This window comes from Pristiophorus japonicus, chromosome 7 (genome assembly GCF_044704955.1).
Source record: "Pristiophorus japonicus isolate sPriJap1 chromosome 7, sPriJap1.hap1, whole genome shotgun sequence".
NCBI lineage: Eukaryota > Metazoa > Chordata > Chondrichthyes > Pristiophoridae > Pristiophorus > Pristiophorus japonicus.
In genome coordinates this window covers 64,017,616-64,161,794 of record NC_091983.1, presented here as the reverse complement: position 1 = coordinate 64,161,794, position 144,179 = coordinate 64,017,616, and the positions used below count along the sequence as shown (strand labels likewise).

General features: G+C 46.1%; 1 long non-coding RNA gene across 2 annotated transcripts; it reads left to right on the top strand.

Moving 5' to 3' along the window:
- Positions 1 to 47,760: 47,760 nt before the first annotated feature.
- Positions 47,761 to 141,947, top strand: LOC139266782 (uncharacterized). Of its 2 annotated transcripts, XR_011593768.1 has the most exons (4): positions 47,761 to 47,848; positions 50,721 to 50,818; positions 140,914 to 141,047; positions 141,202 to 141,947. It is a non-coding gene; the product is annotated as an uncharacterized lncRNA (long non-coding RNA). The 2 variants fall into 2 exon arrangements; XR_011593767.1 differs by having other exon boundaries at positions 140,914 to 141,947.
- The last annotated feature ends 2,232 nt before the right edge of the window (positions 141,948 to 144,179 follow it).

The window sequence follows — 144,179 nt, the reverse complement described above, 5'->3', positions numbered from 1 at the left end:
GCACAAGTGATTAGCCTTTTGTTTTTAAACTGGAAATGTGCAGCAGGACAATCAGCACCTGAAAGAGAGACGTTGTAATCCTTCATCAGCATTGGCTAGTTCTGCTGAAGGGTTGCACCTGAACACCGAATACTGTTTTTATCCTTTCTCTGAGAGCTTTGCCAATCTCCCATCACTGTCACAGGCTCTGTCATTTCTTCATTCTAAAGGAGATTTCTGCTCTTCGTTCTTGGGAAATTAGACTCATTTGTTTCAAGTGCTAAATATAAAGGTGAAACCTTCTGAGTTGTGAAGTGCTTATTAAAGAGAGAATTTGCATTTATATAGCGCCTTTCATGAGCCTCGCCACCATTTGGATGGACATTCATGGACAGTCAATGCCAGATCTTTCACTATGTGCCCCCTTTGTGGAGCTTTGGGGAGAGATTTCCATGCAGGGAATTTCCTCCACCCTCACATCCTTACATAGAAACATAGAAAATAGGTGCAGGAGTAGGCCATTCGCCCCTTCGAGCCTGCACCACCATTCAATAAGATCATGGCTGATCATTCCCTCAGTACCTCTTTCCTGCTTTCTCTCCATACCCCTTGATCCCTTCAGCCGTAAGGGCCATATCTAACTCCCTCTTGAATATATCCAATGAACTGGCATCAACAGCTCTCTGCGGCAGGGAATTCCACAGGTTAACAACTCTCTGAGTGAAGAAGTTTCTCCTCATCTCATTCCTAAATGGCCTACCCCTTATCCTAAGACTATGCCCCCTGGTTCTGGACTTTCCCAATATCGGGAACATTCTACCCGCATCTAACCTGTCCCGTCCCGTCAGAATCTTATACGTTTCTATGAGATCACGTCTCATCCTTCTAAACTCCAATATATAAAGACCCAGTTGATCCAGTCTCTCCTCATATGTCAGTCCAGCCATCCCGGGAATCAGTCTGGTGGACCTTCGCTGCACTCCCTCAATAGCAAGAACGTCCTTCCTCAGACTAGGAGACCAAAACGGAACACAATATTCCAGGTGAGGCCTCACCAAGGCCCTGTACAACTGCAGTAAGACCTCCCTGCTCCTATATTCAAATCCCCTAGCTATGAAGGCCAACATACCACTTGCCTTCTTCACCGCCTGCAATACCTGTATGCCAACTTTCAATGACTGATGAATCATGACACCCAGGCCTCATTGCACATACCCTTTTCCTAATCTGCCGCCATTCAGATAATATTCTATCTTTGCGTTTTTGCTCCAAAAGTGGATAACCTCACATTTATCCACATTATACTGCATCTGCCATGCATTTGCCCACTCACCTAACCTGTCCAAGTCACCCTGCAGCCTCTTAGCGTCCCCCTCACAGCTCACACCGCCACCCAGTTTAGTGTCATCTGCAAACTTGGAGATATTATACTCAATTCCTTCATCTAAATCATTAATGTATATTGTAAAGAGCTGGGGTCCCAGCACTGAGCCCTGCGGCACTCCACTAATCACTGCCTGCCATTCTGAAAAGAACCTGTTTATCCCGACTCTCTGCTTCCTGCCTGCCAGCCAGTTCTCCATCCACGTCAGTACATTACCCCCAATACCATGTGCTTTAATTTTGCACACCAATCTCTTGTGTGGGACCATGTCAAAAGCCTTCTGAAAGTCCAAATACACCACATCCACTGGTTCTCCCTTGTCCACTCGACTAATTATATCCTCTAAAAATTCTAGAAGATTTGTCAAGCATGATTTCCCCTTCATAAATCCATGCTGACTTGGATCGATCCTATCACTGCTTTCCAAATACGCTGCTATTTCATCCTTAATAATTGATTCTAACATTTTCCCCACTACTGATGTCAGGCTAACGGTCTATAATTACTTGCTTTCTCCCGCCCTCTCTTTTTAAAAAGTGGTGTTACATTAGCTACCCTCCATTCCAGAGGAACTGATCCAGAGTCGATAGGCTGTTGGAAAATAATCACCATTGCATCCACTATTTCTAGGGCCACTTCCTTAAGTGTAAAGTCCTTACTCTACAGCATGAAACCACATGAGGCATATTCCAGGGACAAGGTCACTCTATGACCTGAATTCTTTATTCACAGCACTCCACAAGTGATGACCCTGCGTGGGACCACCCTTTATATACCTGGGAGATCAGGTAAGGAGTGTCTCCCACAAGTTCACCCCTTGTGGTCAAGGTGTGCATCTAGGTTGTGTGTATACTGTAATACAGTGGTGTTACATTGTGGTTAAATACATGACATTAAGCACTCTGGGATGCAGACTATCAGGCCCCGGGGATTTATCTGCCTTCAATCCCATCAATTTCCCCAACACAATTTCCCACCTAATAAGGATATCCTTCAGTTCCTCCTTCTCACTAGACCCTCGGTCCCCTGGTACTTCCGGAAGGTTATTTGTGTCTTCCTTCATGAAGACAGAACCAAAGTATTTGTTCAATTTGTCTGCCATTTTTTTGTTCCCCATTATAAATTCACCTGAATTACTTGGTGGAAGTGGGTCCCATTGAGGTCTCCAGGCTGAGTCATGATCTAGCGGATTGCAGATGTCCTTCACTTGCCTGCTTGGATTGGTTTCCTATGAAGGAGGCTGACCTGTTTCTCTGCTTGCACTTTGGAGGGAACTGACAATGGCCTCCCAAGTGGTCATTTGGCACTGTGTTTCCTAACACCCTCTGTAGCAGGTACACAAATTGTGCCCATACTGGCACAGGCACTTGCCAAGCATATACGGAATGGTTGATTTGGCCCTGAGCTCGGATATTCCGCAGCAAAGGTCAATGGTGCTCACTCCACTGCACTTACATCAGTCAGGTGGGAGCGAGGATTTACAGACCCAATAATTATTTGTGTAAAGTTATTTGGTAAAGAAGGAAAAATGCTAATTATTACTTAAGTTTTGCAGTTTTGGTTCTCAGCATAAAAATCCACTCTCTATCCTAAATAGTCTGTTCACATCATTATTGTAGGTAAGGCCTGCTTTATTGCTTCTCTCTCACTGAAAGATATTACAATATGTATTCATTTGGTTCGGAACACTGTATTCTGTGCCAGTAATCATGCAGGAAACATGGAAGTAAGGCAGATTATTTAAGAGAATGCTTCCTTTCTAATAGTCTGATTATTCGATAATTGTAGTGTGCCTGACTTGAGAAAATTACATCAATGGTGAATAAAAATGTTTTTTTGACATACTTGGCCACCTCCGGTGCTTCAGCAAGCTGGAGAGAATAAATGAGAGGCGCAGGGGAAGAAAAGGTAATGAATGCAAAAATGTAACACAGAATAGAATCGGCCAGATTCATAATGGAAAACTATTATCCTGTTCCCTGTGATAGATATATAAAACATCCATTAAAGAATGTTTATTGTGCTAGTACAAAAGGTGGTCACTCTTTATAAGGCATGAAGCTATTGGATAATAAAGAGATGGGATGGTCAGAGATACTTCAACAGTGTAGCAAGCACTCCTTCCTCTCCACCTACTGATTTCTCTTAAAACCCTAAAGTATGATACTCATTTTATCTATTACAGAAGCACAAATGGCCAAATCAGAACTTTGAACCTCAGACGTCCCAGCACCAATGCACAACCAACTGTGCTACCTGACCTATTGGCACCCATATTCTTTGGGGTATATAAACAGTTCCATAGGCATTATAATTCTAATTGTTTGCACTTGTGCCTCTGAATATTTTAACATTTACCAGCGTTGATAAGTTGCCATCTGGGGTATTATTAACTTTTGGAACATAATAATTCTTACACCGTGCATACTTTTGAGTCATTGTCAAATCCTGAGGGGGAAATAAAACAAATCTCTCACTGGAATGTAAATGGAACCCAAACTCCCTTTAGTATTGTTGGACTGCAATTGCTTGACTGCCAGTGCACAAAGAGCATCTGGAATGACACTGCAATGGTAACCTTAAGGCTGCAAATTTTAGGCTAGCTATTTTTACGGAGGTAGATTGAAAGCTGTTTGTGAAATGTAGTTCACTCAGTATTTCCTTCACATGTTGTGGTGAACCAGCACATAACGAGAAAGAAAGTGCTGCAAACTGCTGAGTGCCCAACCACCTCCATTATTCAAAGAACACTGATGTACAACACTGACATTTAGTTACACCTAAAATAGTGGTAGACAATCAGTATGCCAGTTGCGAAACACCCCTGCTGCACTTGGACATCTTTATATTGGAACATCTAACCTCATTCTAAATTTCCAATCGAAACCATTTTTGTTACCTTCAGCTGAAGCTTCCTGGTGGTTCCTTGGGCAATAAATCAAGGTGAAATTATAGAAAGGGTGATGTGAAGTATGACAAAGTGACTCAACACAGGTCTGTCGTGGAGAAAATAATTGTTTAATTGCTTGATCAAGGGAAACACGGCTACACCAGTTCCTCAACTGGGTGCGTCACCAACCATTCTCGTCGAACACTTTAGCAGTTGCTCCTTTATACAGAATTCTTTGCAAAGTCATCATTTACATTATCATTGGTCAATCTTTCTACCGCGTGACAATCTTTGCTTTGTTACAGACTGTTTAATTTTAACTTTGCTTATTGTTCCAGTATGAACAGATGCATCCTGCATCTTGCCATCAACAGGAACCCACTCCCCAGGCCCAAGACCCTAGTTCTGAATAACAGGAACTTACACCATTGTTCTGGGTTGCACCTGGTAATTTTGCTACATCATCTTATTTTTTTGCCTGGCTAGCATAAAGCGTGTTTAACTCTTTATTCGCCCCTTCAAAGGGAAAACAAAATACCCTCCAATTAGCCCCGATAACACATCAGTTATGTTCCAAATAAGTAATAATGTTTGCCTTGGGTGCTGTTCCAGTAATAATGTAAAGCAATCCTTGCTGTGCTGAGTGATAATTTGTACTTGTTTCTATTCACTATATTTCTTTAAATGCACCTCTTGAAGTCAAGCTGCTGACCTGGTGCTATATGGAATATATTGGGCTCCACCCGAAACGGGGCACTCCGGCCTCTTTTTGTCATTCATTACTGTCGCAAAGAATGCAGTGGTGATTAGAGCGAAATTCAGGGTTTTTGGTGGTAAAAAGGAGCGGAGCAGTATTGCTGGTGGAAATGGGCTGTTTGCAGCAGTGTGGGTGTGGAGTGGCCTTAGTTCTGCGAAATTCAACTGCTGACCAATTGCTTACAATGAGGCAGCTGCTCCCTGGCCTTCTTAAAGGGCAGGTTTTGCAGCTAGGCCCTGAGCAATGAGTTTAGTCTCTGTCGCTTGAGAGGAGATGGCTTATGTGAGACCTTTGAGGAGGGCCAGCCGCCTTTATGATGCTGAGCTGGAAACCCTGGTGGAAGCTGTGGAGGGAAAGAGGTGCATTCTCTACTCTGATACAGGCCGACTGCGGCAACTACAGAGGAATCTCCCTGTTATCAGCCACTGGGAAAGTCGTCGCTAGAGTCCTCCTCAACCATCTTTTCCCTGTGGCTGAGGAGCTCCTCCCAGAGTCACAGTGCGAATTTCGTCCCCTACGGGGCACAATGGACATGATCTTTGCAGCACGACAACTGCAGGAAAAATGCAGGGAACAGAACCAGCTCTTATACATGGCCTTCTTCGACCTTACAAAGGCCTTTGACGCTGTCAACATCGAGGGTCTATAGAGCGTCCTCCTCAGTTTCAGATGCCCCCAGAAGTTCGTCACCATCCTCTGCCTGCTCCACGTTGACATACAGGCCATGATCCTTACCAACAGATCCATTACAGACCCAATCCACGTCCGGACCGGGGTCAAACAGGGCTGCATCATCGCCCCAACTCTCTTCTCAATCTTTCTAGCTGCCATGCTCCACCTCACAGTCAACAAGCTCCCCGCTGGAGTGGAACTAAACTACAGAACCAGTGGGAAACTGTTCAACCTTCGCCATCTCCAGGCCAGGTCCAAGACCACCCCAATCTCTGTCGTCGAGCTACAGTACGCGGACGATGCCTGCGTCTGCGCACATACAGAGGCTGAACTCCAGGACATAGTCGACGTATTTACTGAGGCATACGAAAGCATAGGCCTTACGCTAAACATCCATAAGACAAAGGTCCTCCACCAGCCTGCCCTCACCACACAGCACTGGCCCCCAGTCATCAAGATCCACGGCATAGCCCTGGACAACGTGAACCATTTCCCATACCTCAGGAGCCTTTTATCAACAAGAGCAGACATTGACGACGAGATTCAACACCACCTCCAGTGCGCCATTGCGGCCTGCAGCCGCCTGAGGAAAATAGTGAAGACCAGGCCCTCAAAACTGCCACCAAGCTCCTGGTCTACAGGGCTGTAGTAATACCTGCCCTCCTATATGACTCAGAGACATGGACCATGTACAGTAGACACCTCAAGTCGCTGGAAAAATACCACCAACGATGCCGCCGCAAGATCCTACAAATCCCCTGGGAGGACAGACGCACCAACATTAGCGTCCTCGACCAGGCCAGCATCCCCAGCATTGACCACACTTGATCAGCTCCACTGGGCAGGCCACATCGTTCGCATGCCAGACACAAGTCTCCCAAAGCAAGTGCTCTACTCTGAACTGCTTCACGGCAAACAAGCCAAAGGTGGGCAGAGGAAACGTTACAGGGACACCCTCAAAGCCTCCCTGATAAAGTACGACATCCCCAACGGCACCTGGGAGACCCTAGTCAATGATCGCCCTAAGTGGAGGAAGCGCATCCAGGAGGGCGTTGAGCACCTCAAGTCTCATTGCCGAGAGCATGCAGAAATCAAGCGCAGGCTGCGGAAAGAGCGTGCGGCAAACCTGTCGCACCCACCCTTTCCCTCAACGACTATCTGTCCCACCTGTGACAGGGGCTGTGGTTCTCATATTGGACTGTTCAGCCATCTAAGGACTCATTTTAAGAGTGGAACCAAGCCTCGATTCCGAGGGACTACCTTTGATGATGATAGGCCACCCACTTGGAGTGTATTAACCAATGCCTGGACAGAAATTGCTGAGGAGGTATCGGGGGCCCCCGGTCATCAGCGCATCGCCACCCAATGCCGGAAAAGGCTCAATGACCCAATTCAAGTGATGAAAGTGAGTACATGTTCCCCAAACTCCTCACCTTCCATCTGAGACTCTCCTTCACCTCCTCTTCTTTCTCACCAGCACTTTATAGCCACTGAAGCACCATTTGATTGCTGAGGACTGTATATATATGTCTCCTTACTCACAATGGAGGCTCCCCTTTCAGTGAGATTGACAGCTGCATGTAATGGGCCCACACTTGCACTAATTGCCGAGGCTTCATGACACAGGTGCTCAGAAACCCTTCTTTGCTTTGCAGGCCAAGGTCGCGCACAACCGTTCCCAGCAAGTGATGACTGGTGGGGGCGAGTCCGAAACAAACAAGCTGATTGATCTACAGGAGAGGGTGCAGCGGCTAGAGGGCCCGCATGTTGGCTTCACTGTGGCCACCGACCGCGCCGATCCTGCTGGGGGCAGCATGGGTAAGGGAAGGCTTTCGTCCAATGCCATTCTCCCTGAAAGTGCAATCGCCTACCTGGTAATTGCTTATGCTTGTGTGTGTAAAGTCCTTACACAATACCACAAATCCACACGAGGCACATTCTGTGGACAAGGTCACTCCATGACCTGGACCACAGGACCAAGAGGTCCTGACCCTGCGTGGGACCTCCCTTTATATACCTGGGTGACCATGTGAGGAGTGTCTCCCACAAGTTCACCCCCTGTGGTCAAGGTGTGCATTTCTTACGTATATACAGTATTACAGTGTTGTTACATAAAGGTTACATACATGACAGTGTGCAAGTTGCTCGCTGCATGGTGCAATGCACCACCTTAACCTGACACCACCCCTTGTCCCATTTATTATTGCAGAGGAGACCATAAGTGTGAGTCGCAGTGAAACGGACACCCTTGAGGCGACTGGCAGCCAGAGTCAGGAGGACACTCTTGTGGCCATTACAGATATTGCCGGAATGTCCGATGAGGCCAAAGTCCTGCCAGCACTGTGTCACTGCTTCCTACACTCATGCACGCCAGCTCATATACTGGGAGTACGCGGTCCAATCAGTAAGATTTAGCAGAGGGGTCTGCATTGGGTGATGCACCAGAGCCTAGCGGGCTGCAGTATGGTCAAGGGCGAAAGGAACCTCGGGTGCCATCTCTCCGGGGTGTGAGTTCGCACGCGAGTTCTGCTGCAGAGGACTCAGACGAGCCCATCGATATTGGGGCATATGAAAAAAGGGTGAAGGCCATGTATTCCCAGCTGCTGCCGGCAAGGTGCCTGAGAGGCTGTCGCAAGTGGTCAGGAACGTGGAGGAGTCTGCCTCCCACATTGTGGACAGCTCTGCGCACACCGTGGAGCCCATCATTGCCAGTGTGCAGGCGATGGTGGACTCCCAGAGTGACCGTGCGGATCCAGCTATGATGACGTGTGTCATGGGCGAGGTGGTAGCTGCCATTGTAGCACAGGTATAAGGGAGCCAACGTCTCAGTGTTGTATTGAATAGGATGGCCGCAGTCCTGGAAGCTCAGAATGTGTTCATGCACTCTGGGCAACAGGCCACGGAGCGTCTTAGTGCTGTTGTCTCTGGTGGCATCGAGACCGTGTCTGCTCTAATGTAGTCTCAGCTGGATGTCACGCGAGCTCTGGTGCCATCGCGGCTGAGTCCACCACGGTCCACGGGGGGATCTTGCGGTGTCGTGCCACCCCACAGACCTGTGCTCCAGCAGATTGGTGGGGATGGTGAGGTGCTGCCCCGGGGGAGTGGTGCAGGCTCCTCAGACCAGGATCCTGATGATATGGTCTCTCAGGATCACAGCAGTCCTGACCCCAGACCTGTCACTCCGCCATTGCCGACAAGCATGGACTCGCCCGTGCCATGGCTGACTGAATGCACTGAGGAGGTTGCTGGCCAGTCTGTAGCCGGCCCTTCCAGGGCCAGAGCTGGTTGAGGGGGTCCTAGAAGGATGCCTATAGCTTCCTCACCTGACACATAGCAGCCTTCCCAGAGCCATGATGCAGCTGCAGGGGAGACACTGCGGCATGGTGTAAGGATAGGTATGTGTAAGAGGGGTTATAAGGAGATGCACAAGGTGATCATTGATAATGTGTATGTTTTGTGGATCCATTATTTGGAGTCTAATAAATCTTTATTTTGGTTTGCAATCTCTGTATAGGTCTCTCATTTAACTGTGGGGAATGCGTTGTTGAGGGCTCATAGGTTTGCCCATGGAGATGTACAGAAGAAGGCTCAAGTGCGCATTAGCTTATCGGAAGCGCGCAACAATGAGATAGCTTTGTGCTTCCCTTGCAGGGTCAACATGGCGATGCCGCCTCCTGTGTGGCTGGCCACAGTATCCTGGTCCTTCTCCTGTGCCTCCTCCTGCTGCTCCTCATGTCCTTCGAGCTCTTGGTCCTCCTCCTCCTCCTCAGGTGGACTGCTGCCTCGTGCTCCAATGGTTGCACCCCCATGATTGCCAGGTTATGAAGCATGCAGCACACGACCATGAATATGGAGACCCGCTCAGGCGAGTACTGCAACACTCCTCCTGAGAGGTCCAGGCAACGGAACCTCTGTTTTAGGATTCCGATGGTGTGTTTGATGATGGACCTGGTGACTGAATGACAGTCATTGTATGCATGTTGTACATCAGTCCTGTGGTTGTGAAGGGGAGTCATTAGCCACGTGCACAGTGGGTAGTCCTTGTCTCCAAGGAGACAGCCGCAATCTTGATTCGGCCCAGTAAAGATGTCTGGCACAGCGGTCTGCCGCAGGATGAAAGCATCGTGGCTGCTGCCAGGATACCGGCTTCAACTGCCATGATTTTGTGGCTGTGGTCGCACCCCAGCTGGACATTGAGGGAGTGCTATCTCTTGCAGTTTCGGGTGCAGTCAATGGCCCCCTGAGCCCTCGGGAAGCCTGCAATGTACAGGAATCCAGTCTGCCACTCCCTGCTCCCCCCTGCTCATCGGGAAGGGGATGTATTCGCTCCTCTTCTTATACACTGCACGAGATAGAAAAAGCCACAAGACATTTTAAAAACAACAAGGCTACTGTAAAGTCCTGTCCATGCAGTACAGACTTACACGAGGCAAATGCTGAAGTCAAGGTTACTCAGGACCTGCACCTTTATTTCACAGCTCTAGAATGCCACACTTGCCTGAGACCTGTCTCCTGCAAATGCACCCCTGGTGGTAAGGTATGCTTGTGGTTACAGGTCACAGCTAGTTACAGTCATGTATAGCATGATAAGATACAGTTATGTACAGTAATGTGAGATACATGACATCACCCACCCCAAGGTCTTATTGTCTTTATAGGTTAAGTCTCTCAGGTGGTCTACGCTCTCGCGTGGAGCGTCTTCGTTGTGGTTCAGTTGTTTGCCTTGGTGCCTGTTTTTCTTTCGGTGTGATTGTTGGTATCTCCCCTGCGCTGTCTGTTGAGATAGCCCTTTCCTCAGGTTGTTCCCTCTGTCTGTCCACCAGGTGTGGTGTGAGTTCTACATTGTGGTCTGCCTCTGGTTCTGCAGTGTTGTTGGTGAATCTACTTTTTACTTGGTCTACATGCCTCCGGCAGGTTTGGCCATTGTTTCCTTCCTTGCCTGTTACTGTCCCTGCAAGCCATTTGGGACCCCTGCCATAGGTGAGCACAAACACTTTGTCCCCTATCTCATTCCACCTCCCCCTTGAATTTCGGTAATGGTATCAGTTAGCTTTGCCTCAACGATTTCATGCCTGGGAGGATTAACAAGAGCCTTGCCTTTAAGGTCCGTTTCATCAATAGTTGCGCGGGGGGGAGTCCCAGTCAATGAATGCGGACGAAATCTGTATACCAGCAGCAGTCGTGACAGACAGCCCTGCAGCGTGGGACCTTGTATTTTAAGCATGCCTTGTTTAATGATTTGCACTGCTCGCTCCGCCTGGCCATTGGAGGCCGGCTTGAACGCTGTCGTCTTAACGTGATTTATGCCGTGGTCAACTATAAAATCTTGGAATTCTGAGCTGGTGAAGCACGGACCATTACCACTGACCAATATGTCAGGAATTCCGTGCGTTGCAAATATGGTCCCAAGGCTCTCCACAGTGGTGGAGGTGGTGCTCGAGTTTAAAATGGTGCATTCGATCCACTTTGAAAATGCATCGACGACTACGAGGAACATTTTGTCCATGAATGGGCCCGCATAGTCTACATGCACCCGTGACCACGGTTTGGTGGGCCAGGGCCAGGGACTCAGGGGGGCCTCCCTGGGGGCATTACTGAGTTGGGCACAAATGGTGCACCATCGGACGCAGAGCTCCAAGTCCGCGTCAATGCCAGGCCACCAGACGTGGGATCTGGCTATGGCCTTCATGAGAACGATTCCCAGGTGCTCGCTGTGGAGCTCCCGGACAAACGCCTCTCTGCCTCGCAGAGACATAACTACTCGGCTGCCCCACATCAGGCAGTCTGCCTGTAGTGATAGTTCATGCATGCGCCTATGGAAAGGTTTGACCTCCTCGGGGCAGGCATCGCGAGCCTCTGCCCAGTCACAAGTTAAAACACTAAGGATAACGTGGGGTCGCTGGTCGTCCAGGCTCTGATTTGGCGAGCTGTCATGGGCGATCCTGTGGTCTCAAAGGCATTGATTGCCATGACTATCTCACAGTCCTGTTCGTCAGACCCTTCCGTGGTCACCAGGGGTAGCCTGCTAAGTGCGTCGGCACAGCTGTCTGTGCCTGGTCTGTGCCTTGTGTAGTCATAAGACTCCAGCATGAGTGCCCACCGTTGAATGCGCGCCGAGGCGTTGGCGTTTATTGCCTTGCTCTCGGATAGTAGGGACATGAGGTGCTTGTGGGCAGTTTCTAGCGCGAACTTGGCCCCGAAAAGGTATTGGTGCATCTTTTTGACACCGTACACGCACGCGAGCACCTCCTTCTCCACCATATCGTACCAGCGCTCCAACCGCGAAAGTGACTTGGAGGCATAAGCTATGGGTTGTAATTTACCCGCACCATTGACATGCTGTAAAACGCACCCGACCCCGGACGCTGACGCATCACATGTAAGAACTAGCTTTTTACCTGGATCAAAAAAAGCCAAAACACTGTTGGAACATAGAAGGTTGCGTGCCTTATTGAAGGCGCATTCCTGGGCGTCCCCCCAAAACCAATCGCACCCCTTTCTGAGTAGCACGTGGAGAGGCTCCAGCAGCGTGCTTAAGTTCTGCATAAAGTTCCCAAAGTAATTGAGTAGCCCGAGAAAGGCGCGCAGTTCCGAGACATTCCGGGACCTGGGTGCCAGACGAATTGCTTCGGTTTTGGATTCTGTTGGGCGGATTCCATCAGCGGCAATCCTTCTGTCCAAAAATTCAACCTCGGGCGCGAGAAGACACTTGGATTTCTTAACTCTTAGGCCTAGCCGATCCAACCGCTTTAGTACTTCCTCCAAATTGCAGAGATGGGTGTCGGTGTCCCAGCCCGTGATAAGTATGTCGTCTTGAAACACAACCATCCCCGGGATGGACTTGAGCAGACTCTCCATGTTGCGCTGGAATATAGCAGCTGCCAACCTAATGCCGAATGGGCATTGATTGTACATGAAAAGGCCTCGATGTGTGTTGATGGTGGTGAGTAGCTTAGACTCTTCGGTCAGTTCTTGCGTCATGTACACAGATGTGAGGTCTAGTTTCAAGAAAGGTTTTCCTCCAGCCAATGTGGCAAATAGGTCCTCCACTCTGGGCAGCGGGTATTGGTCCTATAGGGAGACTCTGTTTATGGTAGATTTGTAATCTCCACAGATTCGTACGGATCCATCAGGCTTCATGACTGGGACGATGGGACTTGCCCAGTCGCTAAATTCCACGGGTGAGAAAATGCCTTCCCGCAGAAGCCTGTCCAGTTCATGTTCAATCTTTTCCCTCATCACATCTCTAGCCTTGTGATGGACCGGTCTAGCATCCTGTGTGATGTAGATTTTAACTTTAGCCCCTTTGAAGGTGCCCACACCTGGCTGAAAGAGATGTTCAAATCGACTTAGAACTGTTGAGCAAGAGGTCCGTTCCTCTGACAACATGGCGTGAACATCATCCCATTTCCAATTTAGTTTTGCCAGCCAGCTTCTCCCCATCAGTGCTGGGAGATCTCCGGGGATAATCCACAGGGGAAGTCAGTTCACTGTCCCTTTGTGTGTGACTGAGAGCATGGTGCTGCCAAGGACTGGGATGATTTCTTTAGTATAGGTCCTTAGTTTGGTGTCGACCCTTGTGAGTTTTGGTCTGTTGCTTTTGTGCGGTCACAGCTATTCAAATTGTTGAGTGCTAATGAGAGATTGACTCGCTCCTATATCCAGTTTCATGTTGACGGGTTTCCTGTTGAGTAGGACCCTCATCATTATTGGAGGCATCTTGTTGTAAGAACAGTGTCCAATTATTGTGTTGACCCGCCGTACCTCGGTGGCCCGGGCACTGTCCCCACCATCTTCTGGTCCGCTTTCCGACCCTTCCGATTTGTATACCAGCCGAGCTGCTGTTTTTCTGCACATGCAGGCCAGATGCCCTGTATAGTTGCAGTTTCTGCAAACGGCATGTGAAACTGACACCCCCTTGATGAGTGCCTTCCCCCACATCTCCAACACAGACCGCTTCCATTGTTTCCGAAGGATGAGCTGCGTCTGGCTGATCTCTCTTGAGTTTCTCTCAGTTTGTAGTTGATTGCTCGCATTGTGGGTTGATGAGGTGTGAACGGCCGTTCATGTGGCCCTTGATGGCTTCTGGCGCCACTGCCTGCTGTTGAGGGCCTGCTCTCCTGCCTTTGTCTGTGTATGGGGGTAGCGGCTTGTTTCACACTGTGAACCCCTTGTTCCAATGTTTCGTTAGTTGTCGTACCCGCAGTGTAGATCAACCTCGTTTCTTCTTCTCCTGCCAAGAATGTCTGTGCAACCAGTGCTGCTGCCTCTAGGGTCAAGTTCTTGGTCTCTATGAGCTTTCGGATTATGCCTGCGTGGTCTATTCCTTCAATAAAAAAGTCTCTCCGTACTTCTCTCCTTAGTTCATCGGAGAACTCACATAAACTTGCCAGCCTCCGAAGTTCCGCCACAAAGTCGGGTATGCTCTGGCCCACACAGCGTCAGTAGTTGTAGAACCTGTGTCTGGCCATGTGTAGGTTGCTCACTGGCTTCAGGTGGTCTCTCACCAGTGTGCTCAACTCCTCAAATGACTTACTTGCTGGTTTCTTGGGTGCCAGCAGGTCCTTATTAAGGCATATGTTTTCGAGCCACAGCTGGTCAAGAGATGGGCTCTTCTCTTGTCTGCCTTATTGTCGCCTAACCAGTCTTTGGTTACAAAGCTTTGCTGGAGCCTTTCTATAAAGTCCTCCCAATTATCTCCGGCATTGTATTTTTCATCTGAGCCGTTGGTCGCCATTCTGTGGATTCTGTGATCCCGTAACTCGTCGCCACTGTAAAGTCCTGACCCTGCAGTACAGACTCACACGAGGCACATGCTGAAGTAAAGGTCACTCAGGACCTACACCTTTATTTCACAGCTCTCGAATGCCACATTTGCCTGAGACCTGTCTTTATATACCTGTGTGGAACAGGTATGCAGTGTCTCCTGCAAGTGCATCCCTGGTGGTAAGGTATGCTTGTGGTTACAGGTCATATCTAGTTACAGTCATGTATAGCATGGTAAGATACAGTTATGTACAGTAATGTGAGATACATGACAGCTACGGGTGCGGATGGAATTACTGCTGAGGCACTAAAGTATGGCGGAGAGGCGCTGCTTACGTGGATGCATGACCTCATCTCTCTCATCTGGAGGGAGGAGAGCATGCTGGTAGATCTCAGAGATGCACTAATCATGACCATCTTTAAAAAAGGAGAAAAGTCTGACTGCGGCAACTACAGAGGAATCTCCTTGCTATCAGCCACTGGGAAAGTCGTCGCTAGAGTCCTCCTCAACTGTCTTCTTCCCGTGGCCGAGGAATTCCTCCCGGAGTCGCAGTGTGGATTTCGTCTCCTATGGGGCACAATGGACATGGTTTTTGCAGCACGAAGGCTGCAGGAAAAATGCAGGGAACAGAACCAGCCCTTATAAGTGGCCTTCTTCGACCTTACAAAGGCATTTGACACTGTCAACCGCGAGGGTCTATGGAGCGTCCTCCTCCGTTTCAGATGCCCCGAAAAGTTCGTCACCATCCTCCGCCTGCTCCACGACGATATGCAGGCTGTGATCCTTACCAACGGATCCATCACAGACCCAATCCACGTCCAGACCGGAGTCAAACAGGGCTGCGTCATTGCTCCAACCCTCTTCTCAATCTTTCTCGCCACCATGCTCCACCTCACAGTCAACAAGCTCCCCGCTGGAGTGGAACTAAACTACAGAACCAGTGGGAACCTGTTCAACCTTCATCACCTCCAGGTCAGGTCCAAGATCACCCTAACCTCTGTCGTCGAGCTACAGTACGCGAACGACACCTGCGTCTGCGCACAAACAGAGGCTGAACTCCAGGACATAGTCGACATATTTACTGAGGCATACGAAAGCATGGGCCTTACGCTAAACATCCATAAGACAAAGGTCCTCTACCAGCCTGTCCTCACCGCACAGCACTGACCCCTAGTCATCAAGATCCACGGCGCGGCCCTGGACAACGTGGACCATTTCCCATATCTCAGGAGCTTCCTATCAACAAGAGCAGGCATCGACGATGAGATCCAACACCGCCTCCAGTGCGCCAGTACATCCTTCGGCTGCCTGAGGAAAAGAGTATTTGAAGACCAGGCCCTCTAAACTGTCACCAAGCTCATGGTCTACAAGGTTGTAGTATTACCCGCCCTCCTGTATGGCTCAGAGACATGGACCATGTACAGTAGACACCTCAAGTCGCTGGAAAAATATCACCAACGATGTTCCGCAAGATCCTACAAATCCCCTGGGAGGACAGATGCACCAACATCAGCGTCCTCATCCAGGCTAACATCCCCAACATTGAAGCACTGACCACACTCGATCAGCTCCGCTAGGCAGGCCACATAGTTCACATGCCAGACACGAGACTCCCAAAGCAAGCGCTCTACTCGGAACTCCTTCACGGCAAACGAGCCAAAGGTGGGCAGCAGAAACTCTACAAGAACACCCTCAAAGCCTCCCTGAGAAAGTGCGACATCCCCACTGACACCTGGGAGTCCCTGGCCAAAGACCGCCCTAAGTGGAGGAAGTGCATCCGAGAGGGCGCTGAGCACCTCGAGTCTTGACGCTGAGAGCATGCAGAAATCAAGCGCAGGCAGCAGAAAGAGCGTGCGGCAAACCAGTTCCACCCACCCCTTCCCTCAACAACTATCTGTCCCACCTGTGACAGAGTCTATGGCTCTCGTATTGTTCAGCCACCAAAGAACTCACTTCAGGAGTGGTAGCAAGTCTTCCTCGATTCCGATGGACTGCCTATGATGATGATGATGATGATATAGGGCTCAATTTTCCCCAGTGATTTGCGCTGTTTTTTTGGAGCAGGCTGCTCTTTTTGGCCTAAGTTGAAATACCAGTTTCCCCAATTAATTTGCACCAGTGTAACTCAGTTAGTTACGATTTTTTTTGGTCAGTTTTTTTTTCAGCCAAAGTGGGTGTAACCAGCCACTTATGCCAATTCTGGCCATTTAGGGAAGTTTGGCCAGCTGAGAGTTACTCCAGTTGTGCTTAGGCCAGTGAATGAGGACTCTGCAGAAAAATCTTCCGGACAGTTAAGGAAATCGGCGCAGCAGATGCCCAGACACACTGGAAGAATTGAAAAACACATAGCAGCAACTTACCTCCAACCCCGTCCAAAGGCTGTCCAGTCCCATTCTCGGTCCCCAGTTCACACATACAGCCCCGTCCCATTCTCGGTTCCCGGTTCAGAGAGAGAGAGAGAGAGAGACCGAGAATGGGACTGGCCGGCAAGCCCTTCGGACGGGATTGGAGGTAAGTTGCTGCGAAGTGTTTTTCAATTCTTTTACTGTGTTGGGAGTATTGTGTTCCTCACACAGATGAGGCTGCACACAGGGAGGTTAAAGTAACAGTGACCTCAGTCTTTAATAAGACACTCCAGAGTGAGGAACAGGCCTTAGGGGCCGGCTTATATACAGTGCTCCCAAGGAATGCTGGGATTCCTTGGGACTTCAGAGGATGAGCTCCCTGGTGGCGGAACATGGGAGTGCATGCTTTACAGATACACAACAGGGAGCTGGCTGTATGTTTCACTTTGCAGCCTCAGCTCGCATTATGTCCCTGGTTACCATGGCAGCCCAATCTTTTTGGCGCAGATCAAGGCTCCACCCTCAAAAGTAAAGGTTAGGTTACGCCATGTCAAAATGAAGAAATCCAACGGGGAAACTTAGAATATTTTTTTTTGCGTACTTAGGCCGCAAAGAATCGGGCGCAACTCTTCAATTGAGCCAAAAAAATGCTTTGGGGAAAATTGAGCCCCATAGAGAGCATCTGTGACCTCACGTATGGATGTGTGCGCGGCAAACTGCGAGATGTAGGAGATGTCGGCTGTTGCAGCTTGGAAGGATCCAGAGGCATAAAAGTTGAGGGCGATGGTCACCTTGGACGGTTAGTGCTATCCTCACCCGTGTTTGTAGCTGTAAGTCTGGCTGCAGGAGATTGCAGAGCACCATGACGATGTCCTTGCGGAGTCACAGTCTACGGAGACACTGGCCATCAGTTCGGTCCCTGTACGAGAACTACTGGCGGTAGACCCTTTGCCGATAGTGCCTTCTGGCACCACATCTGTGCAGGCATTTTCCTCTCTCAGCTGCATCCTTGCCGTCTCCCTCCTGGTCTGGTTGGTCCTCAGCCTCTGCAGGCTGCTGCTGGCCAGCATCTGCCCCCTCTGCAGGCTGCCTCCTGGCCTGCTCTCCCAGTATCTGGTGTGGGGGGTCCGCGTACCTCACCCACCACCTGACGGCAGCCCTTGTTGAGGCCCTTCCTGTTGTAGCTCTCTGGGCTGACCTCTCTCACCATCTCCCTGGCCTTCTGCATGCTGGTCAGCCATGATTGCTGCAGCCGTTGCCCGCTGTCACTCCAGCCGTTGGACCCGGTCCCGTCTTCTCCTGTGTACCTCCCTGGCACGCACAATGTGCAGGAGGTGCTGGTCTGCCAGTACTGCCCCCATTTCGATCTCCTCCCCAAACCCAGCCTCCTCAATCACGGCTCCGTGTTGTGGAGTTTGACGAGCCTGGAGCACTGTCAATCAAGCGCACTGTCAGCAAGGCTACTCACAATGCTTTAAAAAGTCCGAGAAAAAGTCACAGACAAAATGCTGCTAAACCCACACACCTTTAAACACCGCTGGCGGTCTTCACCGAGCACTGTGTAGTGACACAAAAACCTAACGTAGGCACCGTCAAGCGGTCACAAGACTTTTTCAGGTGAATTTTGCTTCCAGGACGGATCCTCGGCAACGCGCACTCTGATGACACATTTAAGGAGCTTCGGCAGCAGCGGGGTGGAAGTGAGGAGGAGCGGGGAGGATATTGTCACCGCTGGAAAAACACATGAGGGCAATTGCGTGAACGATGGCCATTCCACAGAAACTCGGCGGCCATTTCCTGCTGCTCTATGGCCGCCGCTTTCCAGCGGCCAGAGGCCTTAACAAAAGGGGCAATTTCAGTCCTACTGTCTTTGTTTTATTAAATTAGATAGAGGATGCAATTGGTATATTTACATGGAGTCTATAATGTTAGTTTCGTTATTGATTAGTTTGAATCTATTTGGTATTCAATTTGATTTATGTCAACTATTTCTGTGTAGCTAATACTTTCAATAAAAACCAAAGTAAAAATTAACTTCGTAAGTTCTTGATAAAAGGCCAATCATTTGTATGCCACAAAATGTTCTGGCGAATCTCTATGATTTGTTGATACCATTTGAAGACAACATAAAAGAAAGTTTTGCATTGATGCTGTGCCTTTCTCGGCCTCAGGACATCCCAAAGTGCTTTACACCTAATTAAGTACTTTTGGGATTTGGGTCGCGTATTATTAAGTACTTTAAGTACTTTTGAAATGCAGTCACTGGTGTAATGTAGGAAAATGTAGCAGCCATTTCCTGAGTGCTTGGTACACGGACAGATTTTCAGGTCTAGAAAACTGATAAGGCCCGAAACAGGCAGTGGCACTGCGAGGTGAGATTAGCTCTCGCCCATTAAAAAAAATCGCAAACAGCATGGTATTTTGGTGCTGCCTGCTGATAGAATGATTTCAGTGCACAGCCCAGCGACGAATGTGGTGCTTCAGGCTGTGTGGTCAGCAGGTGGCCCAATGTCACATCCCTGTAACATCCCTTGAGCGAGGCTGCATTTTAAAGCATGGCTGTCATTTTAGAAAGCAGTCTCAAGCCCTTAAAGGGGAAAAGTCTTCTGAAAGGAAAAATCATTCAAAAATAGGCAGTCTCTAGCCCTTAAAACTCAACTGCCTTCTGGAAAAAATGTTATTCCAAACTAAGCAGTTCTCAGCTCTTAAAGCTGAACTGTCTTCCTCATGCAAAAATGGTAAAAGTGCTTCAGCACTAACACAAATGGCTCAACAGGACAGGGAAAGGGCACCCAGGGTCTCACACAGAACACTCCAACATTGTGCAGGGGGTCAACACTAGATGAGAGGCACTCTAACCACAGGTGGCCTTCTAGGAAGAAGGATGTGGGACCAGATCGCTGACACCATTACTGCCCCCAGGACTTGGCTCCAGTGCCATTATAAGATTCACAACTTCAGGTGAGTGGTCACAGTCAGTGAATATATCTTCAAAAGCCAACTCCTACCAATTTCACTACTAGCCTCACACACTGCTCAATGCATGACCCCCCCCCCTCCCCCCATCACTCACCTACCGACAATGTCTACCAAACACGAGGCACACCTCCCATTCCTATCTTCACCTCACGCCCCTGGAGAAGACAGTGCTGGCCATTCTTGACAGGGAATGGCTGAGCCCTTGGTCAGCAGTGGGACTGAAAGAATACAATATGTTGGTATCCTCATACATTATCCTCCTTCTCACATCCCACTTTTCTTTCGTCCCACAATAGCTTCTCATGTACAAGCTGCACCTGGTGTAAGCATGCAGCTCTTGCTTTCCCTCCTCCCCTCACCAGAACCCTACCCTTGTGCCTACTCATTTCACACACCCAAAACATCCAGCCTGTCAAGCCAGTGGTTGACCAAGAAGAGGGAGAAGAGAGTGGAGAACAAGAAGAGATAGTAGAAGAGAGAAGAGGAGGACAAAGAGGAAGAGGAAGAGAAAGAGGAAGAAGAAACATCATCACTCAATTTCACACTCCCAGCCACCAGCTCCTCGTGGTCGTCCAGCAAGGCCATCTGCAGTGTCCCCCACTGAAAGTCAGCAACCTTCCACCAGCCATGCTGCAGCCACTGGGGTAGCACTGTGTGACATCAGTAAGATAGGCAAAGGCACACACAAGACACTCACTTAGGGAATGCACAGAGGTGATTGGTTGGATTGGAAAGTTTGCTTTGTGGTGACTTTTATTCCAGCATTGTGCCCGAGAGGACGCTGTGATGGTCAGTGACAGAGGGAAGGTAAGGTGTAGGGAAAATGTTGAAAGGGGAATTGAGGTTGTGGTCACTGGTACTGCAGGGGAATGATTTGATCCCGGATATCCTGGCTAGAACAGGGCTGTCTGGGTGGCATCCTTCCTTCTACTTCGTCCTTTTCTGCTTCTTCCTCCTCCCTCTGAGAGCAGCTTGTCCCCTTTGCTGTCTCTGCTTCATCTCCATGTGATGTTGCAGGCCAAGGGAAACTGCAACTAGAGTCCCCAGGGCTGGGAGCAAGCGGTCTTCTCAGAGGCCTCCATTTAATATCCAAAGCCTTGCAAGCGTCCAGCAGCACTCCCTGCACTCCCTGCGCACATAGGCCCAGAAATTCCAGGTCCGTACACTGCGTATGCGCTGAAAACTGGCTTTTCCGATCTGTCAAGATCCAGCTTGACAGATCATCCGCATCTTGGGGGCGAGGACATTCGCATAGGCAAGATTGCGGTATTTACCCATAACTTGCCCAGCGAATGTCCTCAAAACTCTTGCGCCTAGCCTACTTTTACAAACATAAGAATTTTAAAATACACTTAAAACATAAAAAATAAAATGTAAACAACACATTTTATTTTTAAAAACCCTGTCCACTATGTTACATTTATTTTAAACTATAATTAAAAAAACTTTTTAACAACTCTGAAAAAAAAAATTCTCTAAGATATTTATTAACTTTAATTTCAATTCATTTTAATTATGTGAGGTGTGTTTTTTATTTTTTATTTGGTATTACTGTGTTTGTTTTTTTTTCTCAATTAATAGCAATGAGAACTCAAAGATACGGAGTTCTCATTGCTATTAATTGAGAATACTTTACCTGATTGGTTGTGCAGTCACATGTGACTGCATTGTTTGCATGGGAACCTGGAGGACAGGAGCGCGCTTCGCATGCAGAAGAGAAGGCCTCCCCAAAGGAATCCCACACTCCTCTGGGACCACTAGCTACTTTCAGGAAAATTTTCTGGTCCGAAAGAAGCCGCCGACCGGAATTTCAGGGCCGTTAACATCTGTTTAAATATATTGCACTACGTCACTACTTCAATAAAATATTTTGAAAAACACTCCAAACCTGAAATCGAAACTTACCTGAAAGAAGTGTGTGCCCCTTTAAGAAGTGCTGACTGTGTCTCTGTACGTCTGCTGCACACACATTCTTCCGTATGTGGTTAGGAGAGGGCGTTATGGCACCCGGCGATGTCCAAAATCGCGGCCGTGCATCAAATCAGGTGTTGCATGCCAACTGATGTCACGATCTGCACATTTGCATTGGAGAGACGAGCGCAGGCAATGGCAGCACTGCTGATCTCCCCAGAATGGTGGCCGCCATGTCCTGCACCGGAAGCGAGGCGGCCGCCATTTGTTCAAGAAAACCGGCGTTAAAGGCCGTGCTACTATGGGGAATGTTACGCCTGAGAGTTTGTTGGAAAATTCCACAATATTATTAATAAAATGAGGATTTAACCGATTCTTTATCATTTTCTGCATAATCCAATGTTGTCCAAACGCCAAAATTGCTCAGCAAGCCAAGCAGCAGTAGATTAGTTCGATGGTATCATGGATCAGACGTCACGTGAACCATGGAAGAACTGGGTGCTGGCCATAGATTTCCACAGAGTGATCCTTCAGAGGACTGACAGGAGCCAAGAATACCAACATCCCTGAGCTGGAAGCAAAAAGAAGCAGAAAAGGAGGATCCACACCAGTGCCATGAGCAGATTGGACGGGATCCAACCTGCTCTGGTAACTGAACCCAACGCCCAGTTGCACAATATTATGGAAAGCCACCACGCCAATGTTCCAGCCTACGCACTGTTTTCAGTAGCCTGATGAAATCGGCACATATTTTCCTGCAGCAGACTCTTCTACGGTTGTGGGGGTGTTGAAAAGACCATTGCATCTTTGAAGGTTGGAAGGTAGACAAGTTTTAATGTTTCAGAATATAAAACAGATTCAAGAGCTTGGCTATATTGTATTCTTAATGAAAAACAAAGTGGAATTTGCTGTTATTTCTTCAGCTGACTGCAGTTAAGCAATTCCTATAAAGTTTTTGAAACAAAGGTACTAATGTAGTAGAATTGTGATACAGTTTTGGGCCACTTAGCACCATGAGTCACCGCCACGATCCAGCCAATAAATGGCGGCTGACACTCTATCGCCCTTCTGGAGCGGGACTCGGCGGCCTCTATTTTGGTGAGGGCCTTACCACTGCTGGTATCAGCACTGGCCCTGGAAATATAAATGAAGAGAGGGTGAAGTTGGTTGGCATGCATCGCTGACTTAACATCACCTCAGCGAACTTCGACCTTAGCGCTAAGTTTGGCGCTGGGTCTTAAGCATGCCATGAAAACCGAGGGTTCAGCAGACTGACAGAAACACTGTAGCACCTCTTAAAGGGACACATTCAGGTAAGTTTGTATTTAAGCTTTTGGACTGGATTTAAAAAAATGTTTTATTGAAGTTGTGGCTTGATGCAATACATGCTTAAAGTCTTTTTAAGTGTGCAGGGAGTGCTGCTGGACACTTGCAAGGCTAGAGATGGTAAAGGAATGACTCTGAGAAGACAGAAAGTGCTGGAAATACTCAGCAGGTCAGGCAGCATCTGTCAATAAAGAAACAAGAGTTCACATCTCAGATTCAGATACTACCTGACCTGCTGAGTAATTCCAGCATTTTATGTTTCTATTTCAGATTTCCAGCATCCTCTCGCAGAGGGAAGAGGAAGACACAGAAGAGGAGGAAGCATAAGGAAAGATGCATCCCAGACGGCCCTTTTCTGGCGAGGATATCCGGGAATGAATCGTCTGCTTGCAATCCCAGTAACCACAACCCCCATTCCCCTGTCAACATTAGTCCCACACCTTGCCTTCCCTCTATTAATGACCATCACAGCTGGTCACAATGCTGAATTAAAAGTCACCACAAAGCAAACTTTACAATCCAACTTTATTTATATATCCATCCACTATAACAAAAAAAATCACTCATCACCCTTATGAATTCCCTTAATAATTATCTTGTGAGTGCCTTTGCCTATTCTACTGATGTCATGCAGTGCTACCCCAGTGGGTGCTTTTCAGTGAGGGACACTGCGGATGGCCTTGCTGGTCAACCTTGAGGAGCTGGTGCCTGGGAGAGCGAAATTGAGTGACAATGTTTCTTCTTTTTCACTCTCCTCTCTCTCTTCTTGGTCAACCACCGACTGAGCAGGCTGCATTTCTTGGGTTGTGAAATGAGGAAGGCACAAGGGTGGAGTTATGGTGAGGAGGTGGCGGCAAAGCAAAAGGTGCATAGGAAAAGGAGAATAATGTATGAGGATACCAGCATCTTTCAGCCCTGCCACTGGCCAAGGGCTCAGGTTGACCCTGCCAGCACCGTCTGCTCCAAGGGATTGAGGTGAAGCTCGGAATGGGAGGTGTGCTTCATGTTTGGTACAGATTGTTGGTAGTTGAGTGATGGGGGGCAGGAGTTGTGCATTGAGCTATATATGAGGCTAGTGGTGTAGTTGGTAGGAGACGGCTTTTGAAGATGCATTCATTGACCTTGAGGTCTGAGGTCAGGAAGCTACTTTGGGCACTGGAGCCAGGAGGTGGGGATGACACTGCTGGCAGTGATGCCCTTGGTAATAGGGTCCTACATCGTTCTTTCTGGAGGGTCTCCTGGCCCCTGTGGGTAGAGGAGCTTTCTTGCAGGGTTGACCCCCTGCACACAACTGGAGTGCTGCATATGAGATGCTGGGTGCTCTTTCCCTGGCTTGCTGAGCTATTTCTGTTAGTGCTGAGGCTCAGCGTTAAGAGCTGAAAATTGCCATTTGGGAATCATTTTTAATATTTTTTTTTCAGAAGGCAGTTGTGCTCTAAACTGCCAATTTTTAAATGAGTTTTATTTTATTCATTTTAGAAGGCAGTTCCCCTTTCAGGGGCTGACACTGAGTTCAAAGCGTGTTCCATTCCACAATGTGTAGTGGAAATCTGGGACTCTCGCCCCCAAGAGCTGTTGCGGCTTGGTCAATAGAACAGTTCAAAACTGAGATTAATAGATTTTAGTTAGGCAAGGGTATTAAGGGTTACGGAATCCAAGCGGGTAGGTGGAGTTAAGATACAAATCAGCGTGATCAATGTGCATTTTAAGCAGCTCTCTGGAGCTCCTGTGCAGCCAACTCACTGGTTTTTAAATGGGAAAACACCACACCACACATGTGCGGAATTTTGAATGGACCCCGCAACCCGTTAAAGGGGCCGCGCAGCCCCACAAAAAATTAGATGGCGCATTGGCTATGATCTAATAGAATGGCAAACAGGCTTGAGGGGTTGAATGACCTGCTCCTTTCCTATGTTCCTATGTCTGTACAATCAGTTTTTGAGTTTTGAATTATGAAGCAAAGAATAATCTATAGTTCAAGTTTAAAAAATTGTGTGTATCATCAGATTGTGTTATGTGTATTGAAAATTGTATCTATATTAACTTCCTAGCCTTCTTATGTTCTGAACTTATTTGGACTACTGATTTATTTAAACATCCAAACTATAGATATGTAAAGAGAAAAAGGTTAGTAAAGACAAATGTAGGTCCCCTGCAGTCAGAATCAGGGGAAGTCATAACGGGGAACAAAGAAATGGCGGACCAATTGAACAAGTACTTTGGTTCGGTATTCACGAAGGAGGACACGAACAACCTTTCGGTTATAAAAGGGGTCGGGGGGTCTAGTAAGGAGGAGGAACTGAGGGAAATCCTTATTAGCCGGGAAATTGTGTTGGGGAAATTGATGGGATTGAAGGCCGATAAATCCCCAGGGCCTGATGGACTGCATCCCAGAGTACTTAAGGAGGTGGCCTTGGGAATAGTGGATGCGTTGACAGTCATTTTCCAACATTCCATTGACTCTGGATCAGTTCCTATGGAGTGGAGGGTAGCCAATGTAACCCCACTTTTTAAAAAAGGAGGGAGAGAGAAAACAGGGAATTATAGACCGGTCAGCCTGACATCGGTAGTGGGTAAAATGATGGAATCAATTATTAAGGATGTCATAGCAGTGCATTTGGAAAGAGGTGACATGATAGGTCCAAGTCAGCATGGATTTGTGAAAGGGAAATCATGCTTGACAAATCTTCTGGAATTTTTTGAGGATGTTTCCAGTAGAGTGGATAAGGGAGAACCAGTTGATGTGGTATATTTGGACTTTCAGAAGGCGTTCGACAAGGTCCCACACAAGAGATTGATGTGCAAAGTTAGAGCACATGGGATTGGGGGTAGTGTACTGACATGGATTGAGAACTGGTTGTCAGACAGGAAGCAAAGAGTAGGAGTAAATGGGTACTTTTCAGAATGGCAGGCAGTGACTAGTGGGGTACCGCAAGGTTCTGTGCTGGGGCCCCAGCTGTTTACACTGTACATTAATGATTTAGATGAGGGGATTAAATGTAGTATCTCCAAATTTGCGGATGACACTAAGTTGGGTGGCAGTGTGAGCTGCGAGGAGGATGCTGTGAGGCTGCAGAGCGACTTGGATAGGTTAGGTGAGTGGGCAAATGCATGGCAGATGAAGTATAATGTGGATAAATGTGAGGTTATCCACTTTGGTGGTAAAAACAGAGAGACAGACTATTATCTGAATGGTGACAGATTAGGAAAAGGGGAGGTGCAAAGAGACCTGGGTGTCATGGTACATCAGTCATTGAAGGTTGGCATGCAGGTGCAGCAGGCGGTTAAGAAAGCAAATGGCATGTTGGCCTTCATAGCAAGGGGATTTGAGTACAGGGGCAGGGAGGTGTTGCTACAGTTGTACAGGGCATTGGTGAGGCCACACCTGGAGTATTGTGTACAGTTTTGGTCTCCTAACCTGAGGAAGGACATTCTTGCTATTGAGGGAGTGCAGCGAAGGTTCACCAGACTGATTCCCGGGATGGCGGGACTGACCTATCAAGAAAGACTGGATCAACTGGGCTTGTATTCACTGGAGTTCAGAAGAATGAGAGGGGACCTCATAGAAACATATAAAATTCTGACGGGGTTAGACAGGTTAGATGCAGGAAGAATGTTCCCAATGTTGGGGAAGTCCAGAACCAGGGGTCACAGTCTAAGGATAAGGGGTAAGCCATTTAGGACCGAGATGCGGAGGAACTTCTTCACCCAGAGAGTGGTGAACCTGTGGAATTCTCTACCACAGAAAGTTGTTGAGGCCAATTCACTAAATATATTCAAAAAGGAGTTAGATGAGGTCCTTACTGCTAGGGGGATCAAGGGGTATGGCGAGAAAGCAGGAATGGGGTACTGAAGTTGAATGTTCAGCCATGAACTCATTGAATGGCGGTGCAGGCTAGAAGGGCCGAATGGCCTACTCCTGCACCTATTTTCTATGTTTCTATGTCTATGTCTATGTTTTCTATGACAATTTCTATTTCCCATGCGCGAACATGAAATACACAATTTAAGTGTCAATCAGAGTTTGTTAACAGTAAACTCATCATCTGTTTCAAGTATTCCTGTGTCAAGTATTGTTCAGATGATAAGTATTGGTGAGCACAGCGCAGTGGCGTATTCGATAGCACAATGGTAAATGGTGGGATTGGTGCTTAGCTTGACCCTGCACTTGCTGGTAGCCTTGTCCCACCAGAGCCAGCACTGAACTGGTTACAATCTGCCAAGGTGTTTAGCTGCTCCATCATTGACGTAACTTCAGAGCAACAGATCAGGTTGGCCCTACCTGTCATTTTAATTTCCCCCAGAGGAAAACTCTTTAGCAAGGCCTTAAAAAATAACAACAGGTATTTCATAAAAGTTATTGTTCCTAATTTCACTCCCTTTTGGGGAAGGACAGAAAAGAGGAAACAGCAGAGGAAAGAAAAGACCTTGCAGTTTTGAGTTTATCTCCTAGCTTTCGTCCGTTTTAACATCCCGCTCTTCCATCACTGCCATTGAACCAAATGGCAAGAAACCAATTTTAGCCAACTCCATTCATGCTTTCTCCGTTCATGAACCTGAAGTCAAAATCCATAACTAAAATTAACTGTTTACTATTTTGAACAAATTCATTTTATTCCCCCAAGCTGATAAAAAATGGAAGTGAGTGATTCCCTTAGAACAAATTCAGAATAAACAGGAACTCTAAGTTGAATTGCAATGTTAATAAACAGGAACTCTAAGTTGAGTTGCAATGTTAATCTGGTAAAAGTCCATCCACCCACCCATAGTGGATAAATAAAGGCAAGTCACTTGGCAGCCATTTTGAGTGTGATTTCTCCTTTTTGTTAATAATCACTGTAGACTCAATTTATACATAACTGACTCAAAGAATACCTTTTTAATACATAAAGATTTTAAGAGAAAGGAAAATTAAAAAAACTGAACTACTTTGAACTGTGGGTATTACAATCCTTAACTGTTAAATTGCCAAGTTTTAAAATAAACATCGTCATAAATTTTCTGTGGTGTATAAAGATGATGCATGACTCACGCTGGAGGTTTACAATATTTATACCAGAAGCAAGCTTAGCCACCGAACCAATGAGTGCTGATGTCACAAGCTGGCTGTGTCAGTTACACGTACTATATCTAGCAACTGTGAGTTTATTACAATCTCTAAATATATATTTTGGATTATTTTGGAGACTAAATATATAAAATATTACAGGCATATGCTTGTATATGAGAAGCAAAACTGTGGCAGGCCAGATCGTGCAATGTGATGTCAATGAGAGACTGGAGTACAAAAGGTTAGTTTCTGTGGTGGAGCGTGGGTCAGAATGATATGGGGCAGAGGTTGGTTAGTTGTCTATGTTGCTATGTGATGTCTTGAGAACAGTGGGCGTCTTTCGGATGGCTGCAACACACACATATTTCCGTTAGTTAAAAGTAGTATTGATAGTAATGTTACTGCTACCGACACTGCACACATAGTGTTAATGCTGTATAGATTGTAATATTGGGCCAGAATTTACAGGAGTGGGACACCTCGCCCTGTGTCCTGTGAGTTGGATATTTCCCTTATCCTTCAGCTCGAAAAATGTATGCCCTGTAAGTTGCTGGAAGTGTGAGGGCAATGGGGCATCTGGGACCTTGTTGAACAGTGGGACCAACAATCTATCTCCTTAAGCAATGAAATTTAAGGATTGATAAAGAAACAGAGGAACGATGAAGAAGGAAATAGGGTGAGCTAGAGTCAAATTAGGTACAGAAAGATAAATAAAGAGAGGAAAAGAAAGACTGGATTAAGAGTGAGAAAGAGAAGAGACAGAAAGAAAAAGCAAGATGAACTTAAAATTTTAATTTTAATTTTTTTGAAAACTGCTAAGAACAATTTACTACCTGCAGCATGAGAAGCTGCAGTTTCAGTTGTTTTCTTTCTGGTCCTCCGGCATTGCAGGAACATAAATCAAGAAGGCGGCTCACCAGCACCTTCTCAAGGGCAATTAGGGATGGGCAATAAATGCTGGCCTTGCCAGCGACTCCCACATCCCATGAGTGAATTAAAAAAATTATCAATCCTATCTTTCTGCAGAGAGTTTAATTCATATTTAAGGTGCAAATCCAACAATTTCTTGAAATTCATGAGGAGGTTGACGATTCGATCCTGTTTCTGCAAGGCTAACAGAGGAACAGCACCAATCGTCCAGCAATTTGTGGCAATTTGCAACTCATGGTGTCTTTCTTGCCACAAATGCTGGATTGCACACTAATAATGGTGTGTGCCTTTAAGTCGCCGTTATTCTGCTTTATATATTGCGATTCAGTGCACCATGCAATGAGGAGCAAGAACCTGTAGGGAGACCTTTCACTGGAAGTTCAGAGCTCAGTCCGTCCAGTTCTCATTCCAATTGAGTCCTTGGGGTGGAGCAGCTGCCTCAGTGAGCTGCTTTACTTTAACACATTCTGCTCTCTTTATTTTTAGCTATCTTTAATAGACCAGTATTTATATATCGTTATAACAGCTAAAAACAAAAGTAGTTAGAGGTTTCAACTTCCTGTGTGGCTATCCCTCATCATACAGGTGGCCCAACTAAATTTAAAACTACTTTGCTAATACTTTCAGGAAATTCCATGACTATACAGCAAGCAAACAACTGAAAATGTATAATATTTATTGATCATTATCAACAATTCTGCCAAGCTTTGATCTGATCCATTCCCACTCGTTATAAATTGCTATGTTTCATTAAAGCTAAATGCTACGACCAAAGAAACACTGTCTTGTATCCTCTGAGGGCAAGGTTGAGATTAGGAACTCAGCATTGGCTAACAATTGACACAAGCCCACTCTGACCATTCCTTCCCAGTGCGCTGGGGCTCCACTATGCTGCATCAAAGTCCCAATTTTAGATTTCACTAATACTAGATATCAGCTGATACCATCAATTGTGACTGCTTTAAGATTTTAGAATGTCTTCGTGCATGGTCATTTCAATGATTCCTTGCAGCAGAAAATCTTTCTTAGCAGGACCTGTATGAAAGATTTGTCAGTAAACAATTTTGTATTGCAGATCTTGTATATCCTCGTTGAAAATATCTTAATACATCCTTCAGATAAAAGAAAAGAAAATAAATTGCTTTTCTATTGTCTGTTGGCATATCCCATCACAAAGCACTTTCTGACTCAGAGGTGAGAGACTACCAACTAAGCCACACTGACACGTACTGAGATGTTAGAAATAGTGATGAAAAAAAAACAGCACTTTTCATTGGATATTAAGAGAATCAAGGGATATGGGGATAGTGCAGGCAAATGGAGTTGAGGTGGAAGATCAACCATGATCTTATTAAATGGCGGAGCAGGCTTGAGGGACTGAATGGCTGATTCCTGCTCCTATCTTTTATGTTCTTACCTTCATTATTGTTGTGCAGCTTTTCAAAGGGGAAGTATCATCTACTGAATTGCCCCATAATTCTAAATGCTAAATAATAAATATTCCGAAATAAACAGTTCCAATGACATCAGGAATAAATGAGAGGCTCTGCCCACAATCCACTTTCTTCATTTATAATAGCACTGGAGTAGAACTTGATGATATCACATGGGAGAGGATCAGGAAATGTCTGCTCCAGGCTGTCGCTAACTAACAGTTCTAAAGCATAAACAGGGTAACACGAGTTAGCTGACAAACACTAGCATGGGTACAGATGTCTTCTATTGAAGTATTTGATATTTTAGAACAATTTATGAGATTATATTTCCTGTTAAACCAACGTAGTAATAACTGTTGCTACTAAATGCTGTTTCTGGCTTGTTACTTCTTCCAGAACAACTCTGGCCATTGTCTGCCTTTATCCTCTTGGTACTTGTCTCTTTGCCTGTAACCCTACTCACTGCTGATTTTGCCTAGGCCCTTTTCGCTATCACTTTTGCTTCTACCAGAAGCTTCAATCATTTAGTCTATATTTCTTTGGCTTTTCATCCATAGTTTCATTTTGCTACTTAAACGAATCTTCCCCAACCTGAACTTTTACCTCTGCCACTCAAGACCTCATTGAACTTTTATGATTAATCCTGCTTGCATCTTTCTCTTTTGCTTCAATTGTCTTTTTCTCATCTTTCCTTTCACATTAGGTCTAGCGTCTGTACTGTTTCTCTGTGTTGACTAGTGCTAGTTTGCCGTCCAGCCTATGCTTCTCTTCACCATAACATTTGACATTAGAGTGTCAGGTGGTAACACTCCCCAGACACTCCTAGTTTCTCTAAAGTGTGTCAAATTATCTGATCCTAGTACTGTCTGATCAAGGAATTCAGTGATACTCCACGAACAACAGAAGTAAGAATGACCTGCTGGAATGGGTCAAGTACTTAGTACCGGCCTAAAAGAGTAGTTTGAACAATTCTAAACTCTTTGTGCCTTGCGTATTTATTCACTGCAGCAACACTCTCTCTCCCCCTTCCAGCATGTTGCTTATTTCTCTTCACTGTTGCTATTCTCTGAAATCCTTTGCTCATTATCTGTAAATATGCTGCAGTATGGAGCCCACTGATCATGGAATGCAGGCTCCCAAAGCAACTTGGAAGTTATGAAAATACTTGCCATAAATAGCACTGAATGCTGGAGCCCTCGTGTTTGGTGCCCCAGAGGTACAAGATCACTCCCTTACTCCATTCAGTTCCTAAACGGAGCCAAACTAGAGGTGGAGACACTGAGTGAAGGCTACTCCCTCTGCAAGAGGAGTGTAAATCACATGGGAGAATCATCATAAGGTCACCATTGCTTGTCTCAAGACAACAGATCAAAGTGTGCACTGACAGAAGGTTGACAGCAGGATATAGACCTGTAGCAGACACAAAATCCACCAATACTGGGAAAAAACATAGGACATGTGCCCTTCATTGATGGGTAAATGCCCTCCATGATAAAAAATGTAAGAATCTAGAAGTAGATAATAATTCAAAACTCTACTATAACTTATCATCTGTAAGTTCCTGCATTAACCAGGACATATGTTTCTATGTTTCTGTGACAGTGGCCAAGGCATTTTGTGGAAAATGTTTTGCTTTGAGAAGAGATCCTGTAAGGTGAAAAGCCCTTGCATGAAAAATTAAAGAACATAATATTCTTTGGGATACAGCAATAAAAAATGCAATATTTATTGCTTTGAATATATTATACTACCCAGTAACTACAAGATTTTCAGACTTCATTTTGGTAAATTAATAATGGAGGTTAAACTACAGGAAATTGGAAAGCCGATTACTAAACCCTTTTTGGCTATAAGAATTGCATGGTTATCTCATGCTTTCAGAATAATGGCACTGTATTTAAACTCTGGTTCACGTCCATTGATGAATGCATCAATTTTCAATGATCATGTCCATATTGTGACTTACCTAACACCTCATGCGACATCTAAGACTTCATGATTTAAAGCCTGACTTGGAAAACATATTTTGAATTAAGATAATATAAAACAGTTTCTATATGTAGTGCTTAATAAAATGAATCACAAAACTGGCCTCATAAGCATTGAAACAATTGTATTTCTATATCATCATCATAGGCAGTCCCTCGTATCTAGGATGACTTGCTTCCACATCAAAAAGGAATGAGTTCACAGGTGTTTCAATGAAGGACCCGAACTACATCCTGAAGGGTGGAAGATGCCTGTGCGTGGGTTTTTTTAACATGTGGTGGCCATTGAACACCAGCCACCACACGGGGATGACAGAGCTAGGTCTTCGTGCAGTGGCAAGGATTAACCAAGACAACTGGATACCAGCTCTGCTGCACGGACCTAGTGCGTGCAAAATTGCAGTGTAGGCTGGTCCATGCTGCCCCTGGGCCCTCGCCTCTTCTGGCCCCAAAGTCATGCCTCTCCAGGGCCCCGATCACATCGCTCCACGATCACTCGCTGCTCCTGCACCCCAACCTCGCCGCTCCTGCTGTACTTGCCCACATTCCATTCACCGACCAGCATAGAGGACTCTACACTTTAGAGAAGCGCAGACTTAGGAGTGATCTGATCGAGCTTTATAAGATGATGAAGGGAATAGATTGTGTTTGATTTGACAGCTTGTTATTCTAGAACCAAATGTTGGGAGGATCTACGGTTGGGCCTGAATCACCCTATTCTCTCCCCGGGAATGCTGCAGTTGAATATTCCTATACCTGTGCATTTGAATGCCTGAACACCATTGCACAGTTAGCAAGAGGGAATTAATTTCATGCTTCCATACTCCCAGCTAAGAGTTACGTTCACAGGAAGCATGAGTCAGAGAATCGAGGCTGCAATATTCTAGCCACATCTTCAAAAAGAGCTCTCTTCGAGCAGGGCTTCCCTACTGGGAATGCAGGGTCGCAGACTTAACCCTCTGCTGGATACTGGCAACAACGTAATCAGGTTGCAGATTCACTGGAATGAATCATTATCTGGGTGGTGCAGCAGATCACCTGCCCGTTATAAAACCTGCCTGATTTTACAGAGATCAGTCAATTCAACACAGACCAGTGATCAAACCTGGGGCCTTCCTAGTTTGCATGGCTCAGTTAATTACTGTCTAAATCCTTGAACAATCAAAGTAGCTCAATTCAATATTGGGATAAATTTTCACCTTTAGCACACCAGGAGCACATATGAGAAATTTGGGCCACTCCAATTCATGGAACTGTGAATGTTTTGCAATTATTTTTGATGGACAAATAAAACAGGGCCTTATAGACTCATAGGGGGAAATATTCATAGCCGTAGCGCCTCCCATTAGCACCAGTAGATAGCGCTAGTGGGGCGCGAGAGCAGTGTCGCGGGGGCGAGGTGATCAAGCGCCGCACGCCAAATCCTGCCCTCCCCCGTAGCGATGGCAGTTAAAGTTATTGCTGGGAACATCAACGCCAGGTGGATCATGATGTCAGTGAGTGTGCAATGGTCACTGACCGCCCAATCTGCGAAATTGATTGTGGGCACCTACCTTAGCGCCTGAAGTAAACACCGACAGGGAGAGCTGGTGTGAAGCATCAGGAAGCTGGTGCCAGGGATATTATTTAAAGGGATATCAGTAATGACTTGCAGCTGTCAGGTTAGTGCAGTTTCAGTGGTTTCTTGTCAGCTTCACATAACTCCAACAGTTTCATTCAGTAATTTCAAGGTTCATTTGTATCGGGAGTGTTATGGTAACTAAAAAGTAGCTACATTTATTCTTCAAAGAATCAAACTGCTACACTTGGTTACATTAACGGGGGCTGTACTGGCAGTCAGCCTTGCACTCCAGAATCTACGGCGGAGGGAGTAAAGGCAGCGAGAAAGACTGAAACATGAGGCCGTAGGAAGGAGGAGGGCCATGAGGGCTGTCAACAGGAGCCCTTACCCTCCGAGGATATTCCGAGAGCACTTCTCCTACCTCCAATTAAGCGAGAAGCAGAGTATTAGAAGGCTCTGCTTCACCAAGGAGGTGGTCACTGAACACTGCCTTCTCCTACAACCAGGCCCCCAGCCTCAGATCAGGGCGACCACGGCTGCCTCAGTGGCAGTCAAGGTCACTGCCGCTCTCAATTTCTTTACCAGCGGATCCTTCCAGTCTGCAAAAGGAGACATAGCTAACATCTCCCAGTTCGCCGTCCACCGCTGCATCCGGGTGATCACAGAGGCTCTCCACAGTAGGAGAATGGATTACATTTCCTTTTCCATCCCCAGAGAGAAACAGCACAAGTGTGCCAGGATAACGTGATTCCCCATGGTGCAGGGTGCCACTGACTGCACCCACGTGGGTTTGCGGGCACGCATAACAATCCTGAGATCTTCCTTAACCGTAAAGGCTACCACTCACTTAATGTGCAGTTGCTGTGCAACCTCAGACAGAGAATTCATAATGTCAATGCCCGCTATCCTGGCAGTAGCCACGATGCTTCCATCCTGCTTCAAACCTGTATGCCAGCACTTTTCCAGCCACGCGACTGGCTGCTCAGAGACAAGGGCTATCTGCTCTTCACCTGGCTCAGGACTCCCCTCCGCAATCCCAACACTCCTGCTCAGCACTCATATAATGAGACCCATGCCGCCACCAGGTACATTATCGAGCAGACGATTGGGGTGTTGAGCATTGGTTCCACTGCCTTGACCGCTTGGGAAGAGCCCTCCAGTACTCGGCTGAATGGATGTCCCATTTTGTGGTGGTCTGCTGCATACTTTACAACTTGGCCATCATGAGGGCCCAGCCCTTGCCACCAGGGATTGCGGCACCACCTCAGGAGGAGGAAGTGGGAGAGGAGGAGGAGGACAATTAAGAGACGATGAGGAAGAGGAAGATGAGGAGGACCATGAGGAGGAGGAGCAGGAGGGAGGGAGCAGGCAGCCACTCAATTGTTCATCCGGAAGGGCGGTCTGTAATCGCCTCATCAGACTGCAGTTCAAATGAATGAAACCCCAGATCCCCATGGCTCACCCCATCCCCATCAGTCCATCCTTGTCGCAGACCGTATCACAGCTCAAAGCTGAAATGAGACTCACCACAAAAGAATCAAAACTGAATCAAGAATCAATGAACACATATTTACACCAAAAATAATAACTAGTCACCCTTGTGCAATCCCTTAGTGCCTGTCGCTACTGTGCCTTTGCCTACTCTAGTGCTCCTACAAAGTGTTGGCCCGGTGGCTGCACCAGGGCTGGAGGAAGGTTGCTGAGTGTCCATGGGGGGAGACTTCAGATGGCCTTGTAGGACGCCCTCGACCAGCTCTGGCCTGGGAAGGCCCGGCTGTAGACTGTACCATCTCAGCATGGACAGCAGCATTCTGGGCTGGCTTGATGACAGGCAGTGACATGGGCAATGGCGGAGTGGCAGTGGTGGGAGCAGGAATTCTGTCATTCTGAGAGAGCACAGCAGGTTCCTGCTCCACTGCCCCATTGCCACTTCCCTGGAGCAGTACCTCGGTGTTCCTAGCAATCTGTTGCGTCGTTCTGCCTGTGCTGCAATGGAACCTGCCAGATCGCCCATCACACGCAGCATCCGGTCTGGGCCACCATGGTCCCTCTGGGAGTTTACTATCCTTTGCAGACTGGAAATGATGGGCTGCATGGTATGCACAGAGCCTTGTGCAATGTTGGTGGTGGACTCCTCTACACTCTTTATCGAGAGGCTCTCGGGCACCCTTACCATTGCACCTATCATCTCCGTATGCATGCCCATCACCCTTCGTCTAAATGACTCCCCATCAAGGTCCTTATCTGAGTCCTGTGCAGCAGAACTCGTGCGCAAACTCGCTCCCGAGCTACCCTTTCCCCCTGACCTTGCTGCAGCCCATTTGTTCCCGGTGCCTCACCCTGTGCGGATCCCGTTACTATACTAGCCTCTGAAGAACACATAGTGCCTATATCTGATCTGGTGTCTGCGGGTGAGACATGCAGTGACACAGTGTGCTCTTCCTCCTCCTCTTCTCCCTCCTCGCTCTCTATGGTTCCCTCAGGGACAGGCTGCTCAGGTGCTAGCTGACTATCTGAAAGCATAAAGGCACAAGAGTTGGATTAAGGTGACGGGAGGGGTGCAGAAAGGGAGAAATGCATTCATACAACATGATTAGCTAGAATGTGCAAACCCCTTGTGGGGTGAGGGGGAAGTGGGATCCATCCAAGCCAGCGGTTTTATCCTCTCTGTTTGATTAGTTTATCAATTATCTCCCCCTTTGTATCTTAAATGTCTTTAAATCTTTTTTGATCTCTTTTTTCATGCCCACTATATTTATATGTTCTGTTTTGGTTGAACTGAAATTTTCTCCAATTGAATATTGGGAAGACCGAAGCCATTGTTTTCGGCCCCCGCCACAAACTCCGTTTCCTAGCCACTGACTCCATCCCTCTCCCCAATTCCTGTCTGAGCCTGAGACTGTTCACAACCTTGGTGTCACATTTGACCCTAAAATGAGCTTTCAATCACATATCTGCAGCATAACTAAGACCGCCTATTTCCACCTCCATAATATCGCCCGTCTCCGTCCTTGTCGCAGCTCATCTGATGCAGAAGCCCTCATCCATGCCTTTGTTACCTCTAGACTTGACTATTCCAATGCATTCCTGGCTGGCCTCCCACATTCTATCTTACGTAAACTAGAGGTGATCCAAAACTCGGCTGCCCATATCCTAACTCGCACCAAGTCCCGCTCACCCATCACCCTTGTGCTCACTGACCTACATTGGCTTCTGGTGAAGCAATGTCTCAATTTCAAAATTCTCATCTTTATTTTCAAATCCCTCCATGGCCTCACCCCTCCCTATCTCTGCAATCTCCTTCAGCCCCACAATCTCTCCGAGATGTCTGCGCTCCTCAAATTCTGCTCTCTTGAGAATCCCTGATTATAATTGCTCAACCATTGGTGGCCGCCTTCTGTTGCCTAGGCCCTAAACTCTGGAACTCCTTGCCTAAACCTCTCTACCTCTCTTTCCTCCTTCAAGATGCTCCTTAAAACATACCTCTTCGACCAAGCTTTTGAACACTTTCGCTAATTTCTATTTATGCAGCTCGGTGTCAAATTTTTTAGCTCATAATGCTCCTGTGAAGCACCTTGGGATGTTTCGTAACATTAAAGGTGCTATATAAGTATAGGTTGTTGTTTATAAAAATACTTTTTGGTTCCTTTTTATGTTACCTGCTAATCTATTCTTATACATTCTCTTTGCCTCGCATTTCATTTTTCAGTTCTCCCCTGTACCTTTTGTATTCATCTTAGTTTTCTACTGAATTATGAACCCAACATTTAACATAAGCCTCCTTGAAATATATACGCGCCCAGATTGCCAACATGGGTTCCCAGTGCACAAAGCTCTGCGTCAGGAGTGCAAAGATGACAATTTACTTCATTTTATATCCAATAGATGATCACTGTGAGACCAGCACATCACTACTTCAAATAACCATTTTCTGCCTCCTACTCGTCCAGCTGCGATCCATGCTCATTCAAGATAGTTCTGCATTGTCCATGCCATGGAGTGTGAAATGAAGAACTGTCGATTAATATGATTGATATATTATTGAACATTTTAGAGTCAAGGAAAAATTTGGGAGAGTTTTGCAAGTTTTATAATAAAAAGAAAAGGCAGATAAGATTATTATCAGCAAGAATAATTATGTTTGTTACTACTGTAAAAGTATTTCAGCGTTATTAAGTAATTTAGCTTGAGAATACTTCTCTGTGCTGCTATAATCATAGGCAAACTACAATTATTAAATAACCTATGTAATTAAGGGTAATTTTGACTTTGTACAATAGTGTAAAATGGAGGGTAATGAATCGGTAGCCCGTTTTAGATCTCTCTCGATTATTATTTCCATTAAAGTCAGGAGCGTGCCCTAGATACCTATGGTGGATCTTTACCAATATGGTGGGCAGCGTACCTCAAGTGTGGAATGAGTTTGTGCACAGCGCCCGCCATACTGCACTCTTAGTTGTCCATTTTACGTCTGCAAAACGGGCACAATACAATCCAATTTCTAGGCCTAGAGTCTTGCCCTTGTTTAAGATCCTATGGATGTTCAAAAATAAGTCAACACTTGTATGCATCAGAATCAATACTTTTCATTTAATTGTTGTTCTCTTTGTATGTATGAACTCTACATGAACCCTTACAAAGATATGATGTGATTTGTGGCTTCTATGTCTAACATAAAAGCAGATGATAATGTCATCAATGCAGAGGAAGTGGTACAGATATAAATATGACCAAAGATGTTTCTAAGACGGTTACACTTCAGAAATCTTAACTACTAACAGGAGGATTCCTCGGTTTGTGCTTTTCTTTAGGCTAACTTCCGACTTTAAGTCTCATTCCAGGGGTAATAACGGCAGTTTACAAATGCTGACCTGTGTTCAATGTGATGGCAAATATTTTATGCCTGTGTCCTAAAATCTACAATTTAACTTATTACAGGGACAAATCCAATTAAGTAAAGTCACAATACAAATGCCAAATGAATATGTGGTGCACTCTACTGACAGCATGAGTCACATTCCGCCCAGGCCTTAATCTAGATAGGCACATTAACACCAATACAACTAAAGTATTTAAAAAAAACTTCTTTCAGAATATGCCAGTCAAAATGAGGGTGCATATGATTCTGATGTACACAGGAGTGTCCAGCCTTTACGTTGATGGATTGCACTTGTATTGGCACTTACTAAGATATGTATAACAAACCCTCTTTGCATTACATTATATATTACCACATTATTCATAATGTACATTTTGGAAATGGATGCAGGCGCAAAATTTTGTGGAGCAGATAATTTGTCTGTTGCAACTGACACAAATCAAGACACCCTCGACATGAATATGTAAATAATATTACCACCTACTGAATAAAATATTGGATGTAACAAACCAGTATGGAGTGAACAGACAGCGTGATGAAAGCTTCAGAATCTACATACAAAATGAAATGAAAAACTGTCATAGAGCAGGAAAAGCCAACACTGGAGATGTAAATGAATAAAATAAATGCTTTTTACTTCAAGAAATATAAAAGTATTGCTGGTACCAGCTTATATTGTGAACTCAATAGTGCAGTCAGTCATCTTCACATTATCGCCGCCTACAAGAATATACATGTAACGGCTACAGTACCAGAGTAACTCTGTTCACTATTCGCTACTGGAGCAATATATTCATAACACCAACAACTGAAGATAAAACAATAATGTCATTATGTCAATTTGTATAATGTTTTAATGTATACCAAAAGAGATGAGTTATGTGCCATCTATACATATATAAAATACTGGCTGTTGAGTTTCGTAAAAATTCAGCACTAGATAGATCCTTTACAGATTGACATTCTGAATCAAGACACCTAAGGTAGGTACAGCAGTACTAAGTGTTGGTCCTGGACCTCTCAGAAAAAGCTTTTGAAAATATGGGAGTTCTCTGAATGGCAACATTGTGGTATAGTGTGGTGACATATTGGTTTTGTTCCAGTGTAGATGACAGATTGAGACCTAATCTTACCATGTCAATAATGCTCAACCTAATTGCTCCATATTTTTTTTAATTTGTTCCGTGATTTGGGCATCGCTAGCAAGGCCAGCATTTATTGCCCATCCCTAACTGCCCTTGAGAAGGTGGTAGTGAGTCACCTTCTTGAACTGCTGCAGTCGGTGAGGTGAAGGTACTCCTACAGTGTAGTTAGGGAGGGAGTTCCAGGATTTTGACCCAGCGACGATGAAGGAACAATGATATATTTTCAAGTCAAGATGGTGTGTATGCAGGGGAACTTGCAGGTGATAGTGTTCCCATGCGCCTGCTGCCCTTGTCCTTCTAGGTGGTAGAGGACGTGGGTTTGGGAGGTGCTGCCGAAGAAGCCTTGGCGAGTTGATGCAGTGCATCTTATAGATGGTACACACTGTAGCCACAGTGTGCCGGTGGTGGAGGGAGTGAATGTTTAAGGTGGTGGATGGGTTGCCAATCAAGCAAGCTGCTTTGTCCTGGATGGTGTCAAACTTCTTGAGTGTTGTTGCAGCTGCACTCATCCAGGCAAGTGAAAAGTATTCCATCACACTCCTGACTTGTGTTTTGTAGATGGTGGAAAGACTTTGGGGAGTCAGGAGGTGAGACACTCGTCACAGAATACCCAGCTTCTGACCTGCTCCTGTTGCCACAGTATTTATGTGGCTGGTCCAGTTAATTTTCTAGTCAATGGTGACCCCCAGGTTGATGGTGGGGGATTTGGCGATGGTAATGCCGTTGAATGTCAAGGGGCAGTGGTTAGACTCTCACTTGGAGGAGATGGTCATTGCCTAGCACTTGTGTAGTGTGAATGTCACTTGCCATCAGCACAAGCCTGAATGTCATCCAGGTCTTGCTGCATGTGGACATGAACTGCTTCATTATCTGAGAAGTTGCGCATAGAACTGAACACTGTGCAAACATCAGCGAACATCGCCACTTCTGACCTTATGATGGAGGGAAGGTCATTGATGAAGCAGTTGAAGATGGTTGGGCCTAGGACACTGGCCTGAGGAACTCCTGCAACAATGTCTTGAGACTAGCATCATTGATCTCCAACAAGCACAACCATCTTCCTTTGTGTTAAGTATGACTCCAGCCAGTGGAGAGGTTTCCCTTATGATTCCCATTGACTTCAGTTTTACTAGGGCTCCTTGATGCCACACTCAGTCAAATGCTACCTTGATGTCAAGGGCAGTCACTCTTACCTCACCTCTGGAATTCAGCTCTTTTCTCCACGTTTGGACCAAGGCTGTAATGAGGTCTGGAGCTGGTAGAACCCAAACTGAGCATCCCTGAGCAGGTTATTGGTAAGTGCCACTTGATAGCACTGTTCAGTTGTCAGTTTCTTAGTAAATTAAGAAAAAAGAATTCAAAAGCTTTTAAAACGTACCTAATTGCACTCGTATGCAGCTCAAAGGCCTGCATACAAGTGCAATTAGCGGAAACCCGCAATGGTGATTAATTCGATCTGGTGACATGGCCAGTTTTCATGGAATGGTGTCCAAGTATTTCCTTATAATTGTAGTTTCTCATCCCTGATATCATCCAGCTAATTATGCACTGCACATGCTCGATGGCTTGAATGTTCTTTTTATAATAAGACATGCGAAACTCCACTGCAACTACACTGTAATTGTGACCAGACCATTGTCTTGTACAGATCTATCATTACCTCTTTTTTCTTGTATTTTATAGCCCATGTATAAAATCCAAAATGTTACTGGCCTTTTTATAGCTTTATGTATCTGGATTTGCTCTTTTAAAGAATTAATGAAGTGAACTTCTGCGGGGGTTCTCTTGCTTGTCTGCCATAACTTCAGCTGAAAGGACTTTTTGAACATTTTTTCAATTAGATCATCTGCTGATCTGTATCTCAATTCCATTTACCCAGCTTTGTTTCAGATCCCTTGATACCCTTACCCAACAAAACTCTATTGAACTCAGTCTTGAAAATTTCAATTAACCCATCCTTCATGGCTTTTTGGGGGAGCATGTTCCACATTTCCATGAACATTTGTATGAAAAAGTGCATCCTTTAACCTTCTGCACTCAACAGAATACAAGCCAGGTTTATGCAACTTGTTGTCATAGTTTAACCCTTTAATCCCTGGTATAATTCTGGTGAATCTGCGCTGTATTCCTTCAAAGGTCAATATATCTTTCCTGTGGTTTGGTGCCCAGAACTGAATGCAGTACTCCAGATGGTATCTGACCAATGCTCTGCAAAACTGAAGCATCTTGAGCTAAAGCCCAACATCCCATTGGCATTTTGATTACTTTTTGAACTTGTGCACTAGCTTCTAGTGATTTGGATGCATGGACTCAGGGGGCACATATAGTGTAGATAAGGAACTAACGTGGTGAGACACAGAGCACAAGGAAGTCAGATGATGAAAGTGGAACCTGATGTAGCCAAGTGGAGAGATAAGATGCCACAAAGAGAATGATACCATGAAGAGAAGGATGCTAGCAGAGCATCAGACCTACATGGGGGTTTTGCCTGGCCTCTCCCTGGCTCGGAAAAGTGGTGGAGTCCACTGTCATGCTGCAGGCCAACATCTGAAAGGCATTCAATTAATTGCAGGGTAGCTTGGAGAAAGTGGCAGCTGCAGACGCATTTGCAAACCTCTCCCCGCTTCATGAGAGATCTAAACAACTCAGTCAACTCAATATAGAGGCAACGAGTGAATTTTAGCTGTCCTTGGTGAAACAGCTGGAGAGGTTAGTGTCAACTGGGTTGCAAAATATACATGGCAACATCTTGGAGGCATTAAAGGATATTTGATTGACTTCCTCCCAGGCTGGAAGAATCTTTCTGATTCAATGAGGTTCATTGTCCCAATGATCGCTGGAACCAGAATCCTATTCCCAGTACCAGTTCACGGAGATGAGGAGGTTGACTTATGAGGATAGGTTGAGTAGGTTGGGCCTATACACATTGGAGTTCAGAAGAATGAGAGGTGATCTTATTGAAACATAAGATAATGAGGGGGCTCGACAAGGCAGATGCAGAGAGGATATTTCCACTCAAAGGGAAATTAAAACACGGGACATAGTCTTAGAATAAGGGGCCACCCATTTAAAACTGAGATGAGGAGTAATTTCTTTTCTCAAAGGGTTGTAAATCTATGGAATTCTCTGCCCCAGAGAGCTGTGGAGGCTGGGTCATTGAATATATTTGAGGTGGAGATAGACAGATTTTTGAGCGATAAGGGAGTAAAGGGTTATCGGGAGTGGGCAGGGAAGTGGAGCTGAGTCCATGATCAGATCAGCTATGATTTTGTTGAATGGTGGAGCAGGCTCAATGGGCCAAATGGCCTACTCCTGCTCCTATTTCTTATGTTCTTATGTACCAGTGGAGTGGCTGGTGTACATGCCGCAGATGCTGCATCCCCTCAAGGATCAGCTCAGAGGAGCAATCCTTCAGCTTTCTGCAGAAGCTTTCATCTTTGCAGGACCAGGATAGCAAGAAGCCCACAACAAGGGGTTAACCTGTCCCATGTCCATCCACACTTGGTGGCCTTGAGGGAAGGGCCACGTCCTTGCCTAGAGGCTCATAATATTTTACAACAGTCATCTACATTTCAGAACTCTGGCGGCACACAGAAGAAATGTTAAAATAGGGCATATCTGACAAATGTTCTCTGTGGCTTCCTGGAATGAACCTGTAACCTAAAAGTTGAGAGCTGTGGTCACTTTCTGTACCACAGTCAGAGCTGCTATGCTGTGGATCTTCATTACAAGTCTGGCTGCAACAGTGAACAAAGCACCTCCAAAGCTTTAGAACTGAAGTGCACCCTCCAGAGACAAAACTCCTGGGATTGGTCTCGGTAAGTGCACCTGGGTCTGTAAATCCAGCTGGATGAGTAGTGCTGACATTGTCTGGCTCTCCTCTGGTGCTATCTGATTCATTTAACTTTCCTTAGAGCCTCCGGCTTCTCCTCTTCTTCGAGCATAAGACCATATAAAACGGTATTTCCATTGGGAAGCTCATTTTGCAGCCTGAAGATCCGAGCTCACTAAGGGTAATGCAGAACATAAGCGAAGGCTTCTGCAGTATAATGGAGGGAAAAAAAAGTTTGCAATACCTTCAGTGAGTCCCAAGACATGGCCAAAAGTTTCCACAAACAATCTCAGTTAGTGGTATCCCTTCAACTAGCTACATTTGCATTGATGAATGGCTCCTGGCAAACTTGCGTCTATGAAACAATAGTGTACATTGTCAAAGTAGGATAGGAAGGTGGACATTGTCAAATAGGAAGGTGGAAGTCTTGTATTTAAGGTCAGAAATGTGGGGTTGCGAGGCAAGTGGGAGAGAGCCTGTAAACCAGCTTTACTCCCTTTGTACCACAGTCTTCCCATCCTAACTGTTATTTGCATTTGGCTGCCTTTGTAAAGGTGGAAGCTTCCTCAACTCATCTTAAACCTGAACAAAATTTCTGTTGTGGTTCTACTCCAGAGGAACCCGGTGTAAATTGGCCTCGTCAGAAATTCCTGGCCTCAAAATGGCGCAAATCCTGACTTACGCACTGCCCAAGCTGGGAATTTCGGGCTCATTATATTTTCCAATCCAAATGTTGATTTTCTTACTGCAAAGGCTTCCTTCCGTTCAAAGATAGAGAGAATACCTGTGCATCTACAGCAGCTACTCAGAAAACGGACGGACCCATGAATTTAGACAACCCTGAATGCTGCTCTGGAGATGCCCAACCCTGGGGAACCATGCTACTGCTTGAGAATGCTGATTTTAAAAATGTTCGATCAACAGATAAATTAGCAATCCTGCATTCTTTGTGGAACCCACCCTTGCAGGAAACGTAGGTCATAAATAGGTTTGCACTGATTCTCTACTCCATGCTCTCTTTGAGCTCAGTTCTTCCCTGGGAGCATGGGCCCGGTGAATTTATCCTCTAATTTTTGGAAGTGTATACTTTCTTTACAATAAAATGGTGTAATACTTTAAATGAAAAGCATTCCTACTAATCATTCCATTGCTATTAAGAATGGCATTTATAACATTATTGTATTGGCCAATGTAACTAGCTGATATACACTTGTCAGTTGCGTTGGAGGTAAGGGGAAATTTGGAGCTTACTTTCTGTAATCACAGAGATGCGAGTTTAGTAATAGTGAAACAGTGCAGTTCAAAACTGTTGGGTTGTTAGGCAAGTGGGAGAGGGCCTGTAAACCAGCTTTACTACCTTTGTCGACAGTGATAAACTACGTACACAGATATTGTGTTTGTTATTTTGATTATGCCAATAAAGTATTGGCTTGCTATCAGGTATGGGTTGTGGTGAGTGAGGAATGAGATACCAATTGGACATTCATTTAAAGCAGGGTTGTCCATGTTTGCCATTAGCCACCTGTGACTAATTGGGAATCCAGATGTGGCTAATTGCATTATTGATCAGTAAATAAAAATTGAGTAATAGACATCATTGTTGGTCATGTGATCTCAAGACTTGTATTTGTACAATGTACTTTAATCTTTTTTGTGCATTTGTTGATAAAATGGTAAGGCGAAAAACAGAGTGTGTTTTGATTGCATGTGATTTACTTCCTTGGTTACTGTTTATTGGTTATCTGTTAAAATTGTGTGTAACACAGGTGTAAATGGCAGACTTCAGCACCATGGAAACACCAGTAACATTGTTTAGAGAGGGGGACTGTCATCATGGTCAGTTTGACTAATCAGAATAACTGCTGCAGGCCAACAGAAGAAAGCAAGAATGAGCAGCTCATGTCATGGTACAGGGCAAGCAACATCCAACCATGGTCTGGATGGAGAGCAGGGGTGGGTCTGGTCTGTCTCGTGAAAGTAATCACTCTGATGAAGTCAAGTGCTGCTCGCAACCTAGAAGCTGCACTAAGATATGTTGCGTCTGATGAATTCCAAACTTTGGTGAAAGAGAAAGAATGCAAAGTTTCACACTGGATGGTGGTAGGTGTTTATTATGTAAATATACAAGTGAAGTACATTTACCCGTATTGTGTGTAAGGCGTTTTCTACTAAAATTAGTGCATGTGCTTAAAACAATGTCATTGTAGCCATGCCTGTCAGCTAGTCAGTGATTTCTATTGCACAACACTGATTTGAAGGTCATTATGTTAGTAATTATTCAACTTCACACCCCTGGCAAGGATCCTCAAGCTGGCACAAGTGCATATTGGAAATTTGGGCACAAGCAGCGCACAATTTTCTGACCATTCATTGAAATAATTAGAAAATCATGTGCAATGCACCCCCGACTTTCTGATTATGCACTTCTGACAAGTGAGACTCCCTGATGTGAGTGTGGGCTTGTTAACTTAGCTGTATAATATATATAATGATAATGGTATCACGTATGAATGTTTAATCTTAATTCCCATTATCATTATATATACTATGTATAATTCACGTTTATATACATTACATACTAGGAATACTCCTCATTCATAATATATATATATATATATATATATATATGAATGAATACATGTATTTGCCAACCTAAACATAATTATTATTAATGTGTAGTGATAAGAAATACCATTGCACTACTAAATCGATTGCTATGAATATATTATGGATGATAAACTGGTTTAGTCCCACCTATTGCTCAAACCTGGCATCTGATCAATGATTTAGATACATTTCATCCTTGGCTGTATCAGACCTCCTTGGAATGCAAGGCAATGCAAGGTTCCCACTTATTTTTTCAGATAAAACAATATAGCATTATGGAGTGAGATTTTTGATTCAATTTTAATTTTGTTTAATTTTACATATTAATGAAGGGATCAAAAATTACAATATGGTGAAGGATAAAGAGAAACAACAATCCTTGTTCCTGTAGCAGTTATTCTAATGAAGAGTTTATTTTTATACTATTTTATATTATTATTAGTGATTCATTCTGCGGTCAAAATCTTGCTCAAAATTGCTATTGGCAATAGCAGAGAACAAATGCTTAATGTGTTTATATAATGGAGGTGCTATTTAATGGAGGTGCTAACCTGTTTTAAATGACACATATTATTTTGTTTCTAATAAATTACCAGAATGCATATGTTTCACCATTATAGTTTTCAGCTGCAATAAGTGAGGCATGTTCTCTCATATAAAGTAATGTACACATCAGAAAATGTTTCATACATATAAAAAGTTGACCTCAAATGTTGGAAAATGCACCAAATAAATGTCAAAAATCTAAATTTTTCAGACAGTATGTCCACTTTCAACATTGCTACTATGCTCTCCTTAACATGAAGATTGCATTCACAGGGAGGTGGACAGCACTGGTAGCTAAGACAAGACAAACCTGGTGCTATAAACTTTCCTAGTAATTAATATGCTAATTGCATCGCAAGCTCAGAATACTGGTTTGGATGAAGAAGCCCCTTCAGCCTATTTGATGTCATCCAGAATAACAACCCTGCTTTAGTCCAAAATTTCCGCTTCATAATACCGAACTTGTGGCTTCTTATCCCGATGACTGGCTTATTGGAAATATTGTTTCAAATTTACTTTTCTATCCCATTAATTACTATATACTTTCCCTTTAAAAAATCACATTCCTTTCAAATATCAGTTATCTTTTTCTTCATTCAAAGCCCTGAAAGACAAATGCTGTACTTTTCAGGACTTTGACAGGTTTTAGAACTCACTTCTAACGTACATATTTGTCTGTTGATCACTGTATCTATAGAAGAATAATAACTTCCTGTAAAGGTCAACAGGAAATAGCTGTCAAGTTAAACATTCAGGCTTTAGTGGAGAGAGGTGTTCAGAGTACAAACCATTGAAAAAGGAACACTATTCCCTCTGTAGGATTGTTACGATATAATAGATATGTTTGAAGCTGACAGCTGGATTGTAAATACTGTAATTATTTGAGATGACTTGAGTATTAACATTTTCCTCATCGTAGACAGAATTATTAACATTGGCCCTGAAATTCCAATGTCCCGGGTCTGTAAGAAGTTTCTACGGACCCGGGAAAGCATCGGAAAAGCCGGTTTTCAGCACGCAATGCACATGCGCTGGAAACCGGCTTTTCCGATCAGTCAGGTTTCTGGCTTGACAGATCTCGCGCATATCAGGAGCGAGGACACTTGCAGGGCAAGATTTCCGATATTTACGCATATCTTGCCCTGCAAATGTCCTCAAAAATCTTGCGCCTGAAAAAGCAGGCATATAGCCTACCTTTACAGGTGCAAGTGTTTAAAAATACACAAAAACATTTTAAAATAAAGTTATAAAAACACATTTTATTGTTAAAAACCCTCCCCACTACGGTAAGTTTATTTTAAGGCATCTTTAAAAAAAGTCGGGAAAATATTTTTTTTTATAAGAACTTTAATTTAAATGATTCTTAAATATGTAGTGTATTTTTCTATTTTTTATTAGTGTTTTGTGTGTTTGGAGGGGTTTCTCATTCATAATAATAGGAACTCCAACTTACGGAGTTCCCATTATTATGAATGAGAAAATACTGTACCTTGATTGGCTGCCCAGAGCCATGTGACTACAGCTCCAGCCTTGCGCACGTCCTGATGTGCACACACTCTGAACTGTAGGAGTGAAGGCCTCAGGTTCGGAAGTTCGAACGGGCGCAGCAGGAACAAGTAGGTGAGCATCTTTTAAAACTTTTTCAGTCGATTGCCCGCGGGAAGACCTCGATCGGAATTTCAGGCCCACTGTTTAAATCCTAGGTATGAGATTTTTCGGTCATGAGCCATATACTTGAGGGGGGTCATTTTTACTATCACCACCTGGCTGATAATCGAGAGAAATGGTTTGCCGCCCATTGTAGAAATCATTGGGTGAGTTCTACAATGGGCGGCCAATAATGTATCATAAGAACATAAGAAATAGGAGCAGGAGTCGGCCATACAATCCCTCGAGCCCGTTCCGCCATTTAATACTATCATGGCTGATCCGCTCGTGGACTCAGGTCCACTTCCCCATCTGCTCCCCATCTCTTATCGGTTAAGAAACGGTCTATCTCTGCCTTAAATGTATTCCACAGCTCTCTGAGGCAGTGAATTCCACAGATTTACAACCCTTTGAGAGAAGAAATTCTTCCTCACCTCAGTTTTAAATGGGCAGCCCCTTATTCTAAAATTATGCCCCCTAGTTCTAGTCTCCCCTATCAGTGGAAACATCCTCACTGCATCCACCTTGTCAAGCCCCCTTATAATCTTATATGTTTGAATAAGATCACCTCTCATTCTTCTGCATTCCAATGAATAGAAGCCCAACCTACTCAACCTTTCCACATAAGCCAACCCCCTCATCTCCGGAAACAACCTAGTGAACCTTCTCTGAACTGCCTCCAAAGCAAGTATATCCTTTTGTAAATATGGAAAACAAAACTGTACGCAGTATTCCGGGTGTGGCCTCACCAATACCCCTGTTTTTATACTCCATCCCCTTTGCAATAAAGCCCAAGATTCCATTGGCCTTTCTGATCACTTGCTGTACCTGCATACTAACCTTTTGTGTCTCATGCACAAGTACCCCCAGGTCCCGCTGTACTGCAGCACTTTGCAATTTTTCTTCATTTAAATAATAGCTTGCTCTTTGATTTTTTTTCTCCCAAAGTGCATGACCTCACACTTTCCAACATTATACTCCATCTGCCAAATTTTTGCCCACTCACTTAGCCTGTCTATGTCCTTTTGCAGATTTTGTGTGTCCTCCTCACACATTGCTTTTCCTCCCATCTTTGTATCATCAGCAAACTTGGCTACGTTATAATCGGTCCCTTCTTCCAAGTTGTTAATATAGATTGTAAATAGTTGGGGTCCCAGCACTGATCCCTGCGGCACGCCACGAGTTACTGATTGCCAACCCAAGAATGAACCATTTATCCCGACTCTCTGTTTTCTTTAGTTAGCAAATCCTCTATCCATGCTAATATATTACCCCCAACCCCATGAACTTTTATCTTGTGCAGTAACATTTTATGTGGCACCTTGTCAAATGCCTTCTGGAAGTCCAAATACACCACATCCACTGGTTCCCTTTATCCACGCTGCCCATTACATCCTCAAAGAATTCCAGCAAATTTGTCAAACATGACTTCCCCTTCATAAATCCATGCTGACTCTGCCTGACTGAATTATGCTTTTCCAAATGTCCTGCTACTGTTTCTTTAATAACGGACTCCAACATTTTCTCAACCACAGATGTTAGGCTAACTGGTCTATAGTTTCCTGCTTTTTGTCTGCCTCCTTTTTTAAATAGGGGCGTTACATTTGCAGTTTTCCAATCTGCTGGGACCTCCCCAGAATCCAGGGAATTTTGGTAAATTACAACCAATGCATCCACTATCCCTGCCGTTACTTCTCGTAAGACCCTAGGGTGCAAGCCATCAGGTCCAGGAAATGTATCCACCTTTAGTCCCATTATCTTACCGAGTACCACCTCCTTAGTGATTGTGATTGTGTTAAGTTCCTCCCCCCCCATAGCCCCTTGACTATCCACTGTTGGGATAGTGTTAGTGTCCTCTACCGTAAAGAGCTTAGGCGTCCTGCACAGGTGCAACATTTCACGCATCTCACTGCTTTTTGCGGGACCTTGCTGTGTGTAAATTGGCTGCCACATCTCCCTACATTACAACATTGACTACACTTCAAAAATACTTGACTGGTTGTAAAACGCTTTGGGACATCTGAGGTGTTATATAATACAATTTTATTCCATATTTCTTCCTTCTTTCTCGCTTTCTTTCTCCGAATAGGAAAGGGAATTGTCTGGGAAAACAGAAATTGGAATGAAACCTTCTCTACCCTTGCTGCCACGATATATCATCGACTGCTGTCTATAAATGTGGTAAATGTAAGTCAATAATTGCAGAGTGAAGACCTTATCCAGATTCCTGGTCCCCAGCAGCAGCTGCTATCAATTCTCAGCTTATGTATCCATGGCGGGATGATGAGAATATTGTGCCTTTTCCACTCCATGTAATTCAATTTAAAGCCACACAGATACGTCGGCCGTGCAGTTGCACAGATACAATCCCCTGCAGACTGCAATAGTTTTCTGTCGACAACATTTGTTTAAAAAAATTAGATTACAATTTTACATTTTTGGAAAGAGGCAAACATGAGCTGGCAAGATAATTTCTCTTTACTCATTGGAAAAAAATGATTCAACAGTCTGAAATATTTGTAGCAAATTTTATACAAAACACCTTCTCATCTGTGAATAAAACATCAAGGAATCAGAACATATATATGAGAAAAACACATGCAGCTGTTGATGGTGTTGAAGCATTTTAAAAGAGAACTCGTTGACATCACTCTCAAAGAATTGAAAAATTGCTCACATACCAATTGGACTTATAGACAATAATCACCTGATTTAAACAAAAGCAGATTTCAGAAAGTCCCGGGAGCAAAATAACTCCCCCTTCATATTGCAATAACATTTCACTGGTTGCCAAGCATTCGAGTTTCACATGAGTAATCGGTGTTTTCGGTTTCCGTTCAGACTGCTTGAGCCAATTCCGTAGCGATTGCTTGTTCAGAGAGTTTAAATCTCCCTGCCATTATCTACTGGTTGTGCCTTTTGTGCGTGGGCTGCCATGCTGCTGCTCTGATGGGATGTACTCAGTCGGAGCCCCGAAAAGAAAGTCCACTTCATCAGGACTCTACAGCTGGCCAAATGCACCCTGCACCTGGACTTCTTTGTTTGAAGTTACAGTAACAGCTTGTGCTGTGAACTCAAAGGGATGGATTTTCAGCTTTGCCGTTTTCGGGGCAAAAACGGAGTCAGGGCGGGAAATTTACCGCCCAATTAATGTTTGCCCTTTGTAGAGCAACTTTTGTCATTTGAGCCTTGTGCTGGGGGCTCCGTGCAAAGGGAGGCATTGTACTAGTTTTGCGGTGCACAAACGGGATCCTCGCCAATGCTGGGCCGGGAATACTCCGAGAGAGGCCTCAGGGGGGAAAAAAAATTCTTCACAAAAACATTCAAAAAACGTTGCCAACACCATTGCTGCAAAATATAAAAAAATAAAAACTGGACCTTACCTTTTTTGCTGTTTATCCAACTTACCACCGCCGGCAGGGCTGCACTGCTGTGTTTTCCCTGGCGGTCATCGCGGGGCGCGTTTCGCAGCGTTCGGGTCGGATGATTGACGAAACTTCTGCCGCCGTCACAATGCGAGTCGTTGCACACCAGGCGCAGCTCTCCGCATCGGTGCTTTTAAGCACCCCCACAAAAAACGACCCGAGGATCGCGCCCGGACACAAAACAACTGACCACCTTATTTTTCGCCACACACCGCCTGCTAGCGGTGGCAAGTTGGATAAACAGCAAAAAAGGTAAGTTCCAGTTTTTATTTTTTTATATTTTGCAGCGATTTGTGTAGTAATGGTGTTGGCAACGTTTTTGAATGTTTTTGTGAAGAATTTTTTTTCCCCCGCTAAGGCCTCTCTCGGAGTATTCCCTGCCCAGCATTGGCGAGGATCCCGTTTGTGCGCCGCAAAACTAGTACAATGCGTCCCTTTGCATGGAGTGTCAAAACCGGCGAAAACCCGGTCTTAAACGACCCGAAAATCTATCCCCAAACCTTTAAGCACTCGGGGCACAATTTTCACTTCTATCGGCTGCCAGTAACGGGAGGGAACATGCTCAGAATGGGATCGGTAGCCTTACAGCTCCAATAACACCAATGAAGAGGTCAGCAACATTCTGAACACGGCCTATCTCCGAGTGCCTGCCTGTCTCAGGCCGTAGGCCCTTTTTAATATGAAAACTAGGGCCCCAATTTCAGGTCAAAACTGGTCATGGTACGCCATGCACACTCCAACCAGTTCCACGGGCAATGGAGTCAAAGAGGCCGAAACAAGGTAAGTTTGAAATTATATTTGTGGGGCCCAGAGTAGTAGAAGTGCTTCTCCCAGCTCCACAAAACTAATGTATGCCACTGTTGCCATGGGGCAACCTCCACCAACGTTTACCTTGCTGACAACCAGGGCAATGTGATATTGGGAAGCGCCAATCCGTGCTGTATTGGGATTCCCGTTAGCTCGCCGGGCCAATAATAATGAGGCCGGTCCTTCAAAATCGCAAATGTCTCTTTGCCGTAGGTATGGGCAATTGGCTGGTACAATCTAAAAGTCAAAATCAACCCCTCATAGAGTTTTAGAAGAGTTGTAGAAATTTATGGCACAGAAGAAGGCTATTGTGCCATTGCCAGCCGAAAGAGCTATCCAGCCTAATCCCACTTTCCAGCTCTTGGTCCGTACTCTTGTAGGTTACGGCACTTCAAGTGCATATCCAAGTACTTTTTAAACGCAATGAGAGTTTCTGCCTCTACCACCCTTTCAGGCAGTGAGTTCCAGACCCCTGCCATCGTCTATGTGAAAAGGTTTCTCTTTAACTTTCCTCTAATCCTTCTAACAATTACTTTAAATCTATGCCCCCTGGTTATTGACCCCTCTGCTAAGGGGAAATGTGTCCTTCTTATGCATTCTATCTAGGCCCCTAATAATTTTATACACCACAATTAAATCTCCCCTCCACCTCCTGCTCCAAAGAAAACAACCCCAGTCTGTCCAATCTTTCCTCATAGCTAAAATTCTCCAGTGTTGGGAACATCCTCGTAAATCTCCTCTGCACCCTCTCTAGTACAATCACATATTTCCTGTAATGTGGCGACCAGAACTGTACACATTACTTACTCTAAGCTGCGGCCTAACTAGTGTTTTATACAGTTCAAGCATAACCTCCCTGCTCTTGTATTCAGTGCCTCGGCTAAAAAAGGAAAGTATCCTGTATGCCTTCTTAACCACCTTATCTACCTGTCCTGCTACCTTCAGGGATCTGTGGACATGTACTTTAAAATACCCTACCATTTATTCTACATTCCCTTGCCTTGTTAGCCCTCCCCAAATGCATTAACTTACACTTCTCCAGATTGAATTCCATTTGCCACTTTTCCACCCACCTGACCAGTCCATTGATATCTTCCTGCAATCTACAGCTTTCTTCCTCACTATCAACCACATGGCCAATTTATGTATCATCTGCAAACTTCTTAATCATACCCTTATATTCAAGTCTAAATCATTGATATATACCATAAAAAGCAAGGGACTTAGTACTGAGCCCTGCCGAACCCCAGTGGAAACAGCCTTCCAGTCAGAAAAACATCCTTCGACCATTACCCTTTGCTTCCTGCCACTGAGCTAAATTTTGGATCCAACTTGCCACTTTCCCTTGGATCCCATGGGCTTTTACTTTTCTGACCAGTCTGCCATGTGGGACTTTGTCAAAAGCCTTGTTAAAATCCATGTATACTACATCAAATGCACTACCCTCATCAACCCTCCTTGTTACCTCCTCAAAAAATTCAATCAAGTTAGTCAAACTTGACCTTCCCTTAAAAAATTCCATGCTGACTGTCCTTGATTAATCCGTGCCTTTCTAAATGAAGATTTATCCTGTCCCTCAGAATTGTTTCCAATAATTTGCCCACTACCAACATTAGGCTAACTGGCCTGTAATTACTCAGTCTATCCCTTTCTCTCTTTTAAACAACTGTCATCATAGGCGGTCCCTCGAAACAAGGATGATTTGCTTACAAGCCAAAAAAGGATGAGTTCACTGGTGTTTCAATGAAGGCCCCGAACTACAACCTGAACGACTGTATAATGTTAGCAGCCCTCCAGTCCTCCGGCACCACATTTGTAACCAGAGAGTATTGGAAAATGATGGTCAGAGTCTCTGCTATTTCCTCCCTTTCTTCTCTTAACAGCCTAGGATACAATTTATCTGGGCCTGGTGATTTATCTACTTTCAAAGATGCTAAACCCCTTAATACTTCCTCTCTCGCTATGTTTATCTCATCTAATATTTCACTCTCCTCCCTGATTGCAATGTCTGCATTGTCCCTCTTTCTTGTGGAGATAGACGCAAAATATTCATTAAGATCCTTACCCACGTCTTCCGCCTCCACACATAGTTTACCTTTTTGGTCTCTAATAGACCGTTCTCTTTCTTTAGTTATCCTCTTGCTCTTTATGTATTTATAGAACATCTTTGGGTTTTCTTGATTTTACTTGCCAATATATTTGCATTCCTTGTGTTTGCTTTCCTAATTTCCCTATTAATTTCACCTATACTTCTCAAGGCTTTCTGCAGTATTTAGCTCTCGGTATCTTTGAACGTCTACATGCAACATAATTAACTTACCTTTTTCAACATCAGTCTTACTGTCATATTGGCAGAAGACTTGACACAAGTTTGTGTGTATTTACTTTTGATACTGTATTCTAGCATTGTGTATGTTATGTCCATAACAAAGTAATGTGATTGAGTACTGTAGACGTGAGTAAGTGTGACCTTAGTCTCTTTATTCCAACTCCAGAGTGTTGGTACAGCATGGGAGGCCTGCTTATATACACTGCTCTCAAGGGATTCTGGGATCCCTTGGAACTCCAACAGATATGCCCTCTGGTGGCAGTAAAATGCTGGTTACAAGGTGTTGCACACATAACATAACTCTCTTCCAAAGTCAATAGTACACTTATTTACAGGGTGAGACGATCTGAGGCTTTTTGCTCCCTAGTCGATCGTCTCGGTACAAATGCAGGTGCAGGTGAGTTGGTTGGTTCTTCACTGAGCTGCTACACAGTTGGCCTTGCTGGTCTGCTGGGGATGATGAGTTCAGCTTTGTGGTCAACCGTGATGTCAGTTGCCACTTGTGTGTGTGTCGGAGGGTCGAAGTTGGTGGTGTCCTCTTCGGGTTGCTCGTGGCTGTCTGTGAATCGCAGTTTGGTTTGGTCCAAATGCTTTCTGCAAGTTAGTCCATTTGCGAGTTTGACCTGAAACACCCTACTCCCTTCTTTGGCAATGACAGTGCCATCAAGCCATTTCGGACCATCTCCATAGTTGAATACAAATACAGGGTCATTTGACTTCAATATTGCGTGACAAATTTGCATGATCTTGGTATATGCGTTGATGATGCCGCCTGCCCTCGATGTGATCGTGGAGACCAGGGTGGACAAGAGAGGGCCTTGTTTTGAGCGCCCTTTTCATGAGCAACTCGGTTGGGGGAATCCCAGTGAGCAAGTGGGGTCTGGTGTGGAAGCTGAGCAGGACTCGGAACAGGCAGGTCTGCAGGGAGCCTTCCGACACACTTTTCAAGCTTTGCTTGATGGTTTGGACTGCCCGTTCTGCCTGGCCATTGGATGCGGGCTTGAACGGGGCAGATGTGACGTGCTTGATCCCACCGTGGGTCATGAAGCTCTTGAATTCAGCACTGGTGAAGCACGGCTCATTGTTGCTGACAGGCAGGCGTGCATGGCAAACATAGCTCGTAGATTTTCAATGGTGACAGTGGACGTGCTTACAGACATTATTACACACTCAATCCACTTAGAAGTGTCGAGAGAGGCGGGAGTCGGCGAGAGGCAGCGGCCTATAAAGGCTCAGCAGTCGGGCAGTCCGGGGAGTGTCGAGAGAGGCGGGAGTCGGTGAGAGGCAGCGGTCTATAAAGTCTCAGCAGTCGGTCAGTCCGGGGAGTGTCGAGAGAGGCGGGAGTCGGTGAGAGGCAGCGGTCTATAATGGCTCAGCAGTCGGGCAGTCCAGGGAGTGTCGAGAGAGGCGGGAGTCGGTGAGAGGCAGCGGTCTATAAAGGCTCAGCTGTCGGTCAGTCCGGGGAGTGTCGAGAGAGGCGGGAGTCAGTGAGAGGCAGCGGCCTATAAAGGCTCAGCAGTCGGGCAGTCCGGGGAGTGTCGAGAGAGACGGGAGTCGGTGAGAGGCAGCGGTCTATAAAGGCTCAGCAGTCGGGCAGTCCGGGGAGTGTCGAGAGAGACGGGAGTTGGCGAGAGGCAGCGGCCTATAAAGGCTCAGCAGTCGGGCAGTCCGGGGAGTGTCGAGAGAGACGGGAGTCGGTGAGAGGCAGCGGTCTATAATGGCTCAGCAGTCGGGCAGTCCGGGGAGCGGCGAGAGAGGCGGGAGTCGGCGAGAGGCAGCGGTCTATAAAGGCTCAGCAGTCGGGCAGTCCGGGGAGCGTCGAGAGAGGCGGGAGTCGGCGAGAGGCAGCGGCCTATAAAGGCTCAGCAGTCGGGCAGTCCGGGGAGCGTCGAGAGAGACGGGAGTCAGCGAGAGGCAGCGGCCTATAAAGGCTCAGCAGTCGGGCAGTCCGGGGAGTGTCGAGAGAGGCGGGAGTCGGCGAGAGGCAGCGGCCTATAAAGGCTCAGCAGTCGGGCAGTCCGGGGAGTGTCGAGAGAGGTGGGAGTCGGTGAGAGGCAGCGGCCTATAATGGCTCAGCAGTCGGGCAGTCCGGGGAGCGTCGAGAGAGGCGGGAGTCAGTGAGAGGCAGCGGCCTATAAAGGCTCAGCAGTCGGTCAGTCCGGGGAGAGTCGAGAGAGGCGGGAGTCGGCGAGAGGCAGCGGCCTATATTGGCTCAGCAGTCGGGCAGTCCGGGGAGAGAGGCAGAGCTTGTACAGCTCCAGCTGGGAGAGAAAGCAAAAAAGTAGAAAGAAATCAAAAGGTGACGTCACAGCCAAGGGGGTAAGTGATTGGCTGGTGATTGGTGAGTAGTTTTTCTTTTTCTTTCTTTTTTATATCAGCAAGTAACTTTTAACATTGTTGTTGCCAATTTAAGTGTATCTAAGGGTTAAGTCATGGCAGGAGAGCTCGGTCAGATGTTATGCTCCTCCTGTACCATGTGGGAACTCAGGGACGACACCAGTGTCCCTGACGACTAGGTGTGCGGGAAGTGTATCCGCCTCCAGCTCCTGACGGACCGCGTTGCGGAGTTGGAGCTGAGGGTGGATTCACTCTGGAGCATCCACGATGCTGAGAATGACGTGAGTAGCACGTGGAGTGAGTTGGTCTTATTGCAGGTGAAGGGTCCAAGGCCAGATAGGGAATGGAAGACCAGCAGGAAGAGCAGTGCAAGGAAGGTAGTGCAGGGGTCCCCTGCGGCCATCCCCCTGCAAAACAGATACACCGTTTTGAGTACTGTTGAGGGGGATGACTCATTAGGGGAGGGCAGCAGCAGCCAAGTTCATGGCACCATGGCTGGCTCAGTTGCACAGGAGGGCAGGAAAAAGAGTGGGAGAGCGATAGTGATAGGGGATTCAATTGTGAGGGGAATAGATAGGCGTTTCTGCGGCCGCAACCGAGACTCCAGGATGATATGTTGCCTCCCTGGTGCAAAGGTCAAGGATGTCTCGGAGCGGGTGCAGGACATTCTAAACAGGGAGGGAGCACAGCCAGTTGTCGTGGTGCACATTGGTACCAACGACATAGGTAAAAAAAGGGATGAGGTCCTACAAAACGAATTTAAGGAGCTAGTAGCTAAATTAAAAAGTAGGACCTCAAAAGTAGTAATCTCGGGATTGCTACCAGTGCCACGTGCTAGTCAGAGAAGGAATCGCAGGATAGCGCAGGTGAATATGTGGCTTGAGCAGTGGTGCAGCAGGGAGGGATTCAAATTCCTGGGGCATTGGAACCGGTTCTGGGGGAGGTGAGACCAGTACAAACCGGACGGTCTGCACCTGGGCAGGACCGGAACCAATGTCCTAGGGGGAGTGTTTGCTAGTGCTGTTGGGGAGGAGTTAAACTAATATGGCAGGGGGATGGGAACCAATGCAGGGAGACAGAGGGAAACAAAAAGGAGACAGAAGCAAAAGACAGAAAGGAGATGAGTAAAAGTGGAGGGCAGAGAAACCCAAGGCAAAAAACAAAAAAGGCCACTTTAGAGCAAAATTCTAAAGGGTCAAAGTGTGTTAAAAAGGCAAGCCTGAAGGCTTTGTGTCTTAATGCAAGGAGTATCCGTAATAAGGTGGATGAATTAACTGTGCAAATAGATGTTAACAAATATGATGTGATCGGGATTACGGAGACGTGGCTCCAGGATGATCAGGACTGGGAACTCAACATCCAGGGGTATTCAACATTCAGGAAAGATAGAATAAAAGGAAAAGGAGGTGGGGTAGCATTGCTGATTAAAGAGGAGATTAAGGCAATAGTTAGGAAGGACATTAGCTTGGATGATGTGGAATCTATATGGGTAGAGCTGCAGAACACCAAAGGGCAAAAAACGTTAGTGGGAGTTGTGTACAGACCTCCAAACAGTACTGGTGATGTTGGGGAGGGCATCAAACAGGAAATTAGGGGTGCATGCAATAAAGGTGCAGCAGTTATAATGGGTGACTTTAATATGCACATAGATTGGGCTAACCAAACTGGAAGCAATACGGTGGAGGAGGATTTCCTGGAGTGCATAAGGGATGGTTTTCTAGACCAATATGTTGAGGAACCAACTAGGGGGGAGGCCATCTTAGACTGGGTGTTGTGTAATGAGAGAGGATTAATTAGCAATCTCGTTGTGCAAGGCCCCTTGGGGAAGAGAGACCATAATATGGTGGAATTCTGCATTAGGATGGAGAATGAAACAGTTAATTCAGAGACCATGGTCCAGAACTTAAAGAAGGGTAACTTTGAAGGTATGAGGCGTGAATTGGCTAGGATAGATTGGCGAATGATACTGAAGGGGTTGACTGTGGATGGGCAATGGCAGACATTTAGAGACCGCATGGATGAACTACAACAATTGTACATTCCTGTCTGGCATAAAAATAAAAAAGGGAAGGTGACTCAACCGTGGCTATCAAGGGAAATCAGGGATAGTATTAAAGCCAAGGAAGTGGCATACAAATTGGCCAGAAATAACAGCGAACCCGGGGACTGGGAGAAATTTAGAACTCAGCAGAGGAGGACAAAGGGTTTGATTAGGGCAGGGAAAATGGAGTACGAGAGGAAGCTTGCAGGGATCATTAAGACGGATTGCAAAAGTTTCTCCAGATATGTAAAGAGAAAAAGGTTAGTAAAGACAAACGTAGGTCCTCTGCAGTCAGAATCAGGGGAAGTCATAACGGGGAACAAAGAAATGGCAGACCAATTGAACAAGTACTTTGGTTCGGTATTCACTAAGGAGGACACAAACAATCTTCTGGATATAAAAGGGGTCAGAGGGTCTAGTAAGGAGGAGGAACTAAGGGAAATCCTTATTAGTCGGGAAATTGTGTTGGGGAAATTGATGGGATTGAAGGCCGATAAATCCCCAGGGCCTGATGGACTGCATCCCAGAGTACTTAAGGAGGTGGCCTTGGAAATAGCGGATGCATTGAAAATCATTTTCCAACATTCCATTGACTCTGGATCAGTTCCTATCGAGTGGAGGGTAGCCAATGTATCCCCACTTTTTAAAAAAGGAGGGAGAGAGAAAACAGGGAATTATAGACCGGTCAGCCTGACCTCAGTAGTGGGTAAAATGATGGAATCAATTATTAAGGATGTCATAGCAGCGCATTTGGAAAATGGTGACATGATAGGTCCAAGTCAGCATGGATTTGTGAAAGGGAAATCATGCTTGACAAATCTTCTGGAATTTTTTGAGGATGTTTCCAGTAGAGTGGACAAGGGAGAACCAGTTGATGTGGTATATTTGGACTTTCAGAAGGCTTTCGACAAGGTCCCACACAAGAGATTAATGTGCAAAGTTAAAGCACATGGGATTGGGGGTAGTGTGCTGACATGGATTGAGAACTGATTGTCAGACAAGAAGCAAAGAGTAGGAGTAAATGGGTACTTTTCCGAATGGCAGGCAGTGACTAGTGGGGTACCGCAAGGTTCTGTGCTGGGGCCTCAGCTGTTTACACTGTACATTAATGATTTAGACGAGGGGATTAAATGTAGTATCTCCAAATTTGCGGATGACATTAAATTGGGTGGCAGTGTGAGCTGCGAGGAGGATGCTATGAGGCTGCAGAGTGACTTGGATAGGTTAGGTGAGTGGGCAAATGCATGGCAGATGAAGTATAATGTAGATAAATGTGAGGTTATCCACTTTGGTGGTAAAAACAGAGAGACAGATATTATCTGAATGGTGACAGATTAGGAAAAGGAGAGGTGCAACGAGATCTGGGTGTCATGGTACATCAGTCATTGAAGGTTGGCATGCAGGTACAGCAGGCGGTTAAGAAAGCAAATGGCATGTTGGCCTTCATAGCGAGGGGATTTGAGTACAGGGGCAGGGAGGTGTTGCTACAGTTGTACAGGGCCTTGGTGAGGCCACACCTGGAGTATTGTGTACAGTTTTGGTCTCCTAAATTGAGGAAGGACATTCTTGCTATTGAGGGAGTGCAGCGAAGGTTCACCAGACTGATTCCCGGGATGGTGAGACTGACCTATCAAGAAAGACTGGATCAACTGGGCTTGTATTCACTGGAGTTCAGAAGAATGAGAGGGGACCTCATAGAAACGTTTAAAATTCTGACGGGTTTAGACAGGTTGGATGCAGGAAGAATGTTCCCAATGTTGGTGAAGTCCAGAATAAGGGGTAAGCCATTTAGGACCGAGATGAGGAGAAACTTCTTCACCCAGAGAGTGGTGAACCTGTGGAATTCTCTACCACAGAAAGTAGTTGAGGCCAATTCACTAAATATATTCAAAAGGGAGTTAGATGAAGTCCTTACTACTAGGGGGATCAAGGGGTATGGCGAGAAAGCAGGAAGGGAGTACTGAATTTGCATGTTCAGCCATGAACTCATTGAATGGCGGTGCAGGCTAGAAGGGCCGAATGGCCTACTCCTGCACCTATTTTCTATGTTTCTATGTTTCTATGAATAAGCATCCACAACAACCAAAAACATTTTGCCTAGAAACGGGCCAGCGAAGTCAACGTGGATCCTAGACCACGGTTTGGAGGGCCATGACCACAAACTTAGCGGTGCCTCCCTGGGTGCATTGCTCAGTTGAGAGCAAGTGTTGGATTGGCGCATGCAAGACTTCAAATCTAAGTCGATGCCGGGCCACCACCGGGATCTGGCTATAGCTTTCATCATTACTATGCCTGGGTGGGTACTGTGTAGGTCGCGTATGAATGTTTCCCTGCCTTTTTTGTGCAAAACACACAAAAGACTGTCTGCCTGTATGGACATTTCGTCTTTGTGCCGCTGGAACGGCTTGATCTCTTCATGCATCTCCGCTGGGACGCTGGACCAGCTCCCATGGAGGACACAGTTTTTTACAACGGACAGTAAAGGATCCTAGCTGGTCCAGGTCCTGATCTAGCGAGCCGTAACGGGTGACTTTTCGTTTTCAAATGCATCCATCACCAAGAGCAAGTCTGCAGGCTGTGCCATTTCCACCCCGGTGGTGGGCAATGGTAGCCGACTGAGAGCATCAGCGCAGTTCTCTGTGTCTGGCCTGTGGCGAATTACATAGTTTTAGGCAGACAGCGTGAGCGCCCACCTTTGGATGCGAGCAGAGGTTGGTATTGATACCTTTGCTCTCTGAGAATAGCAATATGAGCGGCGTATGGTCAGTGTCTAACTCGAACTTAAGCCCAAACAGATACTGATGCATTTTTTTTACACCATAAATGCATGCTTAAACAAGCTCCTGGACGCATATGTGACCGGTTGCAATATTCACGATTCGATTGCTTGTTGTAACACACACCCGACCCCGTACGAAGACGCATCTCAAGCTAGCACTAAACGTTTACAAGGATCATACAGGACAAGCAGTTTGTTGGAACATAACAGATTTCGGGCTTTCTTAAAAGCTGTCTCTTGTGATTTCCCCCATACCCAGTCATCTCCATTGCGTAGCAACATTTGTAGAGATTCTAGCAAGGTGCTTAACCCGGGTAGGAAATTACCAAAATAATTGAGGAATCCCAGGAACGACCGCAGCTCCATCACGTTCTGTGGTCGGTGCGTTCTTGGTGGCCTCCGTCTTGGCGTCGGTGTGTTTGATGCCATCTGCCGCGATTCTTCTCCCTAAGAACTCGACCTCTGGCACCAGGAAAACACACTTCGAACGTTTCAACCTGAGTCCCACACGATGTAGCCGACGTAGAACCTCTTCCAGGTTCTGCAAGTGTTCGATGGTGTCCCGACCTGTGACCAGTATGTCGTCCTGGAAAACCACAGTGCACGGAACTGACTTTAGCAGACTCTCTATGTTCCTTTGAAAAATAGCCACGGCCGATCGAATCCCAAATGGGCATCTGTTGTAGATGAACAGACCTTTGTGCGTGTTGATGCAGGTGAGGCCTTTTGAAGATTCCGCCAGCTCCTGCATCATGTAGGCTGACGTCAGGTCCAACTTGGTGAACGTCTTTCCTCCTGCCAGTGTCGCAAATAGGTCGTCTGCCTTGGGTAGTGGGTACTGGTCCTGTAGTGAAAAAGGATAAATCGTTACTTTATAGTCCCCGCAAATTCTGTCAGTGCCATCGCCCTTGAGGACCGGAACAATCGGACTGGCCCACTCGTTGAACTCCACCGGTGCGATGATGCCCTCTCATTGTAGCCTGTCCAGCTCGATCTCCACTTTCTCTGGCATCAAGTATAGCACCGCCCTTGCCTTGTGGTGGATGGGTCATGTACCAGCAACCAAGTGGATCTGCACCTTCGCCCCGAGAAACCTCCGATGCCTGGCTCAAACAACAATGGAAACTTGCTCAGAACCTGGGCACATGAGGCGTCGCCGACGGATAAAAGCGCTCAGGTGTCATCCCAGTTCCAGCGGATTTTTCCCAGCGAGCTTCTGCCGAACAGTGTGGGGCCATCTCCTGGTACTCTCCATAGTGTGAGTTCGTGCACTGCTCCATTATAGGAGACTTTTACTGCTGCGCTGCCAATTACAGGGATCAGCTCTTTCATGTAAGTTCTCAGCTTGGTGTGAATGGGGCTCAGCTTGGGTCTGTGTGCCTTGTTGCACCACAGCCTGTCAAAGGCCTTTTTACTCATGATGGACTGACTCGCACCCGTGTCCAATTCAATGGATACTGGAATTCCATTCAGTTCAACTTTTAACATGATCGGTGGACATTTCATGGTGAAGGTGTGTACCCCGTATACTTCTGCCTCCTTGGTTTGAGTCTCTCGTTCAGTTTGATCCGCCATGGATCGGTCTTCCTCTGCAACGTGGTGGTTTGCAGCTCGGCTGCACATTCGCTGGAGGTATCCCATTGTTCCACAGCCTTTGCATGCATAATGTTTGAAGCGGCATTGATGGGCTCGATGATCACCTCTGCAGCGCCAACAAGGTGTTAACTGCCTTGCATTAACGCTTGATGGCAGACTCTGAGTCATCTGAGGTCGTGCAGCTGCAGTCGTGTACGTTCTGCCATATGCATTCCTGCCTGAAAACGACATTACTTTGTGTACAGTACTTGCTGAAACATCTTTATGCTGCAAAATTTGTTTGGTATTATCGCTGGTGGACATAAATGCCTGGGCTATCGTTATGGCTTTGCTCAGGTTCGGTGTTTCAACAGTCAATAGTTTGCGATGGATAACCTCATGGCCAATGCCAAGCACAAAAATGTCTCTTAGCATTTGCTCCAGGAATCTATCAAATTCGCAATGTCCTGTAAGACGCCTTAGTTCGGTGACGTAGCTCGCCACTTCCTGGCCATCAGACTGTTGACATGTGTAAAATCGATACCTTGCCATCAAAACGCTCTCCTTCGGATTTAGGTGCTCCCGGACCAGCGTACACAGTTCTTCATACGATTTGGTTGTTGGTTTCACCGGAGCAAGAAGATTCTTCATGAGGCCAGAGGTTGTTTCCCCGCAGACGGTGAGGAGGATTGCCCTTCATTTGGCAGCGTTCTCATTCCCTTCCAGCTCATTGGCCACGAAGTATTGGTCGAGCCGCTCCACAAAGGCCTCCCAATCATTCCCTTCTGAGAATTTCTCCAGGATACCAACAGTTCTCTGTATTTTCGTGTGATTGTTCGTTATCTCGTCACCAGTTGTTATATCCATAACAAAGTAATGTGATTGAGTACCGTAGACGTGAGTAATTGTGACCTTAGTCTCTTTATTCTAACTCCAAAGTGTTGGTGCAGCATGGAAGACCTGCTTATATACAGTGCTCCCAAGGGATGCTGGAATCCCTTGGGACTCCAACAGATACGCCCTCGGGTGGCAGTAAAATGCTGGTTACATAGGGTTACATACATAACTGTGTTCATCATGCATTTCTCTTGAAATCATGTTGATCTTGCCCCATCTTATTGTCTGTTTCTTACACTTATGTCTGCAGACTTCTGATCAAGAAGCTAACCATTCTGTAAATGTACTCATAATATGAAACCATTCCAATCTCTGGAATAAGTACTTATAGTTAGTCTGAGGACATTTACCGTTATATTCTGAGCATTACTGTTTTATGCCGAATTTATGTAGACCCATCCATCATCAATAGCTTCCAAGCAACACTCTTCTGCTTGGGTTAGGCTCTACGCTTCCATCGCATATATGTTTGTTTCTAGCACTTTACTTATTAATTGGTAACAAATATTAGAGTCTCATTTACCATTGTTGCAGGAACAGAATGGTATGTAAACATAACGGAGCAAATCATTCATCCGAATTCAGATATCTTGACCGATGACCAGTTTCACTCCACAAACATTAATTAATTTGTGTCAGTACAGATGCGGTGCTATGTCCAGCAGGGGGTATGCTTATTTAATTATTATTTAATTAGTGCAAGACATATTTAACTGGCTGGTATTAAAAATTTAGACAAGCTCAGCGTGTCAAAAGATGTTTTGAAGAAGACTCATTTCAGGAAATTCTGGCTTGCAACCCAGAAATTTGCAGTATAGACAATTCACCCACTCAGCAATATCCAGCATCTACCGTACATTGTAATAATGCTGTTTGAAGAGTTTTAACATAATGATCTTAATTTTGAAATTTCCCTATGAAGATCAAACTTTGCAAGGTCTTCAAAAACAATGCTCTTGAAAATATTGGGTCAGATCTTGTTCCCAGCGGCAAATAAACATAAGAACATAAGAACATAAGAATTAGGAACAGGAGTAGGCCATCTAGCCCCTCGAGCCTGCTCCACCATTCAACAAGATCATGGCTGATCTGGCCGTGGACTCAGCTCCACTTACCTGCCCGCTCCCTGTAACCCTTAATTCCCTTATTGGTTAAAAATCTATCTATCTGTGACTTGAATACATTCAATGAGCTAGCCTCAACTGCTTCCTTGGGCAGAGAATTCCACAGATTCACAACCCTCTGGGAGAAGAAATTCCTTCTCAACTTGGTTTTAAATTGGCTCCCCGTATTTTGAGGCTGTGCCCCCAAGTTCTAGTCTCCCCGACCAGTGGAAACAACCTCTCTGCCTCTATCTTGTCTATCCCTTTCATGATTTTAAATGTTTCTATAAGATCATCCCTCATCCTGCTGAACTCCAATGAGTAAAGACCCAGTCTACTCAATCTATCATAAGGTAACCCCCTCATCTCCGGAATCAGCCTAGTGAATCGTCTCTGTACCCGCTCCAAAGCTAGTATATCCTTCCTTAAGTAAGGTGACCAAAACTGCACCCAGTACTCCAGGTGCGGCCACCAATACCCTATACAGTTGCAGCAGGACCTCCCTGCTTTTGTACTCCATCCCTCTCACAATGAAGGCCAACATTCCATTCGCCTTCCTGATTACCTGCTGCACCTGCAAACTAACTTTTTGGGATTCATGCACAAGGACCCCCAGGTCCCTCTGCACCGCAGCATGTTGTAATTTCTCCCCATTCAAATAATATTCCCTTTTACTGTTTTTTTTTTCCAAGGTGGATGACCTCACACTTTCCGACATTGTATTCCATCTGCCAAACCTTAGCCCATTCGCTTAATCTATCTAAATCTCTTTGCAGCCTCTCTGTGTCCTCTACACAACCCACTTTCCCACTAATCTTTGTGTCATCTGCAAATTTTGTTGCACTACACTCTGTCCCCTCTTCCAGGTCATCTATGTATATTGTAAACAGTTGTGGTCCCAGCACCGATCCCTGTGGCACACCACTAACCACCGATTTCCAACCCGAAAAGGACCCATTTATCCCGACTCTCTGCTTTCTGTTCGCCAGCCAATTCTCTATCCATGCTAATACATTTCCTCTGACTCCGCGAACCTTTATTACACTTCATTACACTTACACTTGCCCACAGACTTTCTATGGGATTTTGCATTGGAACTTTGTAAATTAGGAAGCCAAAAATGATGCAGTACCCTCTACAGGATATCTGGGATCTGTGTGAACAGGGCAAGCAACTGTGTATCTCCCTAACCAATCAGATTGAAGAATCGTTAATGAGCAGCACAGAGTCTGAACCAGGAAGTGTTAGTTAGAATATTTAATTCAATGTCAAATCTGGTACAGAAAACAAAATCAAGAGATTTATCCTTGTCCCTTTTCTTTATTATCTACACGCTACCCCTTGACAACATCTTCTGAAGGCACAGGGTCAGCTTTCACGTTTATGCTGATGACACCCAGCTCCTTCTTTCTATTGCCCCTCTTAATCCCTTAATGGCCTCTGTGCTGTCAGAGTGCTTGCCTACTATCAAGTCTTAGATAAATCATAACTTTCTCCAGCTCAGCACCAAGAAGACTGAATCCATCATCTTCAGCCCTCACCAAAAACTCAGCTTTCTTGTCTCAGGCTTGCAACTCCTTCCTGGCCACTGTCTTAGGATGAGCCAGCCTGTTCAAAGCTTTGTTCCTGGTACATCCTGAGCAAAGCTTTAAACACAACATTCCATGCATCACCAAATCCACATACTTTCACCTCCACAATATTTCTCTGCCCTTCAATTCATTCCTCGTTCACTGAAAATCTTACACATGCCTTTGTCACCCCCAGAATCAAGTATTCTAATGTTTTCCATGGTGGTCTCGATCATTCAACCTCTAAAATCTCCAATTCCAAACTCTGCCCCAGGTATCCTGTCCCACACAGCCATTGCCCTTGTCCTCACCATCACGCATTGTCTCCCATTCCCCCAACACATTAACTGTAAAATCTTCATCCTCATCTTTAAATCTCTCCATTGGTTCTCTCCATCCGACCTCTGCCACCTTCGCCAGCCCCACAACTCCTGAAAATTCTGCTCCTCTCACCCTGGCCTTCTATGCATTCCCCCTCCCCCTCCCCCCCACCCCCATCCCCACCTTCTCCCTTCGCCCAACCATTGGTGACAGAACCTTCAGCCACTTTATCCTACTTTCTGGAACTCCCTCCCTAAACCGATCCACCTTTAATAAACCCCACAAAAGCCATTATTAATTATGGTCACCCCTCCTAATCTCCCCCTTCCTGATTTGGTGTTCATTTCTTTTTATCTGAAAGCGCTGGGGACATTTCTTTACATTAAAGGTGCTATATAATTGCAAGTTGACAGTTGTTGAGTAAATGGGTTCTTATTGAAAACAAAGAGAAGGGGTTGAAAGACATTCAAAAGACCTCTTAAAATCTATTTTTGTTGGTGCCGAGCTATTTGCAATCATTTCGAGATCTATTTTTGAGATTCACAGCACAGACAGTGACCGGTTTCAGGAATTATTTGAAACTTTGTATTTCTCTGCATCTGTTATGTCACTGTCATAATCTTCTCAGATAATATTGCAACGTTGGTTGGCATCTGTAGCTGGGTTTTATTTCTTTCAAGTTTCCCTTTTAAAATAAGTTGTGTTGCAGATCATGTTTCTGCTCCTCAAACATATCCACGAAACAATGACTGAAAACTGCATGGCCTTGAACAAAACTATCTTTGTTTTTAGGATTTAAGCACGGCCAATAAATGTACTATTTTACTCGTGGGCTGTGGTTTTTCTGAGATTGCAGTTAAACCTGCCTCTTGACCATATGGTTTTGGGTCTGGCTGGATTTTTGAAAGTTCCGTGTCCAGTGAGAGTCAGGCAAACCATTTGTGTTTTGATTATTGAAAGTCTTGAGACATAGGGCTAAAAATTCAGGGCCTTGGTGAGGCCACACCTGGAGTATTATGTACAGTTTTGGTCTCCTAACCTGAGGAAGGACATTCTTGCTATTGAGGGAGTGCAGCGAAGGTTCACCAGACTGATTCCCGGGATGGCGGGACTGACCTATCAAGAAAGACTGGATCAACTGGGCTTGTATTCACTGGAGTTCAGAAGAATGAGAGGGGACCTCATAGAAACGTTTAAAATTCTGACGGGGTTAGACAGGTTAGATGCAGGAAGAATGTTCCCAATGTTGGGGAAGTCCAGAACCAGGGGACACAGTCTAAGGATAAGGGGGAAGCCATTTAGGACTGAGATGAGGAAGAATTTCTTCACCCAGAGAGTGGTGAACCTGTGGAATTCTCTACCACAGAAAGTTGTTGAGGCCAATTCACTAAATATATTCAAAAAGGAGTTAGATGAAGTCCTTACTACTAGGGGAATCAAGGGGTATGGTGAGAAAACAGGAATGGGGTACTGAAGTTGCATGTTCAGCCATGAACTCATTGAATGGCGGTGCAGGCTAGAAGGGCCGAATGGCCTACTCCTGCACCTATTTTCTATGTTTCTATGTTTCTATGTTTACCATCACCTGTTATCGCCAGATTCAGGGGAAAAAATGGCGGCTGCCGCACTTCCAACCCCTGCTGGTGGGTCCCGCAACAGCCGCCATTTTCAGGTGGCCGGCAGCACTTCCGATGTCAGCGCTTGCCGCAATGATGTAGATGGTGCAGATCGTGATGTTAGTTAGTGCGTAACGCTCACTTGCCACCTGATCTACAAGTTTCAACTTTGCCACTCCACTCCACTCGCATTGACAAGCAGGAATGAGGTTCCAACAGTGTTATTTAGAGGGGTCCTCAACAACAGCTTGTGCCTGATATGGTTCTGCAGTTTGATTGGTTGAGTGCAACTTTCTGCAGCTCAAGCAGCTTTATAAACTTCTTTCAAGGTTCTGAGGCAGCAGGGAATGTTGTTGCAAGTGGAGAACATCTTCATTCTTATTTAAAGGCTTCTTCTCACAATTGTTCACAGTAATGGGGACTGTACTGACAGACTCCCTCGCACTCGAGTATCTTCGGGAGAGAGAGCGGGGGCAGAAAATGAAGAGGAGAAGATGCGTGCAGAAGGAGGAGGGCCAGGAGGGCTCTTAACAGAAGGCCTTACCCACCTACAGTCTTCTGAGAGCACTTCTCTTATATCCACTTAAGCGAGGAGAAGTGTATTACTGAGGAGATGGTACAGAACTCTGCCATCTCCTGCAACCAAACTTGCAGCCTCAGAGCAGGGCAACCACGACTCTCCCAGTGACAGTCAAGGTCACCATGGCCCCAAATTTCTTCAACAGTGCATCCTTCCAGTCTGCAGCATGAGACACAGTGAACATCTCACAGTTCGACATCCATCGCTGCATCCCAGATGTCACAGAGGCTCTCTACCACCAGAAGAAAGGACTATGTATTCTTCTCTCTGAGCAGAGAGAAGCAGAACGAGCACATATGTAGCTTTGCCAGGATAGCGGGCTTCCCCATGGTGCAGATCGCCATCGAAAGCACCCATGTGGTTTTGCGGGTAACATATAACAGTCCTGATATCTTCCGTAACCACAAAAGCTACCACTCATTTAATGTGCAGTTGGTGTGCGTCCATGCCCAGCATTTCCCGATGGTCTATGCCCACTATCCTGGCAGCAGTCCTGATACCTTCATCCTGCGTCAGGTCGGTATCCCAGCAATCGTCCAGCCACCACATAAAACTTGAGGGTGGCTGCTTGGAGACAAGGGCTATCCGCTCTGCACCTGGCTGATGACTCCCTTCTGCAACCCCACCACTCCTGCCCAGCACTGATATAATGAGAGCCATGCTTCCACCAGAAACATCATCGAGCAGAACATCGGGCTACTGAAACAATGGTTCCACTGCCTTGACCGCTCAAGAGGAGCCCTACAGTACTCTGTGGAGTGTCCCACTTTGTGGTGCTCTGCTGTATGCTTTACAACGTGGGCATGTAGAGGGCACAGCCCTTGCCACCAGGGATTATGGGATTAGCTCAGGAGGAGGACGAGGAAAAGGATGAGGAGGAAGAGGAAGATGACCAAGAGGAAGAGTACAAAGGAGAAAGGAGGAAGCAGGCAGCTAATCCCCCTCCCAGATGGGCTGTCCGTGTGCACCTCATCAGACTCCGATTTCAATGAATGGAACTCCAGATTCCCGTTGCCCAACACTTCACCATCATACCATCCCTCTGTCATAGAATATCACAGTACTCTCCTGGGCACAAAGCTGAAATGTGAGCCACCACAAGAGATTCCAAACAAAATTAATAAATTTATCAAAAATCAATTGACACATATGACATGAACTAATCACCCTGGTGCGATCCCTTAGTGTTTGTCATTCGTGTGCCTTTTCCTACTCTAGTGCTCCTACAATGTGCTGCCCCAGTGGCTGCAACATGGCTGGTGGAAGGCTGATGACTTTCCATGGGGAGACTTCAGATGGTCTTGCAGGATGACCTCAAGCAGCTCTGGCCCTATAAGGCCTGGCTGTAGACTGCACCATCTCAGCATAGGCAGCCGTCTGGGCTGGCTGATTGACAGGCAGTGGCAAGGGCAATGGCGGACTGGCAGTGGTTGAAAAAAAAAGACTTGGGGCTAGATTTTCCACTATTTTTGCATGCATAACGCACACTTAATAACCATTTTACCGCTGAAATATCGTTTAATGCCCATATAATGCCCATTTAGCCAAAAAATGGAAACATTTTTCTGACACTTATCGCCGAGCGTTACTTTCCCCATGTGCATAACGCTGGGAAAAATTAATGCCGCCCACCCACTTTTTTGGGGCGGAATCATCAGAATGGGCGAAACCAACGCCCATAATATCGGCCAGCATTACTTTCCGCATGTAATTAACGCTGAGATTCAATAATACCGACCGCCCACTTAATTTTGTCGTAAAGATCACATTTGCCAAAACTAACACCCAGGAGATCGCCCAGCGTAACTTTCACCACCTCGCACACATCTCGCCCACAATAACGCTCGCCCAAAAATCCGCCCGGAAAAAGTGTAACTAACCGGAACTACTCACAGCGGTATGGACGCCATGTCCTAAATCACATGTCGCATCATTTAAAAGATTGCTCTGCTTCAACCTCAGGGGAGTTCGGATGTACTCTGGAGGTCTTTGGAGGTGATGTGAACATCTGAACAAACATCTTTATCATACGATGAAAGATTGGAATTTAATAGGTGTCTTCATCGGGACATTCATTCTTTGTCACCGATCGGTGGAAAACAGATAGCTATTGGAATGGGGCCTGTCGTTTCTCACCCTTTCTTGATGACCAATTACATGCTGCAGACTCGAGATGGCAGAAGGTATACTCTACAGCATTATGTGACCAAAGTAAGATGTGACAGACTGATGAGGAGGACCAGACGTTATACCACCTGCAAGTACAGGGAGAAGCGGTCTTACCTCAACATGTCCGATAACACGTGCCTTCAGAGACTGCGGTTCCACAAAGCGGTTATCACTGAGGTATGCCAGCTCAGAAGGGGAGATCTGCACCATCACTATCAGTACTGCACTGTCCGTCGAGGTCAAAAGCACCGTGGCACTGTCGTCCTATGCGTCGGGTTCTTTTCAGGCCTCAGCTGGCGACATTTGCGGTCTGTCTCAGCATGCCACACATTGCTGCATTAGGCAGGTCACTGAAGCCCAGTAGGTACGCAGGATGGACTTTATCAGCTTCTCTTTGACCAGGGAGGCACAGAGTGAGAGGGCTCTAGGATTCTCCAGAATTTCAAATTTCCCCAAGGTGCAGGGAGCAATATACTGTACACACATCGCGACGCGGGCGCCTTTTCAGGATGCAGAGGTTTTCAGGAACCGCAAGGGATTCCACTCCCTGAATGTGCAACTCGTTGTCGACCACCAGCAAATTATTATGGTAGTGAATGCTAAATTCCCGGGCAGCATCCATGATGCTCACATCCTGCGTGAGAGCACTGTATCTGACTTGTTTAACACTCAGCCACAAGGTCAACGCTGGATGCTTGGTGACAAAGGCTATGGCCTCGTCACCTGGCTGATGACCACGCTGCGTGACACCCACACCGAAGTCGAGAGGCGATACAATGAGAGCCACAGAGCCACTCACAATATAGTGGAGAAAACCATTGGAGTGCTTAAGCAGTGCTTTAGATGCCTGGACCACTCAGGAGGTGAGCTCCAATACCATCCTGAGCAGATAGCTCAATTCGTGGTGGTGTGCTCCATGCTGCACAACTTGGCTAGCAGGAGGGGACAAGAATTGCCTGAACAGTCTAACAGTCCACCTCAGCAGAGAGAGGAAGAGGAGGATGAGGAGGTGGGCACTGACATCGGGCCAGACAATCAGGCTGATGCTGAAGCCATGCACCCGCCCCCCTGTAGACCACATGAAAGAGCCCATGGTGGCATGATAGCGGCAAGACTCTTACGTCAGGAGTTCATAAATGAGTGCTTTGCCTGAAAGAACGTTGGTGTTATTTACAAGGCTGACACACTGCTGGATGTGCAGGTCATACATCAATGGTGGGCATCATCTTGGTGATAATTAAAGTTTAAGTTGATTGAAGTTAAGTGTGGTACACTCACAATAAAGGATGAAACTGAGTACTGTGTACAATGAGCAAGTGTGACCTTAGCTCCTTTAATAAGACTCCAGAGTGCCGGTACCTCGTGGGTGGCCTGCTTATATACTGTGCTCCCAAGGGATGCTGGGATCCCTTGGGACTCCAAAGGTAGGCCCTCTGGTGGTAGTGTAATACAAGTTACAAGGGGTTAAATACATAACATCACTCCCCCGTCAATAGTACATTTATTTATAAGGTGAGACGATCTGGGGCTTTTCAATCCCTTGTCGATCGTCTCGGTACAAATGTGGGTGTGGGTGAGTTGGTTAGTTCTTCACTGGGCTGTTGGGCAGCCGGCCTTGCCGGGCTGCTGGGGATAGTGAGTTCAGCCTCGTGGTCAACCATGATGCCAGTTGCTACTTGTGTATGCGTTAGAGGGTCAAAGTTGGTGGTGTCTTCTTCGGGTTGTTCGTAGCTGTTGGTCCAAGTGTTTTCTGTATGTTTGTCCATTGGCCAATTTTACCTGAAATACCCTATTTCCCTCTTTGGCTGTGACTGTGCCAGCGAGCCATTTGGGACCATGTCCATAATTGAGTACAAACACAGGATCATTGATCTCAATATCGTGTGACAAATTTGCGCGGTCCTGGTACACACTTTGTTGATGCCGCTTGCCCTCCACGTGATCATGGAGATCAGGGTGGACAAGAGAGAGCCTTGTTTTTAGTGCCCTTTCCATGAGCAGCTCGGCTGGGGGAACCCCGGTGAGTGAGTGGGGTCTGGTGCGGTAGCTGAGCAGCACTCGGGACAGCCGGGTCTGCAGGAAGTCATAACGGGGAACAAAGAAATGGCGGATCAATTGAACAAGTACTTTGGTTCGGTATTCACTAAGGAGGATACAAACAAACTTCCGGATATAAAAGGGGTCAGAGGGTCTAGTAAGGAAGAGGAACTGAGGGAAATCTTTATTAGTCGGGAAATTGTGTTGGGGAAATTGATGGGATTGAAGGCCGATAAATCCCCAGGGCCTGATGGCCTGCATCCTAGAGTACTTAAGGAGGTGGCCTTGGAAATAGCGGATGCATTGACAGTCATTTTCCAACATTCCATTGACTCTGGATCAGTTCCTATGGAGTGGAGGGTAGCCAATGTAACCCCACTTTTTAAAAAAGGAGGGAGAGAGAAAACAGGGAATTATAGACCGGTCAGCCTGACCTCAGTAGTGGGTAAAATGATGGAATCAATTATTAAGGATGTCATAGCAGTGCATCTGGAAAATGGTGACATGATAGGTCCAAGTCAGCATGGATTTGTGAAAGGGAAATCATGCTTGACAAATCTTCTGGAATTTTTTGAGGATGTTTCCAGTAAAGTGGACAAAGGAGAACCAGTTGATGTGGTATATTTGGACTTTCAGAAGGCTTTCGACAAGGTCCCACACAAGAGATTAATGTGCAAAGTTAAAGCACATGGGATTGGGGGTAGTGTGCTGACGTGGATTGAGAACTGGTTGTCAGACAGGAAGCAAAGAGTAGGAGTAAACGGGTACTTTTCAGAATGGCAGGCAGTGACTAGTGGAGTGCCGCAAGGTTCTGTGCTGGGGCCCCAGCTGTTTACATTGTACATTAATGATTTAGACGAGGGGATTAAATGCAGTATCTCCAAATTTGCGGATGATACTAAGTTGGGTGGCAGTGTGAGCTGCGAGGAGGATGCTATTAGGTTGCAGAGTGACTTGGATAGGTTAGGTGAGTGGGCAAATGCATGGCAGATGAAGTATAATGTGGATAAATGTGAGGTTATCCACTTTGGTGGTAAAAACAGAGAGACAGACTATTATCTGAATGGTGACAGATTAGGAAAAGGGAAGGTGCAACGAGACCTGGGTGTCATGGTACATCAGTCATTGAAGGTTGGCATGCAGGTACAGCAGGCGGTTAAGAAAGCAAATGGCATGTTGGCCTTCATAGCGAGGGGATTTGAATACAGGGGCAGGGAGGTGTTGCTACAGTTGTACAGGGCCTTGGTGAGGCCACACCTGGAGTATTGTGTACAGTTTTGGTCTCCTAACTTGAGGAAGGACATTCTTGCTATTGAGGGAGTGCAGCGAAGGTTCACCAGACTGATTCCCGGGATGGCGGGACTGACCTATCAAGAAAGATTGGATCAATTGGGCTTGTATTCACTGGAGTTCAGAAGAATGAGAGGGGACCTCATAGAAACATATAAAATTCTGACGGGTTTAGACAGGTTAGATGCAGAAAGAATGTTCCCAATGTTGGGGAGGTCCAGAACCAGGGGTCACAGTCTGAGGATAAGGGGTAAGCCATTTAGGACCGAGATGAGGAGAAACTTCTTCACCCAGAGAGTGGTGAACCTGTGGAATTCTCTACCACAGAAAGTAGTTGAGGCCAATTCACTAAATATATTCAAAAGGGAGTTAGATGAAGTCCTTACTACTCGGGGGATCAAGGGTTATGGCGAGAAAGCAGGAAGGGGGTACTGAAGTTTCATGTTCAGCCATGAACTCATTGAATGGCGGTGCAGGCTAGAAGGGCTGAATGGCCTGCTCCTGCACCTATTTTCTATGTTTCTATGTTTCTATGACACACGTTTCAAGCTTTGCTTGATGGTCTGAACTGCCTGTTCTGCCTGGCCGTTGGATGCGGGCTTGGACGGGGCAAATGTGATGTGTTTGATCCCATTGCAGGTCATGAATTCCTTGAACTCAGCACTGGTGAAGCACGGCCCATTGTTGCTGACTAGGACATCAGGCAGGCCATGCGTGGCAAACATGGCTCGTAGGCTTTCAATAGTGGCCATGGACGTGCTTACAGACATTATCGCACATTCAATCCATTTTGAGTAGGCGTCCACGACAACCAAAAACATTTTGCCCAGAAATGGGCCCGCGTAGTCCACGTGGATCCTCGACCACAGTTTGGAGGGCCACGACCACAAACTTAGCGGTGCCTCTCTGGGTTCATTGTTCAGCTGAGAGCAAGTGTTGCACTGGCGCACGCATGACTCTAAATTTGAGTCGATGCCGGGCCACCACACATGGGACCTGGCTATGGCTTTCATCATTACAATGCCTGGGTGCTGCTGTGCAGTTCACAAATGAACGTATCTCTGCCTTTCTTGGGCAAGACCACGCGATTGCCCCACAACAGACAGTCCGTCTACAGGACATTTTGTCTTTGCACCTGTGGAACGGCTTAATCGCCTCCTGCATCTCCACTGGGATGCTGGACCAGCTCCCATGGAGGACACAGTTTTTTACCAAGGATAGTAAAGTATCCTGGCTGGTCCAGGTCCTGATCTGGCGGGCTGTAATGGGGGACTTTTTGTTTTCGAATGCCTCCATAACCATGAGCAAGTCCGCTGGCCGTCAAAACTGAGAACTGTGTACAATGAGCAAGTGTGACCTTAGCTCCTTTAATAAGACTCCAGAGTGCAGGTACCTCGTGGGTGGCCTGCTTATATACCGTGCTCCCAAGGGATGCTGGGATCCCTTGGGACTCCAAAGGTAGGCCCTCTGGTGTTAGTGTAATATAGGGTACAAGGGTTTAAATACATAACAAAGTGTAATTATACCCTTTGCTGTTAAGGAATCACCAGCGTGTAATGGTGCAGCTATCTGAGCCAATGGGCAACAAGGTTTTGTTAAATAAAAATATTTAAACCGAACATTTGTCTGAAATCATAAGTAGTTCTGTAAAATCCAACCCTTCCACCCCCCACCCCCGCTTCTCCTCCCCCCTCTACCCCTTCCCCTCCTGACTCCAAGCCGCCTGGCCGAGGAGCTCCTCAGGCGATGCTTCATTGGCGGGGGGGGACGGGTGGTAGAGGGTGGGGGGGATGACGGCCGAACCGCTGCTTGGACGGATACGGGAGAGGATAGTCCCGAAGTGGGAACGTGCTCCGAGCCAGAAGCAAGATGTTGCTGCTGACTCTCATATGTGGTTGGCAATGGGGGTGCGGCACCTTGGGGTGCAGTGCCGCGCTCCAGGACCACTGGGAGCCCTCTGCCACCAGTGTTCCTGGCTACCAGCTCCAGGGCCTCCTCCATCCCTTCCATGTTATATGTTATTTGTTGGACAAAAACTCAGTGCCAACTATGTTCTTGGTGCTTAGCAGGCTTTTTGCTGCTCGTGAATCTCCCTCATGCCTCCCACAACAGCCAAACAAGCACACACCACAGCCACACACGCTTTCAGTCCCTCTCTGCTCCCTCTCTCTCTGTCTCCTCTTCTACGCATGTAATGATGACCCCTGACCTGAATCGCAGGAAACGAGCATTGCCATGCCATTGCTAAAGACGGCGACACTTTACGGCAGAAGGTCAGAGAGATTTAACGCTACCACCCATTTCATATCGCTCGTAGTAACACCCAATTTCAAAAATGGAGACTAGGGGCTTTGAGAATGAGCGACAAACCGGCGATCTGAAAACCCATTTTTACCACCCACACCGGAAATAACGCCCATTTTTGGGCGATCTGCACAAAAGTGTAAAATCTAGCCCTTGGATTTATATAGCACCTTTCCCGACCACCGGACATCTCAAAGTGCTTTACAGCCAATGACGTACTTTTGGAGTGTAGTCACTGTTGTAATGTAGGAAATGCGACAATTTGTGCACAAGCAAGCTCCCACAGACAGCAATGTGATAATGACCAGATAATCTGTTTTTGTTCTGTTGATTGAGGGATAAATATTGACCAGGACATCGGAAATAACTCCCTGTTCTTCGTCAAAATAGTGCCATGGGATCTTTTACTTCCACTTGAGAGAGCAGGCCGGGCCTCGGTGTAACATCTCATCTGAAAGAAATTGGAATTCTGTCAACCTGAAAGAGGACAACAGGTTCCTGCTCAGCAGACCCACTGCCACTACCCTGGGCTGCTCTGACACCCTGCAAGCCCCGGTCGACGGTGGTAAACCCAGCCATGATGGCAGCAGTCTGAGTTTCGGTGGAATCAAGCTGAGATTTCAGGAAAGCTGTCTGAGCTTCCGCCTGTGCTGCAATGGCAGCCGCGACATTGCCCATCACACGCACCATAATGTCTGGGTCAACACAGTCTCTTCGGGAGTTTTCCATCATTTCCAGCCTGGAAATCCTGTGCTCCAAGCTCTGAGCAGAGCCCCGATGCAATGTTGGAAGAGGACCCCTCCATGCTCCTTGACATTGCCATGAGGCTCTGTGGCAGGCTTACCATTGCACCGAGCAATTTGGTATGCATGCCCATCACCCTTCGTCTGAAGGTCACCTCATTGAGGTCCTCATCTGAGTCCTGTGCAGCAGAATTTGCACGTGAACTCACCCTCCAGGGAGCTGACCCCTAAGCTACTCTTTCCCACTGGGCTTGCTTCAGCCTACTCGTGCCTGGTGCCTCACCCTATGCAGATCCTGCCACTACACTAGTCTCTAATATATGCACAGTGCCAGTCTCTGAGCTGGTGTCTGCGAGTGACAGATGTAGTGACACTGTGACAGCTTCTTCTTCTCTCCCCTCGCTTTCCTCCATCGACTCAGGAACTGGCTGGTCTGGTGCTTGTTCTTGATTAGCTGAAAGCACGGATCCTGCCATTTCAAGAGGACAAGTCAGCCATTTTTCAAAATGTCGGCACCGCATCTCCCCTTTAATTTTCACCTTGCGAGCAAACTGAAGCCCGGTTTGCAACCCGCAAAGCTGGCGCAGGCATTCGTTTGCGCCCCGGAAACGCCCCCGGGGTGCAAACGGGAGCCGCAAATGACGCAAATTCCTTCCTCCTAATCTTTTCTCCTCTTCGTCCACTTCACAACAATCATCTTCTCTCCTTCCCCCAGTTCGTGCGGTCACTTTCTGCCACATCTCCCCTCCCTCTTCATGCTAACATGTTTCTTCCTTTGTTGAATTCATGCTGGCACTGTTGTCCCCTCCCCCAGTTCACACTGGCTCTCTTCCCCCCTCCCTCAGGTCACACGGGCTCTCTTCCCCCCTCCCTCAGGTCACACGGGCTCTCTTCCCCCCTCCCCAGTTCACACGGGCTCTCTGTCCCCCTCCCCCAGTTCACACGGGCTTTCTTCCCCCCCATCCCCAGGTCACACCGGCTCTCTGCCCTCCTCCCCCAGTTCACACGGGCTCTCTTCCCCCCTCCCCAGTTCACACGGGCTTTCTTCCCCCCCTCCCCCAGTTCACACGGGCTCTCTTCCCCCCTCCCCAGTTCACACGGGCTCTCTTCCCCCCTCCCCCAGTTCACACGGGCTCTCTTCCCCCCTCCCCAGTTCACACGGGCTCTCTGTCCCCCTCCCCCAGTTCACACGGGCTCTCTTCCCCCCTCCCCAGTTCACACGGGCTCTCTTCCCCCCTCCCCCAGTTCACACCGGCTCTCTGTCCCCCTCCCCCAGTTCACACGGGCTTTCTTCCCCCCCTCCCCCAGGTCACACCGGCTCTCTGCCCTCCTCCCCCAGTTCACACGGGCTTTCTTCCCCCCTCCCCAGTTCACACGGGCTCTCTGTCCCCCTCCCCCAGTTCACACGGGCTTTCTTCCCCCCTCCCTAGTTCACACGGGCTCTCTGTCCCCCTCCCCCAGTTCACACGGGCTCTCTTCCCCCCTCCCCCAGTTCACACCGGCTCTCTTCCCCCCTCCCCAGTTCACACGGGCTCTCTGTCCCCCTCCCCCAGTTCACACGGGCTTTCTTCCCCCCCTCCCCCAGGTCACACGGGCTCTCTGCCCTCCTCCCCCAGTTCACACGGGCTCTCTGCCCTCCTCCCCCAGTTCACACGGGCTCTCTGCCCTCCTCCCCCAGTTCACACGGGCTCTCTTCCCCCCTCCCCCAGGTCACACGGGCTCTCTGCCCTCCTCCCCCAGTTCACACCGGCTCTCTTCCCCCCTCCCCCAGTTCACACGGGCTCTCTTCCCCCCTCCCCCAGTTCACACCGGCTCTCTTCCCCCCCTCCCCCAGGTCACACGGGCTTTCTTCCCCCCCTCCCCCAGGTCACACGGGCTCTCTGCCCCCCTCCCCCAGTTCACACGGGTTTTCTTCCCCCCCTCCCCCAGTTCAAACTGGCACTCTTCCCTCCCTCCCCCAGTTCACACTGGCTCTCTTCCCTCCACCCCCCCCCCTCAGTTCACACCGGCTCTCTGCCCCCCTCCCCCAGTTCACACGGGTTTTCTTCCCCCCCTCCCCCAGTTCACACTGGCTCTCTTCCCTCCACCCCCCCCCCCCCTCAGTTCACACTGGCTCTCTGCCCCCCTCCCCCAGTTCATACCGGCTCTCTTCCCTCCTTCCCTCATTTCACACTGGCTCTCTTTTCCCCTTTCTGCTCCATCACGCTGCTTAAGGGCCTTTGCTGAGGACCAAACAGTACACTGACGACATGCTGCACCTGATGCAGGAAAGTTCACTCAGATTTTCTCGGCCAGCCGTTTACATGGCCTGGGCAATGTCCTGGTACAAGCCCACACCTGGTCATGCTGGGTTTGGTGAGTGAAACACTTGCAGGCCTCATGCTTCTGGTGTGAGCATCGGAGAGCTATAGCTGGATGGCCCTGCACCCAAAGTTATTCTTGGAGGGGAGGAAAATGCTTACATTACTTTTGGTCTTCTTGTTTTTTCAGTGTCATCCTCAAATCCTGTAGTCTGCAGAGGATCCTGGTGGATGGCCTACCATGCACTTTTTTAGGATACTCCTCTGTTTAGACACCTAATGGTATATTCATAGGAAAGCAAGTTGGGATGACTGGATACACCCTCTTCAACCTCCCTAACATTGTTGCAATGATTTTGGGAACTTGCACCAATCCCTGGGCAAGTGGGGACCTGACATAATGGGCATCCCTCTTCATTTCCTCTTTGCTGTGGCTGAGAACTGAACATTCCCTTAGTTTAACATTTCCCCTCACATGTTTTTAAGCACTGAAGTATTTCCTAGTTTGTTCTGACTGAAACTAATATCAAATACTACATGGTGCCAGAATTGGAAGTAACTCTATTTGTCAAAATATTTTTAAAAGAGATACAGAAGAAGATAAGAGTATTTGAATGTAGAAATGGTAGCTTCCTGCAGCTCCATGTGCTTTTGAGAAAAATACTCTGAACTGATCGCATACACATCTCCTTTTGTTCTACTTTCACTGTATCTTATTCTGTGTGATTCAATCAGCTGAAAAGCTATTTAAAATGTAAAATTTAGCAGCCACTTAAGAGTTTTGCAAAGCTATTATTCAAAATATATAATTCCTGGCCAAATTAAAGATGGCAGGTAACCAAGTCAGTAATTGGAAAAGCTTTAAATGAATTTGGAACAATGAAAATATTGCAACATGTCTCATTAAACAGTTAAAAGATGTGAGAACCACTACAATAATTAGCAGTATGGGTAGAGAAGGACTGAATATACGTCACGATCTTCAGTTTCAGACAGGGTGTAAAAGAAAAGATAGCCATCTGTGGCTAACTAAAGAAATAAAGGATGGTATCCAATTAAAAACAAGGGCATACAAAGTGGCCAAAAACTAGTGGGAGGACAGAACATTGGGAAGCGTTTAAAAGCCAGCAAAGAACAACTAAAAAAATGATTAAGAAAGGGAAGATAGACTGTGAAAGTAAACTAGCACAAAATATAAAAACAGATAGCAAGAGTTTCTATAGGTATATAAAAAGGAAAAAGAGTGGCTAAAATAAATGTTGGTCCCTTAGAGGACGAGACCGGGGAATTAATGATGGGGAACATGGAAATGGCAGAAACTCTGAACAAATATTTTGTATCGGTCTTTATGGTAGAGGACACTAAAAATATCCCAACAGTGGATAGTCAAGGGGCTATAGGGGGGAAGGAACTTAACACAATCACAATCACTAAGAAGGTGGTACTCAGTAAGATAATGGGACTAAAAGGCAGATAAATCCCCTGGACCTGATGGCTTGCATCCTAGGGCCTTAAGAGAAGTAGCGGCAGGGATTGTGGATGCATTGGGTTGTAATTTACCAAAATTTCCTGGATTCTGAGGAGGTCCCAGCAGATTGGAAAACTGCAAATGTAACACCCCTATTTAAAAAAGGAGGCAGACAAAAAGCAGAAAACTATAGACCAGTTAGCCTAACATCTGTGGTTGGGAAAATGTTGGAGCCCATTATTAAAGAAGCAGTAGCAGGACATTTGGAAAAGCATAATTCAGTCAGGCAGAGTGAGCATGGATTTATGAAGGGGAAGTCATGTTTGGCATATTTGCTGGAATTCTTTAAGGATGTAACGAACAGGGTGGATAAAGGAGAACCAGTGGATGTGGTGTATTTGGACTTCCAGAAGGCATTTGACAAGGTTCCACATAAAAGGTTACTGCACAAGATAAAAAGTTCATGGGGTTGGGGGTCCTGATGCATGAAACACAAAAGGATAATATGCAGGTACAGCAAGTGATCAGGAAGGCCAATGGAATCTTGGCCTTTATTGCAAAGAGGATGGAGTATAAAAGCAGGGAAGTCTTGCTACAGCTATACAGGGTATTGGTGAGGCCACACCTGGAATACTGCGGCAGTTTTGGTTTCCATATTTACGAAAGGATATACTTGCTTTGGAGGCAGTTCAGAGAAGGTTCACTAGGTTGATTCCTGGGATGAGGGGGTTGACTTATGAGGAAAGGTTGTGTAGATTGGGCCTCAACTCATTAGAATTCAGAAGAATGAGAGGTGAACTTATCGAAACGTTTAAGGTTATGAGGGGGCTTGACAAGGTGGACGCAGAGAGGATTTTCCACTGATAGGGGAGACTAGAACTAGGGGGCATAATCTTAGAATAAGGGGCCGCCCATTTAAAACTCAGATGAGAAGGAATTTCTTCTCTCAGAGGGTTGTAACTCTGTGGAATTCGTTGCCTCAGAGAGCTGTGGAAGCTGGTTCATTGAATAAATTTAAGACAAAGATAGACAGTTTCTTTACCGGTAAGGGAATAAGAGGTTATGGTGATGGGCAGGGAAGTGGACCTGAGTCCATGATCAGATCAGCCATGATCGTATTAAATGGTGGAGCAGGCTCGAGGGGCTGAATGGCCTACTCCTGTTTCTATTTCTTATGTTCTTATGAAGACAAGACTTATATAAAAGTTATTTTTAGCAAGATCGAACAATGTTACATTGGAAAAGCTAATGAAATATATTAACATACTTGGGCTAGAACTTCAAGGCCTTAGTGCCACTCTGTAGCGCCAAAAATGGCAACCGCTTGCTCTTTCGCCAGTTGCTGGCGGGTCCCGCGGCAGCCGTCATTTCCGTCCTTACCTTTGTGCTGCCGGGAACTGAAAGAGCCACCCCGAAAGGTGGCATTGTGACGTAAATCGGTGTGCAACACTGCCTTCACAAACGCGAACTTTGATGCTAGCACTGGCGCTAGCATGCAAACAGGCTGAGAGTGGTGATGTCTGCACCTCTTAAAGGGACACACACATTGTTCAGGTAAGTTTGGATTTAAGGTTTTGGACTTTTTTTTTTACTTTATTGAAGCAGTAGTTTGCTGCCATAGATGTGAAACATTTTTTTTAAGTGTGCTTGCAAGGGCTTGGATGATAAATGAAGGCCATTGAGAAGACAGAACATGCTGCAAATTCTCAGCAAGTCACGCAACACCGTGGAGAGAAAAACAGAGTTCACATCTCAGGTCGAGATGCTGCCAGACCAGCTGAGTATTTCCAGCATTTTATGCTGTCATTTCACATTTGAAATAAAAGCCACCACAAAGCAGACTTTCCAAGCCATCTGTTTACATCTAACCATCCAATGTGACGTTAAGAAATCAACTCATCAGCCATATGTATTCTCTTAGTGGGTGTCTTTTGTGTGCCTTTGCCTATCCTAGTGATGTTTCACAGTGCTACCCTAGTGCCTGCAGCATGGTTGGTGGAATGCTGTTGGCTTTCAGTGGGGGACACTGCAGATGGCCCTTCTGGTTGGCCTTGAGGAGCTAGTGACTAAGAGTGTTAAACCAATCGTCTTCTTCTTCTTCATCACTCTCCTCTCCCTCTGCTTGGTCACCCACTGGCTGGGCAGGCTGCATTTCTTAGGTGTGTTAAATTAAGAAGGCACAAGGGTAGAGTTGTAGTGATGGGAGGGCGGGAAAGCATGAGTTGCATGTTAGAAGGAGGATAACGAATGAGGATACCAGCATCTTGTATCTTTTCTGTCCCGCCGCTAGCCAGGGGCTCAGCCATGACCCTGCTTAGAATGGTCTGCACCACCTCTTCCAAGGGGGTGAGGTGAGGCTTGGTTTGGAAGGTGTGCCTCATGATTGTTGCAGATTGTTGGAAAGTGAGCGATTGGGAGTGGGGTTCATGGATTGAACAGTGTGTGAGGCTAGTGGCACAGTTGGTAGGAGATGGCTTTTGAAGATGTATTCACAGACCCTGATCAGTGGTCTGAGGCCATGAAGCTTCTTTGGGCACTGGAGCCAAGTGGTGGGGGCGACACTGCTGGCAGTGACGGCCTTGCTGATAAACTCCCACATCGTTCTTTCTGGAGGACCTCCTGGCCCCTGTGGGTAGACCTCTCTTGCAGTGTTTACCCACTGCATAAAGCTGGAGTGCTGTGTGCGAGACCCTAGGTCCCTGGTTTGCTGAGCTATTTGTTTTAGTCCGGAGGCATTTTTCCCATTTTTTGAGGTTCAGAAGGGAATTCCGCTTTAAGAGCTGAATATTCATAGGATTACATAGGATATACGACATAAAAACAGGCCATTTGGCCCAACCAGTCCATGCTGGCGTTTATGCGCCACTCGAGCCTCTTCCCGACTTTCTTCATCTAAACCTATCAGCATAACCCTCTATTTCCTTCTCCCTTATATGCATGTCTAGCCTCCCCTTAAATGCATCTATACTATTCGCTTCAACCACTCCCTGTGGCAGCGAATTCCACATTCTCATCACTCTTTGGGTAAAGATGTTTCTTCTGAATTCCCTATTGGATTTCTTGGTGACTATCTTATAGTGATGGCCTCTAGTTATGCTCTTCCACACAAGTGGAAACATTCCCTCTGTCAAAACCTTTCATAATTTTAAAAACCTCTATTAGGTCACCCCTCAGCTTTTGTCAAGAGAAACCCAGTCTGTTCATCCTTTCCTGATTTGTATACCTTCACATTTCTGGTATCATCCTTGTAAATCTTCTCTGTACCCTCTGCAGTGCCTCTATATTATTTATATAATATGGCAACCAGAACTGTACGCAGTTCTCTAAGTGTGGTCTAACCATGGTTTGATACAGTTTTAGCAGAACTTTTTTACTTTTCAATTCTATACCTCGAGAAATAAACTCTAGTGCTTGTTTGTTTATGGCCTTGCTAACCTGTGTCACTACTTTTAGTGATTTGTGTATCTGTACTCCGAGATCCTTTTGTTCCTCTCCCCCACCCAGACTTGCACCCTCCAAGTAATAAGTGACCTCCCTATTCTTCCTACCAAAATATAATACCTCACATTTATCTGTGTTGAACATTTGCCAATTGTATGCCATCCGCAAATTTACATGTGTTTTTGATTCCAAAGTCTAAATCGTAAATATAAATTGTGAACGGTTGGAGTCCCAGCACTGATCCTTGTGGAACATCAATACCCAAGTTCCACAACGTATTGTTCTAAGAAATCATCCCGAATACACTCGATGAACTCTTCCTCAAGGCTACCTTTGCCAATTTGATTTGTCCAATCAATATGAAGATTAAAATCGCCCATGGTTATTGCCATACCTTTCTTACAAGCATTCATTATTTCTTGATTTATACTCTGTCCTACAGTGTGGCTACTGTTAGGGGGTCAATAGATTATACCCACCAATCACTTCTTTCCCTTATTATTTCTTATCTCTACCCAAACTGATCCTACATCTTGATCTTCTGAGCCAATATCATTTCTCACTACTGCACTGATCTCATCCTTTATTAACAGAGCCACCACACCTCCTTTTCCTTTCTGCCTATCCTTCCGAAATGGCAAATACCCCTGAATATTCAGTTCCCAGCCATGGTCACCTTGCAACCATGTCTCTGTAATGGCTATCAGATCATACCCATTTATTTCTATTTGTGCCGTCAACTCATCTATCTTGTTATGAATGCTGCATGCATTCAGATAAAGAGCTTTTAATTTTGTCTTTTTACCATTTTTCCCTACTCCAACCCCTCTTTCTGAAGCACTCTTATGTGTATACGCTCTGTCCCTTCCTGTCACACTCTGTTACCCCTATATTTTGCCTTCTCCTTTTCTCTTTTTAAATTTCCGCTCTCCGGATCCCTTCTCAAATCAGCTCATTTGAATTTGAGAAGTCAGCGCTGGCAACGACAGCACTATGGACCTCAGCAAAATGGTGGTTGCCGGAAGCGGGTTAAAGTGAGGTAGCTGCCGTTTTTTGAATAAATACAGTGCAATGGTCGGTGGTAAGGTAGGCAATTTCTGGACCAGAGACATTTATAAGAACTAAAATGTTCATGGAAAACTTGCAATGACATCTTTAAAGCTAGTAAATTGATATCAAAGCAACTGAAGGACATAAGGATCCAGGAAGAAATGCAAAATTTTATAAGGGAAGTGATTCCAGCTATGAAGGCAGAAAATGCTGAAAAGCTCCTGAAGTTAACTGTAAATACTGTGGACAATAACATGTCAGAAAAGAGATGTCTTGCTTGGAGTTGCAAGTGCAGAGAATTCCACCATTTCTCAGCTAAGTGCCCAAGTTCAAGATATCATAACAAAGCCAAACAGAAGCTGCATACTGCAGAGGAAGCTACTCATGACTCAGATAAAGGTCAGATTCTGTCACATAATTTTATTGGATCTATAGAAAATCAACAGACCAACAAATTATAAGCCACATGCTTATAAACAGTAAGCATGTCAGATTTCAGCTGTGGCGCTCCTGTCAATACTCTGCTTGAGAATGAATACCTGAGACTGTTTCATGATCCAAATGGCAGAGAAATTCAGGCTTCTAACGTTAAACAAAGAAGAGAACCTATTGCAGTCACTGCTAAAAAAAGCCCAAGAACAACAAGACGTGCAGCATTGTGTTTCAAATAGCACCAAGTGGATGTAGGATCTAGGTCCTAGGATTTTTCATCATATGCAATTTTGCAATGGTGAATCATGAGATATTATGATGATGGTGGAGTCATTACAACTTACTAAAGAAGACCCACAACATCTTTAAATGAACGAGAATGTTAGAAGTAGTCTGTACCTTCAAATTGATTCCACGGTCCAACTTACACAATTCCCACTCAAAAAATTACCTCTAGGGGGAAGACTTTCACCTTCATTTTCGGCGGCCCGACGAAAGTTTCCCCCTTACTTTTTGAATGGTACTGCCCACATCACGAAACGCTCACCAGTAGCAAACCGCCGACGTGCACCGCCGAGAAAATCGCCAGGGCATAAGTTGGTCTCAACGGAAGCCCGTCCAGATCGCTGAGGGAACCGCCCTGTGAAAACTGCTTAAACAGGGCGGTTGGTGAGTACTGTGCAAAGAAAGATAAGTTCTTTATTTATTTATTTTTAATTGTAAAACGGCAATTAATTGTAAAACTATCTTGGGAATGTTTTTTAACTGTTTTTTAAGTGAAAATCTTTTTTTCAAGTTTTCCCCCCTCCCTAGGCCCAACCGCAGCCTCGGAGTAATTTTTTTTTTAATTTTAAGAACCGCCCGTTTCACCTAGTTTCGACTTTAACCACCGAGAAACCACTGAGAATACTGGTGCAAGATCCATTTTCTCGCCGGGCGATTACTTTTACCTTAATTATGGAAATTCTCGCCAGCGTTAGTTGTAAATTGTTAGCGGTTTTTCTGGGCGGGCAATCGGACGTTGATGGGCTCTCGGGAAAGGCATCAAAGGATTTTTCAAGAAGCAGATTAATGAATCTGTTGATTGAAAAGTTATTTCACCGATGTGGTATCCCAAATGACTGTCTCTCTTCAAATGGTGGTGAAAAGGAATTATAAAGTGTTCCTGTGCTTTGATCCAAAGATACTTAACAAAAGTCCTCAAACCGTAATCACTAACCACTTTGAACCACAGATGATGATGTTCTGTCTGAACTAGCAAAAACAAAACTGCTCATGGTTGTGGATTCAAAGAATGAATTCTGGCATGCTGCATTAGATGAATACTCAAGTCTGCTGACTAGCTGTTCAACATCATTTGGAAAATACATATAGTTGTGCATGGCTTTTGGAATCTTTCTGCTGAGAAATGTCATAGAAGACTCTATGAGGTACTGGTAAATCTGAAGGAGCCACTGTTGTGGCAGATAGCAAGTGTCAGTGGTACAGATGAACAGGACCATAACTGAAAATTGGAAGTCCCATTGAAGCACTATTAACAACAATGTATCAACTGAACAAGGATAAAATGCAGTTCAAGTAAAGAGAACTGGATCATAAGCTCTCTTAAGATGGATTAAAAGCAGATCCTGTTCAAGTCGAATCAATGCTAAAGATGCTGGGCCCGAAATTCAGGGTCCCGATAAGGGCCGTTAACGCCAGTTTGCAACGGTCATGCGGCGGAATCTTAAGGCCACGGCTTTGCCGTCAACTGCCTGCCACGACCAAAATTTACTGCGGGAGTTTTTGGGGTGTTGTCCACTTCTGCCCCGATTGGCCGATTTCCGTGACGGTGTGGGGCTTGCGACAGTGATGGCGCAATCAAAGTGCGCACTGCTGCCGCGCCGCCCCCCAACCTATTTTCAGCATAAAAAATACTGGCTGGTTAGTGCCAGCTGTTTGGGTCAGTGCACTGCTGGAGACCGCCAGCGTGCGTTCGGGTTGTTGTTCAGCAAGGTGTTTGTGGATTTTTGTGGAACTTTGGGTAAAAGGCAGCAGCCTTGTGTAAACTTTTGCTGAGTGAGCAAAGCTTTTTCCCTCTCCCTCATTAGTCGTGGCCAGTGGACGTCATTCTCTGCTCCAGAGGCCACCAAGTGAGGGCTGAGCCTGCAGCCACAATGGGGTCAGTTTTGGCAGGGGAACGGTTGCTGCACATTGTCAGAGGCAGGGAGGCATGCAGGAGGAGGTGTCACTGTCACCAACGGGTCCTGAGGCAGCGGGCAAGGGAGGCAGCAGCCATGGCTGCCCAACATTGAGAAGATCCTGCAGATGGCTACAGACCTCAACGTCGAGAGGCTGGCCAGGAGGGAGATGGCGTGACGAGGAGGGTCAGGTATGCTGACCCCTCCCCACCCATCAGATAGTGGGCGAGGAGCCTTGCCAGCTGCAGCCTGCAGAGGCTCATGACCATCAGCAGCAAGAGGGAGAAAGCGTTCAGCCAGCCGGCATGGGAGGGGCCCAGCATGTACCTCTGGCAAGGAGGCCCTACTGTCCAAGGGTTTACCGACGTCAGTTCTCCTTCCTACAGCTCAGCAATGAGCAATGTGTGAGAAGGCTGTGATTCTCGAAGGAGATCATGACTGAGCTGTGCAGTGTCCTGCGGCCAGATCTGGACCCTCACACAAGGCTGAGGACAGATCTCAGCGTAGAGACAAAAGTGACGATAGCTCTGAACTTTCACGCTACCAGCTCATTCCAGTCTGCAAGTGCAGACATCTCCAATATCTCCCAATTCTCCACCCATCGCTCCATCCAGCAGGTCACCAATGCACTATACAAGAGAAGAATCCAATATATCTCCTTCCCGATGACCAGGAAGAAACAGGTGGAGCACCAGGCCAGATTTGTCCAGATTGCAGGGTTCCCCAGGGTGCAGGGGGCCATCGACTGCACACATGTCGGACTGAGAGCGCCACTGAACTATCCATAAATATTCGTCAACAGAAAGGGATACCACTCCCTCAATATGCAGCTGGTGTGCGACCACCAGCAAAGGATCCTGACAGTTGATGCCAGGTATCCAGGCAGCAGCCATGATGCCTTCATCCTGCGCCAGAGCAGTGTGCCCACCCTCTTCACTGGGCCAAACCAGGATTGTGGGTGGCTGCTGGGGGATAAGGGATATCTCCTGTCCAACCCCAGAACTGCGGCCGAGCATGCCTATAATGACACTCATTCTGGCACCAGGTGCATCATTGAACTCTGCATTGGCAAACTGAAATAAAGATTCTGTTGCCTGGACCGCTCTGGTGGCGCATTGCAGTACTCACCTGAACGGGTTTCCATCTTTGTGATCATCTGCTGCATGCTGCTTAACCTGGCTGTCATGAGGGGACAGCAGCCGGAGGTCGATCCAGCAGTACCACCTCAGGAGGAGGTGCAGCAGCAGGAGGAGGAGGAGGAGGAGGAGGAGGCACAGGAGGAGGAGGAGGAGGAGGAGGAGGAGGAGGCACAGCAACAGGGGGAGGCACCGAAAGAGGAGGAGGAGGAGGAGGAGGCCAGGATGTGTGTCGCGAGCCACCCAGGAGGCGTCTTCACCATCCCAACCCTGCAACGGAAGTGCAGACATGTCTGATTGCTGCTAGATTCAGATAACTTCATCCCCACATGAGCATTCAGCTTCTACTTTCCATGGCCATCCCAATGAGTGCCTGGACACATAATTGCCCACCGTCACATTATACACCTGCCCAGATATAGGTGCAAAAAATATAGATTTAATACAAAATCAAAATCACTCAAAACAACTAACACAACAAAAAAATAGTGCTGAAAAGTAACATCTTTACATCATTTGCCAGCCTTGTGCATATCCCTATAACCCCTCTGATGCGTGCCTACCTTACTACTGCGCCTCAGTGCCTCCCCTGTGGCTGCCTCATGGGTCTGGGAAGGCTGCTGTGTTTCCTGTGTGGAAGCTGCAGATATCCTTCTAGGACACCCTCGACCAGCTTTGGGCCTGGCAGAATGAAAGGTCAGGGGCCAGGAATGCTGCGATCCTGAGGGAGCGCAACATCCCTATCTTGGTCCGAGGAGCCTGAGTCACTCACCGGGGGTGGCACGATACCACCACCACCAATCTGAGGGAGGTCAGGTCGGTGCTGTGGTGCCTATGGTGGACCCAGCCATGAAGGCAGCACTGAGGTGTCGGGTGGCATCGAGCTGAGACTGCATGAGAGCAGCCACAGTCTCAAAGCCAACAGATATGACAGCACTTCGATGCTCTGTGGCCTGTTGCAGAGAGCGCATAAGAGCAAACTGAGCTTCCAGGACCGTATCCATCCTCTCCAAACCAGCACCAAAGCGCTCGTTCCCTTGTGCCTGTGCTGAAATGGCAGCTGCCACATCACCTGTGAGTTGCGACCTCACATCTGGATCCACACGGTCTCTCTGAGAGTCCACCATCGCCTGCACACTGGCAATGATGGACTCCGTGGTGTGCGCAGAGCTGTCCACAATACGGGAGGCAAACTCCTCCATGCTCCTCACCACTTCCAACAGCCTCTCTGGCAACCTTGCCAGTGCCCCCAACATCTGGGAATGCATGGCCTCCACCCTTGTCTCATAAGTTGCAACATCGATGGGCTCATCTGAATCCTCCTCAGCATTACCCCAGTGCGGACTCGCCCCCTGGAGAGCTGGCACTTGAGGTTGCCTAACCCTGTCACCATGCTGCAGCCTGCTCAGTCCCAGTGCAACACCCAGTGCAAACCCCTGTACTATGTTAACTAGATCGGACCGCACACTCCCAGTATCTGAGCTGACTCGTGTGGGTGGAAGCAGTGACACAGTGCTCTCAGCACTGTTCTCCTCTTCCTTTCCTCATGGGACAAGTCCCCAAAAGATGGAGTTAGATCCAGGGTGTCAGCAGTGCTGAATCCCTCAATCTCATCAATGTCGCCAGTATGTACATCTTTATCTGTGCCAGCAAGGGATCTTCCAGGCCTGGCGACAGTGATTCAAGAATATCCTCTCCCTTTCCTCGGCTGGCACTTGGCCTCTCATCTGCAAGCATCAATGGGAGAAGGGCTGCCGTGAGGGGGAGGTAGGGGATTTATGGATGGAGCACGCTTACAGAAGGAAAGGCCCAGTGTGTGCTGCAGCTTTCAGGGAGAGATAACATTAAAGGAAGACCTTCACTTACCCATCCTGCCTACATTGGCATCGCCAGTACCAGAAGCCACGGGGGGGGAAGGGCTCATCTGCAATCATAAATGGCTGCCGTGAGGGGGAGGTGGGGAATTTACGCATGGAGGCTGCAACTCGCACACTTTCAGAAAGGCACAGTAGATGCTGGAGCATTCAGGGAGAGATAGCTTTAAAGAAGGGCCTTCACTTACCCTCATCGACATCCTCACTGCCGTGGGCCACAGGGTAGGCAGCTGGCTCATTGGCTGCAAATCACCATAAGAATGAATTTCCCCATGTCAATACCGCCCCCATCAACCCACCCACACCGCTGCAAAGTCAATTCGCAAAGGCAATTAGCGCTGGAGGACATTTTTTTTTTAAAAGGTCAAAATCGATCCATTGGCTGCCCCTACCATAGCGATGGTAATCGCAGGAAAAAGGCAGTAAGTGCACCAGCTTTCTGTTGGCACTGAATTTTCGCCCTGCCTTCTCCTAAAGACAAAAATGATATGTAGAGAATTCTTGGAATGAGAAACTATCTGCATTATTTTCTGCTGAAGTTATCTGATGTAACTGCTCCTCTTTGCAGCGTAAGAAATAAAAAGTTAACTTCACTTAGGACTGTCACCAAAGCCAGAATTTTCTCCAGGTAGGTGGGTTGGGGGCGGGGTCCTCTGTGGTGGGGCCTGATTTGCATGTGAGGCCTCGGATTCCCGCCCACTGCCAGCCAGATTGAAAGGCTGGCTGGCTGCAGGCAGGTAGTCCTACAGATGCAAAGAAGAAGTGAGGGATCGGTCTTGGGGAGCGGTCGCGGAGGGCTCGGTCAATGATCGGAAGGGGCGAGGTTCAGGAATCGGCAGTGTGGGGGGCCGGGGCCAGCCACAGGAGGTGAAAGGCCTCATGGTGACGATCGGAGACCTGGGAAGGCTATCGGAGGCCCATAAGGGGGTCTGCGATCACGGGGAGGGGGTTTGGAAAGGTGGTGGGTATTTCCTAAATCCTGCAGTCCCCGCCTCGGTTTAACTGCCGGCTTTCACGCATTGCACACATTCATATGCCCCCAGGAGCGGGCTGGTCGCCTGCAACCCCCCCACCGCCCACCTCCCGTCTCGCCTCTGTTAAAATCGGAAATGGGCGGGTTGGAGGCGGGATCAGGTCGGGAATCATTTAACTGCCCCCCGCTCCAAACCCACCTGTCTTTTATGGGAAAATTTCAGCCCAAGTGTCTCGATGAGGTTGAGAAGATTATCTTTTAAGTACCAGCACTGAAATACTTTGGCATCTATAGGAACCTAATTTGCAGTGCTATTCCTCAGAAAGAAGGCTGGGAGCCTGCCTCATGTTATAAGGTCCACCTCAGCTTACGTATTAAAGGGACCAAAAATCCATGGCTTTTCCCGCGCATCAGGATCTGGATATGTAGGTTCGTAAGAATTTTTGTTTGAATTTATAAGGGCGGAGCTTCCACACCAGCCAAACACGGCCATCTCAAATTAATTGGTCGGTCATTTAGGACTAAGATGAGGAGAAACTTCTTCACTCAGTGAGTTGTGAATCTTTGGAATTCTCTAACCCAGAGGGCTGTGGAGGCTCAGTATCTTCAAGATGAGATCAATAGATTTTTGGATATTTAGGGAATAAATGAATATAGGGATAGTACAGGAAAGTGGAGTTGAGGTAGATCTGCCATGATCTCATTGAATGGCGGAGCAGGCTCGAGGAGCTGAATGGCCTACTCCTGTTCTTAATTATTATTTTCTTATGTTCTTATAAGGAGAATGGCTGGGGATGAGGACTCCCAAGCCTAGAGTTTTCTTGGCCTGGCAAACTGCCCAGTGGTGCAGTGACACTTGTAAGCCCAGAACAATGAGGCATAGCAACCAATAGAATGACAGCTGTGGAGACCGCCTGGGGTCCAGGCCTGGTTTGTGGTCTGGACCTCCCAAGGGCCATGTGATATTTCCAAGGGGCATTAAGAATCAACTACCTATATAGGATTGGAGTCATGTGTCAGTCAGACTGGGTAGGGGTGGCAGATTCCATTTTATGAATGACATTAGTGAAGCAGTGAAGTTTTACAACAAACCAGCATCCTTTTACAGTCAATTTTTTCTAGTGCTAGCCTATAAATTACCAGATTTTTCAAATGCACAACTTGCCATGGTGGGATTTTATTGCAGGATCTTTGGGCTGACTAGTTCAGTATCAGAACCACTGGGTTACTGTTACTGTAAAACCAGAAAGTTTGACAACAAGAAAGTCATACTAATTGATGCATATTTGGAAATAGAAAAAGATTGAAACCATCAATATGCAACTATATTTATCCCATCTGAGGGTGGAATGACCAACATTAAGCAAGATACAGGAGTAGATGAAGGTTTGAATTGTTGAGAATGACAATATGTAAAATAGGGGCCGACAAGAGAGAAAGTGACACCTGTGTATTTCAACATTATAGTTGGGCTTGAGATACAGGGTGGGCGGATACTGCCGAGAATCAAGAGTATACCACTCCATGTGAGACAAGCGTAAATTCAGGCCAGATCAGAATCCGAGATTGTCTTTAGCAAGCAAGTGATTTATTGGCTTCTAATAAACAACGATAGAGACATGCATATCAAGCTAAACAGCAAAAGGAATTGTTTATTAGTCACCAATGCCAGAATGGCCCTGACAGAAAATAGGATGTGATCTGTTTGAAGCGGATGAAAGGGATTATGTCATACATCCTATTACTTTGATGTAATGGAAATAAACAGACTGTATAGTTAAAAAAAAGGAAAGAAGACATAGCCAAGATGAATGCTCATTTTGCCATGGTATATCAAATGAGCTATATTCGATGACTTGAGGGAGTCCCAACAGTTTGCACAATTTAGGAGAAACGGGAGACACCCAAGGAAAACAGAACCATCATTTATGGAGAGTCCCAAGAGTTTGGTTACACCCTCCAAACCACAACTGGATCAGCCCAGCCAATCCATAGAAATGTAGGGACATAGGGCCAAGAGTAGGCCATTTAGCCTCTCAAGCCTGTTCCGCCAGTCAATGAGACTTTGGCCGGTCTGTGACCTAAGTCCATGTACCTGCCTTTGCCCCATTTCCCTTAATACTTTTGGTTAACAAAAATCTATCAATCTCAGATTTAAAATCTAGCATCAATTGTCATTTGCAGACGAGAGTTCCAAACTTCTATCACCCTTTGCGTGTAAAGTGTTTCCTAATCTGGCTTCTGAAAGGCCTGACTCTAATTTTTAGATTATGCCCCCTAGTCCTAGACTCCCCAGCCAGCAGAAATAGTTTCTCTCTATCTACCCTATCTGTTCCCCTTAATATCTGGAAAACATTGATCAAAGCAACCCTTAACCTTCTAAATTCAAAGAAATACAACTTTACTTTGTGTAATCTCGCCTTGAAATTTAACCCTTGGAGTCCAGATATCATTCTGGTAAACCTACGCTGCACTCCCTCCAAGGCCAATATTTATACTTCCTGAGGTGTGGTGCCTAGAACTGCTCACAATACTCCAGGTGTGGTCTAACCAGAACTTTGTATAGCTGTAGCATAACTTCTACCCCTTTGTATTGTGGCCTTCTAGATATAAAGGCCAGCATTCGATTAACCTTTTTTGATTATTTTCTGCACCTGTCCATGACATTTGGAATCCCAAGTCTCTTTCGACCTCCATGGTTTCTAGCTTTTCATCACTTAGAAAGTACTCTGTTCTATCATTTTTAGGTCCAAAATGGATGACTTCACCTTCGCCTACATTGAAATCCTTTTGCCCATTCACTTAATCTATTAATATCTCTTTGTAATTTTATGTTTCCATTTACACTGCTTACAATGCCACCTATCTTTGTAGCCTCGGCACAATTGGATATGTTGCTTTCTATCCCATCATCAAAGTCATTATAAATCCAGTGAATAGTTGAGGCCCCAACATAAATCTTGCGGGACACCACTTGTCACATCCTGCCAATTAAAGTACCTCCCCATTATCCCTACTCTCTCTCTCCTGCCACGCAGCCAAACTCCTAACCAGGTCAATAATTTGCCTTCAGTTCCATGAGCTTCAACTTTAGCCAACAGTCTCTGATGAGGCACTTTATCAATGCTTTCTGGAAGTCCTTATAAATAACATTCATAGACATTACCCTTTCCACAACCTTAGTCTCCTCTTCAAAAAATTCAATCAGGTTCTTCAGGCATGACCTACCTTCCACAAATCGATGCTGGTTCTCTCTGATCAGCTGAACATTTTCAAGGCGTTCAGTCACTTTGGGCTAGACTTTCCACTTTGTTCGCTAGGGCCCAAAAAATGGGCGATGTTCTGGCCTTAGCGATGTTGCAGCCTTCATGATTGCTGGAACATTGCCCATTTTTTGGATTGCGATTTTCAGCTCGGCGATAGTCCAGCGATGTGAAATGGGTGAAGCGATAGCCCTGCGATGTCACATTGCGCAGCAATAGCCCTGCGATGGCGAAGACAAAAGCTTCCCTAGTAACGGCCTTCTGCGCATACGCAATTTTTTTTTTGGTGGCCATGTTTTCCCACGTTTCGGGAAGTCAGGGGTCATCCACACATGAGCAGAAGGGGGAAAGAGATCGAGAGAGGAGAGGGAGAGAGAGAGATAGAGAGAGAGGAGCAAGTCAGGGACAGAGAGGTGAGAGAAAAGAGAGATAAAGAAAGACAGAGAAATATGTCTGACAGCGATGAAAGTGGGAAAGATGTGGAGATGGGGAGGAAGAGGGCCAAACCCTTCCCCGAGAAGGCCAACGAGGCCCTCGTGGCGGAGGTGCACTCCCGCTGGGCCCAATTGACCATGGGCACACCACAGGTTATGGGGCGAGATAGCCGATGTCGTCTCGTCTGCGTCCCACGAGCCCAGGGGCTCCGACCAGTGCCGCAAACGCTGGAACAGCCTCGTTGCTTCAGCAAGAGTAAGTATGACTTTATATTTTAATGATGCACATTCAAAGTATAATAATCATTATAATGGTAATTCTCCTAGATTGAATGTAATCTTGTTATTCCAACTTATATAACATATATCATCCCCACTAAGAACTGGACAGAGCCATGAACCTGAGCCCATTTTGAGTCTCTCTGGCTGCTGTCACTTACACAAAGACCCAACATAGACTGGGGGAGAGCTGCCTTTGCTCACTGTCTGGCCTGGGACACTTTTGGACATCAGCTACTGTCATTGAATTGTGGGCACAACCCTTGTTGTGTATAAATGACATAACCTAGTCAAGTAGCTTATGCCATGCTCTATTCACGTTTGCAGAGGAAGATATCTCATAACCGGGCTCAGCAGAGGTGCACCGGGGGAGGTCCTGCTGTAAAACAGAACCTCACCGACCTGGAGGAACGTGCTGCCACACTAGTGGGGACCCCCAGTCAAGCGGTCACCACCCATGGTGTTGCCGGACCATCCCATGCGCCACGTGAGTAATGTGTCAAGCAGTGTAAAAGCTATGTGACATAATTTCATTCTCATATCATAGACGAATGATGTCATGTTATGCATGCAGCCTCTGTGCGACTCTCTGCCACACTCAGGTCGACAACATAAGAACATAAGAGCAGGTCAACTAGCCATCTGTCCCCTTCTCTGTTCACACCCCATAAACCCTCGCTCCCTTATCATTCGGTCTATCTGCGACTGATCCAGCCTCCACAGCTCTCTGGCGCAGTGATTTCCACATAGATGTACTGCCATAGATACCACCATATGATGCATTAATATGTAACATTTCTCTGTCACATTTAGAAACATAGAAATTAGGTGCAGGAGCAGGCCATTTGGCCCTTCGAGCCTGCACCGCCATTCAATAAGATCATGGCTGATCATTCAACCTCAGTACCCCTTTCTTGCTTTCTCTCCATACCCCTTGATCCCTTTGGCCGTAAGGGCCATATCTAACTCCCTTTTGAATATATCTAATGAACTGGCCTCAACAACTTTCTGTGGGAGAGAATTACACAGGTTAACCACTCTCTGAGTGAAGAAGTTTCTCCTCATCTCGGTCCTAAATGGCTTATTTATCTCCAAGTGTAATATCTCCAAGTTTGCAGATGACACTGAACTGGGTGACGGTGTGAGCTGTGAGGGGGATGCGAAGAGGCTGCAGGGTGACTTGGACAGGTTAGGTGAGTGGGCAAATGCATGGCAAATGCAGTATAATGTGGATAAATGTGAGGTTATCCACTTTGGGGGCAAAAACGCGAAGACAGAATTTTATCTGAATGGCGGCAGATTAGGAAAAGGGGAGGTGCAACGAGACCGGGTGTCATGATTCATCAGTCATTGAAAGTTGGCATACAGGTACAGCAGACGGTGAAGAAGGCAAAAGGTATGTTGGCCTTCATAGCTAGGGGATTTGAGTATAGGAGTAGGGCGGTCTTACTGCAGTTGTACAGGGCCTTGGTGAGGCCTCACCTTGAATATTGTGTTCAGTTTTGGTCTCCTAATCTGAGGAAGGATGTTCTTTCTATTGAGGGAGTTCAGCGAAGGTTCACTGGACTGATTCTCGGGATGGCTGGACTGACATACGAGGAGAGACTGGATCAACTGGGCCCTTATACATTGGAGTTTAGAAGAATGAGAGGGGATCTCATAGAAACATACAAGATTCTGACGGGACGGGACAGGTTAGATACGGGAAGAATGTTCCCGATGTTGGGGAAGTCCAGAACCAGGGGACACAGTCTTAGGATAAGGGGTAGGCCATTTAGGACTGAGATGAGGAGAAACTTCTTCACTCAGAGAGTTGTTAACCTGTGGAATTCCCTGCTGCAGAGAGTTGTTGATGCCAGTTCATTGGATATATTCAAGAGGGAGTTAGATATGACGCTTGTGTCGAAGGGGATCAAGGGATATGGAGAGAAAGCAGGAAAGGGGTACTGAGGGAATGATCAGCCATGATCTTATTGAATGGTGGTGCAGGCTCGAAGGGCCAAATGGCCTACACCTGCATCTATTTTCTATGTTTCTATGTTTACTCCTTATTCTTAGACTGTGACACCTGGTTCTGGAACTCCCCTGCAACGGGAACATTCTTCCTGCCTCGAACCTATCCAATCCAGTCAAAATTTTATATGTTTCGATGAGATCCCCTCTCATTCTTCTAAACTCCAGTGAATATAAGCCCAGTTAATCCAGTCTCTCCTCATATGTCAATCCTGCCATCCCGGGAATCAATCTGGTGAACCTTCGCTGTACTCCCTCAATAGCAAGAACATCCTTCCTCAGATTAGGAGACCAAAACTGAACACAATATTCCAGGTGTGGCCTCACCAAGGCTCTGTACAACTGCAGTAAGACCTCCCTGCTCCTATACTCAAATCCTCTAGGTATGAAGGCCAACATGCCATTTGCCTTTTTCACCGCCTGCTGCACCTGCATGCCAAACTTCAATGACTGATGTACCATGACACCCAGGTCTCGTTGCACCTCCTCTTTTCCTAATCTGTCACCATTCAGATAATATTCTGTATTTGCCACTAAATGGATAACCTCACATTTATCCACATTATACTGCATCTGCCATGCATTTGCCCACTCACCTAACCTGTCCAAGTCACCCTGCAGCCTCTTAGCGTCCCCCTCACGGCGCACACCACCATCCAGCTTAATGTCATCGCAAACTAGAGATATTACACTCAATTCCTTCATCTAAATCATTGATGTATATTGTAAATAGCTGAGGTCCCAGCACTGAAACCTGCGGCACTCCACTAGTCACTGCCTGCCATTCTGAAAACGACCCGTTTATTCTGACTCTCTGCTTCCTGTCTGCCAACCAGTTCTCTAGTCACCCTGGAGCCAATGTCTCTGTAATCCCAATTATGGGATTAGTGCTGTTCCTCCTAGGTATGCCAGCGCAGCGCAACAATGCTTTCTGCTCTAATTATCTCAATTGTGTTTTGCAGCTTTACCAGCTCCAGAGGCGCAATGGGAGGACAGACGCTGACATGGACCTGACCCACTACACCTGTCATTCACCACGGGTGGTGACGAGGAGGTCACTGAGCCCGAAGAGGAGGAGGAATACTTGGAGACAGAGGAGGATGCCCCTACGGCCACAATGGGGATCCCAACTGAGGAGGTACCAGAACCAAGCGGCATGCAGTTGGCAATGACAAGGCTTACAATGGTGCTGTTGCAGACCCCACGGAGGCCGGGTCAGCGGCTTGAGCAAAGGCCTCCCCTGGACAACTGCGTAGAGAGGCTGGCACAACTGTGCGAGGAGTCTGTTGCGATCCAGCGTGAGCAGCTCCAGGTGTTTGTGGGGTTCACGCAGGAATTCTCCTGGGTGTCTGCTCGCCAAGCGGAGACGACGCAGCAGATGATCCTTGACTTGTGTGAAATTTCCGCCTCCAACCATACCATGCGGCATGTGTTCTTGGCGGTACACGGCTCTGCACCCCAAGGTCCCGTGACCACAAGTACCGGCACACAGGTGGGTCAGGAAGATGCACCACTTCCTGACTCGGAAGGTGATTCTCCTGTTTTGTCTTCCCCTCCAACAGCCCCCCAACAGGCGATTGTCCCAGCATGTCCTCCACCACGGCAGGAAGTCTTGCCATCGCCCACTACACGCCGGCTTCACAGCAGTACCCGGAGACTAAAGCGGGTGGGTGAGGTAACGACACGGGGGATGCAGGATCTGGAGGGAAACGTGGCCGCAGGTAGGGAGGGGATGCACTCTTTTTAATATTGTTCCTATTGCTCACATTTATTGTTGGTGTTGTCGTTTCATTGTTGGGATATTAGTAGGGGGTGGGGGGATGGTTGGGTGGTGGGTGGGGGGTGGGGGGGGAGGGAGTTTTGGTGTTTGTAATTGAAAAATTACGTTCAAAACTTGTCATTTTTATTAAAACCATTTTATTTCACTTCACAATTGTTGTGCAATGTCTTCTAATAATGTAAGTTAAAATAGAACATTAGTGCAACTGTTGTTAAACAATGTCCAGGCCAGACCAAGTAAGTATGAAACATCACTTTGTTATATAAATATAAGAAAATGTCTCATTGTGAGTGTACCTATCTTTAAAAGGCCCTTAACTAATTTACAAACTATCTTAGTTTGTTTAAGAGGCCTCCTGTCTTTTCCAACGTTCAAAATGGCATCCGCAGTGCCGAGGTCTGTGAGGAAGGCCAGGCAATAGCAACTATTCTCCAGCGATGTTCTCGGCAAGCGATCAGCCCGGCGATATGCTGGCGATGTGCCGAAAGTTGGGCTGGGCGATGTGTGGGCGATGACCTCAACGATCACCTCGGCGATGTGAGCCGAATGTTGGGCTGGGTGATGTGTGGGCGATCACCTCAACGATCACCTCGCCGATGTGAGCCGAAAGTTGGGCCGGGCGATGTGTGGGCGATGACCTCAACGATCACCTCGGCGATGTGAGCCGAAAGTTGGGCTGGGCGATGTGTGGGCGATGACCTCAACGATCACCTCGGCGATGTGAGCCGAATGTTGGGCTGGGTGATGTGTGGGCGATCACCTCAACGATCACCTCGCCGATGTGAGCCGAAAGTTGGGCCGGGCGATGTGTTGGTGATAAGCTCGGCGATGTGTCCAACTTTCCATTTTTGGGCGATATCAGTCCTTTTCGGGCGCTATATGGGCACTAGCCCAGCGATGTGAAGTGGAAAGTCTAGCCCTTTCTCTTTAATTATAGATTCTAGTAATTTCCCAACAGCAGATGTTAGGCTAACATGTTTATAATTCCCTCTCTCACCTTCCTTAAATAGCAGAGTGATAGGTACAATTTTCCAATCGAAAGGAGTGGTTCCCAACTCGAGAGAACTTTGGAAGATTATTATTAGGGCATCGACAATGTTCTCATCTTCTTTTAAAATGTTGGCTTGGAAACCATCTGGTGCTGAGAGTTTAGTGCCCTTTGTGCCATTATTTTCTTATTACTGTTATTTTGCTTATGTTAATTTTGGTGAATCCCTGTCCATAATTCAATATTAGTTTCTTTGGGATGTCTGGCATGCTATCCTCTTCCTCTACTGTAAATACTGATGCAAAGTAATTATTTAATATTTCTGCCATTTCCTTATTTTCATTTACACTATCACCATTATCAGTTTTCAAGTGCCCCACATTGCTCCTGACCACCATTTATTTCCTAATATTTTGTAAAAAATGTTTGCATTGATTTTTATATCCCTTGCAAGCTTCTTTTCATACTCCCTTTTTGTAGTTTTTACTATCTGTTTTGTCACCTTTTAAACATCCACAGTTACAACAGCAGAGGACAACAGAAGAAGAATGTGTGGTAGGTGATCAATAAAGTAGTGAGCCAGCTTAGTGACTGCAATCTCTGCTGCAAAAAGATCCCAACACTATGAGAAATAACGAGAGGAGAGGTCAATCTTCTTCTGTCCTTTTCCCAGACAAAGGAGGGAGCAAGAAAATCAGCCTTGAGTGCTAAAGGAGTGTGAAAACCACCTGACAATTTTAACTATCAATGAGTTTGTATGAACTGTCAATACTGGAACCGTTCGACTTTATAAATGATACTCGAGATTGTCGCTGTTACTTTAAAATTCATTTCCTTTTGAGGACCGAGATGAAGCACTTTTGTTAGAGGCAGGCAGAATGACAAGGAGAACCAGAGGCAGCAGGGCAGGGAGAACCACAGCAATATGTTGCCAGAGGAAGAAGGTGCCACAGGGCTGGCAACAAGAGGCCTTTCCCTCCCAGGGTATTCCAGCAACAGTCCTCCTACATCAATTTAAGTGAGGAGCAGTGTGTGTGAAGGCCGCGCATGATCAAGGACTTGGTCACAGAGCTCTGCCATCTGCTGCAACCAGACCTCGAGACTCAGACCAGAGTGAGGACAGCTATCTCAGTGGCAGTCAAGGTCACCATCACACTCAATTTTGACGCCAATGTATCTTTTTAGGGAGCAACAGGAGACATCTCCAACATCTCCTAGTTTGTTGTCCATTGCACCATCTGCGAGGTCACAGATGCTCTGTACAGAAGGCGGAGGGACTACATCTCCTGCCCCATGAGCAGAGAGGAGTAGCACAAGCGTGTATGTGGCTTTGCCAGGATCGAGGGTTTCCCCATGGTGCAGGGCGCCATTGACTGCACCCACATCACATAACAATCCTGAGGTACTCCGTAACTGTAATGGCTACCACTCACTGAATGTCCAGTTGGTGTGCGACCACACACCTAATCCTGACCATCAATGCCCGCTATCCTGGCAGCAGCCATGATGCATTCATCCTGCGCAAGACTGGTGTGCCAGATCTGTTCCAGCCCCCAAATGAAGCTCGCAGTTGGGTGCTCGGAGACAAGGGCTGGCCATTCTCCACCTGGCTCATGACTCCCCCCACCCCCCCCCCCCCAACCCCACCACTCCTGCCCAGCACTGAGGAACATCATTGAGCAGACCATCGGAGTGCTGACGCAACGGTTTTGCTGCCTTGACCACTCGGGAGGAGTCCTGCAGTACTTGCCTGAGCGGGTGTTCCTATTCGTTGTGGTCTGCTGCATGCTGCACAACCTGGCCATCATGAGGACACAGCCATTGCCACCATGCATAGCCGCACCACCTCAGGAGGAGGAGAAGGACCAGGAGGATGAGGAAGAGCAGGAGCAGCAACAGCCGCGATGGAGGAGGCAGCGACTGCATCGCAATCCTGCAAGGGAGGTCCATGACCGTCTCATGAGAGCTCATTTCCACTGATTTCCATCTCACTTCCCAGTTCTTTTGGACAACCCCATCACCACATCAATCTACCTTTCCATACCAAAGCCCCAAGACTGAAATGAGAGACAGCAGCAAACATTAAACATTCCAATCAACATTTATTAAACAACAATAAAATATATAAATGTGTATTTAGTCATCACCCTTGTGCATTTCTTTGTATGCCGAATTTTGTTGACCTATTCTAATATTCCTCCGCAGTGTGTTCCCTGTGGCGGCAACACGGCTGGTGGAAGGCTGCCGAGTGTCGGTGCCAGAGACTACAGATGGCTTTACAAGATGTCCTCGAACAGCTCTGGGCCTGGAAGGCCCGGCTGTAGACTGCACCACCTCTGGCTGGGCGGCGGCAGTCTGGGCTGGCCTGGGTGACAGGCAACGACAAGTGCAATGGTGGCGTGGCAGTGGTGGGATCAGGAATGCTGTCATCCTGAGAGAGGACACCAGGTTCCTGCTCCACTGACCCAGTGCCACTCCCCCAGGGCAGCACCTCAGCATCCCCACCAATCTTCTGCAGGGCAGATTGCTGGGCTGCTGCGGCACTGTGAGATCCCTGGTCGACAGTGGTGGGCTCAGCGGTGATGGCAGCAGTCAGAGCTTGTATGGCATGCAGCTGAGACTATGACAGCGCCAAGACGTTGCATGGCATCAAGCTGAGAAGGCATAAGAGCAGTCTGAGCTTCCATGTGAACAATCATTGATTCCATTACCGCATCAAGACGCTGCATTGCTTCCACGTGTGCTACAATGGAAGCTGCCACATCGCCCATGACACACGTAATGAGGTCTGGAACCACATGGTCTCTCAGGGAGTCCACCATCGTCAGCACATTGGCAATGATGGGCTCAATGATATGCACAGAGCTGTCTACAATGTGGGAGGCGGACTGTTCCACGCTCCTAACCACTGCTGATAGGCTCTCGGGCACCCTTGCCATTGCACCGATCATGTCGAAGTGCATGGCCATTATCCTTTGTGTGAACGCCTCCCCATCGAGGGCCTCATCTGAGTCCTGTGCAGCAGAACTCACACACGAACTCGCCCACTGGGGAGATGGCTTCCAAGGTTCCCTTTCCCCTTGACCATGCTGCAACCAGCTAGGCCCCGGTGCATCACCCAATTCAGATCCCTGTCCTAAGCTAACCTCTAAGGGCCGCGTAGTGCCAGTATCTGAGCTGGTGCCGGCGGATGAGAGAAGCAGTGACACAGTGCTTGACTCCTCTTCCTCCTGCCCCTCTTCTCCTCCCTCATGATTGGGTTGTGGGGGCTCAGGCACAGGCTGCTCATCTGCTGCATGGTTATCTGAAAGCAAAAATGGCACAAGAGTCGTGTTAAGGTGAGGACAGGGGGGCATGAATGGAGCAAGGAATGCAGGCTGTATGAGGAGCTGGAAAGTGATAAACGCCTTCTGGTTTAACAGGGAAGTGGGATGAGAAGAGGGGATATAGATACGATTGTTGCCACCAGTGAGCTCGATGCCTACACCGGCCACAGGGTCCACCACCTGCGGGCCAATGAGTCGCAGTACTCACTCCTCCAGGTCAGTCAGCTGGCGCAGTTCAGCTTTCCCCCTCCAGTCCACTGCTGCTCCATCCTGTTATGTTCCATCTTGACCTACAAAAGAAAGGAACCTGTGTGAGTAAGAGTCCATCTATGTATGTGGAAGATATGCCTGCCATGGTTAAATAGCTGTGAATGTAGGCAAGGCGTGAAATGAGACTATGACTGTGAATAGGTACAGATAGTTAGTGGTTAGCTGTTGGGTTAAGTGCTGGTTTGCAGAGTGTGCACAGATAGAGGCTCAGAGGCTGGTATGTAAGATTTGTGCAAACATATACTCACCTTGACCACCCAACTGAGGTTATTGAATTTCCTCCGGCACTGTGTTGGGCTTCTGTCGACCACAGTGCTGGCCGACACATCCACGGCTACCTCTGTCCACATGGCCCTAGAAACCTGCGGTGTTGGCCTTCTCCCAGATGGAGGGAACAGTGCCTCCCTCTTTCTCTCCACTACCAATGTTTCCAATGCCCGGTCATTGGACTGAGTGGCCCTTGCATGAGGTCTTGGAGCAGCCATCACAGACCTTCCTTGCAGCTCTCAGTCAACTTCAGGTGTTGCCTGAAACAATATCCCCTTTAAGAACTGGAATGAGCAGCAGGCTGATTATCGCTGATTGAAAGTCAGCTGAAATCGGGTGCAGCTCTGGTAATCATACCCCTACAGGTTACACCTCAGGTAAAGGTTACTCAGGCAGATAGGGAATGGTTGGCTATCAGGAAGAGCAGTGGAAGGAAAGCAGTGCAGGTGCCCCCTGTGGGCATCTCCATCCAAAACAGATACACCATATTGGATATTGGAGATGACTCATCAGGGGAAGACAGCAGCAGCCAAGTCCATGGCACCAGGGGTGGCTCTGCTGCACAGGAGGGCAGGAAAGAGTGGGAGAGCTATAGTGATAGGGGATTCAATTGTAAGGGGAATAGATAGGCATTTTTGTGGCCGCAAACGAGACTCCAGGATGGTATGTTGCCTCCCTGGTGCAAGGGTCAAGGATGTCTTGGAGCGGCTGCAGTGCATTCTGTCGTGGTGCATATCGGTACCAACGATATAGGTAAAAAACAGGATGAGGTCCTACAAGCTGAGTTTAGGGAGCTAGGGGTTAAATTAAAAAGTAGGACCTCAAAGGTAGTAATCCCAGGATTGCTACCAATGCCACGTGCAAGTGAGAGTAGGAATGGCAGGATAGCAAAGATGAATACGTGGCTTGAGGAATGGTGCAGGAGGGAAGGATTTAAATTCCTGGGACATTGGAACCAGTTCTGGGGGAGGTGGGACCTGTACAAACCAGATGGTCTGCACCTGGGCAGGACCAGAACCAATGTCCTACGGGGGAGTATTTGCTAGTGCTGTTGGGGAGCGGTTAAACTAATATGGCAGGGGGATGGGAACCTATGCAGGGAGACAGAGGGAAGTAAAATGGGAGCAGAAGCTGTTATATATGTAAACTTGTATTTACTCTGTACAGCCACGAGACGGCTCATCCCCGGGAATCCCAAGGGATCCCATAATCCCTTGGGAGCACAGGTATTTAAGGAGGCTTCACAGGTTGGAGAGGCACTCTGGAGACCTGCAATAAAAGACTACGGTCACACTTTACTTTGAGCTCACAGTGTTCAGTCTGACTTTTTCTCCATACACAACAACTGGCGACGAGACACAGATAGCAAACCCAAAGATGCAGAGAACAGTGGGCATCCTGGAGAAATTCTCGGAGGGAGATGATTGGGAAACTTTTGTGGAGCAACTCGACCAATACTTCGTGGCCAAGGAGCTAGATGGGGAAGAGAGCGCTGCCAAATGAAGGGCGATCCTCCTCATCGTCTGTGGGGCACCAATGTATGGCCTCATGAAGAATCTGCTCACTGCAGCGAAACCCACCAGGAAATCTTATGACGACTTGTGCACACTGGTCCAAGAGCCTTTGAACCCGAAGGAAAGCGTTCTGATGGCGAGGTACCGGTTCTACACTTACAAAAGGTCTGAAGGCCAGGAAGTGGCAAGTTATGTCGCCGAGCTAAGACACCTTGCAGGACATTGCGAATTTGAAGGACATTTGGGGCACATGCTCAGAGACTTTTTCGTACTTGGCATTGGCCACGAAACCATACATCGCAAACTTTTGACTGTAGAGACCCCAACCTTGAGTAAAGCCATAGCGATAGCCCAGGCATTCATTGCCACCAGTGACAATACGAAGCAAATCTCTCAGTACACAAGTGCTGCCACAAGTACTGTGAACAAAGTGATGTTGTTTTCAAATCGTAACATACAGGGCAGGTCACACATGCCTGCAGCTGCACATCCGCAGATGTCTCAGAGTCCACCATCAAGGGTTATGGATGTAAGGCCATTAACACCTTGTTAGCGCCACGGGGTTGATCATCGTTTCCATTCATGCTGATTCAAAGAGTATGTTTGCAAGGGCTGTGGAACAATGGGACACCTCCAAAGAGTGTGCAGGCGAGCTGCAAAGCCTGTTAAACCTGCAAACCACCATGTTGCAGAAGAGGACAGATCCACGGAGGATCATGACGAACCAGAGCCTCAGATCGAGGAGGCAGAGGTACATGGGGTGCACACATTCACCATGAATTGTCTCCCGATAATGCTGAATGTTCAACTAAATGGACTTCCAGTGTCAATAGAGCTGGACACGGGCACGAGCCAGTCCATCATGGGCAAAAAGACTTTCGAAAGGTTGTGGTGCAACAAGCCCTCAAGGCCAGTCTTAACTCCAATTCGCACGAAACTAAGAACTTACACAAAGGAACTGATTCCTGTAATTGGCAGTGCTACCGTAAAGGTCTCCTACGATGGAGTAGTGCACAAGCTACCACTCTGGGTGGTACCAGGCGATGGTCCCACACTGCTTGGCAGGAGCTGGCTGGGAAAGATACGCTGGAAGTGGGACGACGTCCGAGCACTATCGCCTGCTGACAAAACTTCGGGTGCCCAGATCTTAAACAAATTTCCTCCGCTGTTCGAACCAGGCATCGGGAAATTCCAAGGACCAAAAGTGCAGATCCACCTAATTCTAGGGGCACGACCCATCCATCACAAGGCAAGAGCAGTACCGTACATGATGAGAGAAAGGGTAGAGATCGAGCTAGACCGGCTGCAAAGAGAGGACATCATTTCACCGATCGAGTTCAATGAATGGATAGTCCTATCGTCCCAGTCCTCAAGGGAGACGGCACCGTCAGAATCCGTGGCGATTACAAAGTAACTATCAATCGTTTCTCCCTGCAGGACCAATACCCACTATCAAAGGCCGACGACCTCTTTGCAACATTGGTGGGAGGAAAGACGTTCACGAAACTGGATCTGACTTCAGCCTACATGACGCAGGAACTGGAGGAATCATCGAAGACCCTCACCTGCATCAACATGCATCAAGGTCTTTTTGTTTATAACAGATGCCCGTTTGGAATCCGATCAGTGGCGGCGATATTCCAGAGAAACATGGAAAGTTTACTGAAGTTGGTCCCGCACAGCTTGGTCTTCCAGGACGACATCTTGGTCACAGGTCGGAACACAGTCGAGCATCTGCAGAACCTGGAGGAGGTTTTTAGTCGACTCAACCGCGTGGGGCTCACGTTAAAATGCTCGAAGTGCGTTTTCCTGGCGCCTGAAGTGGAGTTCTTGGGAAGGAGGATTGCGGCGGATGGCATCAGGCCCACCAACGCGAAGACAGAGGCAATCGAGAACGCACCGAGGCCACAGAATGTGACAGAACTGCGGTCGTTTCTGGGGCTCTTGAACTACTTTGGTAACTTCTTACTGGGTCTCAGCACACTGCTAGAACCACTGCATGTCTTACTACAAAAAGAGGGCGAATGGGTTTGGGGCAAAAGCCAAGAAAATGCCTTTGTAAAAGTGAGAAAATTGTTATGCTCAAACAAATTGCTTGTGTTGTATGATCCATGTAAGCATTTAGTACGAGCATGTGATGCGTCGTCATACGGCGTCAGGTGTGTATTGCAACAAGCTAATGACTTCAGGAAACTGCAACTGGTTGCTTATGCATCTAGGAGTCTGTCTAAGGCTGAGATCGCCTACAGCATGTTTGAGAAAGAAGCGTTAGCGGGTGGCTATGGGGTAAAGAAAATGCATCAATACCTGTTTGGGATAAAATTCGAATTGGAAACTGACCATAAGCCACTTATATCCCTGTTTTCAGAGAGTAAAGGGATAAATACGAATGCATCGGCCCGCATCCAGAGATGGGTGCTAATGTTGTCCACATACAACCACGCCATCCGCCACAGGCCAGGCACAGAAAACTGCACCGATGCTCTCAGTAGGCTGCCATTGCCCACCACGGGGGTGGAAATGGTGCAGCCTGCAGATCTAGCCATGGTTATGGAAGCATTTGAAAGTGAGCAATCACCCATCACTGCCCGGCAGATCAAAACCTGAACAAGCCAGGACCCTTTATTATCTCTAGTCAATAGCTGTGTGCTTCACGGGAGCTGGTCCAGTGTCCCAGTGGAAATGCAGGAAGAGATAAAGCCGTTCCAGCGGCACAAAGATGAAATGTCTATACAGGCAAACTGCCTTCTGTGGGACAATTGAGTAGTGGTCCCCAAGAAGGGCAGAGACACCTTCATCAATGACCTCCACAGTACTCACCCAGGCGTCGTAATGATGAAAGCGATAGCCAGATCCCACTGGTGGCCCGGTATCGATGCGGACTTAAGAGTCCTGCGTTCACAGATGTAATACGTGCTCGCAGTTAAGCAATGTACCCAGGAGGGAGAGAGGAAACAGGGAATTATAGACCAGTTAGCCTGACATCAGTAGTGGGGAAAATGATGGAATCAATTATTAAGGATGAAATAGCAGCGCATTTGAAAAGCAGTGACAGGATCGGTCCAAGTCAGCATGGATTTATGAAGGGGAAATCATGCTTGACAAATCTTCTAGAATTTTTTGAGGATGTAACAAATAGAGTGGACAAGGGAGAACCAGTGGATGTGGTGTATTTGGACTTTCAAAAGGCTTTTGACAAGGTCTCACACAAGAGATTTGTGTGCAAAATTAAAGCACGTGGGATTGGGGGTAATGTATTGACGTGGATAGAGAACTGGTTGGCAGACAGGAAGCAAAGAGTAGAAATAAACAGGTCCTTCTCAGAATGGAGGCAGTAACTAGTGGGGTGCCGAAGGGCTCAGTGCTGGAACACCAGCTATTTAGAATATACATCAATGATTTAGATGAAGGAATTGAGTGTAATATCTCCAAGTTTGCAGACGACACTAAGCTGGGTGGCGGTGTGAGCTGTGAGGAGAATGCTAAGAGGCTGCAGGGTGACTTGGACAGGTTTGGTGAGCGGGTAAATGCATGGCAGTTGCAGTATAATGTGGATAAATGTGAGGTTATCCACTTTGGTGGTAAAAACATGAAGGCAGAATATTATCTGAATGGCGGCAGATTAGGAAAACGGAAGATGCAATGGGACCTAGATGTCATGGTACATCAGTCATTGAAAGTTGGCATGCAGGTACAACAGGCAGTGAAGAAGGCAAGTGGCATGTTAGCCTTCATAGCTAGGGAATTTGAGCATAGGAGCAGGGAGTTCTTAATGCAGTTGTACAAGGCCTTGGTGAGGCCTCACCTGGAATATTGTGTTCAGTTTTGGTCTCCTAATCTAAGGAAGGATGTTCTTGCTATTGAGGGAGTGCAGCGGAAGTTCACCAGACTGATTCCCGGGATGGCGGGACTGAAGTATGAGGAGAGACTGGATCGACTGGGCCTGAATTCACTGGAGATTAGATGGATGAGAGGGATCTCATAGAAACATATAAAATTCTGACAGGACTGGACAGGTTAGATGCAGGATGAATGTTCCCGATGTTGGAGAAGTCCAGAACCAGGGGTCACAGTCTAAGGATAAGGGGTAAGCCATTTAGGACTGAGATGAGGAGAAACTTCTTCACTCAGAGAGTTGTTAATCTGTGGAATTCTCTACCGCAGAGAGTTGTTGATGCCAGTTCATTGGATATATTGAAGAGGGAGTTAGATATGGCCCTGACGGCTAAAGGGATCAAGGGGTATGGAGAGAAAGCAGGAAAGGGGTACTGAGGTGAATTATCAGTCATGATCTTTTTGAATGGTGGTGCAGGCTCGAAGGGCCGAATGGCCTACTCCTGCACCTATCTTCTATGTTTCTATGTTTCTACAGCACGCCAGTGAGGCCATTAGCACCTCAGATATCGCTCCCTTCATTTCTGAGGCGAAAGTGCCCAATTTCCCGCATATTTTGCAGACGGCTCGTCGGGTGCTAAATGTTCAAACGATAAAACTTAGCGCCCTAAACACGGCACTAACTAATTTTGCCCCAATATATATTTAAGCTTTGAAGTCTTTTCTAGCTTGTTACTGACTGAAAAATATAGTTGACACGTATGTTATTCCATTACTTCCATTGTCAAATTGAGAAATTTGATTTTGTCATTAAGTTGATTACAGTTAGAATTATGGAAACTGAGGTTTGTGACAAATACATTGTCTATCATAATTATCCAGAGTTTATGGGGTCAGCTCTGGAGAGCACTGTTGGCTGCAATCCTGACCTTAGGATCTTAATGCCTTGACAACACATCGCTAGAAGGACACCTCATTGCATAGGTTAGCTTGGCACAAGGATTACTTTGGGTACATTGCCTGCCCCATGCCTGCTGGAAACTCCGTGCTCAGCTTTCTGGGCAAGAGGACTGATCTGGGATTTTTTTAAATTTTCGAATCTTTGGGAGAGTCTATGCAACTTTCTTGGTCTCAACCTCTCCCGTAGGGTCCACATATGCCCTTATGGAGATCAGTATACTTCCACTTACTTAGGATATCAGCCAGCAGTACTATGCCAGAGCTCTTCTGGCTCAGGAACGGGAACACCTGACATGGAATCCCAGGCACCTGACTCAGAATTTAGCCATCTTTTGTTTTGTACCAGATGGCTGGAGATTCTACCCCTTACAAGGTAAAGAAGAAACTTTAAAATCAGATCACAGGCATTTTCTTTGCAGCTTTCTAACTGCTCTGAAGTTTTGCTTATTTCTCTTTCTTTGAAGTCATTACAAAAGCATCTCTGCCTGAATTAATTTTCCCAGTATTCTTTTTACAGAGGTGATTCTTGGAAATTGTAACTAGTAATAATTAAACCTTCACTATGTCAAGTCAAACAAGATTAGAAGAATTGGTTCAAGCAGGAAAGTAGTCAAGGGTATATCAGCTTCTCTGATAGCTTAGTAAGTAAGTAAATCAGTGAAATACTGAGCCATATAGGCCGGAGGAAGTGGGGGGAGGGGGGGGGAAGAGGGTGAGGAGGGGTGGTGGGGGTTCGTGGTTAGGGGTGGTGCAAAGTAGACCTCTGGTCTGCTTTAAGTTAGCTGTTTGGGGTGTTCTAATTGTCCTCAGTTGTCCTGGAGTAAGGTGATGAAAAAAATCAGTCAGGGCTCCTGTTCATCATGATCCAGTGGTCCCTGTTGGAAAGTGTTCCTGTGTGGAAGTTGGGTGAGGACAAGCTTGGCTGTGATGCCTCTTCCTCATGGTTGAATAGCCTGTATACAAATAGTCGAATAGGCAATCATCATTGTCAAAGCTCGCAAATGAAAAATAGCCATTTTGGCTGAAGCATAGCTGGCCTCACAGTTTCAGAAGAGGACAAAGGTGAAAAAATTGGGAAGGCAATACAGGATGTCTAAAAATATCTTCGGCGCTGAGAGGAAAATTTTCTCATGGGAAATTATTCCTAAAAATCTGGCAACTGTGTAATGCAACATGTGTAAACTTTGGGAAGGATAATGTATTATTTCTAGACATACACACATTATATCACCAAACAGTAATTTCAGAAGTAATCCGCAGCCTCCACATGCTCCAGTGCTAGTTAAAGCACAGGCAGTTAAAGTTATATTTATCAGACTAATAAATTCCATCAATACTACATCTTGCAAATTCTACAGTTGGGATTCTTATCATGTTTAAATACTTTCACTGGTTCAAGGGGAACCTCCCAGAAGGTATTTCCCTAGTAGTAAACTTTGAACATTTTAATTTCTCTTTCATACCCAACCAGGTATATGAGTAACATTTTGTTTGTAAAAGAAAGTCAAATGGGCCGAAAGTCTATGAAAACTAGAACGTGTGAGACAGAAACGCACAAGGAATTTCAAAGAGATGTGGAACACCATAGCTAGAAAATAACTTTCAGAATTAAAAAAAGTAAAATAAGAACGATAGGAAAGTGATCATTGGGGTTGATTACTATGGAGGCCCAGTGAGCCAAGAAAGAAAGAAAGAAATACTTGGATTTATATAGTGCCTTTCACGACCACCAGATGTCTCAAAGCAGTTTACAGCCAATGAAGTACCTTTGGAGTGTAGTCACTGTTGTACTGTAGGAAATAATAAATAATAAATAATGCTGTTAAACCACAGTCCCTTATTAGTGGAGATATGGGCCTAGAAATTCAGGGGGAGGGGCGCAGGGAAATGCCTAAATGGTAAGGCACCCAATATTGGGCCTCGGGCCTTAATACTATTGAGCCAGCATGGTGTGGACACTAACAGGCAGCTCGTTGATGAAGTAGAATGGAAGATCAGGCCACTGTGGCATCAGCAGCCGCCCTCTGGTAAGTGAGTAAAGGCGACCGAGAGGGAGTGTGACCGGAAACGGGGTGATCAGGTCGGGAGGAGCACTTATGTCCCTTCTGGCTCCAAATTCAGATAAGTATATTTTGAAACCATTGTTGGTTATGGCCTAAACCTGATTTGCCTCACTGGCTGCCTCAGGGCAAACCTATCTTGCGGTGGGGGTCTCAAACAGGTGCAAAGAGTTTAAAACGTGTTTCAGGTATGGGCTCTACATGCCGAATTTTTGGCCTTAACAATATGGCGGTTGACGCACTTGTAGCTTATAATGAGCACCCGCTTCCTGCCTGCCATATTGGGAGGCTTAGGAGGCCATTTAGTGCCCAAAAATGGGCGATGAGCAGTTCAAATTCTAGGCCATAGACTCAGCGAAAAGATTTAATAAAAATATATGAAAATTAATCTAGTTTCCAGAATATAAATAACATTTGATACAACTTCCTATCACTAATTTTAGTAAATATATTTATATTTTATACAATTTCATTCTATAGTAGGGATGTTAGGTATTATACTGATATTATCACTTTTCTAAACTGTATCTATCTCACTAGCACATACTTTAATCTCATGCCTTGGCATGCACAACCTCCACACAAAATATGTCATTTTGAATTAACTGTTTTCAAGCTATTTAAAAAATTGTAATACACAGATCAGCAGCAGAAACTAAAACAGGCAAGGCTATGACCCTCTGTAATGTAAACTTTTTAAAACTCACTTTGTTTCTGATTTTAGAAAAATTAAATTGGAAAACAATACAGCTACTAGTCAAAAATATAAAATAATTGATTCAGATTTCACCAATCGGGGAAGAAGCAAAGCACCACTGGAAGGAAACATCAACAGATTTTTTTTAATAGTTTTTACATCTGATGACTTATAAGGACCTTCCCTCAACAGTGGGGGAAGGTCCTTGGTCAGAATTTTAAAGTCACAATTGTGACTTTTGAGCAATTGGTTCTGCATAATCTTGTGCTACCACTGGTACTCTCAATTCCACTGCAAACAGCACTACATTGGACACTGTTCCCCAATATAAATGTGTCATAACATTTACTGCTCTATAAATATAATTCTGCAGCTGGCTCGAGAGATGATATCAGATTACCAATTACTTTCTGAAAATGATTAAGTCTTCTCCAGCAAGAATATACTTTTGTGAGTCAAAGGGGATAATTTTGACTCTGGGTGATAGTGTAAAATGGGTGATATTGATTCAGCCATCCGTTATACATCTCCCCCAATTTTCATTCCAGTGACTTCAATGCAAATGAAAATCGGGAGAGATGTATAACGGGTGACTGAATCGATGTCGCCCGCTTTACACTAACAACCAAAGTTAAAATGATCCCCAAAGTGTCACAATAACTAATCAGGATAATATCCATATTAATAACTATTTTTATTTTTAACTTATACCATTTTCTGGCACAAACACAATGGGCTGAATGACCTCCTTCTGTGCCATAAACTTCTAAAATTATATGATTTGTATAATCTAGAGGTATATTATATTCAAAAGCTATCTTAGTAGCCAAGGATTAGTTTCACGTGATCAAACTAGCAACAGGTGGTGTGGGGAGCTCGTCATTATTTGTCAACATCATTCAACACTGCAGCTTCCGAAATGGGGCAGAAACATCAGCTCCAATGAAGAGGCCAGTCAAAGATTGATAAACCTAATCTTTAACCAGAAATGCATTAAGGATTTATGAAGACTCATTGGCTGTGATATTCCTCTTTATAGTGCCTGCAAAATACTCATTTCTCAAACACTACAGAGAGGAAAAGTGGTGGAGATTCTGTCCCCTTTATATGGCCTTGGCACTGGCCTAGTATTATAATGTTCATTTTCCTCATACTCTGACCAATGGTCATTATCCACTTCCAGTGGTGCCCAAAGGAAGCCAGTGCTGAGCCGTGCTCTGGGCTCCACACAGATCAGAGGGTCTGAAATGGCCCAGCTACAAAGAAAACAAAACTAAAGGGATATCCAATATTAAGACCAGTAAAGCCTTGTTGTAGATATTTTTTAATTGTCTTCAAATTGTTGTAACAATGCAATTTGTTCTCTTGACAGTAAAATTATATCACCTTAAAGCGAGATGACTGAAATGTTCAAGATTATGAAATGAATTGGTAATGTTGATCCGGGCAAAAGTTTCAGCATTGCGAAGGGTTCACATACCAGGGACACAAATTAAAAATTAAAAAGTTACAAGTAAGATGATGAATCACATGGAACAATTTTACACAGAGCTGTCGTGTCCGTTACACAAAAGGATAATAGAGACTTGTGAAATAAGTTATCAAGGAAGGCCATTGAAATAAATAATATTCAAGAGGATTCAAGAGGAAAAAAGATGAATTTCTGGAGAAGGAGAGGATTGAGGGAAATGATGAGAAGGTGATTGAGTAGAATTGAAATCAATAAAAAAAAACAATAACTTTTTTCACAATCCCAACAATTGTTTTGTTCATAAATTCTTTTCAGCAAGTCCTGTTCGTATATTAAGCAAGTTTGTAATGTTTCAAATAATTGCCATATTTAAAAATAAACAATTGGGTTGTTAACACAGTTCAGTGCTAATAACAGCACAAATTAAATGTCATTGATTGTGACAGTTTTTGGTCATTTAACATAGTAAAGAAGTGAAAGTTAAAAGCTAAGTAAAGCAGTACCATATTAAGAAGATAAGAATGGAGAAATGAGAAAGGTGGTCTTGTAAATCTCATTGGCAGTTGTGATACCACTAAAGTGTCAGCCATGGCTCAGTGGGCAGCATTCTCACCTCTGAGTCAGAAAGTTGTGGCTTCAAATCCCACTCCAGAGACTTGAGCACAAAATTCTAGGCTGATGTTCCAGTGCAGTACTGAGGGAGTGCTGCACTGTCAGAGGCGCCACCTTTCGAATGAGACACTAAACCGAGGCCTTGTCTGCGCTTTTAGGTGGACATAAAAAATGGCTCTATTTCAACGAAGAGTAGGGGAGTTATCCCCAGTATCCTGGCCAATATTTATCCCTCAATCAACATCACTTTAAAAAAAAACAGATTATCACATTGCTGTTTGTGAGAGCTTGCTGTCCGCATTTCCTACATTGCAAAAGTGACTACACTTCAAATGTACTTCCTTGGCTGTAAAGTACTTTGGAACGTCCTGTGGTTGTGAAAGGCACTATAAATGCAAGTCTTTCTTGACAGCGGTATCAGTGTACATGGGTTTGTGTTAGTTAGCTGGCATAGCCAGGGAGTAACTCTTCAACTATTCAATGGATGGTGGGCTGGAAGAATGGAATAAATTGTCAGAAATCTCACAGATTTTGCAGATACAATGTCTGAAATCCAGCAACTTCGGAACTGAGTCCGTGCCGGTTTTTGGGTTTTGCCAGATTTCAGACCTCGCTGTTGGCACTCCTCGCCGCCCACCGATCCTCTGCTCCTTGCCGCCCGCCGATTCCCACGGCCCCCGGCGCTGCGTTCTTTTTTTAACCGGTTTCCTCGTCCCTAGCCGCACAATGTCGCCGCCTTGGTCACCTCAAAAATGTCCAGTTTTTGGACAATTCCAGATTTCGGAATTCTAGATTCGGGACAGTGAACCTGTAATTGAAGATTCAGCAAAGCCTGGACTCAACAGTACAACCAAACTGATTATTGTTCCGGTACCAGCATCAACTAAATGCTGAAATCTGCTACTCATCATGAAATTGATGGTAGTGGTGGAACATCCGTGAGCAGATTCCATTTTCACAATCTCAGCTATTTCAAGCAGTTGAAAAGACAAAGGGGAAATCATCTCGGAGCCATCCTCAGATCACCTCCTGGCAGCCATCCTGAGAGCAGCATTGACAAAGGCAGAGGAGCAAGTTGCCTAACTGCTGTCTTGGTCAAAGCAGGTGCATAACCCGGGGATAGCAGAAGGAAAAGGAAAGCAGAAGGGAAAGGAAAGCAGGCGAAACAGCCCCCACAACAAAAGTGAAAGCACTATTTTAAATAGGTTATGCTCCTTAAAAAAAATGAGAATATGAAAGCCTACATCAGTGATACTGAAATAAAGTACAGAATTTTCAGTTAAATTAATCATCCCAATTGTTCAATTTGAAAAAAATACTGTATTTATTGCAATAATGTTGGTGGTTCAGTAATAGGTTCCCCATTCAGCTTCATTTCACTCAGAAATGTGCTATTTTAGACCATGGGCCCGCATTTGATGAAGGCTTCCGCACGCCCAAGTGCCGCCCAAAGGATCGCTGATGGTCGCCGAGGTCCCTGACGGGACTTTCGGCGAGGTTTTCATCGGAGAAGTCCCTCAAAGGTCGGCGGGCGGCAAGTGAGCGACTTACGGCGCCAATCTGGGCGGCAGCCGGCGGGAGCTCTCATTCTCGGTGGCAAAGGCTCTTGTCGCCCAAGTGCCGCTGAGGATGGAGTCAGGCATACAGAGGGTCGAAGAGCTGAAAAGCAAAAGCATAAAAAAAACATTAGAAGACCTTCAGGGGACCCCACTGAGGTAAGTCGCTGTAAAGAAAAAAATGACTAAAATGACTACAAGTGTACTAACCTTTCTTTCCCCATCTTCCTACCTACCGTTGGGGACAGACCAGCCTCCTCGCAGCGTTCCACCCCCGTTCTGCCGCCGACTCCCGCCCGCATCAATATCGCAGCTCGGCGGGCGGGAGGTCATTTGCGCGACTCGGCTGTCCGCTGACATCGGCGGGCGCTTCCCGGTGGCTCTTCCCTCCCACCCGCTCCAGGTCACATTGAAAGTGGCACTGGGTGGTTCGACAAGAGGAATGTCGGTGGCAGTGGGTGATAAGTTCTTCAATTTCGGGCCCTTTGTTTTCAAATCACATTAATTCAGCTGATTTTGCCATGGCAATGAGTTTTGTGAGACACCATCTTATACAGAAGGCACAATGCTCTTAACTACTCATTCCAGTGTCATCTTAGTTATAATGTAAACTAAGGTAACAATACAAACTTATCATTGTAAAAAGTAGCATTGTAGCAGATACAGTGCCTGCTATAAGATTAATCTGTCATAGAGGTCAACAGGATGTAATGACGTCGTTACTGTAGCAGGAACTGAACCTATCAAATGGCAAATACCAATGAGACAGCACTGGCTCTTCAAGATTAAGCATACAGGGGGTGAAATTCAACTTTGGTGGGGCACAAAATAAGTGGTAGTGGGTCGACCGCCCGCTGCAAAGGAAAATCATATGGGTGTATGGCGGCCAGCCAACTCACTACTGCCTGTTTAGCGGTCCCACTGAAATTGCTTGATCTTGTCAAGAAAGTTGTTAGTGGTAACTTACATGGCACTGCAGGCTGTTGAGTGCAATTATCTTTAAAGCCATGAGGACAGCATGAGAGATGAAGGCAGTATACTTGCCAATCTAGAAAACCAGCAGAAGCTATCAAGCAACTTCAGAAATGCTGATACAGTCACCAAACGGTTGACAATTCAAGAACTGTCCTGATTATGAGCCTATGATATGTGAAAGCAGAGAGTTGCATGGGCTTGTGATTTAAACTGTAAGTACACCCAACATTCCTTCACTTTTCTTGTGGAAATCAACATAAGTACATGAAAGTCTGAAGGGTAAAAAAGGTTGAAGGCACAAAATTAATGGCATAATTCTATGGAAACTGAAAATTGGTTCCCTACATTTTTTGGAATCTTTACACCTCAAGTGAAAATCTTTAGACTTCAATGCAGGGGCCATGATTAAGAAGTTTGCAGACGATACAAAAATTGGTGTGTGGTTGATAGTGAGGAAGAAAGCTGTAGACTGCAGGAAGGTATCAATGGACTAGTCAGGTGGGCAGAAAAGTGGCAAATGGAATTCAATCCAGAGAAGTTTGAGATAATGCATTTGGGGAGGACTAAAGAGGCAAGGAAATACACAATAAATGGTAGGACACTGAGAAGTGTAGAGGAACAAAGAGACCTTGGAGTGCATGTCCACAGATCCACGAAGGTAGCAGGACAGACAGATAAGGTGGTTAAGAAGGCATATGGGATACTTTCCTTTATCAGCCGAGGCATAGAATATAAGAGCAGGGAGGTTATGCTTGAAATAGAAACAGGAAATGCTGGAAATACTCAGCAGGTCAGGCAGCATCTGTGGAGAAAGAATCAGAGTTAAAGTTTCATGTCGATGACCATTCTTCAGAATTGAAGGGAGGTTATGCTTGATAAGTATAAAACAGTTAGGCCACAGCTAGAGTACTGCGTACAATTCTGGTTACCATATTACAGGAAGGATGTAATTGAGAGTGCAGAGGAGATTTACGAGAATGTTGCCAGGACTGGAGAATTTTAGCTATGAGGAAAGATTGGATAGGCTGAGGTTGTTTTCTTTGCAACAGAGGAGGCTGAGGGGAGACTTGATTGAGGTGTATAAAATTATGAGATGCCTGAATAGAGTGGATAGGACAGACTTATTTCCCTTCGCAGAGGGGTCAACAACCAAGATGTATAGATTTAAAGTAATTGGTCAAAGGATTAGAGAGAAATTGGGGAGAATTTTTTTACCCAAAGGTTAGTGGTAGTCTGGAACTCACTGCCTGAAAAGATGGCAGAAGCAGAAATGCTCATCACATTTAAAAAGTACCTGGATATGCACTTAAAAGTGCCGTAACCTACAAGGCTACAGACCAAGAGCTGGAAAGTGGGATTAGGTTGGATATGTCTTTTTCAGCCGGCACAGTCACGATGGGCTAAATGGCCTTCTTCTGTGCCATAAATTTCTATGATTCTATGAATTTTAATTAATTGCAAGCCCTCTTCTACTTCATTATTGACAGATTTTAACCAAAAAAAAGACAAAAACAAAGTGATGTTTGGATTTTCAACACTCCCAGCTTCTTGCCACTTTCCTCTCCCATTCATTGCTGTCCAATTCCCTCTCTTTCCCTCTCCCTTAATTTTCTATGTCTAATGGATTGGACTGAACCCTACTCCCTCAAAATGTTCTTACCACTAATGGATGGGGTTCCAGCCAGTGTATACTGTAGGTGGGAATTCCTATTCTCACAAGAATGTCCATTTACAGTGGGCAGCAGTTGGAATCCCTTCCATCAGCAACAGTGACAGGGTGGAGTCTGGGCTGGTTGGTCTATTAATGGAAGGACTTGGGTTGGTGAGGGATTGAGGGGAGAGGGACCCAGTCTATGCTGATTTTTCTCAGTGAAACTCTGATAGTTGTCCTATATCTGGGAACGAGAGACAGAGATTGTGGAGCACTGAGGATAGAAGTACACAGAAACATTTAGATAAAGACAGTGAGAAAAACTTGGCAATCAAGACATTTTTAAGTTACTTTATACAGAGAAAAATGATGGAAAAAACAGAGTAAATTGAACCCACAGAGACAGGCCTTGTTGTATACTGGCACCAGACTGGTTTTAGAGGAGGAAGAAAGTAGAATATCATAAATATCAGCAATTAGTCCTAAAACAATTGGTGCCGCAGAATCTTTACACTGCCCCTTTGAATAGTACCTTTGTGCTTCAATTTCTACTTGTCCTCTTTGTTGCAATCATACTGACTACAAAATTGGCTTTGACCCTTGTAAAGTTTAATTTCGATTAAAGTTGAAACCAGAACATTATTAATTCCTGATGTTTTTTTTTGGCTTGACTGAATGCAGGTCTCTAAATTAAAAAAAAAACAAATGTACCCGACATCTGGTACTTTTCATTGCGGTAAGAGAAATGTTCACTCAGTATACCTGGGGAAATGTATCAGTCCCTCTGCACTACATTAAGTGGAAGCAATCTGCTTCTGCTCGAAGGCTGGAATTCACCCACTGAAAACAAAGATACTCACATATGTAGTAAACCTTTAGAGCAAAGCTAACTCATCATGTCTATTCAAGGAAATGTTTTGTAATTGCTTCTATTCCCAGCACAACTGAACTTTAAAAAAAAGCCATGGGCAGTCTAAAAATGGAAACTTTTTCTGAATATAAAATATAATGAGATTCAACTTTATGTAAAAAGTCTCTTCTTGCATTTTACCTTTTCATTGGTAAACCCATTGTTTTAATACTCATATTTTTCACTGCTTTAATTTACATTGCCTGCTATCCAGGCAACACCCACAATGTCTCCATTATGTGGCACTTCATGCATTATTTGAAGACTCGCACAGAATGAATGGACAGGTGCTGGGAGATGAATGTTATTCTCTGCAGCAATGAAGGATGATTCAACTAAGAAATTTCCAAAACAGCTGCAGGATTTATAGACAATGTGGCACGTGCCTCAACCAGTTGAGCCCAGATTTGGGATGTAAAAACAAAGATTCCACTGTTTGGAACACTGAGGCAAGGTGCTCTTCTGTAGCATAGTGAATCTGTCCACAATGACAGAGTGTTGTTGCATGCTGTACAACCATGCAGTACAAAGAGGGGTAGATATGTAGCAGGACAAAGAGAAGGCCCATGGTGTCGCAGTAGTAGAGGACGTGGAGGAGGAGAAAGTGGAAAGTGCAGCCAGGAAGATCGATGTACCAGCACTCAGTGATAACTGTTTATAGTGATTTCCAAATACAGCCCTTGTACAGGTATTGCAAATGAATGAAACATCAAACAGTGTTCCCAGAAATAATGTGGGAGATCATCTGCTTTGTCATTGGGACCTGCAGTCCATGGCTTAAAATAAATGGGCAGACAATCAAAGGCTACGTGGCACAATTTCCCAGGAGCACTGAAATGGAAGAATCTCCCATAGCATGCTGTACTTTTCTAAATACTGCTGCTTAACTGCCATCTTACCCCTATGTACTATCAAGATTGAATCTGCCTCCACCACCCTCTCAGTACATTTCAGATTCAATCTTATCTTTCAAAAAGAGAGTTGGATAAGTATCTAAAGGAAAAAAATCTGCAGGGCTACAGGGAATGGGGAGGGGGGGAGTGGGACTGGCTGAGAATCGGCACAGGCTCAAGGGGCCAAATGGCCTTTTTCTGTGCTGTAACCATTCTATGATTCTATGAGGGTTTTCAGTTATGTGGATAGACTGGGGAAGCTGGGGTTGTTCTTCTTGAAGCAGAGAAGGTTAAAGGGAAGACTTAATAGAGGTGCTCAACATTTTGATAGAGTAAATAAGGAGAAACAGTTTCCATTGGCAGGAGGGTCGGTAACCAGAGGACACAGATTTGGAGAGAGCATTTTGTGGCGGCCCAGCCCGGAAATCGGCACGGTCCTGGCCTGCAAGACCATCAGCAGGCTGGGGCCATTGGAGGGAGCAGCGTGCGGTGGCATACCACTGCAGGGAGCAGCACGTGCTGCTGCAGGAGGGCGACGGCTACGAAGCCAGGTCACTGATTGCAGTGCGGGCAGGCATAGCAGGAGGGGCGAAAGAGCGGCAAGAGTCTGTAGAGGGAAGTGACCGGGGCCCTTGGGAGGCGTGAATCTGGGGCCCAGAAGAGGCGAGGGCCCAGGGGCAGCACGGGCCAACCCACACTGCGATATGTGTGCGCGCTCGGTTTGTGCAGCAGAGCTGGTCTCCAGTTAGTCTTGAGTAATCCTTGCCACTGGACCAAGACCGAGCTCTGTCAAGCCCGTGTGGTGGCTGGTGTGCAACGGGCACACACGTTAAAAAAATCTAAGCACAGGCATCTTCCACCCTTCACAATGTAGTTTGGGATCTGGAATATTAGGTCCTTCATTGAAACACCTGTGAACTCATCCCTTTTTGGCGTGGAAGCAAGTCATCCTCGCTTCGAGGAACTGCCTATGATGAAGGGGTAAGCCATTTAGGACCGAGATGAGGAGAAACTTCTTCACTCAGAGAGTGGTGAACCTGTGGAATTCTCTACCACAGAAAGTTGTTCAGGCCAATTCACTAAATATATTCAAAAAGGAGTTAGATGTAGTCCTTACTACTAGGGGGATCAAGGGGTATGGCGAGAAAGCAGGAATGGGGTACTGAAGTTGCATGTTCAGCCATGAACTCATTGAATGGCAGTGCAGGCTCAAAGGGCCGAATGGCCTACTCCTGCACCTATTTTCTATGTTTCTATGATGTACTATTATTTGTTACTTAACATGGTCCTTCCCAATACAAAAGACTTTCTGCAGTCAAGAGAAGTGCTGAAAATTTATCTGATGATATTTACAGAACAAAGTGCGTCTATACCTAACACCGGACTTTCCCTTAGTGACCAGTATGGTATACGTGTTCTACTGCCTAACCTACCACTATTTTCAAGTACTTCCTCAGTGGGAGCAGAAAGTCTGGAGTAGGTTGCTGCTATACATTGTGGCCCTCAGGGATGCAATTGGCATGTCCCATTGGATAAAGGACCATGAAATGAAGCCATCTTATCCGTTCCTTCTCCTGCCGTGTCCTAAGTACAGACTGTGTGAGAACAGATTGTAAGGCACCAGAGGAATTTAAAGCACACTGCCATGGTTCTCTCGAGAAAATGCCTTCATCTTGTCAAATCGGACAGTGACAGCCTGCTGTAAGTTGGTGCCCAAGGTCTCCATAACCCCAGTCACAGTGTCTGTGACAGAAGCTGTGCCTGGGCTTGGTTTTGGGCTCCTCTGCAGATGGCTCTGAAGTCACAATGCATTCTGTGGTGTGACTGCAGTTATGTAAATCCCTCATCCATTGCTGTTGAGAAGTTGGGGGTGCACTATTGAACGTTCATTGAGAAAACCTTATAGGGTGTCCTTTACAGCCTCAAAGAATATTATGTAACCCTTTAGTTCATCAATCAACCCCCTGTGTGTTCAACTGTAGGATACCAATGACTTGCCCTTACAGTAGAGGATGACCCTGTGAAGCTGCATGCCATTTTTCAGCTGCCAACTCTACTTACCCCTCTCACTTGTGATGGGTACTTCACCTGCTGCTCCTTGTCCCGAAATAATCTAAATGCCCTTTGCCCTGGGTGCTCCAATCTATTATGGTGCGTGTGACATGACCTGCTGTAGTCTCATCTTGGGAAGACCATTGAGGAAAAGAAAAAAAAGATGTTTTATAAGTGTTCCAGGATCATAAGCCTTCTAATAGGAGTGAGATGCCAATAATTTTTGTGCTATGCTACTGTTGTGCAATCAATGATTTTATGTGAGAGGATACTTGCAGGGCAATGGCAGAACACCTCTAAACTGGCCACCCCTACTCATTCCACAGCTCCTGGGCCAAAATACTTTGGTCCATCTCCTCAAATCTGGACAACATCTTCAAACTTGGAATACTCTCAAAATTGCAGTTGTGCTTCTAATGGTGTTGTGCAGCTTTTTCTTGAAGACATACACAGATATCCAGATGTTGGAAATTGGCAGAGCACCCAGACAGCCAGCCTGTGGCCAGTCAACATCTGTTCTTTTGTGAGTGCAATCCAATACAACATCACTTCCCCCTGCCCACCAAGCCAAGTTTCCACCAAGATTCCCCTTAGCCATAACCCTGCGCTCGCGTCATTCTCTAGTTTCTCTCCTGCATTTTCCGAGCTCAACTTGTCTATGAGAATCACCTCCTGCTCTCTCGACTCCATTCCCACTTAACTGCTGACCATCCAACTTCCCATCCTGGCCCCCATGCTAGCTGATACTGCACATGGTTCCGTCTCTTCAGGTACTGTCACTCTCCCTTTCAAATCTTCCTGTTATCACCCACATCCACCCTTAATCCCACTGTCCTTGCAAGCATCCGTCCCATCTCAAACTTCACTTTCCTTTCCAACGTCTTTGAACATGTTGTTGCCTTCCATATCCGTGCTCAGCTTTCTCGCAACTCAATGCTTGAACCTCTGTAATCAGATTTCCACCCCCATCACAGTACTAAAACAGCCCTAATCAAAGTCACACATTACATCCTCAACAACAACAACTTGTATTTATATAGTGCCTTTAAATTAGTAAAACATCCCAAGGTGCTTCACAGGGTGTTATAAGACAAAAATTTGGCACTGAGCCACACAAGGGGAAATGAGGGCAGATGACCAAAAGCTTATTCAAAGAGGTAGGTTTTGAGGGGTGTCTAAAAGAAGGAAAGAGAGGTAGAGAGGCGGAGAGGCTTAGGGAGGGAATTCCAGAACTTGGGGCCTAGGCAACTGAAAGCACGGCCACCAATGGTTGAGCGATTATAATCGGGGATGCTCAAGAGGGCAGAATTAGAGGAGCACAGAAATCTCAGGGGGTTGTGGGGCTGGAGGAGATTACAGAGATAGGGAGGGGTGAGAGGCCATGGAGGGATTTGAAAACGGATGAAAATTTTGAAATTGCTTAACCTGGCGCCAATGTAGTTGAATGGGGACTTGTTGCGAGTTAGGATATGGGCAGCCAAGTTTTGGATGACCTCAAGTTTACGTCGGGTAGAATGTGGGAGGCCAACCAGGAGTGCATTAGAATAGTCAAGTCTAGAGGTATCAAAGGCATGGATGAGGGTTTCAGCAGCAGATGAGCTGAGGCAAGAACGGAGATGAACGATGTTACGGAGGTGGAAATAACCTTAGTTATGCTGAGGATGTGTGGTCGGAAGCTCAAATATGACATCAAGGTTGCAAAGAGTGTGTGCTTCATCCTCAGACAAAAGCTAGGGAGAGGGAGGGAGTCAGTGGCTAGGTAACGGAGTCTGTGGCGGGGACTGAAAACAATGGCTTCAGTCTTCCCAATATTTTATTGGAGAATATTTCTGTTCATCCAGTACTGGATGTCAGACAAGCAGTCTGACAATTTAGAGACCGTAGAGGGGTCGAGAGATGTGGTAGTGAGGTAAAACTGGGAGAATCACCTGCAATGGCATCACTTCCCACCTCCACACGGTTACCACTGTGATCCTTCAAGGATCTATCCTTGGCCCTCTCTGATTTCTCATCTACATGCTGCCTCTCGGGGACAACATCTGAATACATGACATCAGGTTCCACAAGAACGCTGATGACATTCATCTCTACCTCACCACTACCTCTCCTGACCGATTCACAGAAAAACACTGGCACAGAAATTATGGGTCCGAAATTGGTGGATTTATTGCCTGCTGCCGTCGGGTTTTCTGGGCTGTCTTCATTCCAAGCAAGTTTGGTGGAGGCCTCCTGCCAGTGGGGAAGGAAGACCGCTGGGGATCGACCGCTGACATCCGCTGGTGTGCAACGCACATAAGTGTCCTCCCGCCCGCCGAGCTGCCAATTTGGTCCGGGCGGTTCTCCGCTGCAGTAGGGGAAAGGATCGCCGCAGGAGGCAGGTCTAACCTCAACGGTAAGTAAGAAGACCTGCAAAAAAAGGTTAGTACGCTTCCTTTCTTTTTTTTTACAGCGATTCAGGTGGAAGGGGTCCCCTGAAGATTTTCTAGTGTTTTTTTTATTTTTTGGAAATTTTTAATTTTATCTGTTGCCCCCCACCCCCCCCTCCCTGGGCCTGACTCAATCCTCGATGGTACTTTGCTGAGATTGCATTTGCCGCCCAGAATGTGGGCTCCCGCCTGCTGCCGTCCAGATTCAGGGTGTAAGTCCCTTTTTTTGCCACCGGGCGGTCTTTCCAGGACTATTTCATGAAACTTCCGCTCAAAGTACCATCAGGATCTCAGCGGTCCTTTGGGCAGCACTTAGCTTTCACCAAGTTCGGGGCCGATATCTTTCTGTGCTGACTAAAACAACTCTGTTTAGCTGTCACTAAAACTTCTCACACTAGCCCTCAATTTCACTCCACTCCCCAGCTGCTCACTCAGACTGAACAAGACTATACTCAACTTCCAAAGCCGAGTTTCAAATCCCATATCCCAGCAATCACCAGTACAGCCTATGTCTATCTCTGCAACAGTGCTGACATCATCCCAACTGTCTCAGGAAGCTTCATCCATATTTGGTCATCACCAAGTTCAATTACGCCAATGCTCTCTTTACCAACCTCCCAAGTTCCGATCTGTATCAATTACAGCATCCAAATAACCACTGCTTGCATCCTATCCTATACCAAGTTCCACTCCCTTATCACTCCTGTCCTTGCCAACCTCCTTTGGTACTCTGTTCCCGAACTCGCACCAAGTCCCGTTTGTTGTGTATTGTCCAGGTACATTAAGTGTATAATATAAGTACAATGATGCACCACAGAGGGCGCTGTGGTGGGAGACCTGAAAGTACCTGCAAGAGGCAGTCTACAAGGCTGCCCGCCACACCTGAGAGGCACTCTGGAGCTAAACAATAAAGGACCAAGGTCACTGCAGTTATTGCAACACCAGACCATGTGGAGTCAGTGATTTGTGTGCTACATACACCACATTGGCAACGAGGACACGGACGAACTTCACGCAAACATGGCTACTCTGGGCTCGCTAAAGCACTTAACTGTGGGCAATGATTGGGAGGCCTTTACGGAAAGGCTCAAGTAATGCTTCACAGCTAACGACCTGACAGGGAACACGGACGCACTGAGAGAGAAGCGTAAGGCGATATTGCTTTCCAGTTGTGGCGATGAGGTTTACTGTCTCGTCAGGGATTTGCTGGCACCCGCGAGCGCCAGGGACAAGTCATATGAGGAGCTGGTCGCACTCATTCGTGACCAGTTGAAACCAAAGGAGAGCATCCTCACTGCCAGATACACATTTTACCATCACTGCAGACCCGAGGGCCAGGATGTCACCAAATATGCTGCGGACCTCCGGAGACTCGCGGCGCCGTGTGATTTTGGCGCACACCTTGACAAGGCGTTGCGGGATGTTTTTGTTACGGGGATTGGCCATGAGGGCCTCCTTCACAAGCTGCTAGCCACTGAACCCACAGTCATCCTGACAAAGGCCATCACCATCAGCCGGGCATATATGACCTCGACTTGCAGCACCAAGCAATAATCCACACAGTCTCGAACCCGGCAGGCACTGTCCACAGGACAAAACTGCAGAACGTGGCTCTGCCCGGGGCAGAGAGCACGGACATCGGGGTCCTGGAACTCAGATTCCGCTGAGGGGGGCCAATCAAGCAGCATCATGCTGGTGCTGCGGAGGAAGCCATGGGGCTCACCGGTGCAAGTTTGCGGAGTACACGTGCAATACCTGCCACATGAAAGGCCACCTTCAGCGTATGTGTAAAATAAATCTGACGCACCATGTGGCTGAGGGATGGTGGATGATCCACTGTTCAGCGAGGAGCAGGTAGAAGAAGATGAGGTATTTGGACTGTATACGTGCACCGACGATTCGCCCCCAGTGATTATGGAAGTCAAAATCAACGGAATCCCAGTGAGTATGGCAGTGGATACAGGATCGGGTCCGTCGTTGATGAGTCAGAGAACTTTTGAAAAACTGTGGATCAACCCGGCTGCACGACCCGAGCTGGTCCCGGTCCTGGCGAAGCTGCGTACCTACACCAGGGAACTGATACCTGTTCTCGGCAGAGCGGATGTGCAGGTATCTCATGGGGGCGAGACGCACAGTTTACCCTTGTGGGTCATTGCAGGTGATGGGCCGACGCTACTCGGCAGGAGATGGATGGGGAAAGTCCGTGGGAGCTGGGGAGTCTTCATTCCTCCACAGACTGCTGCTCCCCAAGTTCCCGAAGAGCAGGCTTGTAGGTGCAGGCCGATTGCTGGGGTGCGGGCCAGCGGGGGGCGCTGCAGGCGATGAGTGGGAGGTTCGATGGCCGACAAACTGGGGGGGCCCCACGCAGAGAAAAAGTAGGGCGGCGGTAGAGACTACAGCGGTGGCCGGAACTGCAGGAGAGGAGGCGACAGCGGTGGCCGGAACTGCAGGAGAGGAGGCGACAGCGGCGGCCGGAACGGCAGGAGAGGAGGCGACAGCGGTGGCCGGAACGGCAGGAGAGGAGGCGACAGCGGTGGCCGGAACGGCAGGAGAGGAGGCGACAGCGGCGGCCGGAACGGCAGGAGAGGAGGCGACAGCGGTGGCCGGAACTGTAGGAGAGGAGGCGACAGCGGTGGCCGGAACGGCAGGAGAGGAGGCTACAATGGCGGCCGGAACTGCAGGAGAGGAGACGACAGCGGCGGCCGGAACGGCAGGAGAGGAGGCGACAGCGGTGGCCGGAACTGCAGGAGAGGAGGCGACAGCGGTGGCCGGAACTGTAGGAGAGGAGGCGACAGCGGTGGCCGGAACGGCAGGAGAGGAGGCTACAATGGCGGCCGGAACTGCAGGAGAGGAGACGACAGCGGCGGCCGGAACGGCAGGAGAGGAGGCGACAGCGGTGGCCGGAACGGCAGGAGAGGAGACGACAGCGGTGGCCGGAACGGCAGGAGAGGAGGCGACAGCGGTGGCAGGTGTGACCCGGGAGAACGCGACAAGTTTCATTTCTAAGATCTTTCCAGACGGGCTTCTTTCTCCACACGTATAATCGCACAATCGATCCAGCCTCCTTAAAAGCTTCCACTGCTTTGCTTTGTGTTACTTCCCCTACATCTACAACAACTATCCGAAGGACGCAATCATTCCACCGCAGTCCCTCCTACCATGATTGTTGTAATGAGAAGGCTCGGATCATCACCAACGTGCGCATTATCAGTGCTACCTGCAATGCTGGAGCCGAGGCCAAAATTTCCCCCCTTCAAGCATGATTTTATACTTTCTTTCTTCTTTGTCAGTGAGCTCAATGTCATGTATCTTACATTATTATATATAACTGTATCCTAACATGATATACATGACTGTAATAAGATATGACCTGTAACCACCAGCATACCTTACCACCAGGGATGCACTTGCAAGAGACAGGTATATAAGGACAGGTCTCAGGCAAGTGCAGCATTCCAGAGCTGTGAAATAAAGGTGCAGGTCCAGAGTGACCTTGACTTCACTACATGCCTCGTGTGAATCTGTACTGAGGGGACAGTACTTTACACTCAAGATGGCGGCAGCAATGCTCGGCAGACAAAGGCCAGCAGAGTGACTAAAACGACGGAGCCCAAAGAAAGCCTCATGGGAACCACAAGATGGCGTCTTAAAAGGGCAATGCACCCAGGAGCCTTAAAAGGGCCCCATACCATTGGTGGTCCCCACAAAGAGACTTTTGTAAGGCAAGAGCAAGTCTAGAGGAGTAATGAGACTGGTATGGTGACGTGTGTGGATAAGAGTTAAATTTTTTTGTGTTGATGCTGGTTGGTTACTGTGTTTAAAAAGGTGAAACGAGGACTGAATGGGTACTGTATTTAAATATGATGGACACGAATGATTTATGAAAAGAGTCACATCACGGGGTACAGTAAAACAAGTAAAAGGGTTAACAGACCCGTGACTAATAATGCAAGGGTTCAGCGGCTGCAGATGAACCGCTAAGGCGACTACTGAGCACAGAGGCAACGCACAAGTTGCGATACCCTGTCTCAGCGCAGCCCAGTGAAAAGAGGGCAGTATACCGCCACCGTACCTTATCCAGCGGAGCTGGGATTAAACAATTATTCAGTGCACCTGTAATCTTTTGACATACCAGCTGTACCACATATTGTATGTACCATACTAATGTACCGTCTATGTATACCTGTTTTCTGTTGGAGGTTATACCCGACACTTCATCACCCATGCGAGGACTGCAAACACCACATGCTTGCACCTAATAATCTCTGCATGGGATGGTCATGGACTCACACTCACTAACCCACCAGGACGAACAAGGCCGAGGTTACCGGCAATGGCTTTTGGAACTGTGGTGGGGGCGGGGGGAAGGTGGGGGGGCGGGGGGGCTCGTGAGATGTTGTGTATTGTCCAGGTACATTAAATGTATAATATAATAATATAAGTACAATGGTGCACCACAGAGGGCGCTGTGGTGGGAGACCTGAAAGTACCTGCAAGAGGCAGGATAAAAGGCTGTCCACCATACCTGAGAGGCACTATGGAGCTGAAAAATAAAGGACCAAGGTTACTGCAGTTATTACAACACCAAACCGTGTGGAGTCAATGATTTGTGTGCTACATACACCACATCGTTGGCCTATCACCCTTGTGCTCGCTGACCTACATTGGCTCCCGATTTTAAAATTCACATCCTTGTGTTCAAATCACTCCATGACCTCACCCCTCCCTAGTTCTGTAAGCTGCTCCAGCCCTGCAACTCTCCAAAAGTTTAGGGAAACTTTCTAGAGTATGGAGAAAAGACAACTAAAGGCCCTGCAACAAGTAGAGAGATGGGGCATGTGAAGGCCAAAGTCGAAAGAGCAGAGGTGGGACATTGTTGATAAAAGGCTGGGGGAGCATACAGGACTAGGGAGGACTTGGAAGGACTTGCAGATGAAGACAAGGATTTTGGTTTTGATGCAGCAACAACAGTAACTTGCAGTTATATCGCACCATTAACGTAGTTAAAACACCCAAGGCGCTTCACAGGAGCATTATGAGTCGAAATTTGACACCAAGCCATTATTAAGGCAGATGACCAAAAGCTTGGTCCAAGAGTTCGGTTTTAAGGAGCATCTTAAAGGAATGTTCCTCCAATTCTGGCCTTTTGCACATCCCTGATTTTCATCGCTGCACCATTGTTGGCCGTGCCTTCAGCTGCCTGGGCCCTAAGTTCTGGAATTCCCTCTGCTTCTCTACCACTCTCTCTTCCTTAAAACCGAACTCTTGGACCAAGCTTTTGGTCATCTGCCTTAATAATGGCTTGGTGTCAAATTTCGACTGATAATGCTCCTGTGAAGTGCCTTGGGTGTTTTAGAAACATAGAAACATAGAAAATAGGTGCAGGAGCAGGCCATTCAGCCCTTCTAGCCTGCACCGCCATTCAATGAGTTCATGGCTGAACATGAAACTTCAGTACCCCCTTCCTGCTTTCTCGCCATACCCCTTGATCCCCCGAGTAGTAAGGACTTCATCTAACTCCCTTTTGAATATATTTAGTGAATTGGCCTCAACTACTTTCTGTGATAGAGAATTCCACAGGTTCACCACTCTCTGGGTGAAGAAGTTTCTCCTCATCTCGGTCCTAAATGGCTTACCCCTTATCCTTAGACTGTGACCCCTGGTTCTGGACTTCCCCAACATTGGGAACATTCTTCCTGCATCTAACCTGTCCAAACCCGTCAGAATTTTAAACGTTTCTATGAGGTCCCCTCTCACTCTTCTGAACTCCAGTGAATACAAGCCCAGTTGATCCAGTCTTTCTTGATAGGTCAGTCCCACCATCCCGGGAATCAGTCTGGTGAATCTTCGCTGCACTCCCTCAATAGCAAGAATGTCCTTCCTCAAGTTAGGAGACCAAAACTGTACACAATACTCCAGGTGTGGCCTCACCAAGGCCCTGTACAACTGTAGCAACATCTCCCTGCCCCTGTACTCAAATCCCCTCGCTATGAAGGCCAACATGCCATTTGCTTTCTTAACCACCTGCTGTACCTGCATGCCAACCTTCAATGACTGATGTACCATGACACCCAGGTCTCGTTGCACCTCCCCTTTTCCTAATCTGTCACCATTCAGATAATAGCCTGTCTCTCTGTTTTTACCACCAAAGTGGATAACCTCACATTTATCCACATTATACTTCATCTGCCATGCATTTGCCCACTCACCTAACCTATCCAAGTCACTCTGCAGCCTCATAGCATCCTCCTCGCAGCTCACACTGCCACCCAACTTAGTGTCATCCGCAAATTTGGAGATACTACATTTAATCCCCTCATCTAAATCATTAATGTACAATGTAAACAGCTGGGGCCCCAGCACAGAACCTTGCGGTACCCCACTAGTCACTGCCTGCCATTCTGAAAAGTACCCATTTACTCCTACTCTTTGCTTCCTATCTGACAACCAGTTCTCAATCCACGTCAGCACACTACCCCCAATCCCATGTGCTTTAACTTTGCACATTAATCTCTTGTGTGGGACCTTGTCGAAAGCCTCCTGAAAGTCCAAATATACCACATCAACTGGTTCTCCTTTGTCCACTTTACTGGAAACATCCTCAACAAATTCCAGAAGATTTGTCAAGCATGATTTCCCTTTCACAAATCCATGCTGACTTGGACCTATCATGTCACCATTTTCCAAATGCGCTGCTATGACATCCTTAATAATTGATTCTATCATTTTACCCACTACTGAGGTCAGGCTGACCGGTCTATAATTCCCTGCTTTCTCTCTCCCTCCTTTTTTAAAAAGTGGGGTTACATTGGCTACCCTCCACTCGATAGGAACTGATCCAGAGTCAATGGAATGTTGGAAAATGACTGTCAATGCATCCGCTATTTCCAAGGCCACCTCCTTAAGTACTCTGGGATGCAGTCCATCAGGCCCTGGGGATTTATCGGCCTTCAATCCCATCAATTTCCCCAACACAATTTCCCAACTAATAAAGATTTCCCTCAGTTCCTCCTCCTTACGAGACCCCCTGACCCCTTTTATATCCGGAAGGTTGTTTGTGTCCTCCTTAGTGAATACCGAACCAAAGTACTTGTTCAATTGGTCTGCCATTTCTTTGTTCCCCGTTATGACTTCCCCTGATTCTGACTGCAGGGGACCTACGTTTGTCTTTACTAACCTTTTTCTCTTTACATAACTATAGAAACTTTTGCAATCCGCCTTAATGTTCCCTGCAAGCTCTTCTCGTACTCCATTTTCCCTGCCCTAATCAAACCCTTTGTCCTCCTCTGCTGAGTTCTAAATTTCTCCCAGTCCCCAGGTTCGCTGCTATTTCTGGCCAATTTGTATGCCACTTCCTTGGCTTTAATACTATCCCTGATTTCCCTTGATAGCCACGGTTGAGCCACCTTCCCTTTTTTATTTTTACGCCAGACAGGAATGTACAATTGTTGTAATTCATCTATGCGGTCTCTAAATGTCTGCCATTGCCCATCCACAGTCAACCCCTTAAGTATCATTCACCAATCTATCCTAGCCAATTCACGCCTCATACCTTCAAAGTTACCCTTCTTTAAGTTCTGGACCATGGTCTCTGAATTAACTGTTTCATTCTCCATCCTAATGCAGAATTCCACCATATTATGGTCACTCTTCCCCAAGGGGCCTCGCACAATGAGATTGCTAATTAATCCTCTCTCATTACACAACACCCAGTCTAAGATGGCCTCCCCCCTCATTGGTTCCTCGACATATTGGTCTAGAAAACCATCCCTTATGCACTCCAGGAAATCCTCCTCTACCGTATTGCTTCCAGTTTGGCTAGCCCAATCTATGTGCATATTAAAGTCACCCATTATAACTGCTGCACCTTTGTTGCATGCACCCCTAATTTCCTGTTTGATGCCCTCCCCAACATCACTACTACTGTTTGGAGGTCTGTACACAACTCCCACTAACATTTTTTGCCCTTTGGTGTTCTGCAGCTCTACCCATATAGATTCCACATCATCCAAGCTAATGTCTTTCCTAACTATTGCATTAATCTCCTTTTTAACCAGCAATGCTACCCCACCTCCTTTTCCTTTTATTCTATCCTTCCTGAATGTTGAATACCCCTGGATGTTGAGTTCCCAGCCCTGATCATCCTGGAGCCACGTCTCCGTAATCCCAATCACATCATCAATCACTACGTTAATGGTGCGATATAAGTGCAAGTTGCTGTTGTTGCTGCATCAAAACCGAAATCCTTGTCTTCATCTGCAAGTCCTTCCATGGTCTTATCCCTCCCTAGTCCTGTATGCTCCCCCAGCCTTTTATCAACAATGTCCCACCTCTGCTCTTTCGACTTTGGCCTTCACATGCCCCATCTCTCTACTTGTTGCAGGGTCTTTAGTTGTCTTGTCTCCATACTCTAGAAAGTTTCCCTAAACATCTCCACCTTACTATCTCCTTCAAAAGCCTCCTTCAACCTTTGACCGTGCCTTTGCTTAATGTCTTATTTGACTTCTGTCAAGTATATGTTGACTTGTTTTCTTACATTGAAGTCACGTTGTTGCCCAAATACACTTAACAAAAAAAATTCTACCCAACCACATCCAATAGGACAACCAGTGTCCTAGGGGGAGTGTTTGCTCGTACTGTTGGGGAGGGGTTAAACTAATATGGCAGGGGGATGGGAACCTATGCAGGGAGACAGAGGGAAGTAGAATGGGGGCAGAAGCAAAAGATAGAAAGAAGAAAAGTAAAAGTGGAGGGCAGAGAAACCCAAGGCAAAAAGCAAAAAGGGCCACATTACAGCAAAATTCTAAAGGGACAAAGTGTGTTAAAAAGACAAGCCTGAAAGCCTTGTGCCTCAATGCGAGCAGTATTCGAAATAAGGTGGACGAATTAACTGCGCAGATAGCAGTTAACGGGTATGATGTAATTGGCATCACGGAGACATGGCTCCAGGGTGACCAAGGCTGGGAACTGAATATGCAGGGGTATTCAACATTTAGGAAGGATAGACAGAAAGGAAAAGGAGGTGGGGTGGCATTGCTGGTTAAAGAGGAAATTAATGCAATAGTAAGGAAGGACATTAGCTTGGATGATGTGGAATCAGTATGGGTGGAGCTACGGAATACCAAAGGGCAGAAAACACTAGTGGGAGTTGTGTACAGACCACCAAATATTCGTAGTGAGGTTGGGGACAACATCAAACAAGAAATTAGGGATGCGTGCAATAAAGGTACAGCAGTTATCATGGGCGACTTTAATCTACATATTGATTGGGCTAACCAAACTGGTAGCAATGCAGTGGAGGAGGATTTTTTGGAGTGTAATAGGGATGGTTTTCTAGACCAATATGTTGAGGAACCAACCAGAGGGCTGGCCATCCGAGACTGGGTGATGTGTAATGAGAAAGGGCTAATTAGCAATCTTGTTGTGCGAGGCCCCTTGGGGAAGAATGACCATAATATGGTAGAATTCTTTATTAGGATGGAGAGCGACACAGTTAATTCTGAGACTAGGGTCCTGAACTTGAGAAAAGGTAACTTCGATGGTATGAGACGTGAATTGGCTAGAATAGACTGGCAAAGGATACTTAAAGGGTTGACGGTGGATAGGCAATAGCAAACATTTAAAGATGACATGGATGAACTTCAACAATTGTACATCCCTGTCTGGAGTAAAAATAAAACGGGAAAGGTGGCTCAACCATGGCTAACAAGGGAAATTAAGGATAGTGTTAAATCCAAGGAAGAGGCATAGAAATTGACCAGAAAAAGCAGCAAACCTGAGGACTTGGAGAATTTTATAATGTAGCAGAGGAGGACAAAAGGTTTAATTAGGAGCGGGCAAATAGAGTATGAGAGGAAGCTTGTTGGGAATATAAAAACTGACAGCAAAAGCTTCTATAGATATGTGAAGAGAAAAAGATTAGTGAAAACAAACTTGCAGTCAGATTCAGGTGAATTTATAATGGGGAACAAAGAAATGGCGCTCCAGTTAAACAAATACTTTGGTCTGTCTTCACGAAGGAAGACACAAATAATCTTCCGGAAAGACTAGGGGACCGAGGGTCTAGTGAGAAGGAGGAACTGAAGGAAATCCTTATTAGGCGGGAAATTGTGTTAGGGAAATTGATGGGATTGAAGGCCGATAAATCCCAGGGGCCTGATGGTCTGCATCCCAGAGTACTTAAGGAAGTAGCCCTAGAAATAGTGGATGCATTGGTGATCATTTTCCAACAGCCTATTGACTCTGGATCAGTTCCTATGGATTGGAGGGTAGCTAATGTAACACCACTTTTTAAGAAAGGAGGGAGAGAGAAAATAGTTAATTATAGACCGGTTAGCCTGACATCAGTAGTGGGGAAAATGTTTGAATCAATTATTAAAAATGAAATCGCTGCACATTTGGAAAGCAGTGACGGGATCGGTCCAAGTCAGCATGGATTTTTGAAAGGGAAATCCTGCTTGACAAATCTTTTAGAATCTTTTGAGGATGTAACTAGTAGAGTGGACAAGGGAGAACCAGTGGATGTGGTGTATTTGGACTTTCAAAAGGCTTTTGACAAGGTCCCACACAAGAGATTGGTGCGCAAAATTAAAGCACATGCTATTGGGGGTAGTGTACTGATGTGGATAGAGAACTGGTTGGCAGACAGGAAGTAGAGAGTCAGGATAAATGGGTCCTTTTCAGAATGGCAGGCAGTGATTAGTGGGGTGCCGCAGGGCTCAGTGCTGGGACCCCAGCTATTTACAATATACATTAATGATTTGGATGAGGGAATTGAGTGTAATATCTCCAAGTTTGCAGGTGACACTAAGCTGGGTGGCAGTGAGCTGTGAGGAGGATGCTAAAAGGCTGCAGGATGACTTGGACAGGTTAGGTGAGTGGGCAAACGCATGGCAAATGCAGTATAATGTGGATAAATGTGAGGTTATCCACCTTGGTGGCAAAAACACGAAAGCAGAATATTATCTGAATGGTGGCAGATTAGGAAAAGGGGAGGTGCAACGAGACCTGGGTGACATGGTACATCACTCATTGAAAGTTGGCATGCAGGTACAGCAGGCGATGCAGAAGGCAAATGGTATGTTGGCCTTCATAGCGAGGGGATTTGAGTATAGGAGCAGGGAGGTCTTACTGCAGTTGTACAGGGCCTTGGTGAGGCCTCACCTGGAATATTGTGTTCAGTTTTGGTCTCCTAATCTGCGGAAGGACTTTCTTGCTACTGAAGTGCAGCGAAGGTTCACCAGACTGATTCCCGGGATGGCAGGACTGACATATGAGGAGAGACTTGGTCGACTGGGCCTGTATTCATTGGAGTTTAGAAGGATGAGAGGGGATCTCATAGAAACATATAAAATTCTGATGGGACTGGACAGGTTAGATGCAGGAAGAATGTTCCCGATGTTGGGGAAGTCTGGAACCAGGGGACATAATCTAAGGATAAGGGGTAAACCATTTAGGACTGAGATGAGGAGAAACTTCTTCTCTCAGAGAGTTGTTAACCTGTGGAATTCTCTATCGCAGAGAGTTGTTGATGCCAGTTCATTGGATATATTCAAGAGGGAGTTAGATATGGTCCTTATGGCTAAAGGGATCAAGGGGTATGGAGAGAAATCAGGAAAGGGGTACTGAGGTGAATGATTAGCCATGATTTTATGAATGGTGGTGCAGGCTTGAAGGGCCAAATGGTCTACTCCTGCAACTATTTTCTATGTTTCTATGTTTCTAGCTAAAAAAAAAATTCTGAAGAAATTAATCAAAAATTTACCAATAAAAACTTACCTTAACTTTTGCTCCAACAAATTCCCTGTGCACATCAACACATTGTTGGTGCTCATGCATGGTGCTACCCCCTCCTCGATATGTCACAGCCCAGCACATCCAAGAGACATCTGACTTCAAGAACAACACGTAAGAAAGTGCACATAAATCATGCTCGTCCGTTTCTTAGCTTATTGCCTTTCGTATCTTAATGGGGAAAATAACGTGTCCATGGAATACTCCCAAAAACTACACGTGGTCCAAAGCAACTTAAATAATTAAGTTTTGGAAGAAATGTTTGAAATATCTCGCATTATTGTGGAAAGAAAACTCTTGAATTATATATATATTGAAAATTCTTGAAGCAAACCTGCTCAGCCGGCAACAGAGAACTGAACATTATTAATGCCATGTTTAGTAGAGTTCGTACTTTCTCCTGAATGCATCATAAATGTAAAGACAATCAATATGACAGAGTTCCATATTTCAAATGTCACCAATTCATGTGTGATGTTTACACTGTCAGTGCTGCTGCAGCCACACATTTAGCTCACCCATAATATTTTAGTACATCCACACCTTGTGCACATGACCTGAAATAAATATTAGTACTGTACAGTACAGGCAAATGCATTGACCCTCATTGTAGCAGTAAAGGTGAATTTTGTTGCTTGAATGCAGTATAGAATTAATTTTATTTAATCGTCCTCACTATCGGCTCAGTAATGTGCTTGTGTCAGGCATTGGTTGGGAAATTTGGCACTCAGTGTCATGATCCTGAATTGCTAGACACTGTATTGTGCTCCACATGATTTTGAAGCCAGAAAGAGGGCGCACTGCAGATAAAATATTTCTATTTCCCTTTATTTATTACTAAAAACAGATACCGTGCATAAACTGTACGTCTTTCAGCATGACCTCACCTATAAAGAATGGGTGCAATTGTTCTACAGCTGTGGTTACAAATTTTTTTTTTGCTTCTTGCGATTAAATTTTGGTGCATTTTATTTGATACAACAGGGCTCCAAAATTGGTAATCCCATGATCTGTGACTGTAGTGTGGCAGGACAGAATTTACACCCAGCCGATGCTGACCTCATCGGAAATCGCAGAGTCAGCAAATGTAAATATTGCTGGGCAGGGCAAAGTTATTCTTCTAGCAGTTCCAGTAAGGTAAAGGTATCCTTCCAGCAGTTCCCTAACTGCTCGGACCTCTATCCAATGCAGGCTGAGGTTAATGATATCACAAGTTCGGCAAAGGTAAATGCGATGGCTGTAAATTGACATTAGTGTAGAGAGTAGTTCTATATTTACCTTAAACGTGAATTCACAAATTTACCTTGTGTATCAAATGATCCATAGTGGTACCTGCAGGAAGACTCCAATTAAATGGATACAGTATGGCCACTGAAGCCTCACTGTCTCTATGGGAATTCCAACAGAAGATATGAGAATTCTTAATTGTCGAATTGAACAGTCTGTAATTGATAATAACAAGCATTCTTTTATCATGCAGGAAACAATTGCGCACAATTCTCGAGAATGGCAAGCTACAGGGGACAGCAGGAGAGAAAATAAAAGCCAAGCCTGGGAACTCACTCAACTGTGGCTGCAAGAGATGGAAACATGAGAGGGCTGCACCCGCAGATGGTTTGTGCTGACTAAGTGCGAAGGGTCAAAGACGAGAATTGGTTTTGTATTTTTGAGGCTCATACTCTGAGGAGACCCTGACATGAGCTTAATAGGAAAGAAATAGTGGACTGCAGAAAAGTCGTTGTAATTCTCATTCTTCCTCCTTCCACAGAAACTGGAAATAAGAAAAATGCTGCAAAAAGACAGTGATGGAACCATTGCCAGAACCTTCAACATCCTGCACTGCCAGATCCATTCTATCATAAACCCCAACACTTGCACTTAACATCCTAGATAGCTTGTCTTAGGGCGACACAGATAGGACCCTTATTGCAACTTTAGGGGACACATGGGGGGAACTGTCGGCAGCTAGAATAATTTTTTTTAATTGATATTATTGTGGAACCAGAAAGAGCAGGATTGCTCCTCTTGGCTCCGCGAAAACGCTGCAGGCTGCTTCCAGCCCGGTCATGCCATGCCTCAACATCGTATCCACCCCCACCCCCAATAACTACCTGTTGGCCTCTGCCGTTATCCCAGCCAGTTGACATTCCTGAGGCCGAAGAGCGCCGAGCTGCATCAGGACACCTTTTTGGCAACCACAGTGCGTTTGCTAAATTCAAATGAGGCCGTGGCCTCAAAATCGTAGCGGCCTCTTTACCACCAAAACGGGCCACCGCACAAAATTCAAAATAGACCCTAGTGTGATTTTTAAAAGTCAGAGATTCAGATATGCAATCAGGTCCAGCAAAGTTTGCAAAATCATTTAAGTCTTCAAATAGAATGCTGCAAATACAAGCTTTGGCTGGGCTCAGATGTTTTACATCCAGGAGAATAGTTAGGACATATTTTAAGTAAGATGACCCATTGATGTGGAGAAGCACAACATGTTCCTCATTTTGTCTCATTCCGTGTCGAGAAATTGTACTGATTGAACTAAGTGAGCCTGATCATAACTGTTGCTCTGTATATTTACCCATTGGGGATTAAAACAGCTTAACAATTTTCATCTAGCCTCACCGTAGTAAGTGCTTTCTCGGTTCACCTACAAATCGCACTTTAAAAACAATTTTACAATGCAATTCTATTCAGTTACCTACTTTGAGATCTAAAAGTTTTATCAGTGTTGTTGACAGGAACTGAATCCATCCAACAAGATCTTAGCTAATGTGATGAAATACTTTTCACTCCATGCAAATGAGCCATTTGACTTGTATGGGTAAAATTACTAAAGCAGGTGTTTTGATACATACAAAATGACTGATAACAAACACATTTATGGAACTTTATAAATGGTTAACGAATACAAAAAAAAAACATTCCTGGTAAGAAAATGCCTCTATTCACCCTGCATTACTTTGCTAAGGAGAACCTTTACTCTAAGTTACTCAGAAATGTCAATGATTGTCATGAGACATTAATATTCTGCAAGGTTTACAATAGAACACGACAAATCAAAACTACACTATCTGACCACTAAAGGTCACCAAGAAAATCATTGACAAGACCAGGAAAAATCATTGTGCAGATAGTCCATCTGAGGTGATGACACTACCTCCTCCTCCGAGGTTAATTTGTAAGCTAGTAATTGACAAAATAATTGGCATTTCACTTATGATAAATACATATTGTCATTGTAAGTTTATAAAATTTGCTCTAATTTGCATGCTGACAATATACAGTGACATTTCACAAGCTCTCAGTTAATGATGCCCTTCATTATATGTGTGCCAAGTAAATAATATAATTTCTCTCATCTTCAATAATGAAGATCCAAGATATCCACGAGCTATCCACAAACAGTGCCCCGTTGGCTTGATGAAGCAACAGTCATTGTTGCAGAATCCACATCAGTTCTCAAAAATTACTCTAATGCATAAAATGAATTCTAAACCTTACTTTCAACATTGCTGTAATAAAATCAATTTAAAGGACACCACATACAAGGAACTAGCCGTCCTGCTACCCAGCTGGATTTTTCTTAAACCACACAGTGGTATATACTATTGAGATCGATTTCACAATCCAGTTGCAGTGGGAATTTCTGGCACTGCTGCAGCTATCCAAAGAACCGCAGCAGCCACTTAAAGGAAAGAAGCCTTAAAGATATGTGGCTGAATATCAGCACATTTGATCACTTTTCAGTACATAACTCTCAAGAAAAATATATTCCAGTGAGGAGGAAAGGGTGTAAAAGAAAAGATAGCCATCCATGGCTAACTAAAGAAATAAAGGATGGTATCCAATTAAAAACAAGGGCATACAATGTGGCCAAAACTAGTGGGAGGACAGAAGATTGGGAAGCTTTTGAAAGCCAACAAAGAACGACTAAAAAAATGATTAAGAAAGGAAAGATAGACATTGGGCCCAAAGTGCCCCAGGAGTTGCTCCATTTTTTTTGGAGCAACCTAATTTTTCTGAAGTATCTTTTTAGCTGCAATTCTGGTCATTTAATTTGTGCCAGTGTAAGTGAGTTAGTTCGGTTTTTTTTAAGTTTAGTTTTTTTTTTCATCCACTTACACCTGTTTTGGCCATTTAAGCAAGTTTAGCCAGCTAAAAGTTATTCCAAACTAACTTAGACCAGCATAAGTGGGCACTCTTGAATGTTCAGAAAAACCTTGCGGTGACTTAAGAAATCAGCGCAGGCAGCCAGAGATGAGGGGGGGGGGGGCGGGAGAGGACCTTGCAAAACACTAAACACCTTCACAACAACATTAAAGAAGCATAAATACATTTAAAGCACCAAGCACTAAACAAAGCAGTACATTTGCACCAAGCACTAAAGCAAATTAAATGACCAGAATTGCAGCTAAAAAGATACTCCAGAAAAATTAGGTTGCTCCAAAAAAAAGTAACAAGTAATTAATTAACAAATAAAAAATAGAAGGAACCCTGCACCTAAAGCACCAAGACCAAAGTAATAAGCAATCAATCAATCAGTAAATAATAAATAAAAAATAGAAGTCCTACCTTGGGGAATGCAGCGGGCCGCTGATGAGGGAGCCCATTCAGCCAGGGCTAGGGAGGGCGTGCTTTGGGCCCTCCCACACAGCCTGCAGCAGGCGTTTGGCAAAACGGCCTGCCAGGAGCTACTGCACATGCGCGCAGACTCTAGCACGCATGTGCAGAGGTCCCGGCACTGTTTTCAGC